Source organism: Leuresthes tenuis, unplaced genomic scaffold (genome assembly GCF_036924035.1).
Source record: "Leuresthes tenuis unplaced genomic scaffold, fLeuTen1.0.hap1 SCAF_18, whole genome shotgun sequence".
NCBI classification, from domain to species: domain Eukaryota; kingdom Metazoa; phylum Chordata; class Actinopteri; order Atheriniformes; family Atherinopsidae; genus Leuresthes; species Leuresthes tenuis.
In genome coordinates this window covers 24,725,819-24,864,413 of record NW_027325372.1, presented here as the reverse complement: position 1 = coordinate 24,864,413, position 138,595 = coordinate 24,725,819, and the positions used below count along the sequence as shown (strand labels likewise).

The following is a 138,595-nucleotide window of genomic DNA, read 5'->3' as shown; positions in this document are numbered from 1 at the left end:
AGAGCAGTGTGCAGCAGGAACTGCAACTTGTGTGACAATACACATGGTACACTTCACACAGGTGGACTTAACTGTGCTGATTTTGACTTTTCAAGGAAACTAGCAGCACTAGATCTTAATTAAAAGATTTAAAGAGTCTTAAAAGACTTCAAAGCATGAGAATATACACACAGCTATATATTCACTTCTTCACTTACTCATTTCTCTTGAACAATTTGGACTGTTTGTGTTAGTCTATTATGTAAAATCTCAAATGTGCATTTAGAATTTGCATGTTGTAATGCAAAAAACAGCAATACCATGGGGGGGGGGGGGGGGGGGGGGCGACAATGTAGATCAATCGCGTCCAAAGTCACTCACAGATTTTTAGTAGTTTTGCAGTTAGCAGATAGGCTATAGTGATATAGTGGCAGATAGTGATAATAATAGAGAAGAAGAAAAACATTCCATTATTTGTTAAACGGGTCACGAAATGTACAAATGCTTTTTTTTAAGGGCATATTTAAGTGTCACTATTTGCAGTTAGAGTTTACTGCCAGGACTCAACAAGGTTCCTGTGTCAGCGATGATGACACACTGTCTGTTCCTAAACTCAGACACATGAGGCAGCTATGTCTGGAGCAGGAGCTGTGGGTTACAGATGCTGCTGCAGCCTCCAGACCTGTTGGAAAATGGATAAAAGCACCTCTCTGAAATAAGTCAGCAATCTTTTTACCATGTCTGTTTATTCTAATCTAAATTTGTTTAAGCAAAATTTGACAGAGGAAAGTAGTTTTTTTTTTCAAACCATTTTGTTTCAGTATTTGCAGCTTCCCTTTTATCTGCAAGAACTTAAAGAGCTACCTTTAAAATTAGTAAAAGTGTAGCTATGTTTTCATACAGCCTCTGAGGTGCTCTCTATGACGTTCAGTACAAAAGAATAGGGAATCTGTTTTCCAGTGAGAGGGCTTCTTTAACGTGTTCTTTTTTTCCCAGACAGTATTCAACAAAAGTTGGACTTCAGATCTGGGGCCTCTGTGATAATCTGTTTCATTACTACTGATGCAGGATCTTGTGTGTTTGCAGGTTACTGTCCTCTTTACTGCATCGTTTCTCAGGTTTGCAGTTGGTCTTGTATGTTAGATTTTGTTACTTGTTGCAAGTTGGGATGGGCCTACTTGGAGAAAGTCCAACGTCCAGGACTGTTTTTGCTGTCCCTGTCTTTCACTGGCTGAAGGGCATTAATCCGGAGTGAAAGTAACAATCAAGTTAGGGGCAACAATACCCCAACAATGCATAAAAAAACGAAAACGTAATATGCTGGGTAATGAGCATAGTTTTCCCTCAGCATTTCGGACACTATCTGTCGGGCTGTCTTATACAGAAATGCATGATTCTGACTCAGGGCATTAGCACGTTGTTGCTCCTGTAGGCTGAAATATCCCCTGAAATACAATGACTTCCATTTCCAAAAAACCCTGTCAGAGCTATGTGAATGGCCTCATTGTTACCTAACTGATAATGAATTGGCGTAATGGTTGGCATAATTATGGCTATGTCAACCTCTTATATACAGTCTGTAGGAGTCACCAGGAAAATCTTCTCCATTCATCAAACATGGTCAACCAAGAGAGCCACAAACAGTGAGTTATGCTATGAGAATCACTGTAAGTGTGCTGCTGGGAAAAAAGTTAAAAGATTAAGTATTTGGCAACATTGCCTCAAACACAACTAAAATTCCACGATTTATTATGCTTGCTATTCCTGTGTGGCCACATCTACCACTGTATTGTCCGGCACAAAGACTGAGAACCACAGCTGGTTCTCCTATCATCATGAATAAAGGTCATCATCATGGGCGTCCCCACTTGATAACCCTAAGGATCCTGAGCATGTCCAGAGGAGCTGGCACATCATGGAAACTTGATAAAAAATGGTTGTTTGTGGCACTCGTCTTTGTGTGGAGGGGAGATTCCTGCGACTATAGTTAGCTGCTAAAAGATCTGCAGAGTGTCAAATATATTTAGACTAAAAACCTAATAAAACAAAGGTGTCTGAAAGTATGGAATTTGGGAGAGAGCAGATTGATAAAACAGAGGTTTGGGACAGTGTCTGTACTGTTTATGAGAAGATAAACATTCTCAGCAGTGTATTCGATTAGTCCCCCCCCCACATGTTCTGGATTATGATGACATGTTAGTGTCTTGGACTGGGATGGAATTTACCCATTGAAGTTTACATTCTTTCATGAGCAAGGTCATCGTAAAGGCTTTATCGGCCATATTTTTAGATCAGTGTGGAAAAATCCAACAAGGTAAAAGCTGAGAAGAGAAAAAAAACAGTGAATCCCAGTCACATTTAAACAAGATCATAATCTAATTTTAGCGTTCCCTTTATTTGTAATTTATGATGACTGTTGTCATACACAAACATAAAGCCATGGTAGAATTGGAAAACTGAAGGATGTCATTGCCATGGAAATAGCTGCTATACTCCTGTTCAGTGGCCCGTGGAGCATTAGCAGATGAGTAGAGGGCGTGAGGATGAAGTAATGGTCATGGTTACATCATTTAAAATTTGGGTCAGGCTGTCGTTGAAAAAAACAAGAGCAGAGACAGACACCAGACGAATCAATCTAGTAGAAATTGAACGCTTGCTTCACATTTATACAGCAATACTGTATGAATGCTTTAAAAACAGCCCATAACAACACCTCTAAAGTCCACTGTTCAAGATGATACATCTCTGTAAAACTAACTGCTGCATTAAAAAACAATGCTGAAGATTCCGTGACTGTGGTTAAGGTTTGGGTTTAGGATGGGGAAAAATGATGCTCTGCATTTAACGTAAATGAACATGTTTTCTGTATTAAAGCAGACCTTAAAGGGACATCTATCTTTAAAACAACACAAACTTCAAGAATGTAACTGAAAAGAAAATGCAGAGACAAAGTAAACAACTGATGCAAAAGGAATGAAGAGTAAAAGTCCACAACAATGGCTCAAATTGAACCAGTTATTTATACTGTGAAACATATGGTACAAAAAATTTAAAATCTTAATAAGGTGGTGAGAATATGACAGAAAATAGAGGGTGATTCTTCCGTCTTCAGCTCTGCCTCATCTCTCCAGCAGAAGTGTATTAAGCTAGGCTAATCACATACTAAATCCAGTTTTACAGACCTCAGCACTTTGTAAATCTTTATGCTGCATTTCATTCTAGACTACGGTGACATAATATACAGGACTGCCTCAAAAACCTTCTCAATAAACTCATTACTGGCACCCTCATTGTAATCTGTACTCACTTGTTAACTGACCATCACCTTATTCCCGCAGGTTGTTGCATTGTTACCAGTTTATTAACCAAACCCCTCTGTACCCTCACTCACTACTCAACATTTTTAACAATAACGGCAACTAACGCTCTCGTAACGTTATCACCGTGGTCATTCCAAGAGTTCCTGCCTACTTTGGCCCCTAACGACTGGAATCAGTTGCAAAAAACACTAAAGCTCCATACCTACATCCCATTATCTACCTTCAATTACTCATTACGAATGATAGTTTCTGATCAGTGCACCTGCTTCTGATTTGCTTTTGGAATTTCCATTTTGAATGTAATATATATATTCTGTATGAGAATGGTTTTAATCATGTTTGTAGTTGTTTTAGTGTGTAGTCTTTTTGGGGGGGGTTGTACTATGATTGTGGGTTTTTTAGAGAAATACCACATTGGATCATGCTTTGTCTCAGTTCTTATAAATGATTCTTATCACTTTTCCAGACAAGTGCTTGAAAATGAAACAGAAAAATTTGGACTGCAGAATGATAAAGTCGTGCAATGATCTTGGACTACATTTCAAAAATGAAAAAATAAACAAGCAGCCTCGAATGTTTGAAATTGTCTTTGAATGACGAACATGACAAATTTTCACATCAGACGCTCAAACATGTCACAGCATGGCGAGAACAGGTGGACCTAATAACACTAATGATGGCTGCATTCCATTCTTTCGAGCCAGTTCTGGGAAGCTGCTGGTGTGCATGTGGGCTCATTGGTTTACTTGGTCAGTTAATAGAACAAGGTCATCATAAATCAACCTTTTCACATGATGAAAACATTCATGACAGTCAAAGGTACTAAACAGCATTTTCTCCATCACAATTACAAACCCCGATGATACATATACCGATCCAACCAGTAAAGCACACTGTTCCATCCGATATGTTCTTTCATTACCACGAGCACACACACTATTCTTTATCTTTTCAATTCTACGCTGTGTTGCTGACCAACAAGCTTATTTTACCAGTGACTCCCACTTGTTAAGACCACAAAAGTCTGTAAAATAAGCTCCAACTACCTCTGTATCACTTGATATGTTCAAAGTGTGTTAATTTGACTTAAAACTGAATATCAACTATAATTTTCTACAAAATTCAGTAATGTTATAGTTCTTCATGGAACTGAAAATTTGTCTCGTTTATGTGAACTTGTCAAGCCCTGGTTTAAGCTGCTCAGAACGTGGTTTTGGCATTGCCCTGCTGAAACAACCATACATTTTCCAGGTCACACGTATGCACGTCACCTTTGTCCAGGGTACTGATGCACCCTGATAACATCTCAAACACTGGATTTTGCACCTTTCATTTATGGTTTATGATCATTTCTGGATGGTATTTCTCATCTGTAGCACATAAAACCCAGTGTTTGTTAGTTTTTCCCCAAAGCAGCTGAGCTTGACTCACCCTGACTAGAGAACACCTAACATAACTTTAGTTCATCCTACGGGCTTGCGTGTCCGGTGCTTTCCATTTGCATCCTATTCCCTGAGGTCATTGGATTCTAACAGTCACACACTCATTCATGTATTCCAACAGTCTAGTTCTCATGCACTCTCAAACGTCAGTTACAGCTGCCTCGATGAAGAGCTTTATTTTTATATATATATATATATATATATAATTTTTGTTTCTAATTCAAAAACAGTGGCTCTTAAATTCATAAGTACGTTTTAAAATATTTTGTATCTTCATCAGATACCAGTGAGCTTCAGCTGTCGATATTGATGTCACCTTCATCTCCGCTCATGCCAGAGATAAAGGTAACAAGATGTTACGCCTCATTTAAAAGCAGCTACGGTTAGTATGGAAAACTCAATCTTTTTTTGGTTCAGCCATCATAACACCACAGGTTGTATGAACAGATATGCAAAACAATTAATCTGATGACCTGCACTTTCATTTTTGACAGTCAATTCTCATTTAAACACTGAAATAAAAATCATGTTTTGAACTTGAGCTGTAATGCCACATCATATTCCTAAAGGCGTGTTGTGTCTGGCTGGTGCCTGCTGTAATGGACAGTTACACTGCACTTCATATTTGTCTGCCATTAGTTCCCACAAGCATTCAGACTTTTGACGCAACAGGTGAAGAAGCATTTAATGAACAACTAAGTGGAGACCCCATGTGAAGAAGAATGGTGATGGAAATCCTTAACTAGTGACTTCCTCATGCTTGTCTGTCATGCAGGTGGTCATTCCCTTTTTTGGAGATTATCTGTGGGGATGTCTGTGTAGTTGTGACAATACTAAAATATGTAACAAGCAATGTCCTATTTTGCATTCTATTCGCATATCAATGATGTCACTGTGGCTCCGGGTTGCTCAACTGGTTGAACATGTACTGGCCACGGGTTCTCATCACAGTCGGCCGGTAACCTCTTTGCTACATGTCATCCTCCCTCTCTCTTTGCCCACTTCCTGTTTATCTACCGTCAAATAAAGGCTGCAACTGATACTACTGCCAGAAAAAATCTTTAAAAAAATCTATGATGCTATGTGTTAAACATTAATCCACCCCCCACATTAATGCTGGTTTCACATGCTCGCAGCCTGTCATGTTGCTGTTCTACATTCACACAGAAGTTTTGTCCATATTGAGGAAGCCACCGTTTAACTCAGGTTAGGGGTTGTAGCCTTGCGTGACTGCAGATCATTCCAGGAATTAATTTTGTTCTTCTACGTCTTCCAGGCAAAACAGTAGCACTATTTTTTCCTCACTGACCTTATCATAAAAGATAAGCATTAATAATTCATTTTCAGTTGTTAAACATTTCATGTTTAATATTCATCATCAAAAAGTTGGGATGTAGCAATTAAGTTGGCTGGCTAATGTTGATGAGGGGGGGCAGTATTGGCCAGTTTGGACAAGTTGTTGACAAGTACCTTTTGTGATTCACCTCCTCTAAGTGTGAATCAGAATAAAACAATGGAAACCATTCCTTTATTTTCCAGCTTTACCTCTTCAGAACTCCTGGAATGATGGAGTCCATCAATAGTGTCCATAATACAAAAAAAAGGACTCAAAGAGGACCTCATTTAAATGTGTCTATCTGGTCTTTATGGACGTGCGCATCAACACTGTCCCTTTGTGCTTGTTCACCCTGACCTGCCACCGTACATCACATATTTACCTGCTTTATGTTTAGCAGATGGATATCTTCAGGTGTCTGAATGGCAAATTTAGATTACAATCAGAATTGTTGCCCAGAAGACAGTGGCTGTTTATAGAGCAAAATATTGTTTACACTGTTCCTCTTTCAGAAAAAAATGTGCAGTTAGTTAGCAGCTATCACCATATCAAGTGTACGTGTGTCCACACACAGAAGAAGATACGATGGCAATCTTGAATATAATGTGAAGAATTCCATCCAGTGCGTGCATGCCAGCAAGGTTGTATTAAGAAATAAAGATGTCTCCCATCTGTCAGCAGGCGGACAAATGTCTGGGGCCATTGCAAACATTGATCACCTACGCTGCATTCTGTTAAACACATCTGTCTTTAAATGATTACACTGCTGCTGTTAATGAGACTCACCTTTAAACTTGGTGACGAAGCATCCAGGAATGCCTGCTATTCTAAACAGCTTTATCAAATTTATTCTCTACACTGTGAGCAAGTTCTCTCAAGTCATGACACTTGCTCTGAGGTGACTGGAAAGTTACCCATTTATGCAGAGAAACATCTACTTCTCCTCCTCACCCTGTCCGAGCCAGCTTCCTTCCTGCCAGGTCTATGGCTAGACTTTATGTTTTGGTATCAGGCATGTTTGGGCCGCTTGTGCAGATAGGCCAGTCTGTCCCCAGTCTGTTGCACAAGCAACTCGAGTTCCATGCAAACAAACCCAGGAAGAAGAGGAATGTACCAACTGGTTTTGACTGTAATCGCAGTCGGATTTGGACTGGAACTGAACAACAGCAAGAGAAAACACAAAAGCAGTCGATGTGGCAAGAAATTGTCATAACATGTTTGGTCAGGAAAACTCCAACTTCTAAACCAACTGAGGGTGTTAGTTTTACATGCCTTCTTTAACTTAACTATTGGATCTTAATTCTCAAGAAGTTTATTTTGGATAACCCCCTTTAACTCACTGTAATTATTACACAAAATCCCTCAAGACTGACGCTGTGCAGCTATTTTCGTGTCCAGGTAAAAATTGTATTTTTGTTTCTGGACACAAATCAGTAGATTTAGTTTTCTTCAATATTTTTTTTGGCACAAGACTGTAACCACTAGATATCATACTGTAATCTAATTATTTTGTTTTGATACACATACGATTTGGTGCCTATTCTGCAAACAAAACAAAATGACATTTTCGCAATAACTGCATTAAATGGCATGATTTGAAAAAAAAAAAAAAAAGAAATGATAGCTAAACACAATTAAATAAAATGTCCCTAAGATGAATGATATGGGTCCACCATGTATTTGAGATAGAAGAATCTTTGCAATTACTGGCTGAACTGCCATCAAATTCTGCACAGGAAATCATGATCACTAGAGGACGAAACATGCTGGCCTTGGACGCTCTGCTTTATCACGCAAAGGGAACTAGCTCCTTAGAATGTTTTGCATGTCTTACCATCTATTTGAGAGATTACAGTTATATTTAGAACATACATGTTTCCCACAGACTTAAATGAAACAATTCTGTTTATGTATTTACCTGAACTGGTTTGTACTGAACTACTAACCTTTCAGTTTGTGGACTCACTCTAAATCGTGAGGGATGTACAACAAAGCAAGCATAGCGTAGCCGAGCTATCCTCTCGTTAGCTTGCACGAGACTTCCGAAACTTTCCGAAAATTTAATCCAGGAAAAAAAGGCTTACAAATACGGACCGAAACGGCTCCATAACACGCACAAGAATCCAAAAGAAACGAAAGTTAACTAAAAGAAAGCAAATACGCAGCATGAAGTGGTCAAAATTAGTTTTAAGCATGCCTATGTGCGTCTGGCACATGCGTCTTCGGGCTCTCCCACGTTGGTTTGTGGATGAAAGCTATATGTTCAGCTGTAATGTCATGTAAAAACAATCTCTACATGACATTTACTCCCAGGTGTGACCAGTTAGGTCCTTAAGATATCAACAGGCTGTATAAAGACTTGCGCAACGGCTGTGTGTTTGTGCCAAATGCGCAAAGCCCATCCGCGCTTCCCATAAGTACTAATAAATCACGTGAATTACATGAATAAACGTTTTTACTGCATTTTGTTGTGTTTTATACGTTCTATGCTGTCATTTCTCTCCTCTCCTATTGGCAAGGCAGAGTGCTCGCAACTGTGTCCTGTGCAGTAGCCGTGATCTGTAATTGCAATTATTACTTTTGCATATGATGGCAGCATGCAAAAGACGCATGGGCTCTGTGGAGAGCTCGGCTCCAGCTGGCTGCTGTGACAGCTCACTGACACTGTATTTCTGCTTAATCAGTTTCAGTCTCGCCAGAGTTACATTAATATCTGTATTTTTATATTTGACATTTCAGGGGATTTTGATAATAGATTATTAAAGTTTGTTTGTAAAATGTTTTGGGTAAAACATAGGCTATTAAAAGGAACTGTCGGAATGGCGGTATGTTAAAAAAAAAAAAACATACCGCCATTCCGACCATAGAGGGAAAAAAGTGTCGGAATTCCGACATTCCGACAATTGGAGGCCAATGTCGGAATGGCGAGATGTCGGAATGGCAGCATGTAACCGATTGAAAGAAGCCATCTTTGTTACTCTGGAAAATTTGGCTTGCCTCACAATTTGATTCATCTCACTTAGTAGAAAACTCTCCTAGCGACATAAGCAGTTGCTTATATATTGCACTCACAGAGAGTCGGGACACACACTTACAATGATACAGATATATGACATCATTAGAAGGCAGGATCCTTCACCAACTGAGCACCTTCCAGCAAGCTTTAGCCCACCATAAGCATGTTAGCATTGAGCATGTTGCCAAGCTGATGCAAGAAAGCGAACTGACAGAGCTGGGAACATTACAGTGAACTCCTAAACCGTGTTCAGACTGGCCACTCATTCACTGTATAGTCCACCATGTTGTGTATCAGACATTTTGTAGTGCTGTTCAAAATTTCAACTGAAACTTGCTGTTTGCTATACAGTCCACTAAAAACTAGTCATGTGTCACACCAAAAGTAAAGTACAGGTGCTATTACAGCAGTCAACACAGAGCTTCATGCAATGCAGACTGAAGCAAGCTGCTATGTAGCTGACAGAGCATGCTAATGCTAGCTACAATTAACTGTCACAGCTCGTTGTTGAGATTTCTTTATCCGTTAAGAATGCCTGGTGAGCAAATGATACTCCTCTCAAACGTGAAGTGGCTTGTCTCTTTTTCTTCCTCTTAGGCAGAATTTGGGAATTATTTAAACATATTTAAATTAGGTTGCTCAGTGTAACAGTAATTTTGAAATGGGTAGGTTGAATTTAGCTTGTTTTTTAAATTAGTAAGCTACAACAATAGAACTAGCATAGCTTCTTCACCAACATTTTTGTTTTTACACGTTTAATTGCTTTTATTAGGTAGTATTAATTTATTACTAGTAGCCTACAGTGAAGACTTGTTTAGTTACATTTGCAGTCAGTGCTTATGTTGGTGGATACAGTACAATAAAAAAAAATTGTGTCTAAGTTTCCAATCGTTGCAGAAAGAGGGACAGAGAGAGGACAATTAAATTGTGATAACAAGCAAAAACAGCAAACTTATGCTGCCCATCACTTCAGATTTGATGTGTATGTGAGACGTGACTGTAAATATGTTGTGCATAATTATGAGGCAACGCTGCATTCAAATATTTTCTGAAATACACCAGCAGTTGGATGTCCCTATCCCCTGTGAGTTCCTCTACAGTGAACGAGTGGACAAGTGTTGGATTGAGTTGTGCTAATCCACCACAAAACTATTTATCATTTGGCTCAAAGATTGGTGAGCTGACAGCTGGAAGGGTGGCAGTCCACCTCTTTGGCCTTGGTCGAGGTGCCCTTGAGCAAGGCACAGTACCCCCATGCTCCCCAGGCGCTGTGAATAGCTGCCCACCGCTCCAGTGTATGGCATCTGTCTCCATGAGTGTGTCACCCCGTGCATGTGAGTGTTCAACAGTTGCCAACCTGGATGGGTTAAATGCGGAGGAGTAATTCTGTGTATTTTCTGTATCTACATGACAATAAAAGTCTTAATCTAATCTAATTTATTAAAAAAATTTCTGTAGAACCTTGTAACTCTTTAATCTGATGAGACTTTGTCACTCCTCCCTATACATATACTCTATACTTAAAATATAGACTTCACAGAAAGCAAGTAAACATGAGATCCCATTTAATAAATCTACATGTGTATATGCAGGACATAAAGGAAACTTTCACAAAGTTGTCAAGGGACAACTTTCACAACAAACAATCATTATCATCAGCATCAACATGTTTAGCTGATAAAAGAAAAATTTTAACTGGGTAACAACGTTAAATAAAAGCAAAACAATGCATCATGTGTTATGACAATGGAGTGATTAAGGTTGCAATCTCACTCCCCCATCCATTTCATATCAGCTCCCTGTGCAGGCAGCAATCATGTTCTTGTTTTTCCTTTGTTTTTTTTCCTCTCCCACTTCTCTCCTGAGCTAAAGGAATTCAGCAGGAATGCAGAAAGAGCATCCTGTTTTTATTCCGCGCTCTTAGTCAGCTATTCACACTCTGTAACACACGCTTGGGGGTCTGTGAGTTCTCTGTGACGTCAGGTTAAATAACTCAGCTACCACAGGTGCACACTGTCACTGCGCAACCTAGATATATCTCCCCCCATCCCTCCCAACTCTGCACAACTACAGATGCAGTCCAGTTTCACCTCATGATTCAAAAACACTCAGAAACATCACTTTAACCTGTCATTAACTCTGAATGGGGCCAGCTCCTCTGTCATTCTTATGATCTGTCTTGCCTCAAACACTTGACCCGTAACCTAGGACGTCCTGCAGATAATAAGGAGCCAACTGTTACCAGCATCCTCTATAATAAACAATTTCTGAGCTCACGTTCCTCTCGTAGAGCAGCTTATCTAAAGTAAACATGAGCTTATGGAGTGACGACGATGCAGCCCACCATGGAGCAATATCAGCAGCACGCGATTCTACAGACAAAGAAATCCGCTGTGTTGTAACCATACGCTTCTTATTAATTTGCTCTCTCTGACCCTCAACAGGTTCACTGTGGGCCTGCTCTGTAGTTAAATGTTAAGCAAGACTTCAAAGCCGGCACACCTGCGTTTGCACTTGGCAGGGAGTGGTTTAAAAGCTTTGAGTGTTTAATGGACAGTCTGCAGTCTGAACCTACTACAGCTCTGCATTATGATGGCAAATTCTTTTTTTTTTCCAATTTATTTGGTCGTTAAAAAAGACAGTAACAGAATCTGCAAAAAATAAATAAATTAAACCATCAGAATGGTTTACATCTTATGGAAATTTAGCTCACTTGTAAGTTTGTAGCGTAATACTTCGTTCTGTGAATAATTGCAAACAAAATCAGTGCACACTGGCCTCACAAAGCAAGGAGGAAGAGGAAAAACTTGGTTGTGCCCTTGCGTGTTGCTGGCACTCCAAAACTGTTGGATTCATGTCTATTGTTTAGTTCACTTGGTCCAAAGTTCCAGTGAGATTAGCGTCCTACTTTTTACACACAAACCAAGAGCAGGAATACAGCAAAATTCAGACACTGAGAGAGCATTTATTGACATACTTTGTATGTCAAAGTATACACATCAAAGTGAAGGTATAACGCAGTGCCGGTTCATACATATATACAGTTGATAACTTAAACAAACTAAACAAACTGTGTGGCAACAATCTGTAGTTTCAGGTTCATAAAAGAGCTTGAATGACTGCATGCATGACTGTCCAGAAGAACTCCACTAGACTGGGTTTGATCATTACAGACAGGTACAAATAAGGATAGCATCACCTAATCATTTTTTCTTTCATGAAATCACATTAAAATACAAACAAGGTTCAATAAGTAAGAAAATAATCTTCTAATTATGCTCAAAAGTTTAATTTAGCACAATGAAAAAAAGTCCAGCATCTTTTACAGCAATTAGATTCACATTTAAAAAAAAAAGTTTATTACTTTTACTAAGAAAGAAAAGCAGAAAAACTACTCTGCACTATCTTTCATTTAAGCAGGTCTCATGTCAAAAATCATATTGGATACTAATTGTGCTTTTCTTCGAAGTGACTTTAGGTTTCTTTCATGTTTGGATGTATTATTCCATAAAGGGGAAGGAAGGGATTTGTATGAGATTATAATCCGTCCAATCTTTTTATGTAAACTGATATTTGCTAAACTACACTGGGTGAAAACATCAGCATCCAGATGCATAACACTCATGGGATCAAGGCCGGTTAGGGCTAGCTGTGTCAGGGATAAAAATGTCTGATCATTGTCAAAGTGCCCTGATCTTAAGAGTGCAGATCGTTCCCGTCATAGTAAGGGATTGCTTCTTACAGCACTGACAAGAATTGGAAGTTTTCAATCCCAGACCTGCTGGATACTGATGTTTTCACCCAGCGCTAACCACAGAGTTTTAATTCCTAAGCCTAACCTAACAATAACTAAAAATGTAGATATTAACGTAACCCTCCACCAATAAAACACAGACTTTTAAGGGAGCTACATGCAGTTATAATGTCCACATGCTCAAAAAACAATGAATTCATGCCAAAAATGAGTTGGTCAGTGATATATAAACTTTGGTAATCTAAGGTAACGAGGCCAACTGTGCAACTGAGAGTCGGAGGGCAGCGCCTAGCCTATTTTTGGCCGAGCAGAGCTCCAAAGGAGAGATGAATACGTGATAAAGATTGATGGAATTTGTTCAAAATTCCAAAAGGATCACATTCTTTTGCCAAAAACGGATGATGATTTTGGAGCAAGCCAATCAAAGAGAAGGTTTTGGTCCTGCAGCACCCACTTCATATCTCAAAATATCTTTCATGCTTTGTGATGAGAATTTATTACTTGTAGCTACGCGACCAAATCAATATCAGTCACTATTAATCAGGGTAAATAATGCTAGCCACTTTCCCAAACTAAGCTACCTAACAGTTTTCTTTACAGTAGATGCAATTTCTGTTAAATGCGGCAGGTTGTAAAGTGAATATTTTTACCTGTTTAAGCCCATTGAAACTAACAAATGATACATTTTATGTTTAAAGTGAGACGTTGACAGTTTTAATTTATTAATTTATTATTAGTTTATTTATTAGTTAGTTTTCTGAAATCAATGCATCTGTTTTTATTTCCATTTCAATGAAAGATCAGTCATGATAAATTAAATAAATAGTATAAAATACCTTTATTATTATTTTCTCCCCCCGATTCTGGAACATACTGACTTTTGTGATGGTAAAATTTCTGTCTCAGGACTGACAGACTCTCCAATCCACATTAACCATTTGTATCACCCAGACACGCTAATTGTTTTAAACTATTTACCTCTTAATTAACACTCAGACAAGATAATTGTTTTAACCTCCTGTTTCTTAATTATCATCAAGACTGCATCCTGCCCCCCCCCCCCCCCCCCCCCGGAGATGTGATTACATCTAAAGAACAAAGCCCCCCCTCTCTATTTCATTGCTCATCAGAGGTATTAGGAAGGAAGCGATTGAAAACTTCCATAACACTTTGCAGTGATATTCAGTCCCAATTCAGCAGATTAGTTTGCCTTGTCAGTGTAATTTTAGAGGGAAAACTTAACGCTAATCGTGTTGTTATCTAAGGGGGTTCATCTTTATCATCCATACAGCCAAAAGAGAAATGTATATAACAATAGTTGTAAACCTGATCCAGGAATAAGTTTGGTATTTCTTCTCAGGGCTCTTAATGCAAACTTCAACACGAAGCAGCTGTGAACCCTGTGGGAATATAAAAAATGTTTCTATGCATGTGTGTAAGAGTGAGAGAAAATCAACTCTCTTGTCAGTACTGAATAAGTACAAGCAACTTGCTGAAACATGTTATTTGTATAAATGTTTGGTGTGGAGTGTAAGATCCATTAGTCAGAAATTAATTCAACACAACGTGCGAAAAATATACTTTCAAGCCTTTTTATTTCTCATATAAAATTCAGGGCTCCAGTTATAGAAATATAAATACATCTTCTGAATAAATTAGAGAATAAATAAATCCATCTATTTACAATTATTGCTATCATTTAGTATCAACAGTAAACTTAAAAGCTTGTAAACTGTTCGGGATATACAGCATGAGATATCTGAGGATCAATATGTCCGAGTAACAGCGAGTGAATATCAAAATCTCCAATTTCAGTCAGTCGTTAACTTCAGCAGATGGAGTGATTGGATTCATTGCAAAGAAAGAATAATTGGTCACAGGTTAATGGCTTGCACAGTTAACAGCATGAGTCAAGAGTCATATTTCCCTCTGACTAAATACAGAGGAATTAATTTGTCATTTGTCAGAAGAGAAAAACAACTGCTACATTTTTTGGCAAGCTGCACATCATTGAAACCTTCTGGCTTATCTTCAATCAAAACAAGAAAAAGGAGCTACATGCAATAAACACTTCACAACACAATGGACCTGCTGTTTTTGCAAGCAGAAAATCTTACCAAACTTATATACAATACTTGAGCAGTTGATATCTTTGTACTAAACAATTCCTCTTTAAGAACGTGTGTGTGTGTTTGTGTACAGGAGCAGACAGTGGAATCTTGAATAAGCTAATTGTTCATGACATAAATCCCAAAAAGGTGACATTCATTTCACTGTGGCGACGTGTGCCAGGAGTGAACAAGCTGCCGTTTTCAAGTACTGCCTCATAGTTTGAAAGCTTTTTTTCTCTTTTGCCTTAAACATTAAGCAGGACCGCAGATTCCAGCTCTGATACAGAGGAATATTAAACCAAACTAAAGATCAGCAATGACATTTCAATAATTAAGGACAAAATATTACCAACTATGTACTGAGTGTGACTAATGATGCTATAATATTCTGTGCTTCACTGGTGCTTCGTCCTTAAAGCCAGATTCCTGGTCACTAACTGGTCGTTGTAGCCTTTCTTGGTGTTTTTACCCTTTAGTCCTGAAGCCACTTTTCATATTCTATCATATTCTTTGGTTTTAACGGATCCTTCTTCGACATGCGGACTGTTTCTAAGTTCATTAAAGCTCATGGAGAATTCAAAACACGGCTACATCTCCTCCCATCCTTGTTCCTTCTGCTGGGCTTTAAACTGGGTAGCTGCCAGTCCTCCAGCGCTCTGTTTTGTGGACTAAATGCTTGTTCCACTGCCTCCGTTTCCTTCCACGTTTGCATCTCTGCTTCCCAGGACACTCAGGTGCTAGAAGTGACAGCAGCCGTTGTAGTCTCTGGGCCATGGAGGTTGAATCCATGAAAACTGTACTTCTTCTGGTTTTTGTTCATTCCTTTTACCCTCTTGTTCTGTTCTTGATCTTTTTGATGCCAGAGGGTTTCCTCCTTGTCGACTTAAGGCCTCTTGCAATCGCCATGTTGGACTTAACTGCAGATCTACAGGAAAAATGAAAAGATTCCAGGTTAGATGTATTTCTTGTTACTCAGCTAATAGTCTAAAAAAGAACACACTCAGGGTTTAAAATTTGATTTTTTTTTTTAATTCTCAGCCATTTACCTGAAGGATGCAAGCAGTTTGCTGCTGTCTGTGTTTGTAGAGTCACCCAGTTGTCTCCTGATATCACTTCTGGTATCCTCTGAGCTGTGGACAGATACAATGGAACCATTAAAACAAGGACTAAAACTTTTCACTGTTTCAGAAAAATGCACCTTTTGCAGGCTTATGGTCACTTCCCTACTCGAGGCACAGTCTTTCTTTCTTTTCCTTGAAATCACAAACTTCCCCTTTTTTGTACCTGATAGTTACAGGTAGATACAGGGCAAGTCTTACAAAACATCTTCAAGGATAAGATCTAGAGTTGGTGACTAATACATAGTGGTGTTGAACACAATAACCCAAAGACGCAACAAACATTCCCTTGAGCAGGAGCAGAAATGTAAACCTTCCAAAAATAGCAGCCCTGCTAATAAACCACTGTTATTTCTTTCAAGTCCTCCTCAGGAATGAAGGCTTGTCTCTCCACCATCAGAGCTACCCTCATGCTGCAGAACCATTATCACAGACCCAATCATTTAACCTCCCACTGGCTTGTCCTCGTCGTCAACATACTTTTGAGACAGATCATCCAAGACTGACGGAGACATTGAAGCTACTTTGATACTATCTTGCACCCACAGAAGGATGCATGAGGGGACAGATTGGGTTTGCCATAAGGGTATGTAGGTAAGAGGTGAGAATTAAGAGAAAACAGCGCTCACCTTTGATGGCAGAAGCCATGGCAAGTCTTATCGGTCGGATTGGGGCATTCGCACCGGTTGGCTGACCGCCGGCGGCGAGACAAGGGACTTCCCAGACCATAAGGAAGGAGTTTACTGTTAAGTAAAAAGGAGACACATTAGATGTTGAAGGTTTCTTGGATTTGTTTTCAGTCATTCGTAAGAGCTTTTGAGGCTTGGATTAGGGTACAGGATAGGGGTAGTCAGGAGGTGTCTGGCAACAAATTTAGCTCTCCGAGTCTGAAGTACTCTGTGACCTCACCTTGGCGTGTTGACCCAGATAATGTCCAGGTGGCAGAAGTAGATGCACTCTTTATCGTCCCAGCTGCTACAGGAGCAGCGTTTGGTCCTGATGTGGCTTGGATGCGGCGCTTGAACTGGCAGCTCCGGCCGGTCTGATAAGGGGAGTCCACAACCTAGAAAAACACAAAGGATCCAAAGATTACAAAGTGCCGAGTAAGAATTTGCAGCTCGCCTGCGCAGTTAGTGGTTATCACATGTAAATAAAAACCAACCTACTTCGAGAGCGAGCCAGTGTGGTTAAACAAATGTTGTTGTGATGGATAGTGGAACATATTTATCATATTGTGAATCAAAGAACTTAATCCAAGTCAAACAGAGCTGCAAGTTGGTCTGAGGTCAATAAAGTGTTATGTTGTGGTTACTCTTTAATAAAAGGTGTGTTTCTTATCAAAAGAAATTATTCTTTAGAAGCTCAAACCTACTTTCTATCAACATTTTTCAGGTCCTAGGCTTGAGAATGAAATTATAAGAAAGTCTTTTTTTCTTTTTTATAGCATTTTGAGAAACTTCAAACATTACCTCTTCACCTAACCTTCAATCTTTGATAAATCTTTGATAAATCTTAAATCTTCGTCTCGGTAAAAATAAGACTTTCATTCATAAAAATCTTCAAAAGGAGTCACATATACATCTACAAAAATACTCACCCTCTTGCAGAGTCATGCAGATGATGAATACAGTAAGGATCTTGCTCATGAAGGAAGCCATCGTCATCTCTCGTGTGTCTAAATGCAGTGTTGATGAGTCGTCAGTTTACAGTCCGAAAGGTGTCCTGTATGTTTGGACTGGAGAGCAGCAGCAGGTGCTTTGTGTTCATGTTACCACCAACCATGTCTACTTATACAGCCCCGTGGATGACAGCCCCTCCCGTTTTTACACAAGACTCCACCTGCTAACCGCCCCCCCTCCTTCCCCCATTCAATACTACACACAACATTCCAGCAGTGACCTTATTAACACTGTCAGTAACCGCGAGGGGCAGAGGGAACATGCAGTGTATCATAGGGCAGTAAACAGTCTACAGCCATTGTCTAGGAAATGACAATGACATAAACAATTTTTTAAAAATGCCGTGACAGTTGTCCAGGTTGAACTTCAGGCCTGTAACAATGGCTGTTATATAAGCAGTAGGTAAAAGTTAGGTTGAGATAAATATCAGGAATTCTGTTGATTTACAAAGGTGAAGGTGATGATTCTGTGTGTGTTTTAATCTGCCTGAGTGAGGAGAGACAAACAAGTGACCAGGAAGGAGGAGGGAGAAGGAAAAAATGAGTGGAATCACGAGGAGAAGCTAAAGTAAATTGAGATGTAGCAGATCTAAAGTCTGTAAAATGTCAATATTTCAATAGTTATATGTACCTTTTTGAAGTAAAACCTAAAGAACACGTTTTATTTTACATGACTTTCCATGACAGTGCTGCATATGTGCAGATGTTTGTTAACACTTGAGACTCGTCATACGCCATTATTTGTGGGGGAAAAAAATGTAGTAGATTAGAGGAAGCTAATAAACGCCTTGTGCGTGTTTTCTTTTCCACAGGTGACAGACGTGCGGATGACGCTGGAGGCGGCAGAGGAAGAGATGAGCCGTGACAGAGGCCCTGCATGTGCCGCGCTGCTGATAGGAGGATGAAGGACAGGGCTGTCAGCACCCCCAGCAGGAAGGTGAGGTCATGGCACCGACGTCCCACACCAACAGTGCATAGAACACACTTTGACCCTCGTAAAAGATATGCAGACGACCGCCATATCAGCTCACTGCAGCCCACACACAAACACACACACACACCACCATACATACAACAACTAAAGTGAAAAAAGTAACTGTATAGCAAAAGCTTACCGACACAGAGAGACATCCATGGATTTGACTGCAGTGCACAGTCAAATTAACTGAAAGTCAGATACAGAAATTTGGAGTTAAAATTGTAAACCGTCAAATATGATCTGTGACTGACTCAAATTTTTATTGGAATTGAAAGATTGGGGCTGGTGATGTAGTTTCAACTCAGTTTAAAAAAGTTCAAACTCTTTTGTTCCATCATTGATAGAATTCAAACATAACAACAACACTGTCGGTTCAAGTGAAATGACTTGTAAGAGGACACTTGGGTCAACTTCAGAAATTTTAATTCTATTCACATATTAATGTCTCTGAGCATCCTATTTGACTCATCTTTTACCATAAATGGTTTTAAGACATGTAGAAGGCAGACCAAAGGGACAGTTTTGTAAAAACAGGAAAGAGTACAATTGTTTAGGTCATGTCGGATGGAAAATCTTGTCGAGGAATTTTACATCAGAGCTCCAGTGGAAACCTAAAAGAGAGAAGGTGCTTAGAGAAACAACAGGAGGAAAAAACATGACTGGAGCATTATGTTTTAGTTTCTAAGGGTTAAGGGGAAGAGGAAATGCCAAAGCATGTCAAAATGCAGACAGACTGATGTTTGACCATCTACTTGTTACAGTGAAGAAAAAAATTGATCTAGAGTAAATATTTGTCTGATAGAGGAATGGGCTCAATCTAAAGGTACCCCCTCATTTCCCCTTTCCCTGCTGCTTTCTTCAGACATGGCAGTGTAAAAAATGTACCCTTATCTGCTCCACACTTCCGCCTGTTGCTGAGGGCGACAGAGAGGAATGTTAGACGGCGTGATGAGAAACAAATAGTGGAGCCATGATTGCAGAATCATTATAAATTCCTCTTGGATGAGGTGAAATCCAGAGTGTGACACAATGACACACAAGTCCAGACATTCACAACATTTTTTGGGGGGGGCTAAAAAATGTACTCTGAGGTCCTTGTGCAACTGGAAACTGAGAAATAGTGACATGAAACACCATATATGTGTACTATTGTTAGCTGCTTAGCATGTCTTGCTAACTTCAAATCATACATGAAAGACAAAAATAATCTTTTATTGATACATTTGTTAGAGGGAGCTTATCCAGGATGCTAATATGTTACATATCATACTCACTTGCTCTGTCCTGTTCTGTATGAGATAATCATACACCATAAAAAAAAAAGAATTAAAAACAACCTCTGAGTTCCACCCTGCGAGTTGACTAGAACTTTACTTTTTGAGTTAATGGTTTATATATAGTTTAATATAAGCCACTGTTGTGAACTGTTGGGTGTCCAAGTATTGGCAGTTAATAAGTTAGTGAACAATATAGTGTAGTGTTAATTAACTGCTGTAGTATACCTGGAAAGAAATGGATAGTTTCACAACTTATTAGCAACATTACATAAGTAGCTATCTTATATATTTCCCACTCCACCAGTTATTAATCCTCTGAAACTCCTTCCTCTTCCTAAAAATGTTACATTTCGCCCTAAAATAGTTTTGGGTGTAACTGTATATATCTTCAACAATCATTGAATAGAGATCTATAAATATGCTAATCTGCCCTGCCCACATCACACCCCGTTAACTTCGACTGACTGTGCCAGGCTCATTTTATAGCATTGAGCATTAAGACAGATAACAGTCAGTTATCTGTCTGCACCAGAGTGATTCTTCAGAAGAAATTGCACAAGGTTGCATGGAAGTGGAAGTATCACAACGGTAATGTATTAACTTTCCATTGCTTTCTAAAGAAAGCATTAGCCATGCGACAGTAGCTAGTCAGCTAGCTCCCAGCTAGTTTAAACGGTGTTCTCTTGGGAGCCAACTACGGCTGGTGCTTAGAGAAAAACATGTCACAATTTAAATAAACCATATAGGCCTTAGCCTATCTGAGATTTTACATGATGCTCTGCAAATTCAATACGAAAATCCCAAACCAAAGGACTGACTGCTGATTTTGCTCAATTTCTTATAGCTCTTAAAAAATATCCTACGGACATATTAACACAAACTGAATAGTAGTGTAAGTGGACTTTGAATGTAGTGCATACACAGGCTTTTTTTTCTTTCAATAGTTTTGGTTAATTTTCTTTTTCTATACATTCAATTCAGTTTTATTTATATAGCGCCAAATTACAACAAATGTCATCTCAAGGCACTTAAATAATACAGTCCAATTCAAGCCAATTGGAGTTCAATTCATTGTAATCATAATTCAGTGAAATCCAATTAATTAATTTCAAAATAACCCAATTCATTAATATAGAGCCAATTCAAAAACAATTTCCTTGCTAAGGAAACCAACAGATAGCACCGAAATTTCTCTTCAATCCAATCTCCCATCCTGAGCATGCATGAGGCGACTGTGGAGAGAAATGACTCCCTTTTAACAGGAAGAAACCTCTGGAAGAACCAGACTCAGGAAGGGTGGCCATCCGCCTCGACCAGCTGGGGTTTGAGAAGACAGAAAAGAGGGAATAACAAACATAACACCATTCAAAGGATACCTGTTGGAACAGAGAAACACAAGTTAATGACCACAATAATGTCACATGTACATAATATCATTTGAGAAATAAAATGGGGGAAAAAGAGAGCAAAGTGGGGAAAGGTGTGACAGATGTGGTCCCCCAGCAGTCTAAGCCTATAGCAGCTTAACTATGGGATGTTTCAGGATCACCTGAGCCATCCCTAACTATAAGCTTTATCAAAAAGGAAAGTTTTAAGCCTAATCTTAAAGGTGGAAAGGGTGTCTGCTTCCTGGACATTTACTGGCAGCTTATTCCACAAGAGAGGGGCCTGATAACTGAAGGCTCTACCTGCCATTCTGGAACAACAAGTAAACCTGTAGTTTGGGAGCGAAGTGCTCTGTTAGAAGATATCTTACAATGAGATCTTTAAAATATGATGGAGCTCGGTCATTAAGAGCTTTATATGTGAGGAGAAGAATATTAAATTCTATTCTGAATTTAACAGGGAGCCAATGAAGAGAAGCTAAAACTGGAGAAACATGATCTCTCCTTTTAGTTCTCATCAGAACTCTGGCTGCAGCATTTTGGATCATCTGGAGGCTTTTCAGAGAATATGTGGGACAGCCCAATAATAAAGAATTACAGTAGTCCAGTCTTGAAGTAACAAATGCATGGACTATGCATGAAAATAACTCCAAGGTTCCTCACTGTAGTACGAAAAGCCAAGGTATCTGCTGGTATTATGTGAATACAGCATGAGGACAAGGCTGTTTTAAAAGCCAGTTAACATTAAGACACTCACATACTTACCCATCAGGAATGTGATACAACATCACAGAAAAATGCCAAAATGTCTTTCCTATGGGTTGAAAGGGAAAAAAAAACAAGAGACAGGAAAAACAGGAAGCAATTTTGGCAACTGTTGATAGGGTTTGCAGTAGCAGGAGGGCATGACATGGTGAGTCACAGACAGATAGGATCTTGAATGAGTTGAAAAATATGGACCAAACCCCTAAATGGAAGTTTGAATTGCAGCATCCTGGCCAAGAAAAATAATTCAAACTGAAAAACTGTCTCTGTACTTATCATAGGTAATGAGGGTGTCTGCCACACCTGTCTGCAACAATCATGTGAAGATGAAAAAAACCTGAAATAGAAGACAGAGCTGTTAAAAATCCTTCAAAATGGAAATATTAAATCATACTTAAAATATTCAAAATAAAACATTTGCCTTCATAGTATTCCATACATTCCATAATCATAAGTTCCCACGCCTACTACTAGCAGGTTGTAGCTGGGTACACTTACTTGTTTACTTATTAATAACACATCCTCGTTTATCAGTTTATTAATTTTTCCAACATAAAAAACATCTTCCATCTGCCACCTTCGGTTGGAAGGAACTCTGGTGAAAATAAACTAACTTTGGCTCTAAAGATGAGCAACTAGGATTTTAAAACAACTATAATCTTGTTACCATTACCAGGCCACAGTGAGATAATAAAAGAAATAGAATATGATCAATGGCCATGTCAAAAATATGACTTTTTATCTGAGAAATTATTTTGTAACATTACATAGTTCTTTCCAGAAATAATTGGATGAATTTATTGTTACTATCTGAGCGGTAGCTCAAGCAGCTGCAACAGAAAATGTACTACTGTGCGTCAGAAACTCATATTACTTTTATTTATGTATCCTTACAGTACAATGCTGCTATTTTTATCCCAATAAAAGATATTGTATATCAACGGCTATTAAAATATAATACTACTAACTGTGTGTGGCCTTTCATCTGTTAAGTTTTCTCGGCTTTTATTCATGTGAGGAGAATCCAGGAAGAATGTGCTGGAGATGTCTTTAGAAACAAAAAGAAAGAAACAAAACCATCATGATGTGACAAGAATAAAATTAAAGTCACACCAATCAGTCTTAAATATGAATTAATCTGACTTTTATCATATTCAAATGCAAACTAGGAACATAACAACTGGATATGCAGCATATGGGAGAAACTTCTGTGTTGTTCAGTTGTGCTGCTTTTCATGCAATTATGGTAGAAAGCAGGATTAACAACCAAAAAAAAGAAGAAAATCCTAAATTTCCCTGCATTTAGTTTTTTTTTTATTTAATTAAATGTCATCTATAGAGTTTCTATTGCACCAGACCAAAACTGTCACCACAACAAAGGCAATTACAAACTAGTATCCAGATCCCCTGCAGGGTTTCGGTGTGGCTCATCACTTTCAGGTATGACATCATCCCGTTCAGTGGAGGGCGGCCTGAACCTGGAGGCACTGGGTTGCTTTCTGCTGCCACCCTGTGGTGACACCATACAACTGCAGGGCTTGGAAACAAAGATTCTAACATGGAACAGAAAAGTAAAAAAACAGAAAAGTAGGGTAAATGAGCGTTTCTATTCCAAGAGATGGAACTGAAACAAAGCCCAACTCAACCTGAACCACTGGGTGGTGCTGCTTTCACCAACATGGAGCGTTCAAGGAACTTTTACAACTCTGGTTCACGTCTTTTGTCTGTATATCTCACTGGAATGAAAGAGAGAGAAACTGACCAAAAAAAACCAAGACGGGCACCACAGTTTTAATATAAATCTGTAAAAATGAGAAGTTTAATGGTAAACATGAAAATGAGTGATTGTATCATTTAGAAAAGCAACAACACAAAAATACATGTATCCGTTTGTGACAAATGAAACAAAACTGTACCATAGCCACCACGTTTCCACTGAGAAATGTTCTGATCTGAAACTTCTCTTCCGAAAGAAAAAGCAGACGAAACCCCGCTTCATGAAACACAAAGACGACAACAACGGAAATCCGACAAAAGAATGGTCACAGCCTTTAAAAGGATGACGTCTCCAACCACAATCCTGACAGAAAATTGCACTTCAAAATACTGGTCAGAGCGAATAAATATTTGTGGTAACTTTTCTCTATCCATTTTCATAATACAGTACAGTAACACAGCAACAGTATAATAGAGCTGTCAATGGGGTTAATAAGGGAACTGATTCAAACGTTTCTTTCATTCCAGCTGCTTTTGCATATAGTACAGAATTTGCATAATAGCACAGAAATAAATAAACACCGATGACATCAAACAGGAGGGTAAAAAAGATTTACAAAACATACTGCATATCTAACATAGTGCCTATATATATTATTCATATAATTACATAACAGCGTCATTCAGAAGCGGTGTTTAAGTGCTCTTGTCAGATATTTTCACCCTCACACTGGTCCTTGGTCCGTTTGCACTTTCCCTTCAGGCTCTCCCTCCTATCAGAGTTGTGTCTGAGAGGAAGGAGCCTTTTTTTGGCCTTGGCTGCTCTCGACGTAAATATGCCTCTCTCAAACGGGTGAGCCTGGACGTCTCGTCTCTGTCACCGGACTGGACTGTTGCTGGGCGGCGAAGCTCCGACCCTGCGTGTGCAACAGATCACCCGCAGTCTGTCCTGTTCTTTCGGGGCTCAGTGGGGAGGATCGGCCGCAGGGTGACTGTTCTCTGAGGCCGTCCTGCCGCTGCTCCACAGCGAGCCTTCCCTTCGGAGCGTCGCTTGGTCTCCTGTACGTGGCCACTGTGCGGCTGCTCACCAGGCTGTACACAGGGAGGGGGGACCTGGGTTGAATCATGTGAATCCCCCCGATCGGAATCAGGAGGCTCGGGGCTCTGCTGGGCTGCTGCGAGTGCAGAGGGAGGTGACTGAGGAGGTTGGTGGCTCCTCGGGGCCGAGCGGATTGCTGAGGGATGTGGGTCAGACTGACCTCATCAACAGGCTGCAACAGCAGAGAGATGAAAGGAAACATGAATTAATCTGCTGAGGAAACATGACACCAACAGGAGAGTGTTCTGAAAAGACAGAATGTCAATGAGGCAGATTTAAAGGGGCATTAAGTGGCATTTTAATGAACATTACTGTTGATGCAGATCGATAGCAATGACTCAGTAAACTGCCTTTACTTACTGCCTTTGATGCCGAGAACATTTTTTTATAGCTCTATTCTGATGATGTTCTTCAAGGTAGAGAGTCAAGAGAAAAACAAGAACAAGCATGCGAATGCATATCATACCCATCAGCTGCTTAAACCGATGACAAATATCAAAAGGAAATGTAGCAAAATATCAAATGTCTAAATATGTTTGAGCCCCTGAAAAAAGAGCTGGATTTGATCACTGCTTTGACCTAAAATGACAAGTCTGTCCCCCAGTTCATTCTTTAACATTATCTTGATTACACTCCCAATTCTGAAAAAAAAAATGTAGAAAATTTATATTTCTTCATATTAGTGGCACAATGCAGGGCAATTTCCTCAAGAGAAAGTGGCTAAGGTCCATCCATAAAACTCAGTAAAGAGTTTTATTGTGACAAAAAGTCACAAAAGTGACCGGTGTTCAAACAAACACGTTTGTGAGTTCATTCTTTCGGTGAACTTCTGACTGAACGACACAGCCTTTAACTGTCTGGCGTGAAGCCAGTGCCGCTCACCCTCAGCTCACTGAGCAACAGTATTTCTGAGTGAATGTTGTGCCCGTTTGTTTGTGCTTTGTTGGACCCAGACGAGCTTCTGCATTTCGGCTGCATTGCTTGATGGCACCACCAGATGGAGCCGCTTCTGTTTCGTTGGGATAGATTTGAGAGTTTTCACTTCCATGACTCCTCCAGGTTGTTGAGACCTCGTTTTGCTGATCATGTATGACAAAAAAAGGTGGTGCAGCGCAGACCTGGCGCTGTATGGTCGGTGTGTGGAAGACCCTCCATGTCTAACCCTTTAATTGGTGACTCTGGAGCTCTGGTGAGCTAGCTGCAAGTTGCTAGCTCTTCATTAATGTTTCTTAAGGCAGTACAAGCAGACTTCCTGTGATTAAAATGGTATTGATGCTACTTTTGGATCAAAGGTGCATTGAAACCCACAGAAGTTACCGTCTGTTCTCTGCTGCACTTTGTTAAACCCCATCAAATAAAGTAGGTATGTACTGAAAACGTATTTCTTTAAATCACAGTTTGATTTTGAGTAACACATAGATTTGTAATAAAACAGATGAATGCAGAGACGTGCACGGAGCCCAAGTTCAAGTTCTCATCAGCTGTGAAGATGGTCCAGTTTTTTTTGTTTGGGAGAAGTGACTCAGAAGTACGAGTAGCTGCCGTGATAAGAGGTGTTCAAATTCTAATCAAAAGACTAAGAAAAAGAGCTTCAGTGCTTATCTTATTTGTTATTATACGTCTTATATGTGCTGTAGCCTCAAACAACGTGCTTTAGATTGTATTGGATGAAGCATCCAAAGCCCTTTTTCCAGAATATTCAGGAATTCGTGCAGTGTGGTCGTCTTTTTTTCTGACCGCCGTCCCTTAACCCGAGGAAAGGACGACCAGAGCCCAGATTTATCAACTCAACTATGAACTGGTCTGTTTTTGGCTGTGAGAACTAAACTTTGAACCAGTGCTCGTAAAGTGCCAACTTGGCGAAATAGGTGACAGTTTCCATCAGTGTCCGGCTGAGTGAATGTGAGATAAACTATTTGGTGTAGAGGAACTAAACTAAGCAATAAACGACTAAAAACGGGCATAAACAAAACCAGTGTCCTTCTGCGAATCTGAGAAAAAGGGATTCCTTTGAACTTTTATTAACGTCATCGAGTTTTAGGCAACATTTATGTAATGCTGTTTTGTGCAGTTTCCATGAACATTTGTTCTTTTCCTTTATGCTCATGTTGTAAAACATCTGCTGGAAACACGAAAAGTGTAAAAACTGTGTGTTTGTATGAGAGAAAGATGCTGAGTCAGAGCACAGCTGTCTGATTGTAACTTTGTGTTGTTCACGGCTGGTTTTAATACAACGTAAAGTACGCTTCTTTTTTTTTTTATGGGCAGTGACGTCTCCAAAGAGTCAGACTCAGCTGGATCTGAACTGCTCTGAACACACGCTTTGTTCAAAATAAGCATTCTTTTAACATATGGCAGCAGGTTTACATGCCTCTCACACACATCTGTGCCATCAGTCCATGATTTGAACTGCACCGTTTCCTTGTTTGTGTTATTTTCTTTTAGAAAAGTAGTTTACAGGTAAGTTTGCGGGAAAGCAAAAGGTCTTAGCTATTTAAGCTAAACTATAAAAGCTATTTGGGATTCTTAAGACTGTGGCTGATGGGCCCACAGAAGGCACATTTAAAACAGTCCTTACAGTCATTGATTTCTTCAAAAAGTGGCGGCTCTTGACTTGAAGCTGTACATTCAAAGAAGGACCGTACATGTACATGTCAAATATTTAGATGTGGAAAGAGACTCTCCTTAACAAACCCGCCCGGTTCAGCGGTGTGGCTGCCACATACTCATGTGTGCAGATGTGAAAAAACAACCCTGCAAACAATATAAATGAGTATCTACCCCTGTGAGACCTATATTAGTGTGTGGAGGAAGCGGTGCGGTTGCACCATACAGGTTTGGGGTGGGGCTGTTTTTTCACTTTATTGGGGTGAGCGGAGATGTTCACCCGCGTTGTTTTCATCGTCGACATGTGGTTCAAATCTTTGGTATTTAACGATCGGCCTGCGTCTGGTTTCATCAGCGGCTGCCCAGGGAAAACATGTTGTGTCTATTTGGGAGCTCTCCCGCATTATTTTAAGCTCGGTTTGACTGATATAAAACAGGAGAGTTACCTTTCCTTCCTTTTCCAATAAAAGTGCACCTTTTAAATAACCTCATATGTACCTGCCTATCTATATTTGTTCTGGATGTTGACTTACTGGGATTTAACTGAGCCACACAAGATTGGCTATGGGAGCCAAAAGCTGATTTATTTAAAACTGTGAGTTAAACCAACAGAGTTGGACGGAGTCACAGGTGAGTGAAGACACTTTCTGGAACTGTTTTCATTATATGTGCGACAATAACTTGAAAGTTCGGAGAGTGGGAGGAAAAGCAAGAAGACAACGGATTATGATGCTGTCGATAAATACTATCTCACCGTAGTTTTTGCTTTTCTGGAGTGACTCACCAGTCTTGCTGCAGACGGCAGCTCTGTCACACGAGGACAGACTGGACACGGAGCGGCGTCTGCTGAAGCTAGAGATGACCTCAGGCCATCGTCTGATGGGGAGCCCCGAGGCGCAGAGGACTCTGACCCCGGAGTCTGACCAGGGGAGATGCATCGTGCAGGAGAGGCTGCTGTCTGTGGGGCAGGAGAGGCCTGAGCAGTGGGCGTGGAGAGGGATGAAGGAGAAGCGGGCGGAGGATTTGAAGGCGACTCTCTTTGTGGATTCGGGGATTGAGAGCATGGAGAACGGTAACATCTAGAGGACGGCGACGCCGAAGCGTCGAGGCGTCTGCGGGCGAACAGGGCCCTCCTGGCACTGGCTAAGCTCTTCTGGGTAGAATCCTTGGGGGTCAGTGGGAGGGCCGACTCTGTCAGCTGACCCCTTGGATGGGCTTTGTCCCCGTCAGTGTGGGAGGTCTCAGTCGCTGTGGACCGGCTGTCTTCATCACGGCTGCCACTCTTATCCTCTGCATCATCGTCCTTGTGAGCTGCTCCTTTCCTCTGATGATCCTTGTGTTGATCTGGATGATTCGATGGGTCCTCAAAGACTGCAAGAGCAGAATTATAAATGAATCAGTCAGTTCTGATGAGCATGTGTGAAACTACAGCATAGTCTAAACTTTTTTCTCAGAATACCTGATCGTAGATAGAAAGTAATACTGATATCTTGTTGATAAGATGTGATAGAATCGTGATTTGGTGTCTGCTTATAAAATCGGAACATGATTGAATACAAATTGGACAATTTTTTTCAAGTTCTCTTTGTTTCAACTGGAAACAAAAAAAATGCTGCTTTGCTGGTCTCATGTAGAATAATTTTCAATCACAGCAATAAGAAACAATGCAATTAAACAGCAGGCTGTTTGCAATGTAACTGATGTCTGTGGATATGGACGGGGAAATATCGTCAGCGCGCAGCCATCATGGGGGTGTACGGTTACAGACGCATAATAAAAGCAAACTCATTCTAATCAGTCAACAGGACGATGAGAAGATATGAAAGCCCTCAGAACACCGTCAGAACGCTCGCAGTTTGGAGAACCGCAGAGGAGGCGGCTAAACGAAAAGCTTCTCGGAGCAGCCATTTTTTTAGGCTTTTCGTTCATCTTCTTCGTCTTGTAGTTGGTATTTTGGGATTAGACTGGCGGACTTTTGAGCCACAGCTGATCAGCGGCAGGGCGTGTTGAGCAGCCACCGTGTGTGCGAAAACGCTTCGGCTGACAACATACCGATACAGTGCAAGTGTCTGATGGGTAAAAAAACTCATTATATGCTGAGTTGTTAACTGAGAAAAATTGGTCTTCTGTAGCCTCGTTCCAGAACCGCAGTATCGTACACAGTAAACACAGTAAACACCGTATACCTTCAGGTGTGTCCTGTGGTTGACAGCTGGTCTCTTTTTCACACGCCTCAGATCTCAGGTGTTCAACAAGTCTCCCTGGAAATACAAAGGAGAGGCTTATAGTACAGTACAGTGAACACACACACACACACACACACACACTCACACTCTATTTTACCTGCAGATTTATAAGTGCAGTTACAGGAATCACTGTTGCATGGTGGGGATTCTGTGGAGAGCACAGAAACATTCTTGCTGTGGATTCCAGAGTCTTCACATTGGCACTTCCCTTCACCTCGTTCACGCTCATCGTCGTCCCGCGTGTTTGATCTGTAGGTGTGAAGAGGTTTACTCAGGTGTACTCAGCAAGAGGTTTTAGTTTGGCCTCCAGAGCATCTCCCTGTCAGCCATCTATTGATTCTGCTCCTCTCAGGATGAAGGCAGCAATCAATATGAGCATAACAGGAGCTGTCAGAGGCCACCTCAGCACCTGTAAGCAGCTATTTAGTTCCCTTTATTTGTCCATTTTAAGTATGTTATCAGTTTGGCCTCAACTACACAGGGAGCTCACACTGTGGTAGCTGGGCAGCGGGGTCCAGCCCTCCATGTACACTGAGGGTTCCTCAGCGAGGCGCCCACTTCAGCTTCAACAGAGCAGCTTTCATAAGCCAAAAATCAGACCCATCACCCCACCCTCCCACCGCCTCAAAACCCCCTCACGGCTCACACCACCACCAAGTCCAAACAAGAGGGAGCCTACGATACAGCTCAAGGTCCAGGGGTTTGCTGCAGCCAGCCAAAAAAAACAGGCCAGCGAGGGAGGGAAACCCTGGCCCAGACCAGCTGCTGCTCCAAATAAGCATGAAAAAACACAGAAAGTGAAAACACATTCCGACGACAAACAATGGTTCTGGTTATAATCGGCTGTTTTTTCTTCTATTTCCACGATGGGCCGTGCGGCTGTTTAAACTCAGCGGGTATCATAAATGGTGGCTTTTACACTCTTGGAAAACTTAATTAAAGAGCAACACACTACACCTTCATGCCTGTACGTCGCACTCTTACACTGTAAAGCACTTATATACATGTCAAGCAACACCCATTCGAGTATAGGTGCTTTCAGCCGCTCCCTTACCAGCTGAAAAAAAGGCAAATATTTGATGGCCTCGCTGCCGCCGTTTTGTCTTTTTGCGCCTCAGACAGACTGAACAGACAGAGAAAAGAGAGAGAGTGCGGGCGAGAGGATGACTCACTCTTCTAGGAAGGCTGCAGTGAGCATCCACGTGAGTCACAACAGGGATTTATGCACAAACACACTCGCACCAGAAGGAGAGACACACAGATGGCACCTCTCTGCGCTCCGTGGGTTCAGATCGCTGCTGTGTTTTATTTCTGAAAGGTAGAAAAACGAGTGCGTGTGTGTCTGGTTTGACTGAACTTCAAACTCATCTGATGTGTGTGCGTTTTAATCTTGAAGTCTCGTTGTAAAATGGAACTCAGTCTCCAGCCACATTTGAGAGACATTTCCTCAACGAAGGCCATTATTGTCTGTATCAGGATGTTTTGGAGCTTATCATTAAACTAATTTGTGTTATCCACCATCACCAATGGAAGGATAACAAGGTGGGTCTGCCTTTAAACCCACATCACTGCTGAGATTCATCATAATTCAAGCTGCGGTGTCATGGCTACCCACTGGACCCCCGTCCTCATCCCAGTATACGTACACAGGACCGCAGCAGCATTCATCTGCTGACCCAATTATGAATTTGCTGAACTGGCTGCACAGACGTCATCTTTAAGTTACTTGAATATTGATTCTGTCAGATGAGGCCGTGGTTATGAAATCGGGATTTTATTAGAGCAGCCTGGAAAGCGACAGCGAGTCCACGCTTCCTCTTAATGATTTGAAGAAACGTATGTCATTGAGAGCAGCTTTCTTTGGAATTTGGAGGTCTTAATATGTAAAAAAATACTAAAGATGAAGCATGTGTGGAGCACCTTGGACATTCGAGTCTGGCCGAGTGTGTTCAAACAGGAGTGAACAGATTCAAACCACACTATCTGGGTGTGATCGTCTGCGTTAGGGAGCTTCGATTTCACAGGATTTCTGTCGAACTACCATGTTTACATGTATTCTAAAGTCTGTAAAGTCTGGCTTTGGTCTGACTAACTAACTGTTTGTTTATCTAAAGCATTTCATTGGTTCAACATTGTTTCTTGAGTAAAACATGTTTACAGTTGTAACCAAACCACCTTTTTTCCATAATTTAATTTAATCACAGTTAAATCGTGTCTGTCTGTGCAGCAGCTGCATCAGCTTGTGCATCTCTGAGGAAGAATGAGGGTAAACACCTGAAATCAAGCAGAGGGAATTTCAGACCAATTGTCAAGAGGTTTCGTTTGAACTGCATCTATCACACTGGGAGCTTAATAAATTAATACTTCATCCATGCAAGAGATATAATAATGGCTAACCATGTTAAAGTATTGCTTACTTTCTGTTCTGGATTCGAACACACAGAAAATGAAATCTAACGCATTCCCTTTGGCTCTGCTCTGCTCTCCCTGCTCTCCCTGAGGCTTCAGATGACATCACAGGGGACAGGAGCACATTGGATGATGACCTTGCTGCCAGGAACGGTGTCCTCTCCTCAGCGTTTGCTCTTGAGAAATTTTTCTGTTTATTTCAACAATAAAGTGAAATTTCCTTGCCCTTGGCAGGAGTTTAATGAGCCCAACAGCCTAATCAGCATGTGTTAAGACTGACGAGCTGAAGTCAGGGCGAGGTCAGTGCCCGACCTTATTCCGCCTCGCGCTTGAATTCTGCAAATAAACGTGTAATGATTAATTAGCTGATCGACTATTCGTCTGCCGATTATTCTGGGAAATCGATTTTTTTCAAACAGCTGCCGAACATTTGAAGGTTGCACTTTATCCGGTGCGATCATTTACTTCTCCTTCACTGCAGGAAATAGTGAAGGAAAGTTTTCATTGATGTTTTGATCATTGATCAGTTCAGTGAAAATGTCCACAAATCCATCACCGTTAAAATGAGTAAGATGAAGCCCTAATCCCAACTTCCATAAACATCTTTATTCTATAAAGCAGCCTTGGCGACACATGGTTCGTAATATAAGAACAAACACTTTTGACTCACAGATTTCAGGATCACTTGGCTGGTTTTCTTTAATAACTAATGTGATGTACCTCCACAGACCCGACTTATTCCTTTGGGCTCAGTGTGACATGACACTCACAACCTGTGTTGTGCTGCTCCATGTGAATGACAGTGAAGGTTGGTGTAAATGAGTCTCTGCAGGAGCAGAGGAAGCCAGGTAGTTTTCTGGCTTCGGCCCTTTAACAGACGGACTCTGTTGGTGCAGACAGCGAGCCCTTGGCCTCTCCAACACGGCGGACAGACAACAGTTTCCACAACATTCCATACTGTGTGACGCAAGCTTTCAACACGTACCAAGTGCCAAGTGATGAGGCGCATCAGTATCAACAACCACAATATGTCACCAATCAAACTAATGTGAACAGCGAGATCCTTCCCCCACAGTCAGTCGTACTCACCCTGTGTTGCAGATCCAGACATCAGGAGGTTGTTTATTTGTGGAGAATAACTGGACTTCCTCTTCCTGCCTCTTCTCTTCCTTCTCCTCTCGTATGCTCGACCTGTCGTCATCCTCTGGCAGCTGTCCCTTCCCCGTCCCCTTGTGGTCTCTGCAGTAGCTGTTGTCGACCTAAACTCGAAAGAGACACGGGCAAATTCACCAACTCTGCTCCAGCATGCCCAGGGAGACAAAAGTTGGGAATTCTCATTGAACAATTCACAGTATTTGGTTAAAGCACATTTATGGACGATTTTCTCTCAGTTTTCTCTGCCAAAAAAACAACGTGTCCTCTTTTCAGAAGTTACCCAACCTTCGCTGCACCTTCTTCATCAAGTACCTCAGGGCCTAACACCTTTTTGGATGTTTATACGCTCAGACTCCTGAGACACTTTCTCATCAGTCTACTAATTCCTATTTGATCCTTATCTTGGTCAAATATTGCAGAGCAAGTCTAACTCATTTACAGACCGGTGTAATCAGTGTAATTACCTCAGTGGAGCAGGGTCTTCTGTTGTCCTCTTGCTCCATTGCCTCGGTCGTCCTGATGGACATCGTGGATGTGGTGTAAATGGAGGGACTGAGCCTCTGCTTGCAGTGCAGCAGAGAGAGCACCGTCTTGCTGGAGAGCCCAGGTGGGTTGGGGTCATAGCTGCTAGTAGACCACGACGAATACACCGAGGGCTTCTGTTCATCCAGAGCAGAAGGATTTGGTTTAATGTAGTTCAAATAGCACCAGCTATTACAGGTGCTGGACAGCAAAGTGGGGAAGGAGGTTTCAATACGTGAGACGGGAGAACCAACTCGGGATAAACATGACTGATTCTCCCGTTTGAGGTCTTTATCGCATGTGTCGAGTGTTGCTGCGTCAGTGCGTCCCACCTCCTTCTCCCCTTCTTCTTTCACTCGTTTCTGCTGCTGTTGTGACTCAGGATGGAGCTCCATACTGTTGGAGGGCGAAAGCATGCGCTTGTTGCCCCCTGTGCTCGATGACCTCAGGCCATCGTCTGACCACAGTTGGAGATCTGGACTCATGTTTCTGTGGCTCCTGTACTCAGCTGTTGACATGCCTGTATTGGGTGAGACGGCATCAAAAGCCTCCTGGGGCGTGGGGGAGGTGGACTGAGACAATGTGGTATATATGGCACATGCGGGGGTGAGGGTGTCTGTTTGGAGACGCACTGCCACAGCTGGAGATGCGAGTGGTGTGAGTATTTCCAAACTGGAGGTGATGTGAGGGACTGAGTGTTTGATGTGGGAGGGACCAACTCGAACCTCTGAATAATCATCACACCGTGTAGGAATCATCTCTAGCTTCAGCCCTGTAGACATGGGGAGGTAGTGGGCTCTGGCTGCCCCTGATGGCCCATATGTAGGAGTGGGTTGGGGTGCAAGAGGAGGAAGCTGCTCTGCGTGAATGTAAGAGGCCTCCTTTTTTACTCCTACAAAAGGGTCGTGGGCAGCTGGAAGTTCCGTGCCACCTGTTAACTGAATGTTTTGATGAAGTTTCCACTGAGAAAAGATCTCTTTGCACTGCGATCCTACTGGATTACTCAAGACTCTGCCACCAGATGAAGGGGATGAAGGCGAATTACTACAATGCGCAGAAGTTGGGCTAGTTTGAGAAGATCTACTGGGGTGTTCAGGACTCCGTTTCACTGTGGCACTCTGCTGCTCTTCCTCATCTCTGTCTCGGATGGCTGCGTGTCTCATCAGAAGACATTTTCTTCTTTCCCTCCAGCCAACTGCAGTGCGCTCAGGTGACAGACAGCTGTAGTCAAAAGACTTACTGCGGGTCTCGGCCAGTAGGGCACTCTGCTGTGGGTCATGAGGGGCCTGTTCAGATGCTGAGCGCCTCATCTCTCTGTGTTGATGCACCCCCGGTACGGTCAACATTTGAGGAGCTCTTGATCTTCTCAGTGGTGTTGATGTTGCCATATCCATGTCCGGTCTGTTTGGCTCTTCAAAGGATGTTGAGCGACTGGATGCATACGATGCACTACTATCCTGACTAGGGCTGCGGGGTAAGGAAACAGAGTCAAAACTGGATTCCCCTGAGGACTGAGTGGCCTCAGCTAAACGTAAGCGCTTCTTCTTCGGTGGAAGCTTTTCAATAGGAAGCTGTGCCAGAGAAGGACTCCTCTGTGGCCACTGAAATTCATCAAGTTTCTCTGAAGGTTTTGCTGTGGAGAGTGGCTCCACTGAGGTCTCTGAACTAAAGTTGAAATCCTCCGTGACCAGTATTTCTGGAACCTGTACATTGTTTTGGCGAACCAACTTTCGGGGTGCAAGTTTTGTCGCCTGATGTTGGGGTTGCTTGTTGGGCAGCTGTTGGTATTCTTCGTGAGGTGGAGAGTTCTTTGTTGTTTCCGAGCTCTGACTCTCGTGACACAAAGATTCTTGTTTTTCAAATGAACTTGTGTGTTGAATCACTGAACAGGTTTGCAGTGCAGGCCTTCTGGAGCCCTCGTGAACTACACCACTTTCATCTTGACAGCGTTCTAATGAGTGGGATGCGAAGGGTAATATGGGAGAAGAAGGGTCATCGAACTCAAAACTCTCCTCTTTTCTTCTCTTGCGCATTGTTGAAGCTCCTGCTCTGACCGCATGGTTACTTAGCTGTGAGCACTCCATTCGACTGATTACCACCTCCTTTTGGGGCTGATATGCGAGGCACAGGCTTTGCTTATGTTTCTTGTAACCTTCCCAATCCTTGCATCCAATGCCACAGGTCTCACACTCATATGGCTGTGGTAGATGTTTCTTTTGGTCAGGCACAGTGGTTACGTTGTCAGGGTAAAACAAATGAGAAACCTCACGCTCCTCTTTAATAAGCTCGGCACTGAGGGGAATTTCAATGGCCGGCTGCCGTTTAAGCGTTCCGTAGCGACGGGACACCTGTGTTTCAGAAGGCTGTCGTTCATCAAAGGACTGACTTTGGCGAAATTTGCCGGGGCCGCCACTGGAGGCGTCAAACGAACTAGCTGCAGCTGGCATTGACTGACTTCTCACCAGAGGGGCGGTGGATATTTGGCCGGGTGGCTGCTCCGCATTCAGGGAGGGATGATGAAATTTTTCACATGGGACTCCCATGCTGATGGAGCCTGTGCTTTTATAGCCCAGATCTCCAGCTTTTGGACTGTGAAGAAGTGACTCTTTTAGACTCAAACCCTTTTGAGACTCTGAACTGTTCTTTCTCGAGAGTGAGAATCTTCGTGGTTTCACGCTGTCGATTTTACTCGTGTCCACCACTGCCTCGTTGATAGTAATGAGTTTGGTGATGTGGTCAATAACCTGTTTCTTGGGTACAGTGAATGGGATGTTTTTCTCCTCCTGACCAGAAGGATGCTGGTTATGATGACGAGACATCCTCTGTAGGTGTCCGAGACGTCCGTATTTACCGAGGATGATCTCTGCGTAACTTTTGGCACTTGTGTTGGGGGGGCTGTCTTGTGACTGCTCAGTACTTTCAGAGCGGGAGAAATAGCCGGATTCTGTACTGCCTCTACTACCTAACGCTAGTAACGAGGTCTTCTCATCAGATGAGTCTTGAGGAGCGTGTTTCCCTCGACTCAAACGAAGGGCCAGTCTTTTTTTAACTGCGTAGGACTCGTTGGTTACTCCAGTGCAATGTTTGGCCCCATCCGTTTCATGATTTTTCATCGAGGTGACACTGCTCTGTCTATCTGTTAGGGCAGAAGCTGATGATAGCTGTCTTGTTTCATCATCTGACTCTGTGACTTGCTCTTCTAAAGATTTTGGCTCTCCAAGTGCCAGGCCTGCCTTCACCCTGTGGGTATGGGATTTGCGGTGCTTGTACAGGTTACTCTTGGTCTTAAAAGAGAAGCCACATGGAGCACAGGGATATGGTCTTTCACCTGTGTGAGAGCGAATGTGTTTCTGTAGGACGCTGGGCTTCGCACATGGACGGCCACAGTAAGTGCAAACATATTTGCCTGGTCTCTGAGGCTTACGCTCTCGTTTCTGTTTTGAGTTGTCCTCTTGGGTTTCCGATTTAGCTTGGGGAGGGACATCTGCTGAAGATGCCTCTTTTGCTGCGGCTGCTCTCGTTGCTGGTGATGCATCCTGTTTGGGTTCCAGCACTGGATCGGAGTCGATGCTTTGCCGCTGGTGCCTGAGACGTTTACGATCGGGGTTCTGTCTTCTGGACTGTTTGGATTGATGTGGTGTGCCATGAGGCTTTGGGGAACTTGTTTGCCACTGGGACTTGGACTGGGAAGGAGACTTGGTCTGTGAGCCCCGTTGACGAGACTCTGCTTGGCGATGTTCTTGACCTCTGGACTGCTCCCCAGTCATTAGATGACTATCCAAGGCCTCCATATAACAGAAGGACAGCCTCAGGTAGACACTTGGGTTGCGTCTGCCTGAACCAGGCTAAAGAATTAAAGACAAATCATTAACTGGGTATAAAATGAGGAACTGCTGTCAAATGACCCACACTACTTCACAGGCAAGCTTCATAATGATTTTCTTCTTCTTTTCTTTTTTTTTTACTTAAACTTTATTGCTTGACGGTAGACTGATGGTGTCAAAGACAGAACAGGGGCATCGAATAATCTAGCTGTAATAAGTCGTGCTGTGAAAGAAGTCCTTTGCGAGGCTGACCTAAAGTATCCCATCATGAAACCCTCAGCCAGTCCTGCTGCCGCACATACTGATGCTCAGCTGGCACAGATGAATTTATGGTTCCCTCTGTCTTCTCATGGTGAGAATCTGTGAAAACAGACAGGTCGTTACATAGGATAGTGCATACAGCTGGAGAAAAAGACGACCTCCCTGCTTGTCAGTATGGAGGCTGCTGACTACTTTAAAGAGGACGTGCACCGACTGCGACTGAGACATTCCAAGAACAGCATCATTTTGAGTCGTCATGATCTTGTATTTTCTTATCAGCTATATGCAACAGCAATTAAAAAAAAATGTGATGCTGTGTAAAGCATTAGTTAAAACAGAGTGCAATGACTCGCTAATCAGATAAATAAATATTTTATTCACAGTAGAACATGGAAAACGTTCTAAATGCTGAAAGGGAGACATTTTACCACTTCATGAAAAATACGAGCTCGTCTTAAGTTTGGTTTTGTTTCAAGCATCATGAAACTCTAATTGGTGAAAGGCGATAAATGACTCTGGCGGGTCCTGCGGGAATTGCAATTTCCATCAAGAATGCAATCATTTCCTTTTTCCATAGTACTGATTGTCATGGATGATTTTGAGGTGAACTGCGAGGAAAAATCAAAGAGGAAAAAAACTGAAGATGGTTACAGATGCCATTGAAACAACAAATGTGTGTGATACTGCTTCATGTCCATTGTGTTTTTCTGGAGCTGTGTTTTGTTTGTCTGTCTGTGAGCATTGGATTCTTTGACTTACCTCAGAACTACCCATCAAAATGTGCTCGCCTCTGTTATGTGGCATTGCTGAATCCAGCAGCAATATTCATGTTGAAACTGAACACTCTCACTTTTGAAATAAATGGTCTATCAGTCTTGTATAATATTAATTAATAATTTAGATTAACCTGACCACAGAACGGTTTTGCACTTCACCTCCTTCCTTTTTTACATTGTTTATTTTTATTTTTTTTTCATAATATGCACTGTGTGTGTGTGTGGGGGGGGGGGGGGGGGCATGATGGAATATCTAAAGTCAAAACAATTCCACGTTAAAGATCATTTCTCTGAAATTGCTCAACAAATCATAGTCAAACGTTGCTGAACCTTTGCCAATCTCGACTTCTGAGTGACTCGGCCTCTGTAAGGTGCTCTTTTCATATGCAATCATGTTTATGACCCGTTTTCGATCACTTCATTAATTGTAAAAAGTTCTTCCAGTGCTGCTTTTCCAGGCCGTCATCACCCTCGTCACAACTTTTGAGACGCGTTGTTTCAAGCAAATTCAAGATGAGTCAACACTTTTTGGGAAAATAGTAAAATGTCTCACTTTCAACATCTAACATGTTTTTATGTTCTGTTTGAATGAAATATTGGTTCATAAGATTAGCAAATAAAAGTGTCCCAAAGTGAGCCCCAACCTTTGTAAATGTGAGGTTTACAAACTGTTTTTCTGCTTGATAATTGCACATTACACATCATTCATTCCCATAAAGCTAGTCAGAGCCTAGTACTGTTCAGCAGAGCATGAGAACAAAAATGCTCCACGAGGAGGAAGATATTTTCACACAGAAATGCAAGATCCAAGGAAGGAGTTAGTCTGGCAGTAAAATGACACAATTAATACATTACTTAATACTCTAGAACTTCTTATTCATATCCTCATAAAACACAGTTTCTATTCTTTGACCCTAATAAAGCTGCACAACTTGAAATATTCTTTGCATGATGAATCCAACTGAGGCATGTGAAGCTGACAGTGGTTTAACATGATCTTATTAGTGCATTAGCTTTGCAGTGTCAACAACACTTCCCTCCATATAATGATTAGACATGGCTAGATTTCAGCACAGCCGCACACGTGCACGGCGCTACCTGCTTCATAATCACATCTGATTAACTGCGATTTTAGACACTTTAAATGGTCACACCAGATATAGTGGAAGGATGGCTGTTGGCTATAAGTTCCTCAGTGGAGAGACTGAAGAAAATTCCCAACATTATTCTGTGCCAGCACACTGAAACAGTAAACAAGGCATCCCACGCACTGACCAGCTGGTTTCTACACCCACATTCTGGTGGAAGACAGCAAAGCTGCTGGATATGATTCAAATGACCAAGAACAGGTTGATAACCATCTTTGGATAAACTTATGGGCGCAGTGTACATATCAGCATTGCATCAAAACAAGCATTCTATAACATACTTCAGGTATAAAATGTCTCCTTTGAGTGCACAAGTGCACAAATTCTTCTCTGAGACTAGCAAGAGCTAAGTGTAGGTCAGTCAGGTTGTGTAACCGGACAAAGAGCTTTTAGTGGAGAGTCAGAGACCATCTTCTGTCAGAGGACAAAGCATCTGCTCATTTGAACCAGGCAGTCCACTCCTCTCACACAGATCCAGGTCTCCTCTCTGCTTGGATCGCAACACATTCAAGTGTAACGTCCACAGTGTTGATATCAGAAAGTTGCTTGCCTGTCCAGTGGTTACCCATTTCATCCAAGTAACAACCCAACGAGGAAAAGAAACTTCTACACGTGTGTTTGTTTGCAAAAACACCTTCTGTTACTCAGGCCACATCTCTGCCCGAGGCTAGCAGCTCGATGCTACGTTAGCAGCTGGCAGCATTAACGCAATTCTAAGGTGGCTGAGCTTGGCTCAGTTGCATGGTGGGTAATGTAGGCATCAGAGTCTGGTAATAAAGAATAATTCATGCAACTACAAGTACAAGAAAATCTTGGCTCTGTTACACAAGACTAAAAAGTACAAAGCGTGCCCTCGAACAGAACTTTTCTCATGTCATATACATTTGTGGCTTTGATCCATGATTACACAACATTAAGCCATGTCAGTGAGGCAGACTGCACAGCACCATCCTCATGAAACAGCCAATCATTGTTACCACTACTGTGTTTCTTTCACTCAGTGCGGCAACAATTCACAGACACTAAAGACACAGTTAACTCGTTAGGATGATGATGAAAATGAATTTCTCCTCACTCACGGTGCACGTTCCACCTTTTTGTCTGTATTCACCATTAGTGAGGTGGCAGCTTACGACCTCTGATTGTTGTCAAATTTATGTCTTTATTTTTACCATGTTTCTTGAAGATGTTGGACAAACTGTGGCTAAATTCTGGTTTTCAGAGTGTAACCAGAACAGCTCCGGGCAGTTTTAGAAAGGAGTACAACTGAGCCATTTTGACTCATTGAACTGCTTTAAGAACTGCTTTAAATTCATACTGTAGTGTTTTAGAAGACAGTAAAATGAGAGCAGAGATAATAGGAGAGGAACAAACAGATATTAACACCTGACAATACGTAGAATGCAAATATTTATTCATTTAGATTTATGGGTTCTGTCGTACTATTATTGTCGTACTATGTCATGAAATAAATATACTGATACATACTGTTCTGTCTGAAAACACTGAGTAAGCAACGGCCAAAGGCCAGTTCATATACATTTCTAATTATCTAAATCTAAATTACCACAAAAATGACGAACGGTCCATGAAATAAAAAGTAATGCTCCAATGTTATTCACAATGCATCGACTTGAATTGTCTTATTTATTCTCGTACAAAGACATTTAATCAGTTAAGCTCATCTCCATCAACACTGACACTGGGACGGTGTCACATGATCATGTGACTCAACATATCAAAGTCAAGCATTCATATACGGTCAGGAAGAACTTCAAGAGGCCTGATATCTAAAAGGTCAAGAGCCAGATATCGCAAATTTAAAGAGTTTAACCCGAAAACTGGAAAAGCTTTGCCACGCTACAGCTGTAACCTGCACGAAGCTAACAACTGTCAGGGTGATGCAGGTACGCCTGTCATCTGTGTCAGATGATAAAGACGGATATAAGTATACAATCGTGCTGAATAACAGACAAAAAAACTCCACAATATGAAAAATGACTTTGGAAACACGTGTGAAATGTGCACACAAAGAAAGACAACTGCGTGAAATGGCTTTTAAAAAGATCTTGTCAATTTCCTCTTCTCACACTAATGGGCACCCAGCAGCGGTTCCTATGGTAACGGCCCCAAACCATGTGGTAGCAGATGGAAGGAGAGCTGGAGGGCTAAATTTATCTTCCAGCATCCTCACCGACAGCACAGAGAGAGGCAGGCGGAGGTGCCGCGTACCCAAAAGCTGCTGATTTTTTGGAGAGAACACATCTTTAAACAAACAAACAAAAAAATCAATCAATACTCGACTTGAATTTGTACCACAGTAATGGTACCACTCAGTTCTTTCAGAAGGATTCAGAAATGAAAATGCCTATGGGGGGGGGGGGGGGGGGGGGGGTACAGTGCATTGTGCACCGGTCCAGAACAGTTTGAAGCAAAAAAATATTTCAGTAACCATCTTCTGCTGCTTTTCTTATCAAATGATTAAACATTTTGCAGTATTTGGAAAGATTTGTTTGTAAAAAATATGCATTACGCCTTGTAACGAAGTGGCATCCATAACGATGACATTCAAAGCGACCCATCACTGAATTTCACTTCAGTATCTGGACTCCTCTGACCAAAGCCAGCCTGTGAATGCCCTCATGTTCTGTTGCATTTCCACAGCCATGTCAGCTGCACATCATCTCACTGCTGCTGGAAAAGCAGTTTTTCCTCAGCAGCTGTCCGGGGACAGAACAGACCCCTGGGAGTCTGTACCTTCGCCTCACGAGTGTGTGTGAGAGGGACGGCGCGCGCGCTTCGGGACTGCTCATGCACAGCACATGGAGCTCATTCACTCCCAGCCTGAGCTTTAACGCATACGCAGCCCACTCCATGCACCCTCCTTCTCCTCCATTCACACACACAGACACACTCTCCCGCCACAGAAGGTCGCCTCCACATGCAGAAATCGGCACAAAATATCCCGTTTCTTCCAAACCTCTCAGATCACAACAGCGCAAATGGTTTTAGTGTTTTTCCACGGCTCACGCGTGCAGCAGCCCTGTGCAATAACAAAGACATGAATGGAGAAAATCCCCACTGCCTCCACATCATGTCACTCACCTCAGACATCAAATCACTGCAGATGACAAAGGGATGTCAGTGGCTTTTTGTTCTGTTTTGTTTACCTGCTTGTAGGTGGTGTCGTCCTCAGCTTGTGAATGAGTGGAGGCAGAGAGACGGAGAGGCAGAAAAAGGATGAATGAGAGTGACGGTGAGGAGAGGTAATCGAGTCTCCGTTCTACGTGCACTGCACTGACAAACAGGTAGCGGAGTATATTACGCGTATGAATGAGGAGGAGGGGACGCTCTCCATCGGCCATATCCACCTCTTGGTGTGTTTCTTTCGGGTCAAAGTGAAGCAGCAGCTCCTTATTTGGAAGTTGACGTAAGCCCGTGTTTCTTTTGGCAGCAGTCTCGGGCTGCACAGCTGGCATGGTGAGTGGTCGGTGTTTTAACTCGACTGGGACAGGACATGGGGGGTTACTTCAGATTTTTAAAGTTTCCCCATTCAGGTCTTATTTTCCACCAAAAGTGTCGAGATACTGCTGCTGCTTTGAGAGGAAAGTCTAAAAAACTGGGAACATTTACGGACCGGGGGTGGGGTGGGGTGGGGGGGGCAGGGCAAGCGTTCAGGGTCCGGCCGAAATTAGCCCCGGCATCTCTGACATCACACAGTTTAACTGAGTGACGTGGATGTGGAGCGCTGTGGGAACACCAGCTGGGGAGGTGAAGGTAAGCGGGGAGCTGCTCATCTGTCCAGCCAAAGAAGCTGAGAGAGGAGTGCAGGAGTGTCCATCCTGCACCAGGAAACCCGGAGTCCTGGTGACTGCAGGGGCCGAATGCATAAAACTAAAGATTCATGACTAAAACTCTGTTCTGTGTGCAGAAAGCAGAAATGCGCACACGCATTTGTTTAGATGATTTATAAAGTCTTGCATTTGCAAGGTTCTTCTGTAAATCTCCCTCATTGACCGACAGGACCCACACTCAATTCATCTTCTGCGAGTAAAAACGCTGCCTTTTTAAGTTCTTCGACTATCGGATACAAACAGTGGGGGAGGATCGCCAAATAAGAAATTAGGACACTCGGTCGAGTGGGAGAAGTTAGAAACCTTAAATAAACAGGGAAACGGCTGAAAACCGTAGTGATCCATGTTGTTGCCATCAGACTGATCAGTGCGGGACAGAAATACACGAAGGAGCTGTGATCTCAGATGTGGACGAGGAAGACTCGAAATCTGACTTGTACATAATGTAATGTTGGTGAAAAGTCCACACATACATTCAATCAGCATTCTTTGCATTAAGAGCTGGTATATGGAGGCACTTTGGCTTCTTTGAAGTCAAATTAAACTATTTTAGAAACATGACAAGCAGGAGCAACACAGACAGACACTTTGAAGGGAGATTCAAGCATCAAGCAGCAGCGTAACTACGGTAACAAATGTAGTCCCAGAGGAATGGATAAAGTAAAGTGAACATCATGCACGAGTGACAGTGTCTCAATTCCATTAGTTTAAAAATCAATCTAAAGGCGAAAAAACACATCTGCGGCGTTCTGCTGTGACGCGTCACGTGACTCGCGTTCAGTGCCGCCACCGATGGGAAGTATTGCAATGATCTCACTAATGGTGATCTGTTCCCGATCACAGACGCCAGCTTTCACAAAATAAACTGAAAAGTGTGTGTCTCAAAAGCAGCTGAACTACACAACATATATTAGCTGTTTTCTACTCTACACCCAGCCTAACCCTTCAATTAAAACCCTACATTTCATACCCGGATAGTAAAGGGACGGCGCAGGAAGTCAAGTTTACAAAAGCAGGTTGCACAGTTGGACCATTTGGTGGGATTTATGATCAACTTCATCTAGAAAAACACAATTACTTTTACATTACAAAAATTAATTGTGTTAAACAATACAACAAAAATGTCTGAGACATGACAGCACCGCTGAAAAAATACTGCTAAAGGACCATAGAAGAAAAGCTGCTCTGGAACTGTAACCAGGACACAGCTTATAAATGTGAGGTGATGGGGGGGGGTTGCAGTATAAGATATAATAGGATGCGTCATTTGGCGCTGGGGTGTTCTGGCCTTCCTGCTGTGGCTGCGTGGAGTGTTTTTATGCAGCAGGACTGGGACATCAGCCTCTGAGGACACCTACCGGCATGATGACCTCATTGTGCAGAGGGTGGTGGCCGATGTCTGGGATAGAGAGCAATTTGTCCAGGGTCCTCCATTCTGCCACTGTCACTAGAGAGTTCAACTGTTCCCCCCCACAGAGCGAACCCTCCTCACCAGTCTGCCCAGTCATGCTGTTTCCTCCCAACACAGTCGCCACCACACACTGGCAACACATCAGATGTTAAAGAACATCTGTACATTCTTCTTAGGAAGTATAAATGGCTCTTTCCCTTTCTGTAGAGAACTGTGTGAACGTCTGTGTGAACTAACCGTAGCAGGATTGTCTCTGACCACCTCCACGTTGGACATGGGTGTAGATGTGGTTTGTTCCGTCAGAAGTCCACCACCATCTCACTGGTCTAGGTCGAATTTGGTGGCAGATGGTTCTGCTTGCACCACCTTACAACATCCACAACCAGGCTCCTGTGCTCCTGCCTGTCCCTGACACAGCCGTAGTGGACCTGGGGTCTGAGGAGATTCTGAATAAGTCATTCAAAGGTCTTCATTTTCAGTGATGTCCTTCAAACCGGCCTCTAATCTCCTTGCTCTCTGGGGTGTTTTTTCTGAAAATAGGCATGGCATCCTCCAGAGCTGTGGTGTCCTCCCCGCTTTGAAGCTCACACAGAGAATGTGCTGCAGTGGCTCTTCTGGTGCAGCAAAGCAGGCCATTAGCATCTTTGGACACATCCTGTCAGGGCCAGCTGCTCCCCGGGCTTCCTGAGTCTCTTTAGCTCTCTGATCACCAGCACTTTGTTGAAATGTACATGTACTGAATTTGGAGTTAAAGGAGAGGTATTGGGGCATGTGCTGCTTTTGTAAACAGTCTTTGTACTGGTGTTGGGGGAGGTGAAGGGGATGGATGTGGAGAGGGTAGGAAGAGTGGTGCTGTGAGGGTAATCACTGACTGCAGTAGTTTTTTAACAGATTGAGCTGGTATGCTTCTAATACCAGCCACTCTGCCACGTTAGGTTGTGAGAAGAAAGACCACTTTCTTCTCACAACCTGTCAAAGGGTTCATACCATCCCAAACCTCCCTCGTGCTGTTGTTCTGCAGCATCTGTTGGACTTGGAGACCTTTAGCGCTTTCCAATCCGCCTCCTTAAAAGCCCTATTCTTCATGTTAAGGATGTTCTTGGCATTACTAGCGATCCATGGCTCGTTATTAGAGAAGCAGCACACAGTTTTAATGGGAACCAGAAGTTAAGAGGTGGTCTGTAATGCAGTGTGTGACCCCCTTAATGTCCTCACCATGTAATTCTATCATAACGCTCCAGTCAGAAGTCTTGAAGCAGCCTGAACATCCACCTCTAGCATTGTAACATGTCCCAGGCTGCTCCATCTGATAGTAACAAACAGCGCAAGACTTCCTCCTTTACCTTTTCCGCTGCGTTGACGGTCTCTGTCCGTTCTTACAGTGGTGAAACCACATTAGCATCAGTGGTATTCTGTGTCAGCTCAGTTTTGAAAAGGCAAAGTAAACTGCACTCTGCATATTCTGTCATTTCTCACATGGGCAGTTAACTCTTCTACATTGTGGGTTAAACAGTTCACGTTCCCTGCAATTATCAATGGAACAGAGGTCGTGGAACTCCACCGTTAAGCTGTTAGCTTAGCCTGTCCCTTTATTCTGGCTCTGTGCCCTCTTTACCTCAGCTCATGTGGTACTGGGTCAACAAGTCCCAATGTTCAGCGTTAAAATAGTGTCTTTCTTAGCTTAAAAAAAGCTTAAAAACCCAAAGAACAGAAATAAAGACGGAGCAACGCCTCCAGCCAGGGAAGGATGAAATATATCCGGGTATAGATGGTGCCAATCAGAGAACCATCGAGCAAATAACATCAAAGCTTCCACGAAATGGAAGAAAAGACATAACAGGAGGACGATGGCTAGAATTCTGAAGTATAAAAGTATGCTGCTATAGACACACTTTGCTTTTCCTGTTGGTTCTTTTTCCAATGCTGGCAAGCATGTTGGCAAATGTAACATTCCGGCTAACTCGCTTTTATGATGGATCGTTAGAAATACTTCTCTGTGAAGGTATAAAGGAGTCACATGTCAAGGAAAAACAACGGTCCGGAAGAGAGAAACAGATGCACTAATCATCCTCCAAACACATCGCAGCCTTCTGAATTGTAATTTAATCTGATCATGAGGCCTGGAGAACATCACCCTTCAGTGTTGTGTTGCTTTTTTATCAATGTAAACAGGAGGCTACTTTGCCAATTTATTTTTTTTTTTTTGGGGGGGGGGGGGGGGGGGGGGGGGCAAGTAGGTATTGAAAGTGTATTACTGTGACAGAGCTCATTCATTCTGCTGCTCTGTGCTCACTACAAGCTTATCTCCTCCTGCCCTGCAGAACCCATTTACTCAAACACACTGTATACTGTAAATTAATGCATTTCCAAGCATTTTATCCTGCTGATTGAGTGATTACTGTGACTTCTCTGCTTATTCAATGTGAATCCTAACGCTATGAGTCTGGTAACTGTTCTATTTGTAAGCTTTAACTTTAAGCCCTGAGGTGTTATCTACCGTGCTCCTGGCTCAGAGAATTTACTGATGCCCTTTTGTGATTTTTTTTCCTCCTCCGACATACCGGATCTGCACCTTCTGTGTTCTGCTTTACAAATTGAGCCCTTAATCCAAACAGATCTCAGTTCAGGGTTCAAGAATCAGAAGTGACGGAACAGTGGGAAGAACTGAATGCGGCCGCAGAGTGAACACTTGAAAACGGTCCCTGCAAACGGCTGTGCGAGTAAAACGCTGAACATCGAACCTCAACACAGAGGCCCGAAACCTTCTGAAAACAAGGGCGATCACTGCCGTCAAAACACTGTATTTTGGTTTGTTTCTTCTCATATTATTGGAGTATGACATGAGGACTAAAACTGGCTCTTGATCCACACGTCTGCCTTGTTGGAGGTGACAGTAGAGACAGTGCTGAACCTTTTCACAGCCCACGGCTCCGTCTGCGCAGCTGAGGCTTATCTGACTGGCCTTGTCAAAGAGCGAACATCATGCTACCAAACACATTTCCACAACAGGGCTTTTTCTTTTCTCTCCCTCTCTTTCTGTTAGGAATGTAGGACAAGAAACTGGATGGAAACAAAAACATAAGATTTTCCCATACTGTCCTTTTCCCCCTCAACTTAGTCGGGGACTATTTTGCACCTGAAGCTAAACAATACATTAACATTTAGCTGCGGCTGACCAGAATAAAAAATGGGCTATTTTTGAAGATGCAGAGGCTGTATCAGCCTAATTTCAGCGAAAAGATCACGATGTATGGGAGGTCACCTTTAAACAGGCCAATCATTTCCTCTCTCTCTGCTTTACAGTGAAGCCTTGTGTTTTTACAATAAATCTTTCACGTCACTTCTGAAAGTCAAACTCATTCGACTTTAGCAGAAAAAGACCGAGACAGAAGTCTCAGCCTGACAGAGAGCGGGCTTCAAGCCAAAGCCTGGGTACAAACCAGAGTCCTTGTGCCCCCGGTTGGATGGGGAGACAACACTGCGAATGTTTGCATACTATTGCTCCCGCGCAGCTTCTGTATGCTTAAAAAAGCTCCGAGGCTGTCATGGGATAGAGTGCACTTTCAATGTGGCTGCACCTAATGTGTGTATGAGCAAATGACTCAAGTATGGTGGGTCAGGGACCACATATTCATCACATTTACCACACAGTGATGGTTGCAAAGGAGAAGCAGTCTGAACCTGAAGGGTTCAGAGCTGTAACGTTTGTGTGAGTGTTGCTAATGACCTGATGCAGCGGTCACTCCATCACTAAAGATGCAGACATTCATTTCATGGCCTTTATTCAGAAGGAGTTTAGATGGAGCACAATTTAAGATCATTCCATGTTTAAAAAGCTAGAAAAAAAACATTTATATACTTTATTTTATACATTTATATGCTTTTATACATGTCGACCTTTAATCTGAAACATAGCGAAGCACCATGGGAACCATGGGATCCCTGAGCAGCCTGAGCTTACATCGATAACCTCCAATCCGGCTTCACACTGCAGGCTTCAGCTGGATCTGTTCCATCAGCTGCCCGCACACGCTCCAAGGTTTCGGGGGTTTTCTGCTACCGTTTGATACGAAGCTGATGGGAGCACTAACCAAGTAACAAACCAAAGCAAGGACCTGAAAGATGGTCAAATCTTGGCTTTCAGCTTCAGCTTAAAGTATGTTCATTCAATTCAGTTCAACTTTATTTACACAGCACCAATTCACAACAAATGTAATGTGAAGTCACTCTAAAGATAAAGTCTAATTTCAGCCAATTTTAGTCAAATTCAATATTATCTAATAAAATCATCTGAATAAAAAACTTAATATTTTGGCCTGACATGGAAAAGTGGATTTGTGTGACAATCAGAGGGGCCTGATGGCATTTTCACGTTACAACTCCAGCCCTGAAGAAACATCTGGCCCCAGAAGCTTAGCAGGTAAGTTTTATTGTAGTTTTTTTTAAAGAAAGCTGTGAGTAACAGATGATCTGATTTGACCTGTAAGGAAAATATGAGCAGAAACATCCTGAGCCTGGGTGATTGAGCTGGAGTGTCACAGCATCTAGCTAAGAAGCAGAGACGGAACACAGACTCTGCCCTCATCAGCATCCCAACAGTCCAGAGCTTCACATGTGGCCATCAAACACGTCTGAGGCGGCACACTGTCCGCTGCTGCCTGCTGGGTCAGAGTCCGCCTGTGTTACTTACTGACAGTGTTCACGACTATTTAAAACATGGGAATGCAGACTATAAGTTCAGCTTATAGAAAGGGAGGATCAAGAAGGTCTTGTTTGTGGCAGTAAATAAAACTGTCTGAATGAAAAAAAAGCTGAAATGTACTTTTTACATCAGTTTGTGTGTGGATGTGTGTAAACCCAAGCAATAAATCCCAGCATTTAACCACAACCACAAGGTCCCCTTGCCCTCATCCAGACACCCATCCACAGACAGACCATAGACCCCCCCTCCCTCCACCACACAACCACCAACCAGAACGGAACAGATGCCCCTCTCAACCTTAGCCTGCCTCGATGGCCACAGAAAACAGTCATGTGACCAACAGAAGGTCCTCTACGCCGCCACATTTGAAAGAGTCCGCAGAGACCGTCTGCTGGATGCCCCGACCATGCTGACAGATGTTGAGCAGAGCCCAGCTGTGGTGGGGAGACCTGCTTTATAACATATTTATATCCCAACAACATACTAACTCCACATGTGTACCATTTACTGTGCAAGGCAGCACTGCGACAAGAATACACACACTCCATATTCTACCCACAATTCCTTGTTTTGCATTTTCCATTTCACTTGTTCTGTTCCAGTGCGACTTTCATCACAGCCGAGATTTAGTTTGAGGCGAGTTTAATAGTATTTATTTAATTTGCTCCAGACTGTGACGTCGTAACGGTTGCAAGGGAAAACCAATGATCTCCTACTGTGGACCATCTTCATCACCTGATCTGTTTTTCAGAGGAAAGTAAAGATTCAGCTCTATTCAATAAATAAATAAATGTCTGCACTGAGCAAACTTTGATTGTGTCACAATTATGATGATTCTGATTGGACGCAGTTTGCTTTGAGTAAATTAAAAGCACTCTACTGCGGGGGTTCATATGGAGCCTCACTGTTTGTGTTAAAACAAAAACCATCTCCACCGCTCACCTGAGCGGAGCTGCTCAGCCGCTCTGTTGGCCGCTGATGGAGTTCATGTTTTCTAACTCTTTCATCCATTTCAGTCTGGCTGCCTGTGAGGAAGTCATTTGTTACTTTTCTCGGCCATATTTAGACAAAGCAGCGTATACTGTGTGCTCTATATACAGGGTGTCCATAGACGTGGACCCACTGGGGATCGAACCACTGACACAGACTCACACTTCGCTCAACAGTTTGTCATTCACTTTATTTCTCTGACAAATACTTTCTTGCTTGTTAAAATGCACCAGAAGCTGATGTGCACCGACAGATGTGCAGCACGGACCACCGAAGTGTAAAGCATTCCCTTAACAGCTTCAGTAATGCTCTGCACACTGATCTGCAGGGGTGGTCCACCGCCGAAGCCTCACCCTGAGCCAGGAAAAACCCTGCTCACAGGCTGCTGGATCCTGTGCCAGACACTGGCTGAAGCTGCTGCAGTTCCTTGGTCAGCAGCACAGGCTCATAAAAGTCAATACTTTGTGGTCCCAAATTATAAGTAAGCAGAGAAAAAAGCTATCCATACATCGCCTGAATGACTTCCAAGCAGTGACAATGTTTTTATAGATATAATTGACTCACAGACAATGAGTTCATTTACAAAAAAGTGGGGAAATTAGATATTTAGAGCAGCCGCAAACCGAATCAGGAACAAGGAAAGAGGCGCTAAGAATGGACGGCACTGTGCGAGCAGAGCAAAAACAGCCGAGAAGTTTAGAGGAATTACTGGTTAGGAAAAGTGACCAGCAGCTCACTATATTTGTCTCCACATCTAAGTTGGACTGTTCCTGTCAGTCTTTGTGGTTTGTGGGATCTGTTTGACTGAAACGGTGACACTGCGAACGTTCACTCATTCACACGCTGATGACAGATTACACCTGCAGTCTCATCAGGCTGTCTGAACAGGAAGACGGTAATGATTCATACAACGCGCTGAACGAAGAAAGAAATCAAAGGACAGAAAGAATTCTTTGCTTCAGGTGTTTGCTGACATTACATGTTGACATCATAGTACCAAATATTTGGTGCATTTATTCACTTAATTTTTTTCTTATTTCATGGCTCCTGGTCTGCTGTTTCGTCTCGTTGAATGGAATCGAACGCAGGCCGCAGAGGGCTCTCCTCTCTGTGCCGGCAGCAGGTCGGGGCGCAGAGATGGGCTGAAACAGACAGTGACTGTGGCTGCTTTATATTTTGCAGAATGTCTTGTTTGGAAGAAAGAAATAGGCTTAATGATCGAGGCTTTTATCTGCTTAATGGTTCACTTTGGTTCTTTTATGACTTCTTGGCTCTTAGAGGGATCCAACAATGGTTGAACTTGTTCCACTTGTACACATTTAGAGACACACCGACTGTCTGGGAGAAGTTTTTCTTTTCTTTTTCCCGAGAAGGTCCAGGCAGAGCAGCAATAAAAATGACAGTGCACTGTATATGGGTATCTTTTAAGGACATTTACAATTATGATGTTGTTAATAATGATTTTCTTTCTCTTCTCTCAAAGAGTGTATTTCAAACAGCTGAAGTCCAAATATAGCTGTTATTATCTTATTCGCATTTTTTACTTTTACTGTGTCAAGCTGGAGCCAATTTAAACTTAAACACGGGACTGGATGCTGACTCATCACTTTCACACTACACTCAGGGGGCCAGATGTTTTCAACCAGTGTAAGACGGGCTTCATGTGTGGACACCACACAGCTCCATCACTTGGGTTGGGTGAATGATTCATAGGTCGGCGTTAAGGGACTTAAACAAAAAACACATTCCTCTGAAAATGGTCAGGCAAAATTACTGGACTAAAAACAAGTGAAAAAGCATCAACTGTCCAAAGAAAAAATGTCCTAAAGTCCTTCAGAAAGCCTGGAGAAGTATTGCTTGAGACCACTGTAAGAGATTATAATAAAATCAGGCTGCTTATGGAGGGGTGGAGCTGTGAGTTCAATTCATTTCACTGCAAAGTGAAATGAATTGGAGTGCAGTCATGCTGTGGATGTATCAGAAGGTCACACAAGAGTTCACATAATGTATTCAAACAGGGTATTTCGTTTTCCATCTATTTTTTTTATAAATTAACATTACACTTAAAAAAATGGCGCTTCATATTTGTGGAAAACTGAATGTCTACAACTTGAAAAGAACACATTCTACCGAGTGAGTTCATCAGTGTGTTAAAAGAATCAGGCAGAAAAAGCTAAAGAGGCTAATGGAAACTAGTGAATAGCTGATAAAAAAACCAATGCAAAGGCTGACTGTGTGCAGCAGGCAGTAACTCTGCATGATGTGATGTAACTCACATGGATCAATACTAACACAGTTGTGCTTGATGCATCTGGCTGGGATGTGTGCTGGCTTAAGGAGGATGCAGACTACAAAAAGCACAACCTGCTTTTTTTTCTTTTTTCCTTTCTGTCGAAGAAAGACGAGTTGCCGACCTTTTGAGCATCCACCTCATTAAGAAGCAGTTCATTTCAGAGGGCAGCGGAAGCACAGCCCGGATCAGACTCACCCAAATACAATAAGATGTTTTTTATTCCTTGCACTGGGCTCGACATGCTAACCAATCTGCTTGGATCTCAAGATGATGTAATGCAGAGAGAGAACGGCCATATGTTCTCTTATTTCACCAACAGAGAATCAACAGACAGAGATGAGGCTGTCTGCCAGCGAGCCCGCCTGTTCAGGAATCCATATCTCACACACACACACAGGGAGAGGCTGCTGCTACTGGATGCAGCGGCGATATTTTGACACACACTTAAGATGCAAAGCAATAATTGGGACATGGCTGCCTGTGATACTGTGTACCTGTAGTGATGGAGCTGAGTCAGCAGTAGCTCTGTGAGAAACCAGGCCATCCCCAGCACTGCAGTCTGTATCACAGGAAGATCACAGACAAAAGACCTACAGAGGGACAAACCCAGACAAACTGACAACTGCTCTTACATAATACAAAAGCCTGCAGTCTACTACTACTGCCCTCTCTGTGCTGGGGAAAGACAAGAAAAAAACACACACAACCTTTGCTGAGGACAGCAATGTCAACAAGAGCAAGCAGGAAGGGAAGAGTGGGAAAACACTTTCAATCCAGCAGCACCTTTTTCTAATGTGACGCTTATCCTCCTGATAGAGGGAATGATGTCATCAGACATGTGACTCTACGCGGGTCACACCCACTTTTTGCCAAAAGCTAAAAGACAGCCGGCTGTTTGACCGGGTGGAAAAACGTAGAAAAAGTGTCTAAAATGGTGAAAGAGCTGTTGTGCTGATCAGTTATACCAACAGACCCGGAAGGAAGGGAGAAGTTAGGTTTTCGGTTCACAAAAAATCTAAAAAAGGAAAAGAGAAGGGCGCTAAATGGACTTCTGACTGAAAAAGACGAGAAATGACGATTCTTTTGGCCTGCATGTTGGATGAGGGTTAGATGTTAGCTGGGTGAGACGAGAACAATAAAAGGCCTATTCTGCAGGGGGAACTTGTTCAGAAAGGGACATTTCATTTTCAGTCCTGCTCCTCAGGTTTACAAGTCACATGTTTTACCCATGAAAAGCAGATAAAGAGGGAAAAGGTGTGACCTGAAAAAACACGGAAACTGTGCTTGCATATAACAACAGCTGCCATTTCATCCATATTAACAGTTCTCAATGTAAAGGTTTGTTTTCACCAAACAGAATGTCCATCTGTCTCTTTAATTTCACTGACAAATCCCTCTTTAAAGTCCGACCAGACTTTTGGACTTTCAGGCTTTGCTTCCTGAATAGAAACGTGGTACAAATAAAAATGAGAAACAGATGTCATCAAGATGATATTTATTGGAATACTCCCAATCAAATGGCTGGCGGGCGGCAGCCATGTTGAATGTGGGGCGTAGGTGCATACCTTCTGTAGTCTGCTGTTCAGGATTCATGAGTTAAGAATTCTCTGCCGGTGGTTTGTAAAACGTTTGTGTCCCAGTAAAAGAGCTTTTGGTGTCAGATTTTTTTCAGTCCGGTTCCCATTTGTCACTGAACAGCAGAACCTGCTCTTAACTTTAGCCTCATTGTCACAGGAGGATGGACCGACGATGAAGCCCAGGTTTATGGGCTTTTACCACAAACCAATCTCCAAACCATCTTTTGTTCATCTAAAGTGCTGGAGAAAGTCACCTCTGTGCAGGCCCCATCAGTTATGACTGAGGACCATGTTTTCCACATCTTCCAGTCTGCTCTGAGAGCTCCTCATACACCTACAAGCTGAGTGCAGACAGAGGAGACAGCTTGGTTTGTTTTTTTGGGGGTTTTTTTAGGATTAAAATGACATAACTGATTCAATTCATTGAGCAATACTGTTGATCACGACATCCTCCTGTATTTTGTATAGTCCTGGGTTTAGTGCTCATATCTCTCAAATGGAGCCTTTTCAGTCACTCTGACTAAATAGTCTTTGATAGCCAAGAATGTCCTTAAGTTCAATGGTGACGAGTCAGAGGTTCTAACCAGTTCCGGGGGTTCTAATTTGACTAACTCACCTGATCCCTTCTTGGAAGAAAAGTGCTACAGAGAGCATGTTTCATCACCGCTGTCCATGAGGCAACTCAACTCCAGTGTGCGCTCTCCGGTTCTCATTCTGTATGAGACTCTTCGACGAAGTGCAAATGTGTATCCAAATTTACGTTTGCACTGAAGCACAAAGCTATTCGACCGACCCCAAAAAGAGTTCCACCCAGGTAACGGAGCTCAGAGTGTGATCGCAGAATGGCACAGACAGGATATGATGTGAAAAAAAGGCAGAATTTCCCAATTAAAGAAGTCATCACAATCTGACTTGACTTTAAGTGAAAGCAAAGTACCTCAGAGTGTACGATACTCTGGCCTTCACACACCTACAACTGTTTTTAGCATGTGTGCCATAAAGAAATGTCAAACTGAGTTGTAAAGGATAGCCTCAATGAAAGCATTGAGATTTATAAAAATGAAAAGCCCAGTGGTCCAAAGAGCGTGCCAGTCGTCGGGCATGAATGTGGGGACATTTTGTGGTCACCTTTGTAGGTGATTTGTGAATGAGACGTGCAGCTGACAGGCCTTCTGCGTGACAGGCTGCTCTCCCTGTGGGGGGGTCGCAGGAACCAGAGGTCCTTCCACCTCGCAGGGCAACCCAAGCTGAGTCCATACGCTCACCTCCAGGGTCACTGACGGCATCCAACCCCTTTCAGCAGCTCGGCCAAGGGCCCGACGACTCACAGGGAGAGCACACATGCTCTGATTCCCATGCATCTCCACACACACACACACACACAAACACACCATGTAAACATAGCACTTATACCTGAGCAGACGGCGTTCACAAAGCACACGTGCAAGCTTTTCTCCATCACATTTTTATGTGCACAGTGGCAAAAAAAATGCGTAGGCAAGGATGTGAACACACACACACATAAACATACACACACACACACATCCATGCAAGTGAGTGTATCCTTTCATGAACAAGGATGAGAGTCAATTTCCGCTCCCGCCGTTTTGGGCCGGTTGCCAGCGGGGAGGAAAGCTGTTCGCTCGTGGCAGATCTGACATGTGAGCTCGTGTCTCTGTGGCTGAGGGAAGTCCTCCTGATAGATGACCAGGGACACCCGAGGGACCCCCCCAGCTTGACTCGCTGGAACATGCTCGCCATCATCTACAAATGCAGGTGCGTTCCCACTAAATGCTTCGACACGTGAGAGCTGGTTTCGTGGCACATCTAAAATTATAAACACAAGGTCTTGTGATTTATTACCACTGAGTTTAAAGCAGGGTTTTACAGATTGGAGGTGGGGTTTGATGATATATTGCATTGGGTGGAGATTTGTTCCAATAAGTACGATGCAAGTTCAGCATTACAGACTGCAGCCACTGTAGGGAACAGCGAGCGGCCACTGCCCACTTCCAATGGAAACTGTAACAGTTGAGCAAAATTAATTGGCCATCCTGTCCTGAGGTTGCCCCCACCCCCCCCCTGGAGAAAAGGCGGCGTGCATTTTCTGAAACATCACTGTGCACTTACACGGCATCCACAATGCTGTGTAAAGTGTAGCCACATCGCATTTCTTTATATGGCAGTAGGTGCAAGGATACATTAAATGTGTGCAAACAGAAATGGAAACAATTTATAAAGGGCAAAAAAAGAGTTTGTACAATTCTAATGAGCTTCAAAGTCAATGTTTGGTACGAGCTCCTTTATTCTCCAACACAGCCTGAACCCTCTTTGACAAGCTTTCTGTCATATCTTCAGGAATAGTTCTGCAGGCTTCTTGAAGGACATCCCAAAGCTCTTCTTTGGATGTGGGCTGCCTTTTGTTCCGTTCTCTGTCAGATGATCCCACACTGCTTCAATAATGTTGAGGTCCGGGCTCTGGGGAGGATTCATCCCTCCATTAGACCTGTTGCCACTGATTTTCAGTCCACTTCTTGAGTCATTTGGCATAACTCAGCCTTTTCTCCCTGTTTCTCTTCCCTAGGAATGTCTTCTTGACAGCCACCCTTCCATGGAGACCATGTCTGATGAGGCTTCAGTGAACAGTCGATGGATCAATTCAGGTTCCGATGCGTCTGTCAGTCTGTGCTGGATTTTTTTTCCTCTTTCTTCGGGACATCCCTGTCAGATACCGTTCATCTGCTGTAGATAGCTTTGTAGGCCAGGCACCTCTTCTTTTGTCCTCCACACTGCACACCACGCTAAGCTACACCAAGTTCTCAGCTAATGGCTCTTTGAGAACCCTGTTGGTGCAAAAACATCTTTGACAGGTTGCAGGTTAAAAATAGCTTGAAGATACATTTTAAAATTGGTTGTTTGCCAAGTTGTCTGTTATGTGTAGACAACTCTGGATCATCCCTTTAGTTAGGTGCCTATTGTAAGACGGATGAGTCATGGGTCAATGTTAATTGGCTTCAAAAACAAAAGAAAAATAAATAAATCTTTTATAAAATGGTCAGGTAAAAGAATCGGACTGAAAATGAGTGAAAAAGCAGCAGGTGTCCAAAGAAAAACCTTAAAAAAGACTTTTAAGAAGTCTGGAGAATGATTACTGAAATCTCCATGTGGGTTAGGGGTTAGGGTAACATAATTACACACTACCTGGTGTAAAGAACATAAATGTACACCGATTGTCAAACACATCACTGCACCACAAGCAACCTAAAACAAACCTTGGATGAATATCTGAAAAACTAGCCAAATAAACAACAGATCTTAGTGTCAGACAAAGACAGTAACAGACAGACAGTAAATTCCAGTGAGAGTTTGACTTGTTTAGCAGCTGCAGGCAAGCTTTAACGTCAATGTTCCAATCAGAAGTGTGAATGCAGTGGAATGACAGACGCAGCTCTTCCATGAACTCATTCATGCTGTGGACATGGTTTCTGCACATCAAAGTGACACAGGTAGTTCTAAGATTCACTCAAAAAAAGACAAAGAAGAAGAAGAAGCAGCAGCTCGACAGAGAAGAACTGAAACTAAAGCTATTACCACAGTTTGAGCTGATGATGTTTGCTTGGCATTTTTCTCCCTTTGGTGGACGGCTGGAAGAGCGATGTGGACCGAGGCACAAGTGCCCTCACATTTCACCTGCTCCCAAGGACACTGTAATGACTGACAGGTGACGGATGAGGCGCCTGCTGGTGACTCCATAAGAAGGAGCTGCATGAATATCAATGTTGTCCTCCCCGGCTCTGCTGCCCTCGGCTTAACAGAGAGACCTTTGACAGAGCCAGAGCGAAAACAGAGTGTGCCATATCATAATGCAGCAGCACACCGTGGGACTTCAACACACACACACATACACACACACACAGTGTGTGACTGTTTACCGTTCCTCCCGTGCACGTGTTACCAGCTGGGTGAGGTCGTCACTCACACTGCTGCGCTGCTCATGTCCGGGGACAAGAGAAAACTCCTAACATATCTATCGTTCTGGCAGTACAGTGAAAAAATGACTTGGGCTTCGAACTTATTCGTGAGATCATTATAGTCCACAGAAATCTACACAACAGGGACCCAGAAATGACAGCATGAGGTGATGATGGCTTTGTCTGTGCCCAACACGCCAGCAAACACATTAGGAACTTGGTGAGTTATATGTTGTCAACAACATTGCTCTGGCTCAGAAATTTCCACTTGTCAGGTCTTAATTATGTCTACTTCAATTGTCAGGACTTATTGAGATAAAACCAGAATAATTCCACCTACTTCCGATTACTAGGAGATCTTTTAAAGAATGAATTGTACACATTTCCTTTTTTTCTATGAAAAATGGCCAAGCAAACAATAAATAACTCAATTATTATAGTTGTAAAGAACAAACGTTGAGAAGAAACAAGGAAAAGATATTCCATAAACACTGACTGGACTGTCAGGTTGTTTCTAAGAAATATATTTTATCAGCAGTTAATTTGCACATCATTGTCTATTAAAAGGTCCACGTGAAACGTCCGTCACACTTTCCAAGCTGATGTGCACAAACCATCGGTCAGATTTATCAGCAAATGTTCATGTCTGATGGGTGTGCAAAGCTCTTGGGGATGACACCAGGAAGAGGTTGAATGCTGAAAGTTAGCTTCAGCCAGGAGGGGCCTACAAAGGAGGATTTTATTACAGAAAGGGCGTAACATTAATAAAAGACACAAGTAGTAAAAGCACCAGCACAACCCAGTTTATTTCCATTAACTCAACACTTTCAACAACTCTTTTCCACAGTAGAGCAAAGACAGAGGACCAACAACAGTGCTAACACAACCAAGCGAGGCCCACAGCTCAGATTGTTCCTCGTATTTCTAAGACTGCCCCCGAGTGGCAGAACTATAGAACATGTATGTGTGCAACTGCAAAGCAGCAATGTAGGAGCTGATCTCAGGATCTCAGGAGGATTCTGGATGCAAACTTGAGATGGAAAAAAACCAAAAACATGTCAAAGTTTCACCTTTCTGCAGCTTGGTGTTACACCTTCATAAAGATGAGGAACACGCTCATTTAAAGAGGTCAGAGATGCAGGACGCTTTGTTCATCGGTTCTCAGCTCCACTTTCAGCCTTTCCAACTTCTGCTCTTTGGTCTGATGCAGAAAACGGTGCGCAGTTTCATGACCAAAGCTGCGTCCACACAGACAGACGTGTACATCTACATTCTTTTCACCAGATCTAAAGAAGCCACGTGCTTCTTTTAGAAATCTCAGTCATCGTGAAACCAAACCCTGACTTCCACGTAGTCATGAACGGATGCTTACCTAATTATGTATTTAAAAAAAAAAAACACTGTTTGGACCAAAACTAATAAAGGTGAATGATGATGAAAGCAAAAGTAAAGCAGAGGTCCGCTTTTACTGAACATGGAACTGAGTCAGTCATTGCTGAAACAGAGAAAATCAAGTTTGATTTATTTGGATGTCTTGGTTCCAGAATCATGACCAGAACAAAAACTGCTGAATGGAAAAAAAAAGGAACAGAAGTGATCAATGTGCTTGTGTGCAGGAGTGCGTGCATGGGTTTTGTGTGCTTGCATCTGGGCCCTGATCTGGAGCACCGGCACTCTAATCAGGATTTGCCATCGAGCTCCATCAAGATAACCCTGATGTCGCAACGTCTGTTTTCTTTAACTTCGAAAGTTCCCCCGGAGCCACTGAATTCATCTTCCAACTTTAAAGAGAGTTGTCCGAGTGCTGCTGTGCACCTTTAACCCCTGTAACCTTTTTCTGATTTACAAAACAGTCAATGAATAGATCTCAATGATTTCCACGCTGCTTTATTCAAACATGACAGAAAGGCCGACACACCTGCCTTTTGTTCTGAATGAGCTACAGCAGTATCTGTGATAGTAGAAAATGCAGTAACTCTTGCCATTTTTCTTTAAAAACAAGTTAACGTGACATAGCAAGAGGCTCTACCACCGCTCGTATAAAGATGGAGAAACTCCATCACATCTGCTCGGATTCGTTTTCCTTTCCTGTACAAATTTGTTGCTGCCTTGAAAGTTGCAGTTTGCATCTTCTCTTCTGTTCCAGTTCAGGAGTTGAGTTTTGTTTTCGTAGAACAGTACGATATCGCAGTTGGGCAAGCATTTTCACATCCTCCGTGGGCACAGCAACAACAGCTCCAGAGGGGGGTGTTAAATTCATCAGTGAGCTGCCCATGCTTCATGCAGCACGGGCAGCTGTGTGGCTTTCCCCTCAGCTCCTCCGTACAAACAATACAGTGGCTCCAGTTACACGAGAAGCTCCTGAAACCCCTCTGCAAAGACAACACATGTGGGTCGCTCCCGTGCACTCAATGCCATTTTTACGAGCTCCCAGCGCTGTAGCTGACCGCGCTGAACAGCAGGCAGTCAGGTGATGTCCAACACCCACTTTTGAGGAGAACTTGCAGGTTAGTGTGTAGATTTGTTGTCTTTACAGAGTAAAACATCTGCTTTGTACAATCAAACGGCCTGATCTGTATTCATAGTAAGCACTTCCAAACTCAGAATGGTGTTGTGATTTTCCTCTGAGGGGGGCTTTGATCTCCAGTTTCCTCCATGTTTGTCGCACTATGGTAAACATAACATCAGTTTCCTTCATTGAGAGGTTTACCGTGGAATGCATTATGATTTCAAGCTCATATGATAGTGCCCCTTAATGATCTGATGCCTCCGTCGAGGGTCTGAAGCACCTAAAGACTGGCATTTTTTTTATTTTATGTTCAAACAGATGTTCAAACTTGGGGGGAAACGGGACAGCCCGACGTCCCAGTGAAGCTAAAGTTTGATCCTTTGGATATAAAATGTCATCCCTTCATTATTTGATCCTATTAGACGCTTGTGTGAAACTTAATTAATCAGCATTTTAATTCTTAAGATTTTGGCCAAAAATATGTTTAGAAGAAATACCTCCAAAGCGCTCCAGCAGAGGAATGGAAACTCAACCTAAAAACCCAGGCAAACAACAAAATGGTAATCATCCACTCCTGGAACACAATGTACTGAAGAACATACAACCTTTCAGCAGTGTTGCATTGTGCCTTTATCAAGTACATTAGATCGATATTTTCCCAATCAGCCGTCTTACAGCAACTAAAAGCAGAGTTGTCCAGCCAATCATCTCTTAAGCTGAGTGATTGATGCAAGTACACAGTGTCAGCCCCGACTGCTAAAAAAAAAAGCAAAAAAAAAAGCACAGTGGTGAATTGTTATGTCCCCTGTATCCTTCCTGGGGTGAAGGACTACTCGGAGGGAAGAAAATGATAAACAGTCCCAGTTCCTGGGGGTTTTCTTTCACACAGCCTTTTTGGGAAAGACATTCCCAGTCGAGAGTGCAGCCTGACAAAGAGATGCTACAAATGTGCCCCCTTCCAGTAGAAGTGAGAGCAGCACAGAATGGCACACTCAGAGGCAACCTGGGTTCCAGATAAAGGATGTGAACGAGCAAGGTCAACTGTGAAACAGCGATTATCGAGAAAGCATTTCACCCCAGTTTGACTCATCACTACTTCCTAGCAACATGTTTCACTCGATGTAAGTGGGAGTTAAAATAGACGGCAGTATGTGCTGTGCTCCAACAGATCTCCGTTGTGCTGTTCTTGTTGCATAAAAGGAGTCGGGGGGGGGGGGGGGGGGTTGTTACTTCTTCCATCGCATCATCTACAGATTCACAGATAAGAAAGAGTCTCCATGACTCCATCTTTTGCAGACCAGTTCAGGACCAGCTGTCCTCAGCTGCCCTCTCATCCAGCAGACATCGTTGCAGAATGTTTAAGGTGTTTGAGTTGACCCGCACCGTGGTTTTTTTTCTTTTTCTTCTTCCTCCACGTTGGTGTATCGTCTTACAACTGAATTAATTTCACCCGACAAAAAAAAAAAAAAAAAAAAATAGAAAAATGTATATTTAAAAAAAAAACTGTCATGTTGCCAACAACCCCAGCAAGCAGCACGGGGGACCTTGAAGCTTATCTACTTGTGCCACTGCACAGACAACTAATTCAGCCCACAAATTTAAGCTCCGTTGTGATTATGTAATACTATCGGCGATTTTGATGCTGCGGCTCGAGAGGGAGAAGAAGAAGAAGAAGAAAAAATAAAAGTCCGCCCCGAACGGGACCGTTTCTCGTGAATGATGTCATGTTGGATTCTTTACAAGCAGAAATGCTCGAGTAGCAAGGAGGCATTATGCTGGCGGTGTGTTGGAAGGTTTTCTGTTGCATGTAGCCCTCATATGTTCCTCCAGAAAGTCAAAATCATCAGATCGTGTTCTTGCCGGGCTCCTCTAGGACAGGGACAAAGAAATTAAGTGCTTGGAAGGTGGAAGACATTCTTTAGGCTCTCTTCAATCATGGTCTACTCGAGCATGCGCCCTTGCAGCCGTACTAATAAATATTAACGTGCCATATTTTTTTATTTATTTCTTTTTTTGAATGGAGGCTCGTTTGCTACAAACGATGCGCATAGTGCTGCTGTGGCCAAGAGCAGCGCCACGCAGCGCCACGCAGGGCCACGCAGCGCCGCCCCGCATTGGCCAATGACCACAAGCCATGACCGATGACACACACCTGTGTCAAACCAACACATTTTGGGATGCTCAAATGGAATTCTGGGTTAAATGACAATGGCTGCTAATTTACGAAGCCCAAATTATCCCCCTCACCCCAGCCACGTGTTTTCAGGCTGTAGCACCATCATTACAAGGCACTGTGAGATAAACAGAACGCTCGGAGTATGTGAGCAGTTTTCCTACATAATACCGCAGGCTGAACTGCGTTGAAGTACGACCACCGTAACACGCCTCCAAAAGGCGTCTTCAAAATAAACGTATGTTTAAAAACGAAGCACTTATAGTCGTTTCTGCCACCTTCCCTCTCTCTGTTTTAAGGACAATATTCAAACGTCAACTGAGACTTTCGAGATACCAAATTTTATGCCGAATCAACAACAAAATTTTTTTAGCCCGAGATCATTGCACTTCCTGTCCATTTCTGTTCAATTTTGGCTAACTTGCCGCAGCTCAACACCACCTCCTCATCCTTCCCACAGACAATGAATGAAGCCAGTTTGGGGAAATGGACAAGCCCACGGACACCTCAGGTAGCCTAGCACCCCTCCAACACATATATGAAAAAAAAAATGTACAAAAATACGATAGCGTTTCCTGTCATCTCTACTCTCACCATTCACCACTAGTTAGCGGCATTTTATCTTACCATTCACAGCAAATATAGCGACAAGAAAACCACGCTGAACAAATATAACTCCAACAATACCAAGTGTAATGTTACAGTTAATAAAGCTTCATAAAACACGACAATATTTCCAACAACGCCTCACTGACCCCATGAATGAGCTTACGTTACCTGCAGGATGCTCAACTTCACTTCTCTGCGGTGCGGCCACGGCTTCTCCAGCTGCGTCAAGTCCTGCGAGGTTCGCTAAGATTAAACCGGAAATGACCAGATAAAACTTTCAAATTAAAAGCCTAATTCATTATGAGGGGTGTCAATGTGAAAAACAAGCGCTCAAATGCACGCGCGAAAATAAGTCATTCTTGTTTTTCGGGGAACTTGAAAAGTACAATGCAGCTTTAAAGTTTTTCTGTCAACAAACACGTCCGCTTCATTTCAAAGCGACACTAAATGTCACGTCAATGTGATGTTGAGTGTCAGAACGGAAACGCTACATTGAATTTTAGCTGATTTCGAAGCTGGCACGTTCAACCTCGAGATAAAGCAGCACACTAGATAACAGAAATCCTGCTGATTTATCAAAACATATCTGACTGCTCTTCTCTGGCTTCCTAACCTGTCGACACAAGCCTCGTGTTGTCGCTCTGTGTTTCTCCTCAGACTACAAAGAGGAATAAAGAAAACTCCTATCAGCCTCTAACGTTATTGTGGTTCAGTCCAGATGCTGTGGTGGCAACGGGACGGAGGGAATTCCTTGAAAGTTGATGCTGCAGTTTGCTACCGCTCCGGTCATTGTCGGGGAAAGGGACAACAGCCAAACCAGCCTCAAATTTATCTGAACAAAAGCCAATGGAAGAAGCTGTATGAGCCTTTCGTTGTAAAGACGAAAATGATGCATTTGCTGTCAATAAAAAAAGAATCATCCGAGTCCTAAGTGTTTGTGTGTCTATGTTGGGGTTATTGTAGCCAAAATACTGACTTACAATGTTCACGTTAGTTTAGAAAATTATTGCGTAGAATGTTTTGTGTCGTCATTCATACAGATAGTTTATTTAACCACAGATTACGGGTTCCCACGTGCCGTTATGACATTCTATTGACTTCACCTGTGAAAGTCCTGTAAGTAGTCTTTAACTGCGTCATGAGGCTGATAAAGTGAAACACAACATACAATTGTCGACATTGTTGTTGTCGTTTTATTAATCTAAATAACTGAAAATGAAAATGTAAAACTCTCCCTTATTGTAACACCGTCAAAGTTTCGGCACTGCGTAACATATCCTCACACTAACACCTGTAACAACACATTTGCAATGAACATGATCTATCAGCCTTCTAATGAAGACTACTGGGGCTACCTATTAAAAACCCGTATCGGCCACAGGGCTCTATTTAGTGTGTTTTTCCACCTGGGTTGCCTGGTGCCTGGAGCCCTCACGGAGGACAGGTGTGGTTGCTGTTGACAGTGGTCACGAGGACGGTTCTCTTAGGAAGTGTCGAGAATACGAAACCACAACAGGCAGAGGAGAGAGTTCACAATGAAGCGTGATTCTATAACCGACTTATGCAACTGATCAGAGCCGCGATCTACCTTACATAACAACATGAGGTTGGCTCGCTGCTCACAGCTGGGATTGGGGCTTCCACCGCCTTTTTCACCCAGAGCAACGTGGGTCAAATATCACAACTTTAAGCATTGGTGGACATAAATAATCCACTGTTTAAAACTTGAATTAACAACCAAATTAATATTAAAGTATAATTGTTCATGCTTTACTATCATATTATAGAGGATAAATGTTTCTTTTTTTCATTGGAAAGACGCACGTCTGTCTTAAAATAACTTAAATATTGTCTCATTTGATCCCAGATGTTGATCAGCAAAAAACTCTCCAGGGTAAGCTTTTGCAAAGGCTCATTTTGAAGTCAGTCTTGATAGTGTCCACTGACTCTCCTAGCTCAAGATGTTGGTTCCTTTTACTCCTCCGAGTCCTCGGGGTGGCCTTGGTGCTGATAGTTGGACAATGACTCGGATAAGAGGTATTCCTCTTATCCGAGTCATTGTCATTGTGATGATAAGCTTCTGCAGAAAAATACAGCGGCTGGCATCACTGCACCCTCCACCAAGACAACGATCCAAAACATAACAGCAATAGATAAAGAATGTGTTGAGAAAACTGTGTCAACTATTGGGTGTCCAGACCTGAATCCCGTCCAGAAACCGTGGAGGATACAAGAGACCGAAATGATACAAGGGAGCCCTGTACCTTAGATATCCTTGCCACAGAGAAGTGTTCATGAACATCTCAATAAGAAGAAGAATTACGTTATTTACATAATGTTTTACAAAACCTGATGGGTGTAACAGAAAAAACACATCAAAGGAACAGAGCATAACAACTACTGACATCTAGTGGTTAAACTGGAGATAGCGATAATCTCAGAAAATGACCAATAACGATCTATGGACAAATTGCACCTGTGGAAAGGGGCTAAATTTTTCTTTGAGGAGAAAAGAAGCAGCTTTGATGACTCTTCTTCCTAATCAGTGATTTTCATCTTAGAAAAGCGACCTGCCTTTCCCAAAATTAGCTTTTTCCCTTCATATTTGTTCTCCTTTGATAAGGTCGATTCATGCACCTTCACCTGTTCTCAAATGAAAAAATAAGTATAATTTTTTTCTCAAGCATGTAAGCTATCTTCTTTTTCATTGCCTTTTGATCAGTATTCCTCGTCAACGTGCCTTTTATAGTGATTAAGTGGCCATTCTTCTGAGTAGTAGGACCTGCTACGCAAATGAAATCCAGTCAGCCTTTATTTTGCTATTAAATGAAAGGTGTCAGTTCCACGAACTGGATAATTGGCCAGTCTCAAAGTTACTGTTTATCCAAAATACTCGAGAGGCTGGTGAACAAACAAGAGCAACATTTTTTTTCAAAACAATCATTATCAAAACCTTACTCATCACGTTTACCAGTACAGTGACAGTGGTATCAAAAGTCCTAAAAGGATACGCTGCTCTTTTTTTTCCAAGTCAGTGTCTTACCTGCAGCAGACAGCAGTCAGAGCACTCTCAGTTTGGAGAAACAGAGACGGGGGAACTACACTAACAGCTACTCTAAATAAAGTAACAGACGAGCACATTTTGGCCATATAATAACTTGAACCTCAGTTTTTTTCATCTTGGTTCAAGCAAATGCTTATGGAGTGAATTTTTTACTTTCACTTGAGCCAATTGGCAACATACAATTGCAGTAGGCTAATAAGCTAAAACAAATACTGACTTTCAAACGTGTTCATTTGTTCTTTTTTTCTGTTGTTGCACCCATTTCTTACTTTCCAGGTCATTTCCTATTCCTCCAGGACTCATCTATACAATTCATCCGCATGAGTTTCCCCAGTATCCCAGCATATAAAAAATAAACATTTACAAAGAGAATTAACAGATTGACAACTTTACCAAATCCAAACCCCAGCATCCCTCCCATTTATAGTGACATTTCAAATCCATTAAAAGCAGAACTTCTTCGTACGAATGGCAGAAACCAGCTCCTGCAGTGGGGCTCTTTTAACTGCAGTCACACTTCTGCAACCCTGCGAGCACCTCAGCTCACAGCCAATGCTGGTTTCACAGAAGAACTGCAGGTATTCTTCTTTCTGCTCGAGGTGAAAACCTCAATCTGTGACACTCAAATATATAAAAATGAGCTTCCAGGAGGAGGAAAATCAGTCAAACGCCATCTCATAGAACATTTAGATCTGAAGCTTTTAGAATGAAAGTACTTTGAACGTGAAATTGACAATAGTCTGATTATTTTGCACTGTGGGCCAACACCAGCCAAACGTCAGAGACACTGTGATGAAGACCATCACCTTCACAAGTGTATTTGTGTGAGTCGTGAGAGACTTAAGGACTGAAAATTCATTCATTCGTCTCATTGAAATATGAGAACAAAGTGAAATGTCATGCTGTTGGTTTGTAATGGGGGACTGGCCACACTGCCTGCTTATAAGAGAGAACTTTTATTAGTCTGTGCAGATCTGAACTTACATGTTTTTAGCATTTAATTCTATTTTGTTCTGTAGTTTGATCTATTGTTACAAGAGTATATTCTCAGCAAAGTGATAGCATGTCTCACCTGTTCCTGGTTTCCTTTATGGCAGGGAAAATGAGACAAGACAGAAACAGGCTCAGTTACCTGCTTCAGAGCAAAACACGTTAACAATTGAATAAGATTGCAAAGTATGTTTTACTAAATTATTATTCTTAACGTTCCATTTCATATAGTGTTGCTTTGATGCATACATGTTGATCATTTTGTAGTCTAGCCCCACTTCAATGGGCTGTTCCAGTTCATGGTCTGCAGCAGGCAGGTATAAAGAGATCGGTGTTGGTGCATTTCAGAAGTACTTTAACTAAATGTTGCTGTATGTGCTTGGACGCCTACATAAGCCATAAGGAGTGAGTGAAGCTCAAACTGACAGACGCATAAATGACCAGAGCTTTGCAGACTGTAGATAAACCAAAGCTCTTTAATCTCAATATTTGTTTGACAAACAAAAGCTGCATGTGTAACAAAGTACAGTGTGAAAGCTTCTGTGGGCACTGAATTCAGGTTTATTCAATGAAAAACCCTGTGTGGGCAGAGGTCTGCGGTTACAGCATCTGGGATTTGCCACCAGATGTCTTAGCATGACATCATAGGCTAGTCATTGTAGCCTCCTCAACACAAACCTTGAATGAATATTGAGTAGTATAATAGAGAGTTGTGTTCCAGCACTGCGCTCATGCTGATCTTATGATCAGGGAACATTCCCTCTGCCTTAAATGCCAAATGTGTGTGCTGCACTGGGGAATCCTGCAAAGAAGGAACACAATAAATCACATTTTTTAGGATCATGTGATTAATGGAGCATGTGGAAGTCCCTTCTGACAGCAGATAGTGACATTGTGTTCGCTGAAAGTAAATCAGGCCAAAAACACAAGCGAGTGAGTAAAAACGAAAGCACGTCCAAAAAGAGGTTCAGAAACTAGAAAGAGCCATCAAAACATCCAGAGAGGCAGAGTTTAATCGAAGCACAACAGGGCCCCCTACAGGACATAACTGTATCTTCACTTTGGTTTGACACATTTAACAGTCAGCTTTATTATTAGTTGAAAAGTGAACATTTGGAAAGAAGTGACCTGGTGAAGATCATAAAATCGTAAAGATATCAAAAATGGTCCCTCGAAATTGCTTGTGTGCAAAAATACAATAAGGCGCTTTAGTTCTAAAACTGAGGACAAGTAAAAGTCTGAATTAAAACCAGATAAAGATCATAGCTTCAGTATAATCAAACAAGCCCAGCCAAGATCCCACAAAGATCATTAAGGATTCATTTCCCATGAAAGGCGTTTCAATTAGAATGTTTGTAACATGAATTACCTGAGGTTAATAACTGGAATGTGATTAAAGCTCAAAGATACAAACATCAACATTCACAACTAAACAGATGCAGTAACCTGAGGTCAGTACAGCATGTTACCATTTACTGAGGATATTCGGCATTGGAGCAGAACGATGTTTAGCCAAAGCCAGTTTTTCTCAGGTGCTGTTTAGTTGAAGTCTCTGTCAGGCAGCACCAGCGGGGCCACCAGCGTCCACAGGTAGATGGCCAAGCCCAGCCAGCTGGAGCAGATCTTCACCCACACGGCCGGCATGGAGGTCTTCATGGCATCGTAGTCCGTGTCGGGCCTGGCAAATCAGAGGAGGCGGCGTTAGGGGGGGAGCTCGGCTGGAGGGGGACAAACAGCAGATACTCACTTGTACCAGTTCGTCAGAGTCATCATGATGTAGAGAGAGGCCAGCAAGAGGCTGAAGTGGAAGAAGGAGTAGCTGTAGGTCACGCCCTCCTCTTCGTTGTCCACAGCACGTCGGACTCCGTCCTCCGACGTAGCCTCAGCGAAACTGGCGGTCAGACCCTGGTCCTCCTCGGTCTGCATTAGCCGGTTCACTTGGGAGTTGTTGGAGGAGCGGATACTATGGTGGACGAGAACTTGGCTTGATTAACAGGAGCAGGTGACATTTTATGCATTTCTTCTAAAATTACAATCTATTATCAGGTTGAATTTGATCAAACTTAAAAATGGTTTCCTCTGCCTGAGTGGTAATTAATGCAAGGCCAGAAAGTTGCTGCAGTTCTTTCTGAAAGGATCTGAGCAGCAGTGACTGCTTTAAGCAATCCTGACATCCATTAAGTCACACTGGTGTGCACCTTTCCCAGTTTGGTCAATATCATCGATATCTGTTTAAGGGAGACATATTGTACAGTTTAACAAGCTGGCACAGCTTCCTGAAGTCTTATTAAGATATATGAGACACGCTTTGGTCAAATACATCCCAACAGCTGTCTTCTCATGCCTCGTGTCTGTATACCACTTTTCCCTACTATAGAAACTGCTCGGCGAGGCCAAGGAGAAGCTAAATTTGCTGAGCAGAGCTGGACCAGCGTCAGACAAGCTCCTGAAGAACTTTGACCATGGAGGTTTCAACAGGATATTAGGCTAGTTTCTGTGTGCTCGTACGTTGGCTGAAAACATGACGAAATCCCTCAGCCACAGTAATCATCAACAGTAATGGACCATCCAGGAGATGCATACAGCTTATGTACTATTAATTACTTAGTTTAAACACTTTGTAAATACCAAACATCATTAAACTGCATTTGCAGACCGACAACTTTATCATAAACATGCTAATAAAGTGCACATAAGACACCAACAGTGGTTCGTGGTGTTCAATGCAGCAGACGACAGCGACCAGAGAATCGGGCACAGGTAGCGTCTTGGAGGGTTGTAAGACAAAACATAGCCATTCTATCAGAGAACATTCGTGTTTCGTTCCAACTCCCGTTGGAACATTGTCGATGTAAGCCGCTTGCTGTTCAGCTCAGCTGACAACATAACTTTTTCATGTGAAGCTGGCCGCATCGTTTTAGCAGGTTGGACGTGAGCAAAAAAAAAAAAAAAAAGAGGGCGGAGCTCAGAGGTCGAGCCAAGCAGCGGAGGCGGGGTTGACTTGACGAGCGACGTAACTTTACTCTGGAAGTCCGAACAGGTCACTGCACAGTGTCAGGTTTGTGTTTTTCAGATATTTCTTTTTAATCTAAACATTATGACTGGAACTGATCTCCTGCTTCTTTTACATCTGCAGCAACAGTAAAGAATACCTGGCGTAAAGGGTACAGAGCACGAAAATGACCAGTCCCACGATGCCCTGCGCGTCCCACCACTGCACGTTTCTCTGGGCTGGAGTAGGAGGAGGAGCCAGGACAGGTCCTGGGGTTGGGGTGGTACTGCTGGGCTGGACCAAACTCAGTAGACTGGGGTTACACTGCCGGTCTTATGTGGGGAAAACAGAAAACTGTCAACAGCTGGCAGTATTACAAGGATGAATCATTGAGGCTTCCATCTTGCAGATGTGACGACAGACCCGGTGAACAGAAAGGAGGGTTTCTCTTTGTTCACTTTCTGCTGAAAGTGAGACTGACGGGACTTACTGGGGTTGTTGGTCATGGCCGACCAGGTGACGTACATGGTGTACAGGGAGATGATGGAGGCCTGAAGCAGGCCTGAGGTGGGCTGAGCCTCCTGCAGGGAAATGCCCGTTATAAACCGAATGAACAAATGCAGGCTGCCTATCAGCTGTTAAAGCACCGTTTTTGGTTTTCATCCACTGGATAATAATCATTTCTGCTCTCAGCCGAACCTTTTGAAGGCAACACCAACACAGGTAAGGACTGAGGAAGCTGCACGTTACCTGAACTTTGGGCAAAATGGAAACGATGGACACAACGATGCAGAAGATTAGGTTGAGGCTGATAAATACTTTGTGCTCTGTGCAGTCGTCGGGTTTGGTGTAAAACACGTAGAAGAGCACGACAGCAGCAAAAGCCAAAGTGTAGTAGACGAAGGTGAAGGACAGCAGAGCTGTGAGGAAAACAACAATATATATATATATATATATATATATATATATATATATCTCATCATCATCATCATCAGAAACCTGAAACACTGCTGGGTGATAAAGCAATGTTTGCTCTTTATTCTAAAAAACTTAGGACCAAAAGGTCGACACGATGTGGAAAATGTCAAGCAACTCATTTAAACTGATATTTCAAACTAGTTCAAACACAATATAGCAACTAATTAAAAACCATTTTAAAAAGTGAAGACTTTGCTCAGTTTCAATTTAACCGACATGTTTTACTCCAAGTCTGAAGTTTTACTTTACATTTCACACAGTGCACCAACAGTTGTTCATCTAATCATACTTTAGAATTAACATTAACATTTATTGCCTGATTTAACTGATTAAGATCTCCTTCTTTTTCTAAACACATTCCCCCTTAAAAAAAATATTCCCACAAACCTGGAAAAACACTGAGGATGGCCAGTCTTCTACCACAATAATACACGGAAATGATCGTTGTTACGGTTACGTGTGGATGCTCATTAAGACAAAGCTGCAGCAAAGTAGGTTGACATGTGGCAGAAGAAACTGTCTTTTCTTAATTATTCCCATTCATGAAGACAGGCTTAAACTGAAAAAGCAGTAAATGTACACACGCCGGATGCATTTCTCTTCGATCACTCAAGAGTTCTGCTGCCGCAAACGTGTCGCCTCTGTACCTGCAAACCAGCACTTGGAGTTTCCCTCCTCTGCCTTCAACAGCCAGGACTGGTTCCAGGAATGGGCGCAGTCCACCAGAAGGATGAGCTGGATGATGATGAAGATGAAGGAACCCACCACGCCAAAGTAATACAACACTGAGAACAAGCAGGAGAAGTTATTTAATTCAAAGTTTGAGATCTAACTCATAAATCAGAGGATGGCATCATAGCTCAAAAGTTGCTTGTTTAGTTGAACAACCACAATTTATTTCCACATTCCTGTTAAATCACATGGAAAGAAACAGTGATTGATTGTTACCAGCTGTTATTTACAATAAAAACAAAGCAAACTAATAAATCAAATAGAATAAGTGTGACCTAACAGATAAAAAAGCAAGTTCCAAAGCAGGCCTCACCCCTGCTGAGACATCAATACATGCACCGTACCTGTATTAAACGAGCCATCTGGAATGAAAAAAACTCCCACGGTTAAACCAACCAGTGCCAGAAACTTGAAGAACCAGAACCTGAGGAGATAAAAGGAAAATTATTCTCCGTTCCACAGTAACAAAAAAAAAACAGTCTTAGAGGTGTAGTGTCCACGTTTGGCCACCAGAGTGCAGTGTGCCGTCATCACACAGAGCCGCGGCGCTGAGGCTGCAGTACGAACCCGTTTTGGATGGCGGCTCGGGGGTCCTTGCTGCTGCGCACTCGGATCATGATGATGGAGAAGAGGAAGAAGAAGCAGGCCATGGCAAAGCAGATGCGGTACACAGACTTGAAACCTACGATGACGTCACAGTTCACCTTGTTCTCTATGCCAGGTATGCCTGAGCCCCCCACGCAGAAACCCGGAATCTGACAATGTGAAAGCAGACAAAGGTAAAAATAAACGGTTAAAGAAAAGGAAGCAGTCAGAGTTTTCTGGCATTTCAGCATCTTCTGAGGCTTTAAAGAGGAAAATAAACTGTTAGAAAAACATCATGAGGTTATACTATAAGAAAAGAAGCACCGTGTGTAAGAATGTTTTACGGTGTTGGAAGATTAAGGAGCACTGTGTGCTGGGGGAGGCCTCCTCCTACCGTATTAGTTTAATGCTGCAGAAGGCCTATCTTTGCTCGCTCTACCTTCTGTGAACAGAGAAGTCTTATATGACGTTGTGATATTTACTACACTGTACTCTGTGAAAGGAGGGAACTACAGGAATGTCTCATAACCTTGTGTGGTTTTGTAGTAGAAAGCATAATTTTAGAACTCGCATAACCCTGTGTGAGCTTTGGGATAGGCTGCGCAGACAGGTCTCCTTGCTGCAAGATTGCCTTTGTGTTAACTGACTCCCGCGACTCTGAGCCTCATCGGGAGAATTTTTCTTAACATAAACACATACCTCGAGTGTCCTCCTGCGCTACGGTAACATATCCCTGTTGCTGGGTTACCCTACTAAGAAGCCAATGGGAGCATTTTTCTACGGTCGTCTTATGTTTGAAATGGCACAAACGTTGAGACACTTTGTACCCTTTTAAGATGTTCCTCCATGCCTGGTAGAATCATGATGATGGACACGAACGTTCCGAGCAGCAGCAGGAAGGAGAAGGCCAGCCGGCTGATGGTGGAGTTGTATGTCGAAGGGCAGCATGACGACAAGAGGCAGGAGGCTGAGCCGCACAGACAAGACGCCTAGGGGAGGAATGATGGGGGAATTACAAGGATATTCAAACAGTTTCATGTTTGCTTTTTTTTTTTTTTAACTCGGAAGGCGCTCTGGGGTGTGGAACAATCAGGGTAACGCATGCATGGCTCATACAGACTGTGGTTGGGAGAAAAGACAAAACAAATACGGCATCTGCTGCCAAGAAAATTTACATCTGTCTTTGGTCCTCAGGCTTACAGGAGAGTTATTTACAGTGGCTGTAATCAGGCCCGTGATTACAGCTGCCATCAGAACAAATCTCTGCTTTTTATCCGACACTGCAAAACGGATCACACAGGACTCCTGCATGATTCAGATGCAGGCTGCTGAGAGGTGTGTGTGAGGCACTGAGGCAGACACTGTCGCTGCGATCCGCCATCATTTCACTAAATATGAGCATGAATTACAGTACACAAGCCTGGGGTGCAAACAGCTCTGCTACAGCCAGAAGAGTCCAGTTTCCACGGTTCAGACAGGTCTGTGCTCAACTGCCCTGGCAACAAGCAGCTATACAGGCAGTAAATACACCACAGAGACACCAAAAGACCAAAAAACCAAAAACCAAAAAATTAGGTTACCTAAGAATATTGTCGTAATGTGATGAAAAAAAAAGCGTTGTGAGATTAAACAGGTCATTTTACACCTGTAGGACAACATGAAAACAGCTGCAGCGGTTAAAGTCTTTCTCTGACATCAAACACTAAATTCAAAGTGTCTCACAGATGATTTCTCTCCCATCTGCTTTTATCATATTGTTATTAACCAACTACGAAGGCTAGTCTTCAGAAAAAGTGTGAAAAGACGATTTTCCTACTATTCTGTGTGATAGCACGGTGGCACTGTTCTTTCCATTTTTAGGTTTTAGAGTTAAAAGATGTGTGGCTTTCGTCCTGGCCGTGGAACAGTGGACCAGCTCTATACCCTTGGCAGGATCCTGGAGGGTGCATGGGAGTTCGCCCAACCAGTCTACATGTGTTTTGTGGACTTGGAGAAAGCGTTCGACCGTGTCCCTCGTGGAGTCCTGTGGGGGGTGCTCCGGGAATATGGAGTGCCGGACCCCTTGATAGGGGCCGTTCGGTCTCTGTATGACCGGTGCCAGAGTTTGGTCCGCATTGCCGGCAGTAAGTCGGATAAGTTTCTGGTGAGAGTTGGACTCCGTCAGGGCTGCCCTTTGTCACCGATTCTGTTCCTAACTTTTATGGACAGAATTTCTAGGCGGAGCCAGGGCGTTGAGGGTGTCCGATTTGGCGACCTCAGAATCGGGTCTTTGCTTTTTGCGGATGATGTGGTTCTGTTAGTGTCGTCAGGCCGTGACCTTCAGCTCTCATTGGAGCGATTCGCAGCCGAGTGTGAAGCGGCTGGGATGAGAATCAGCACCTCCAAATCCGAGACTATGGTTCTCAGCTGGAAAAGGGTGGAATGCTCTCTCCGGGTCGGGAATGAGATCCTTCCCCAAGTGAAGGAGTTCAAGTATCTCGGGGTCTTGTTCACGAGTGAGGGACGAATGGAGCGGGAGATTGATGGGCGGATCGGTGCGGCGTCTGCAGTGTTGCGGGCTCTACACCGACCCGTCGTTGTGAATGAGGAGCTGAGCCAGAAGGCGAAGCTCTCTACTTACTGGTCAATCTACGTTCCCATCCTCACCTATGGTCACGAGTTGTGGGTAGTGACCGAAAGAACAAGATCGCGAATACAAGCGGCCGAAATGGGTTTCCTCCGCAGGGTGTCTGGGCTCTCCCTTAGAGATAGGGTGAGAAGCTCAGTCATCCGGGAGGGGCTCGGAGTAGAACCGCTGCTCCTCCGCATTGAGAGGAGTCAGATGAGGTGGCTCGGGCATCTGGTTAGGATGCCCCCTGGACACCTCCCTGGGGAGGTGTTCCGGGCACGTCCCACTGGGAGGAGACCCCGGGGAAGACCCAGGACACGTTGGAGAGACTATGTCTCTCGGCTGGCCTGGGAACACCTCGGGGTCCCCCCGGAAGAGCTGGAGGAAGTGGCCGGGGACAGGGACGTCTGGGTTTCTCTGCTCAAGCTGCTGCCCCCGCGACCCGACCCCCGGATAAGCGGCAGATGATGGATGGATGGATGGAGTTAAAAGATAAAAATGTACCCGTTCCTAACCAAGTGTAGCTAACCAGATGTAGTAAACACAACATCAGATGAACAGCACGCGGCGGAACACATCCTGACGTGGTGCTTGTCAAAAACTAAGCTGAAACACAGAAGCAGTATGGGAAAAGTCCGCTCCATGATCCAGCAGCTCGTAGAACCACCATTAGCAGCAATAAGTTGAAGGAATTACTTTTCTGTAATCTTCCTCCTCGTCTCCTGTCATTAATGCCTCTGCGACTCGAATTAATTTATTATATCTGAGACACAACAACACAGAAAGCTGCTCTGCCATCTGTACTTGTGGCAAAGTGAGAAAGTACGTGAACTGTGGGAAAATATTTTCAGCAGATTTTAAGAGCCCTCAATAAGATAAATGATGGATATTATGGAAGAAATAGCAAACCATACCCACTCAGTCTTTATCTAACTGTACTGTCATGAACTTTAACATGTAGGATGCTAACTGAGGCCTGTAGAGTCTGAGATGTAGTACTTCACAGTCTGACCTTGGGGTGAACTTGTTCGGGTTGTTGGGACGTCCACTACTGGGAAGATTGGCAGCTGTCTTTCTCACTGTAGGATGACGGACTCCAACTCGTTTATAATCGATCTTATAACCCTTCCCAGATTGACGGGCAGCAATAATTGCTTCTCTGAGATCATTGCTGATGTCTTTCCCCCTTGCATCGTGGGAATAAACCCCTGAACGATCCAAACCAGCAAAAACTTCTCATTTTATAGAGGTGCTCACACTTGTTGATGGTCCGTATAAGCAGCACATTTTCATTAGCAGCACCTGTCTGCCACTGACCAGCTTATGTCCTGTGGAAGAACGTAGGCTGCTTCATTTTTAAACACGTGTTGCACATCTGAGTCGGCATTGGACTCATTTTAAGATTAAGACCTTAGAATTGAAGGAGACTTTACATCTTCCTCACAGGACTGTACGTGCATTTGTGTGGAAGCCACTCTAAAGTCACAGCGTGTGTGGATGAGCAGAAAATGCCTCAACCACAGAAAACCTCCAGAGATCGATTCAAATCAGATCTGACTGCTTGAGGCAGATTCACTGCTGTGCCAAACTTTCTTCCATATTTTTCTAGCGACCTTGTTGGTCTCTAAGGATTATTCCAGGTCTTGAAAAAGACACTCCCACCTTTTGTGTTTTGAGATAAAACACTAGAACTTTGCTATTGTTCCATCCACAGATTTTAACTGGAAGCCGACATAAGAAGCAGTTGCACCTGGAAGATCTTCGTCTATCCATCTATTTTCCTTAACCGCTTAAGTAGCTCGTCATCAAGCTCTGCGGCGGCCTGACAAGGAGCCATTCATTTGATTCAGGTGTGGTGGAGGAGGGAAACATGTCATGAGGACCGGAATGGAGAAACACTGGCTTAATCCAATTCAGAGCCGCGGGGAGGGTTGGAGCTTATCCAGGGTAAACCCCGGACAGGTCGCCAGTCCATCACACGGACACACATTCACTCCCAGGGACAATTTAAAGTCACCAATCACCCTAAAACGCATGTTTTTAGACAGTGGGAGGAAGCCGGAGAACCCGGAGTCAGCGAGAAGTCATGATGCTCCGATTTAACAACAGAAAGCAACAAACAGTGACACACTCCTCCAAAGGAGACGGAGCCGGAGTAAATCCCGGAAACGGAGCCTTTCTACGACACTGCATAGTTTCCATATAACTTGTTGGGTGGAAGAAATCACTTCACAACTCTTAATAGCGAACTCGTTAACCGAAAACCAAGTCAATAGACAGCGCGAAGGAGTTTACTTTGACAGCCTTCCACAAGCACCATTAATACTCGATACGCCAGAACAGAGTCATGTTAAGCCGAACTGAACAAGTAAACAACTACTCTACAACCTCACACATATATTTATACAACACATATACTAAAACACCGCTTTATTTCCTCTCCAATTACGTAGTTTCACATAGATTCGTACCGATATACTCTAACACTAGCCGAAAAAACAACGCCTTCCTAAATTGGTCAAGCAATTTGGAAAAAAAAGAGACGTCTCCATAATTTAAACACCAATACTTTTAGGAGAGAATATATACTCACACAGCTGGCGAGGGAACCTAGCGCCAAACACGCTCCCATACTGGTTTAATTCCCAATTTCGCTGGAAATCTTACACACTCAAAAAAGTTCAGGAAGAAAGTGATACAAAATGGCGACGTCAAGCCAGTTAAAAAGACCAGACCGATATCCGTTCTTTTCTTCCAAAGTGAAAGCTTCGTCACATATGCAAGTTTTGAACGAACTGTGAGTGAGCTGAAACTCAAACGTCAGTTTGGTTTTATTTTGACATGGGATAAACTTGTTTTCCGGCAATGTTTGTTTTGATACGGACAAAGCTCACGAGTGAATTTTTCGGGCGTTGCTGTTAACCATTATAAACCAGTATTTTGCGTTCGCTTGTCCATGCCCTACTCTGATTGGTTTAATTAGATGTCCCCAAAAATGTTGACCAATTGGTGGTAAATGCGAAATAGTCCTTTTATGACCACAGTTTCTAAATTAATATACTAAACCGCATTTGAACCAGATGTCACACACTCTCACAACACGGTTAAATTTTAATTATGAATGAAAACGGTATCCAACACAAACAACACAAGTTTTAATAGTTGTTTTTCTGTTTTGATTTTGGAAATACCATTACATCCCTATTGCATAGCATGTCTGATGTAAGCAAAGTTCATTGCAATGATACTGTGTTTTGATGTTAGGACATTTTATTGTTAATACATTATTTCAAGTGTTAACAAAATCATGTCTAAAGCTTGGTTAATGGCAATAATAAAATGACAATTATTGCAGCTCTAAATAGCTTTTTGAGGTTTAATGTAGACATGTAGAGAGAGTGGAAAGCACAAAAACATGTCTCTGTGTTAAGTTACCGGTGGTAAATATCAGTGAAAAACATCTGCACACATGCAGAAGAAGCCTTTGTAAAGTTACTTTTAAACTAATTTAAATCAGCTTGTAGGAGTCTAACAAGAGTAATGGCTATTTAGTTTCCCAAGAAGAAGCTCGATAAGGAAACAGGTGTGACGGTGAAGGTCAGGCAGGCTGAGTTAAAAGCAAGAGGGTGGTAGAGAGGGTAGGGAGGGAGGTATCCTTCATCTGTTTGTGTCTGACTTTCAGCAGGTCAGACACAAGCGGAGCAGTTCACTTGTGTGTTTTCTTTGATGCGTATGTGTGAGCACATTAGACTCCTCAGTACTGAATAGCTTCAGCTGTGCAGCATGCTTCCTGTGGCATTGTCGCTCTTAACCTTGTTGGTTGCAGTGACACATGATATAAATTTATATATTTACTGTTACCATTTGTGATGAAATAGGATAAACAAAATATCAAGACTGTAAAAATCTACAGCTCAGGTAGATGAGCTTAAATTGCTGCAATAAGACTGAATTATACCGACCGGGAAGATGGATCACATTATCTACATCATTCATGACTGAGATACTGGAATCAGTTAAACGATGTGCAGATAAGTGATTTAGTTTATTGATAATCAGAATGTGTAAAGAAGTCACACCCCTGAGTAAAATAATGGTATAAACCTGTGCAAAGAAAAGGTAACACTGAAGGAAGTAAGGGAAAATTATACAGGAAACAGCACTCAACTGACATCAAAATAAAAGACAGTGGGCTTACTGATCTGCCATCTGCATTTTCAGATATTGGAGTCACTGCTTTAGTCATTTTAAAAAAAAATAGGATCCTTGTTATTTCCTCATTTGGCTGAAATAGTGTGGAAAGCCAAAAGGGTCATGCTTCTCCCACTTCACAAAGAAAGGAGAGGGAGAGAAGATTAAGTGAGGTAGAGCAGCTTCTTACTCATTTCTTTGAGAAGAGAGGTGAGCAGCACAACTGAACTAACACACACAGTTTGGGGTGATGTCAGCAGCAGTTGTCTCAAAGTGAAGGCAGCACGTCAGGCTTCATTTAGGGAAAACACATTAATTACTATCAGAAATTCATCAACGCTATTGCCAACAATCACTAAAAATGTCACGGACCTTGCAGCAAAAACTTGGATCAACTTCATATCGATATTTTAGCCCTTTCCCAGTGATCGATCGAGACATATTTATTATCAGTGGATTCCTTGTAATTTCAGGATTGTGAAGATGCCACTCTCACCACAACTGAATGCACCAGACCCCCCAAAACTGTAATGGTAAAAACAAATGATCATTTTAAAATTGATTCAATGAAACAGAAGAGGAGAATATTCAAACTTTAAGGCCATAATCAATGATGAACAAGGCAGAGTCTAATTATAACGACCTACTGTTGGTGCATTTGAGTCAGACTTAATGTTTTATAAAAAATATTTGATCTTGAAAAAGGACTGTCTTATAATTATTACTGAATGACTTGATTCAATGCTTTCAGCAAACTGAAACTGGTGAAAAAATACCTGAGACTGGACAGCCTTCCACTTCTCGAAGACCCGTCACTGGACATTTACTGGACAATAAATTTCAACACCATTTCTGACCTCCATCTTTTTCACATCACATTTGTTCGAACACAATGATTCTCTTTTTCTGCAAATATAAATAAAGACGAGTGAAGTCTGGTCATCCGACTTTTGTTATGCTTATTTATAATGCTTTTCTCAATAAACTAAGATCATATTTATTATCATTTTCTCATATCATGGGAAACATATGGATGAAAACTATTGATCAAGTCAGCATGGGGGCACACCAAGACGGTTTATACAGGGCTCAGAATTTCGTGCTACGGCCCTGATGACCTTCACCCTCAGCAAATTCATTTAAATGTTTTTTTCACCCAACAGGCACATAACAAGGGCAGACCTTACTGATCAGGGACTGATTTTGGTTTTGCAGTTTGTTTGCAGCCTCGACCAGCGTGTCATTTTAAAGACTGTATTTTGATCCCAAGATTCAAGGTGTGAAACAATCAGGGGAGGAGAGACAATACGCCATAGGAAGTGTTAGATGGGTGATATTTGGGGGAGAAACAACGTTAACAGAGGTGGGAGCATCACCATTGGCACCTTTAATCCTGTTAGTCAAGCAGGTAAACAACTCAGAGGTGACAATGACCTAAACAACCCACAGAATGGGCACGTGGATCAGTGACACGTGTGACCACAACGACTTTAAGGTGTGAATGCAGCTTAGTAGCCTGAAACTGCCAGTCAACAAAGGCTGAAGAGACAACTGTTATTCTCACAATTTTAATTAATCTTAGTCATATGGATTGGTCCTATGTAGTATATAACCCAAAAATATATTAAATGAGGGCATTGTGGTGTTGGGTTAGCATCGCCCCAAATTCAAATTCCAGATAATTATAACATGACATCAAGCGAATAGCGCCATCTGGCATTATATAGGGTATGGCTTTTAATAAACGCTTGTATCGGGGTTTAATTGACGTAAATAGATGTCTGCCGGCGCTTTGAACGGTGTGTTGAATTCACCAGACGTCGTGGAAACAGAGACGAAATGTGGGTCAATTAGCCAGAGATAAAAACATTTAAATCCATTCGCGGAGGCTGGAAGTCATCATTTAACGTCATGACCCTTTTGGCTTTCCACACCATGCTCTTACTTTGAAGACCGGACCCCCTGTCTTCTTGTATCTAAGCACGTGCATCTTGACGCTCCTTCCTGTTGCTGATGAGCGCGCAGCAAAGCGCTCGAGCGTCCGTGTGGCGTCACCTGCTCCTCAGTCCACCACTCCGCGGGCCCGGCAGTGTCAGCCGTGATGTGTCCTGCTGAACGGACTCCGTGACACCGCGCGCTTTCTTCTTCTTCTTCGTCCCTGTGGAGGATGGTTGCAACCGGATAGCTCAAACTTCGGACGCGTTTCATCTGTTTCTCTCTCTCTCTCTCTGTCTTTTTTTCCCCATCCGCAGAACGCAGTCAGATTGGTGAGTGTCCGTCGCTGCGCACGTTAACTGTCACCTGTTCTGCTCCACAGGTAGGACGGACTGCTTTCTGCCGCTGACAAACACTCCAACACAGGTGGCGGAGCGACTAACCAGGGAAATGCTATTAGAATAAATTACAACCATCCAGGGAAGGATCAGTAGAGCATGCGGGAGCCAGTATTTTAACTGAATGTGATAGGCCTTAAAAAAATTAAAACAATAGGATCCCAAACAACAGATGCTCATGTCGTCAACACATCACATGTGGAATAAAGGGAAAACTGGGTGAAATTTAATTATTAGTGGGCATGTCGAGCGGTCACCTCCAGCAGCTTACCTGTCACCTCCATATGAGCTCACAGCATTGTGTACATCAACTGTTCACATGTAAATGCCACAGGCTCCCAGGCGGGAGCTGTGTGGCTGCTGGATTATCTCTGATTTCTCCAAAGGTGTGCAAACCGTGACCTTCACATGATGAAGTGAACCACAGGCATGGTTCATTAGGCCAGATTCAAAGTGTTGGGAAATAAACGAAGGTGGATCTGAGATCACTTTTTCAAGCTATGCAACAGGACTGCCTTCACTGAGGCTTCAGCTTTGGCTTGAAGGCCGAGGCCAAAGCCTGAGGGGATGGAAGGACCATCATCGGATGCAGAGACACCTAAACCTGCAACGAGTGGTGATCTTTATTGGCAGACCCTGAATTTTACTAAACTCTTAGCTCTCCTCCTCGTATTGCTGTCCTTGGCTGTGTCCCACAGCCCTTTAACAAGCCTCGGTCGCTCTGCTTTGGTGAATGTGGAGCTAAAAATATTCCCCTCAGAACAGCTCAGTATTTTCCACCCAGTTGGACTGTCGCTCTTCTTCTTGTCTCCTTGGATGAGCTTCTTAGTGAATCATGGGTTGCGTAATGTCAGGTGAGGAAAATGAAGTCGGGGTCGTCTGTGTTACCTTCTGGCTTCCTCCTTTGGGTCATGTTTAAGAACTCTGTCTCAGTCTTTGGATCCGATTTAATGGCAGGCTGCCACATATGTGTGTGTGTGTGCAGTGGCCAAACAGCATTGGCAGTGCTTGAGTTTGGTTTGTTTTTGCTCCAGATACTTGTTGTTTGGCTCTTTTCATGTAAACTCTCAACGTTCTTGCCCACTTTTGAGTTTTTTTGGTAACTGGGGTCATAAAATACATTCTTCTTCCAAGAAAATACCTGCAGGAAAACTAAGAGTGGGCTTTTTCGAAAATCTTCTGTCACCGCTGTTTATGCCAGTCAAACTGAACTGCTAAAGTCTTGAGCCACCCCTCATTTCATTATATATTCCATGGAAAACCATTAGTAGGTGCAGCGATTTATTGCAACATGTGCAAACAAACAGAAATACAGCAGAGTTTGTACGATGCTAACGAGCTTTAAAGCCAGTATTTGTTATGAGCTCCTTTATTCTCCAACACAGCCTGAACCCTCTTAGACAAGCTTTCTGTAATGTCTTCAGGAAAAGTTCTCCAGGCTTCTTGAAGGACATCCCAAAGCTCTTCTTTGGATGTTGGCTGCCTTTTGTTCCGTTCTCTGTCAGATGATCCCACACTGCTTCAGTAATGTTAAGGTCCAGGCTCTGGGGAGGATTCATCCCTCCATTAGACCTGTTGCCACTGATTTTCAGTCCACTTCTTGTGTCATTTGGCATAGCTCAGTCTTTCCTCCTCGTTTCCCTTCCTTAAGAATGGCTTCTTGACAGCCACCCTTCCATGGAGACCATTTCTTATGAGGCTTCAGTGAGCAGTCGATGGATCAACTGAAGGTTCAGATGCATCTCTCTTTTTCTATTTCTTAAGAATATCGCGTTAAGATGCTGTTCTGTGGCAGATAGTTATTCAAACCTGACACTTCTTTTGTCCTAACATTTCTTTCAGGACACACTGCACACCATGCTGAGATACACCAAGCTTTCATCTCATGGCTCTTTGGGAATCAACTTGTTGGTGGAGAAATCCTATTTTCTGTCTGTCAAACTGTGTTATCTTTGGCGTTTTTCATAAATTACACTAAAGAAATGGCAGCAAATTATGTGTCCTTGCGACAGGCTGCTAGTAACAAAGTGCCCAAAGATCCAATTTGACTGGGTGGTTTGTTAAACATATAACAAAAAGAAGCTAAAAAGGATCGTAAAACTGAGGGGTAATGCAGAGTTTTTTTTTTGTTTTTTTTTTCAAGTGTGCTGCTTTTGGCTGTTAATTATTCGAAATGTTGGTTTAAAAATGGAACCATTTTGATAGGAATAGATACAAACAAGTTAAATGAAACGACGACTGAAACAGCACGAAGGTTTGCAAACAACAGAGAAATACTGAGGAATAGATGCTCGAGGGATGTCTGATGCAGCATCACGGTCATGGGAGCACAGTCCCCTCGAGTCAGACTCTAACTCGTCCAGTTGACATTTTGTTATGGGAAGTGAAGGTACTTTGCTGACACCGTCGTCGCGGTTGGCCTGCTCTGCTCTGTCACCCTTTGGTGAATCACCTTGCTTCCCATTCCCCCTCTGCATCCTGCTCTTTCTTGGAAATCAGGCCTCGTGTCAGTGTGAGTTAAGCGCAGATGAAGGCAGACAGAAGATGACATCGCTTCACGTGCCCTCTCCCCATCCCTTGTGATTCTGAGTCCCGGACGTGCCAGACGTGGCTGGTTACTCAGCCCTTTATCACAACCCTCTTAAACAGCCCCAGTCAGCCTTTATCTTTATCTTTTACAAGGAACAAAGGCTGCAGCTGTAATCAGCAAACAGGTGAGTGCCTCATCTATAAATTCAGTTTAATCTTCGTTGGCCTCGTTGTTGCTGAGCAGCTTATCTTCATCCCCTTTCTAACTTTCCCTCATCAAAGAGCCTAAGAGGTACAGATTCAGTGTGTGAGGTTGCATTTAAATGTGAGCTTTATATCGAGTGTGCGTGTGACCTAAGCACCCAGAAGCTGATAGTTTGTGAGAGCCACAGTAGTCAATCATTGCCATATAAGTAAATCATATTTCGTTGATCACATGAAAACATTTTCATTTTATTTCATTGTTGTGGCAGTTGCCTAAAACTGCTCCAAGCAACAACTTGAGCAGCTTCAATGCGTAGAATTTACAGGTACCTATTGGCCATATGTACAATTTGATGTAAAAGCAGGGTCACATGTAAATAAGAATCACGGTTTTGTTAAGCCATTGATTCCTCTTTTAACAACAGTCTTGAAACATCTGGGTATTGGACCTCTGGGAGAGGAACGTTGCCCCATTCTTGTCTGATAAAGGATTCCAGCTGCTCAGCAGGCCTGAGCCTTCTTTATACTATGTTGTGTTTCATGTTGCACCAAATGTTTTCAGTTGGTGAAAAGTCTGTACTGCCGCCAGGTCAGTCCAGCTTCTGGACCCTTCTACTATGAGGCCATACTGTTGTAATAGATGCAGCATGTAGTTTGACATTGCCTTCCCTGAAAAATACGTCATCTGGATGGGAGCAAATGTTGCTCTAAAACCTCTGTATCCCTTTCAGCATTGATGGTGCTGTCCAGATGGGCAGGTTGCTGGTTTCAGAGGCACTAATGCCCCCCCACACCATCAGAGTGCTGATAACAAGCTGGATGGTCTCCTGTTTAGTCCAGAGGATGTGGCCCCCATGATTTCCAAAAAGAATCTCAAATTTTGACAAACCGGCCACAGAATGGTTTTTCCACTCAGTCCAAAGAGGATATGAGTGTTTCTGGATCATGTTTACATACGTCTGCCTCTTTGCACGTTGGAGCTTTAACCTGCATTTGCGGATGACACGATGAACTGTGTTCAGACAATGATTTTGGGAGGTGCCTCTGAGGTCATCGAGTGATTTCCATGACAGAATCATGTCTGCTTTTAATTTGATCATGAGAATCCAATATTGATTTTCTGCCATGTCCCTTATGTGCAGAGTTGTCTCTAGAATCTTTTAATCTTTTGATGATACTGTGTACTGTAGATGATGGAATATTACTGAATATATTGTTGGCAATTTTAACCCAGTTCAAGCTTAGCTTTTTCTGTAGTGTTTTTCAAGCATTTGTGCAGTCAAATGTGCCGCGAAGAACCAAAAAACAAAAGTGAAATGGTTAACATCATTTATAAAAACAAGGTGCAACAAGCAGTGAAATATTAATATAAACAATAATTTGAGCAAACATTTAGTTAAATCTTTAACAAAGAGGTAAGTTGTTGAGCTGGTTCCAAACTAAAGGCTCTGCCTCTCATTCTGGTCTTGGAAATTTTGGAAAAAACAAGCAGTCCGTTACTCCGAGACAAGCTTCTAACTTCAGTAACTGATTGGTTTCCTCACGTTTCACCGACTTGTTGAGGAACATAATTGTGAAATCGCATCGCAATGTGAAGACGTAGACGTTCAGATTGCTGAACCTTTGTCCATCTTCTGCGAGAGTCTGTCTCTCCCTCTTTTGAATTTCCAATCATGTTAATGATAAAAGACCAGCAAATATTAAAAAAAAAGTCAAACCTCTCACCTGCGATGATTATGTTTTCTTTTTTCAATCCTTTCATTCTGTTTTAATTGATTTTCCACAGCATCCCAACTTTTTTGGAACTGGGGTTTTCACGACCAATCGAGTACAGTACTTAAGATTAAAAAGAAATGAGGGAGCACGTGTTCTTCTGATCCTCCTTTTTTTTCAAATCCATTGTCTGTCATCTGTTGAAGGGGAAAAAAAAGCTTTAACAGCTTTCCGAGTCTAAAACATGCCAAGTATCACCTGTCACTTACAATTTTACCACCAGGCCCTGAATTGAATTCCTATTGATTGTGGGCCTTGCCACTTTGAGGATGGAAACAGTAATTTGCCAGCCTAAATGCTACTCATTCATCACCCCCCTCATATTGACCAGTGACCTATAAGGATGGAGGCCAAGCTGCTGCGTCTGTAAAGCCCATTGGCCTTTTCGATGACCTATCTGCTGGCTGCCATTTGGCTACTTTTATCTTACTGCCATTAAAACATGTCAATGAGAGACAGCAGGCTTGTTTTACAGGGGTGTAGAGGACAGAGGATGGTAACGGGATCAGAGGGGACCTTCTCTTTTCTTAGAAGTTGTGTTAAACGGTACGGACCTTGACCTCTCCTCTTCTCAGCCGCCCTGTGAGATGAGAGTAAGTAGGGTTACAGCGTAACTCGATAGACTTTCTCCATTATGCTGAAGCTGGACTCTATGGGAAAGGATTGTGGTTTGTCAATGTCATCTATCCTGCCGTCGGCCTCTCTGTACTGATTGGATGGGAAGAGAACAGTAGGTGACATGGGATGGTTGAACTAATAAGACAAAGCGTTTATTGTAATTCCCAAGGCATCCATCCAATCCACAGATCAGCGTCTGTTTGACTGTATCGAGACATACAATGGAAGCAGCTGCTTTGCCTTCCCCTGTAATTACCGCATGGAATTCCCTCTGTCCTAGAAACAGTCTGTCTGACATCAACCATGTGAAGGGCTCATTCTGCTGATTGGCAAATGGAGAGGCTGTAAGAAGTTGCAGTTGCTATTTAAATTGCATTTCAGTGGGCACCGAATAGGGTTTCTGTCAGTGATGCATCTCTGTGGCTCCATCTGGACACTTTCCACAGTTGCTTTTTCACATGTCAAATATCATCAGTTAGAAGTTGAAATAATCTTGACCTCAGTCTTTGCTTAAGTAGAGAAGGAGATACGCTTTGATGGTGCTGTGGAACAAGTTGAAAGCGTCACTTATAATAAGAAGCTCACAGATAGAGCTAGTGCGGGTTTGCTCTTAATGATGATTAGCGGATTATTCTGCTGCCCTTCCTTGTCTCCACAAAGCTTTATAGCAATCTGATTGTATGGCTGTTCAGTCCACAATTTTGCTGTTAGTGTTATTTGCAGACGGCAGTTGTTTTCAGAGCAAAGCCACTTAAAAGCCAGTCTATATTACCTCCGGAGAAACAAACAGTCACCGTTAGCAACTAGCTAGCGAGCATAGTCGAGCGTTTAGCTACCAAAGGGAAGGATATTTCACCCCAGAGTTGGTAGAGACTAAAACAGCTCGATTAAAAAAGAATAAATACTGGCGTGAAAACACAAGAGTCCAAATGTCAGAAAATGTTGCTTTGTGTCAACCACATATACTTTAAACATTATAATAGATGTTTTGTACAAGTTGTTTTCCACAAAGAGGCCAAAACATTCATTATTACAAGTTTCAGTTCAATCCAATCCAGTGATGCTTTAATGTTGTCGTATAAATAATACGTACGCACAATGATAAATAGAAGAAATAATCATAATAAAGTAGTGACCTGTACTGGTTCTGATTAAAGTGGACCTGAAGAAGCCTCTGACTGAAGACACTCTGTTGTTTAATCATTGTTTTTTGTAGAGGATGTGATGTGTTCTCCATTTTAACTTAATCAGCATTCCTTCTTTTTTCTTCTTTGCACAGTTAGTTTGAGGGCCTCACTGACACCTCACTAACAAATGCAGGAATCCCCGTGTTCGTGTGTGCGTGCTGTTTGCTTTTCTTTTGATCCAGTCTACTTCAAACTTGGTGAATGTCTTGCTGTACATACAGTATTGATTTTGAAGTAGCTTGTATGAGCATTTCTGAAGATCTGGCTTAAAAAAATAATCTTTCACTGCTGTCAACTGCGTACATGTGACGTGTCGGTGTACAGTTATCTCCTTTCTCCCAATGTCAACAGAAACTGAAGATGTTGACTCCACAGTTGTTTTTAGTAGATTGTGTTGTACAGCAGATTTCACAGGCGTAACTAAAACCCCAGATTGTAATCTCACGCCCGCCCATTTAAAATAATGGAAAATACTCTGAGAACATTTTTTAAATGACGTGTTTCGATTTACGATCGTGTTGGCAATTAATTTATACTTTAATACTTTTTATCATTTAATACTTTCCTGTTTTAACAAATTCTTAGAAAGAATATCAAGAGTCAACTGTAAGAGTTAAGAATATAAGAACTACATGAACTCTCATAGACTAAATTCATTAAGAAACCCTCCTCTATGTTTGGTCTCTCATTTCCGTCGCTGTCTGTGACCAATTCCAACACATGGGTGGAATGACCACACATGCATACAGTGAGACGGGAACGGGGTTTTCTGAAGGAAATGTCTGGGAAAGAAAATGTTAAGTGTGGACTTAGATAAAAGGAAGGAAGGAAGGAAGGAAGGAAGGAAGGAAGGAAGGAAGGAAGGAAGGAAGGAAGGAAGGAAGGAAGGAAGGAAGGAAGGAAGGAACTAAATAAATAAATAAATAAATAAATAAATAAATAAATAAATAAATAAATACAAGGGTTTGGAAATTAAATCCTCATCTGCTGCGGATTCTCTTTTATCCCCACTGCCAAGTCCAGCATTAGTCACAAACACAAATCCAGCACAAGAGCTTGACTCTTTTATCTTGATGCAGGGTGGCAGTGTGTCTGTAGATTGTGTGCGAGTATGTGTGGCCTGACAGAATTTTTGTGTGTGTCAGCCGATGCCCGTGTGCCAGGGTTGTTGTCAGTGGGTGCCAGAGGCCTGTTTGTGGCGGCCAGCGTGCCGGAGCAGCACGTGCAGCCCCATCGCTGTTGACACGATGGTTTACTTCAGAGAGCGCCCAAGGTACAGGACGGCCTTGGTTACCCTCGTCCTGACGACAGGCGATGTGCTGAAATATTGAAGTGACAGCAGCACACATTGTCCTACTGCTGTCACTTGCGTGTTGCATATAGAGCAGATTTATTGGAATGTCCTCACTGCTGCGACGTGGGTCAAGCTGATAGATGGCGTCAGGAAGCTGTTGGTAGAAATTTTGGGCTGAAAGTATTCTGAGACAAAGGATTCTTTCTTTTTCTAACCATTTAACTCATTATTTAAAATCAAGATAAAGCCTTTATGTTTTGGTCTGAAAACTAAACTAAAAATGTCACCTTGTATTCAACAGTGGTCTCGTCGGCATGTACTGTCCACTAGCTGTTCACTTCACAGGTGTTGCAGCTGACAGCTGAGGCCATAGCTAAGGTCAGGAAGCTGAATCTGCCAACACTGGCCCTTTATTAAAATAATTATTTACTTTACTAATTTGTGTGCTCACCCTTTATTAACCCCTTCCATTCTTTCGTCATTCTGTTGGTAACATTTGGAACAAGATGTTAGTGAAGAGTTTAGTGTACCAGGATTTACGAGGCTATAGCTGTTAATTTAAAGCGTCGTATAAATATTTGACCAGCACTCATGTGCTATATATCAAGAGCTCTCAGCCAGAAATGCAAAGAAGTTAAGCTATCAAACGCATCTGGGATGGATGTTTTATGATTCTACCACTCACAGTTTCAAGCTTCTATTATTAAAATTTGAAAGCTATGTCTAATTGTATTATTTCATTATCCTTCTTGGAATCAGTGTGGCTTCATAAAAAGGATTAGTTTACAGCAGAGATCCAGCAATGGGAAGAAAAGCTTCAGTAATGTGGAATTTGTTTCTCCTCAGGGCAGGTCATAATACAGTAAAACAGTTGATTTGATAAAGCAACTGCAACGCTAAAAAGGACATTGAGCAGTTGTTTTCACACAGGCTGGAGAACTGTCAGTTGCAAGTAAATTGGCTTTGATATGAAAATATGTGCCGATCTCCTGTAAAAGACTGATCAAACTAAACAGATAACCATTCAAAACCAAAGACCAGCATCTGTACTTGACTTTCATTTACTCAAATTAGTCTCTTTGTTGAGAATCAATAGCAACACTAGCGAGGTGTGCAGCTGCTGACTGGCAGAAACGGGACATTGTGTAGGGTTACAACGTGGGTATTTGACATTTTTAATGCTTTGTGTATGTGCACGCGAACTAAAGTCGTACGTCTCCCCAAACAGTCCGTTCTTGTTTGTCATGTTGTGTTTTACATCCTTGGCCCTCGCCAGTGCCGCTTGCCAGCCATTCTTTACAGCTTTCTGTCAAGTGTGCTAATTGCTGTAAATAGCTGGGTGCTCGGTTGTTGTGATTGACCCATCTGAAAAGCTGCTCAATCTGTTTTGTATTTGGAAATATTTTTGGTCATATGTCAGCCTCATCTCATGTAATGGCTTTTTTGTTGTTATTGCCCATTAAACTCATTACCGAGGGGACGGTTCGCTTATTTGCACTGTGGGAGGGATTGTTATGTGTGATGCAAACCCTCTTTGATATATAAAATGGAAAACAAACTTCTCCTCATCCTTGTTTTTTAGAATTGGAAATGACACGAGACAGCGCTCACCCTTCGCCGAGCTTTCCATGGCTAAAAGGCTTTGGAATGTCACACGACACACATGCAGTCAACAGTATACACCATCAGCATCAGTCATAACATCAAAACCAAAAACTGCAGAGCAATCTGCTGGAGCTCGAGACTCGGCTGGTCACTAACATGTTTCAGGGTGCATGGTTGCAGAAATCGGCTTACTTTTCAGTCTCAACCAATAGACTGCTAGTATACTGATTAACAGCTGAGCCATTAGCTGTTCCAATGTGTTGCTAGCCTTGTTTGTTAGTCATCAGACAATGGCTGTTAATAAGGCTTGCTGGCTGAGATGCATGAATAGTCTTTTCATTTCCCACATCACTGTCCAGAACAGTGGCTGACTTGAGCAGGGATATAACTTCTGCTGGCTTAATTTAGTCTATTTTATAGCACCACAGGGGGTTGCCCTGTGGAGTCATGGGATTAGTTCATTTGACTCTTGTTCTGGCACATCCTGCAGAGACTTGATCGTTTTCGTATTTGTGCGGTTTTGAGGCTGGGTCAGCATCATGTTGTGTTTGTAATGATCTGTGTGCCACTGACTGCTGTCAGAAATGTTTAAAACTGGTTTGAATGAAAGGTAGAAAACTACTTATGCATATATATATATCTTGCTATCTTGTTTAAAAGAGCATGTTTATGGGCCTCTGGCAGGGACTTGCTGTAGCTGACTGTGCTGAATAGCAGGCAGTCAGAATGCCGGACACTGTCTCGCTTATATGTGATGCTTCTCTTTGTGGCAAGCTAGCAGTTGAGTTAGCAGATTTGTTGTCATTGTAGAGTAAGACAGCTTTTTATTTTATAAAGTTGACAAACAGCCTTATCTTTGTCCGTTACCACGCCATTTACGACTTTGCTAGCCGGTTTATCTTAATTTTTGTAGCAATGTTACAAACTAATATTGGTTTATTTAACTCAGAGGTTACCCGGATATGCATTAGGTCAAGCTGATACTCGATCGCCCTCTGCTTGACCACAAGTTCTATTACAGTCTTAAACGTTTATAGACTGTAATTTTTCAGTTCAAACTGGTAGCTGACATTTTAAGTTTGAAGTCTTGAGAGGCTTTAATGCACGCATGTCTGTAGGATTCAGTCCAGGTTTATTAGGCTGTATCTCAGTCAGTTACCCAGTAAGAAGTTTGGAAAATGAACAAATGAGTCCATGTGAGAATTAGTGAAGGTCAAACAAATATGTGTGATTCATCTTCTTTTTTTCGGCTGGCTGATATGCTTTTTGCCTGTCAATGCTGCAGGCACAAGCCCAAGTATGTTTAGCTTGTATGTCAACATAAAAGAAGTAATCATTAAGAGGGAGGAGTTGAAAACCAAATACTGCAAATTCAACAACTGCTTCATCTGGCCTCTTTAGCTGTTACAGCAAACACATCCTTTGAACCAATCCTTGCAGACGGTTTTTGTGTTTGAATGTTTGGAAACATCAAAAATAGAGCCATCGACCTTCAAACTTTAAAATTCAAAAGCTTAAAGTCCTCCCAGAGCAAGTATAGAAATGCTAATCAGGAATTGAACAGTTGTTGCTTTGGGGAGGGGTCATCGTGTACGTGCCTGCACTCGCAGCACAAGACTTTGACACTTGACGCAACAATAATTTGCCCCCAAAAGCAAATTGTGTGCAAAGTAAAAGCCTGTGTTTCTTCTTCTTCTTTTTTTTTTGGTCTGGCTTCTGAAACATGAAAGCAGGCGGTCGTAGTGAGAAGGAGAGCTTCGTGAAGACCTGCCCGGGATGTTTGCGAGATCTGAGGGAAGGCTGTGATCACACTGTCTCATTAGATCAGTCTCGCCTCTCTGTTTCTATATCACGCTTTACTGCTGCTCACAAGAAAGGGGGAAAAAAAAAGAAGAAACTGCACTTTTTTTTAAGAATACCAACCACTGACATCAGAGTCGTGCCTCACCTTTTAGCTTCTGTACATATGCATGACCTTCTGTGCACCTGCTAATGTGACTATAATGCACAAAGCCTGCCTCCATCCTTCACATCCTTTTCTCATTTGCTATATTCTGCAGATATTATTGCACTGCATATATTTGATAACACCTGACATCAGACATCAGCCAGTGGGTTATTTATTCCTTTTTTTTTTGTACTGAATATATCTAGGTGATCACTTGTTGAATTTCTAACAATTATTTTGCTCTACCACATTTGAAACATGTTAGTGTTTCTGTATCATTGCTACTGTTTAGCACTAGTCTCAGTTTCCCCAAATCTGATACAACATACAGACACAAAACACATCTCCATTAGAAGAGAAACGGAATGAATAGCTAGACAGAAAAAAAAAAGAGAATACAAATGTCATAAAAGATGGTCTTCATCCCCGTTGGCTCCCCTCCTCCACCATATAGCTCTCTTTGTAACAATGCTGCAGTTTCCATGGCAGCTAGTGCATGTTAAGCTTTAGGATAACAGTGAAAAAAAGTGGGGAGAAGAACGGGGAATAATCACAGGGTAAGAGGGACTAAAAATAGTGAGGGACTTAATCCCAGGCATTATTTATTCATCCAGACCTTCTCATGCCTGCCCCGGCTATGTAAACATCATTTCTCCTGCAGTTCTTCGTTGGGTGAGCAGGCAGTTTTCTGACCTCAACCCCCACAGTCTTACTGACTGACTAATACCCTGCAGGTGGGGAGGGAGATGCAGTCGCAACACAAAGTGAAGACGCCCTGAATGGACACATACTACAGGCTTTGGTTAGGTTTGCTCTTGTGAAGCTGCTCGGTAGAACATTAGTATTCCTACTTCCCCATCATACTCAAGAAGCCACTTAACAGTGAATAAATATGACGCTTCATCATTAAAAAACATCCACAGTAACATCTGACTGATACATGATTAAGCAACTCTCCAAACGATGAGTTGAAAATGCAATTGTTTAATTTAACTGGTGCCAACTCATGTCTTATACAGGCTGACTTCCGGCCAGTAACTTACTTAGCTTAAGTATTTTTCAGGGGAAGTTACTAAACAAGTGCTTTCTTAATCACAAATTAAAGGTTCTGTCCAAAGGAGACAATGTATGAAGAGAACAAAGACCTCATCCCAAAGACATGATACGATTGTGTACAAAAGATGTGTGTTCTTGCCTAAATATTCTTTTTCATGGATATGTCAAAAGTATTGTACTATTGGTTTCACCAGAAGGATAATTAATAATATATTATTTCTAGGCTAGATTCCTGCTGCTGATCATATGAGTGTGCCAAAATTTTTCCTGAGTGTTACTTCTGCATAGATGAACAAAACATACATCTTTTATCGTTTTCCAGTAGTTATTTTAGGATTAGACCAATAGAACTCTGAAGTTATAGCTGGTCAGAGGCAGTAATTTAGTGCAACGCAGACGTTGTTCGATTGAGGAAGTGCAGACAAAGTAAACAACGGTCTGATGCAATCGCGAAGCGTTGTAAAAAAGAAAAAACTCTTCAGTGTAGTGTTGGCTGAACTGTTGGGGAATTTTTGAGGTCAAAGTCAAACTTTGAGATTGAAGTCGGGTGAAGTGAAAGTTAAGGCTGGCTTTGTTGGGCGTTGTTTAAACTTCCTTTTTTGATCACACCACAGATGTCATGTTGCCAAAAAGAAATAAAATTCCCCCAAAGAATTTAGAGACCTTTCAAAAGACGAGAAAACAACGGAAAATGATTTGAGTCGGTTCAATTTTGACCATATTTTTAAAGCCTACCTTCAAGTTAATTGTCTTTGCTTTAAATTCAGTTTAATTCACTTTATTCATAAAGCACCAATTCACAACAAAAGTTATCTGAAGGCCCTTTAACAAGAAAGCAGACAAGGCCAATCCAGTCCAATAAGATCCAATTATGAACCAGTTCAGCCAATATCTGTTGTGATTCAATTATAGTCCTATTCATTGTAATCCAATTATAATGCTCAATGCCACAAGACAATCAAAAGAAATTAGACAAGAAAATAAAATGTTGACCTCCAGAAGGATTGTGCACATGAGAAATTTCTAATGACGACAAGGCATCGTCCAGCCATCTTCAGTCTGCCCGTATGACTTCATGTAGCCACAGAACACTCAGGAAGGAGATGCATGCCCTCTACTGGAAATGACAAATTAGTCCCAGATCATAAGCAAACCATGAACAATGAGTCCTGAATAGAGATAAACTGAAGAATTAAGGAAACATATTCAAGTAACCTCTGAGGGCATCGACCAAGAGGTTAAAACCTGGTTTTAAATGGCTCCTCAAGATGGATATTACATTTCTACCTTTCTACTTCTGATGCAGCGGCTAAATTACTTAGCACCTCTAGTAAATTTTTCCCGTACTGGTGGTGCAAATTAGTTTCTCCTATCACAGGGTGTTCACCTGCACTACTGGGAGCGAATGTACCGTTTTTTTTCGGACCATAAGGTGCACTTAAAATCCTTTAATTTTCTCAAAAATCGACAGTGCGCCTTAAAATGCGGTGCGCCTAATGTATGAATAAATTCTGGTTGTGCTTTCTGACCTAGAACCGATTTTGTGTGGTACACGGTGCTCAAAAATCTGTCAAAATGTTTTAGCACGGCCTTGGTAAGCTACGAAGCTGCACTGCGTGATGGTTTGAGCATTACAGCCACCGTAGTCACGAGCTTCACAGAGTAATACGATCTGTGCTTCAACAGTAAGGTGTATGCATTCATTCATTTTCTATGCCCGCTGCCCCCAAAATGGCTCCTGTTAAGAGACATGCTTACGAAGCGGATTTGAAACTCAACGCTATCAGTCACGCAGTACAACAAGTGAGTTGAATAAAGTTTGACTTATCTGAGTTTAATTTAATTTAATGCGCCTTATAACCCGGTGCGCTTTATGTATGGAAATAGACCCGCTACCAGTCAGTCATTGATATTGCGGCTTATAACCCAGTGCGCGTTATAGCCCGAAAAATACGGTAGTTCAGGTCATCCTCTGATCAGAACATTTGCGGGTCGATCCCCTACCCTGGCCTGTTTCAAAGTGACTTAGGTCCTTAACATCACGTTGATCCAGATCTGTAATAGTAGATTGATTGATTGTAATTTTAGAGAAAAAGAGTTGCATAATAGTGCGTATATGTTTTAGAGAGTGCTGTGTGGATGGGTGAATGAGAAACGCATTGTACTGTGCTTTGTCGAACTTAGATGAGGTCAAAAGGCGCTACACAAGTGCAGAGCATTGAGCAGCGAAGCTGAAAAAAGCCACCCGAAGGAGCTCAGTTACGCCAGTTTGGCCCAAGGGCCCTTGGACCACAGTCAGTACGGTTAGTCGTAGGGATCTTTGTTGACCGAAGTACAGGTATGGACACTGAGACTGAATGTCAGGAAACTGAATTGTACAGCCCTGTAAAGCAGATGTATCTTTCAGATGTAAAGTTGCAGGTATCATTATGTAATAGAAAATCATCTGGTCCTCAACGAGTCTTAATGAAGGTACGTTAAACCTCAGATGAACAGCGAGACATGACATAAACACCAGTATTTCACAGAAAGTCCTACTCATGATTCAGCAGCTTGTAGAACTGCCTTCATCCGCAATAACTTAAAGTAATAATTTTCTGTCTATCACGTCCCACCTCAGCAATTCAATCAGGTTGACGTCTTGATTCTTTTCTATTTAAGTAATTTTTTACTTAATCTGCAGGTGCGCTTCGGATCATTGCCCTGTTGCGTGACCCAGTTTCATCCAAGCTTTAGCTGTTGGATGGATGTTCTCACATTTGACGCTAGGATACTTTGGTATACCGAGAAGTTTGTGGTGAAAACCTAAGCCATGCTGCCATGTTCCTTCTTTCTCTTGGCAACCCTTCCAAACAACTTATATTTGCTTCGTCTTTTTCTAATTGGCTTAATTCTGATTTTAACTGAACCATTTCAGATGCAAACCAAAGCCTGAGGTGTCATAGATGTTTTCAAATATCCCATTCTCACCTTGGGGTGAGCCTGCTGGGACATCTGGTGCTGGGAGGACTGACAATGGGTTTTGAATTTTTCAACGAACAAGTAATCTTTCTTACTGTGGAAAAAATCCAAACCTTATTTTGACCAGATTGGTATAATTAGGTAATAGAAAGAGATTATAATCCAAGATTTTTATTTTTGGATATGTTTACATGTATTTTTTTCTCATTCTGTAAAATAAAAGAGTTTGTTGCAGTTTGATAAAAGACACTAAGATAAATCTTTTTTAGAAATGAACAGATTTTCTTTCAAACTTTCTGTCAGATGTACACTGTCACGCTCCTCCAAGTCGTCTCGAGTCACGACCAATGAGAGCAGTGCTCTCTGTTTGGGCTGTTGTTTGAAACATAACAGACAAGTCCAGGGAGAATAGGAGGTTTTTCCTTCTGTTTACCACAAATGATCACAGGTTAATGATTTAACCTTTAACATTAGTACAGACCAAAGTGCATTTCTTATCAAGCCAATATGCAACACATCTTTTAGTTTCTAAAAACAGGATGATTTTGTATTTTTAGGATCAATTGACAACCCTAACCCATCCAAGATTAACAGGCAACAATGGCTTCCCTGATATCACTGCTGATGTAAATGGACTGTACTTGTATAATAGCGCTTTTCTAGTCTAACTGACCACTCAAAGCGCTTCTAACGGTACATGCCACATACAGCATGTCTTGGTCTATGCTAACCAGCAAATGTAATTCTCTACGGTTGTATTCACCTAGTTTTTTAGTTCAGATGATTCTTTTTTTCATTTCCTGACACCTAAAACCTTACAATTGAAAGTGGGTCTTTTGCACAATGCATATATCCAGTAGATATATTTTATCTAAAATTTAGATCTAGTCAGTGATGAACATACTACCAGATACTAATTTAAGCATTTATTGAAGAAACCGTTAAGATTAAATACCATTTAAATTCAGATTGAAAAAAGGAGTGCCTGGGGCTGTTCATCTTACTTCCACTTTGAGCTACTGTGCTATTATGCTTTAGGAAAATGGAATTATTTTCACTTTGAAAGCAGATGCTGCTGTTATCATGGCACATTTAGAGAGTGGTTTACTGAGCACCTTTTTTATTCTTCAACGCAACGCTGGTCCCATGCTTCTGCAATCACTCCAAGAGATGAGAACGGAGAAAACATATAATTTATTCTAACATAATGACTGACTGTATAATAGAGGTGACATTTTTAAATGTCTCTGCATGCATCTGATTTATGGCTGGTCGAGTCAGCTCAAGCATGTTGCAGAGGAACTATATTAGGTTATACATTTAATAATTGGACCTGACCGCAGCATGTTGTTCAAGCCTTTTTCATTCGACAAAATGGGATAAATTCTAATGTATTCTTCATAGAATCGGCTTTACAATTAAGTACCTGATTGCTAAATCTGCCCAGATCAATAGACAACAGCTTCCTTGAGACATGCATTATTTGCAGTTAATCTTAGGGTATCTTGACATGTGGGCTTCATGTCCGAAGGAGCACTAATGTAATTTTGCTGTAGAAGTGGCTACAATGAATGACCTCTGATTAGTCATCATTGAATTTCAGGAAATTGTTGGCCATCAAGGACTTTTTTCTTCAGAATGACTGAAATTGTTCCATTAGAAAGATGCGATAATAAACTAAACCTAAACCTTAGTTCCAACACAGGACTTTAATGCTGGAGAATGTTGTGATTGACAATATTAAAAGCAGCAATTCAATCTAAAAGAATTACAATCAAACCGTCTCATCTATCAGCACTGAGCTGATAGAACACAATATTATTTTCAGAAGTTTGTGTTCACCAAAAAAAGCTGAAATCCTAATAAACAGAGAACTTACATTGATCAGGTGCAGCGAATAATGTTGCTCCATGTCTTCTGGAGATGTAAATAAGAAACCGTTTGTTATGATGTAAGCTAATATGATGCGAGACCTCTAAACGATTATTCAATGTACAATTAACCATATGTACCAAGAGTTTATCAGCTCTAAATGAAGGGTAGTAATTATATAATGTTACAGTACAGTTTGCTAAAGGTTTGTAACTGAACCTTCTTATGTTTCTGTGTTCGATCCAAAGTTTTAGCTGAACTTCAGGATCAGCTTCTCTGCTTCTTTAGCTTTAACATCAAATTTAATATAACATTTTGACAAATTTAGAATGTATTTATGTAAACTCTGAGTAGAACTGCTTATGTATGCACAAAGTTTATGTCAGTACTGCGGCTACTTTTGCTAACCCTAGGCTATTATTTGACTATTCATTTGGCTTAAAACTTGGCTTCAAGTGAAGAAGAATTAATTCAATAATACTTTATTAATTTTATTAATTAAAATTGTTGTGTATATATATATATATATATATATATATATATATATATTATATTATATTATATTGTTGGAGTATAAATGATTGTTTTTATGGTTGTTGATGCATAATGACAAAAATAAAAGTCTAACTTGACTAACTTTTGGAAAGTTGAAGTGTAGCAGAGAGAGGCGGGGTTAAAATCTTCAGAGATCTGCATGAATGGATTATTGTGTTGTTGTTTTTTTTGTTGTACTGTTGGGATCAAGCAGGAGCTGAATTAGTTATTAGCAAATATTGATAAGTGTCCGAGGACAGTTATTTATATTCAGTAAAATTATTAACGAAAAATGTTACCTTCGGGGCACCACTGATGTATCTCAAAAGCTAATTACTAAAACCCGGTATCAGTCTCAAAATATGTTGGTCTATACGTGTCAATCTGGGACAGATGTGACACATGCATAGCGTATATGAAGGCGATTAAGTCGAGCACTGACATTCCCAACGAGCAGTTCTCACAGTGAAACATACACAATGACCACAAAACAACTTTTCCTTTAAAATAGTACAATAGAATTTATTAAAGTTGGCACAGTGATTAAATCAAGGGTACTTTCATTAATAAACACTTTTGTCTAATAAGCTAATCCTATGTACAAGGTGAACAAGCAATGGAAGAAGAAGCATTAGTCTGATACAAGATAGAAAGACGATGCAGAGCGGGACGTTCAAATCCCTGTCTACTCATGGTTAACAAAGAATCCCTTGTGCTTTCTAGAAGAAGGATTCTCACTTCTTCTGGTCCTGTTGGAGTTAGCGCTCAAGCTAACTCTGGGCCATCTCTCAGTGGACTCTCAGCTGTACACTTGCCTTGGCTTGAACCACATCTGTTAAACGACGGTGGTGGAGCAAGGTGTTCTGACATAGCCTTTAAAAGTTCCTCCTTGTATGAGTAAAGATCTCAGACCTCTCAGACCTCTGCTGTGCACAGCTCTGAGAAATAGTGCATGGCTTTCTTTTCAGAAGCAGTTGAAAAGTGGGTCTTTGGAGGCAGTCTACGCACCATACCCATAGCCAAGTAATGAGTTGATTTCATCTGCGCACTCACCAAAGCTCAAACCCAGGTTTCAGGCTGTGTGCGATGGAAGAAATATTCTACACAGGAACTCGCCATTATCAGGTCTGCCACAGAGAGTGAGCTTTAAACAAGTTGTCTGGTGTTAAGCTCTTTGGTTGCTTTTAGTTAACCAAGTTTAAACTAAAGAAATTTGGTAAGCTGTGCTGTTGCTTCTGCAGAGCCTTGATGTGATGTGGCTGGGTAGTAGTAGCTACTGCTCCACCTAATGGGTCACAAGAACATGCATATAGTAAGTTACTTACTTAAATTACTCAAAATTCACTAACTGAAGTAACGTGAAGTAACAGCGAGATACTTAACTTACATACAGCAGGTAGCACTCTGACTCTTGATCTGCTGTGAGAGCAAATTGAGCTTAGGTTAGCAGACCTTTATTGTCCTAGTGCGTGAAGGGGGGAGGGCTGCCGGATAAGGAGCTGGGAGACCTCCGTCCTCAGAGGAAAAAGAGAGCAAGCAGTCTGAGGCGGTTTTACTAGGCAGATTAGGGGGAGCGGATACCTGGAAAGGAAACCAAGGACTTTCAGAGTTAAATCCAGTTTCCTCCCCAAATGAATGACTTCAGTTGGGCAGGTTCCCAACAGTACCTTGGCAACAATAAGCTGATGATGTCACACAGTGTTAGCAGGTAACACAAGTTAACTCCTCAATAGACAATGTGAGAATTCAATATTCAGACTGCAGAGATGCTCCTCTCTGTCTGGAAGCTGGGTAGAGAGTGTACCGCGTGTATAGAGTTTGCTTCTGATATTTTCTGCACACAACAAAAGAGACAACATGTCAGTTGGTCACTTGGATGTGCAGATATCAAGCTCTCAGCAGCTTTCTGTGTGCAGCTCCAGTTTCCCCTCTCTTGCATTGTCTGTGATGCTGTGATTATCCTTCATCCACTGTCAGAGGATGAGCTTACTTGTTCAGGATCCTTGAACTTGCCTTTCTACTTGAGTAGCAGGCACGCCCTCGAAATGGCAGCAATGTTTCTTCTGAAAAGACTCTCGCCATAGTTGATACTGACTATGATATTGGTGTTGACTGATTGTTTAGCCTCCAACACTGACTGTGTTGCAACACATGCTCTGTTGGACTCAGAGAAGAAGGCATTTGTAAAAGCTGTTTTATTTTGGGCTGCATGATTAGCTTCAGATTATTACCGTAAAACCTTTTTGTTATATAATCACAGATGTCACTGTTTTAAGAAGTAGTGCAGAATTATCATCTTTTCTTCTTCCTTTTTACCTCTTGGACTTGCCTTGGTACTTTTATTATGCAACCTTGTTGCGAACATGTCTGCAATTTGTTTGTGCCTGGCTGAGCTGTAGGGGCTGTTCTAGTATGTAGGTCAATTTACTTGACAAGATAATCCCCTCTAACCTGTTGTTGGATTATAAGATAAAATAAAGCTGTTCACATGATAGGTCACTGCCTGTTCAATATTTAATCTAGCAGCTTAATGAAAGTTACCAGATGTTCTAATTAGTGTGGGACTACTAGTGGTGCTCCATAATTGACATTGACACTGACATTGTTTTTGTGCTCTTCTTCTGTTGTTTTAGAGAACATTTTCTTAACCTATTATCTAAAACCCCTGAAGTGGAATTCTACTGGAAAGATGTCACACCAGGGATTGACAAACTGAGGCTTCTTATTAATAACTAGTAGCTCAGTTTGATGAGGTTTGGACAGACTTCTGTTACCAGCTGAACCATGGTCTCTGGTCCAGGACAAAGAGCAGCTTTCACTTGTGGACTTTGAGAGAGAAATTTGAAATAGTATTCTGGATTCCCTGGACTCTCACTGCACAGCCCTACTGAAGGGCCAGCTGTAGTTTTGCACTGAAAGACTATAGGGAGCACTTAATTTCGGACCAGAATTTGCTGTGATCATCTTGGAGAACAGCAAAGGCAAGACTAAACCTTTTTTATGTGAAGAGGCGGAAAGATGTGGCTGCATGGTGGTGTGGTGTTTAGCACCGTCGCCTCACAGCAAGAGGGTTCCTGGTTAGAATCCCGGCTGGGGCCTTTCTGTGTGGAGTTTGCGTGTTCTCTCCAGGATCATGCATGTTAAGTTAATTGGTGACTTTAATTGTGAATTCGTATGGTTGTTTGTCTCTGTGTGGCCCTGTGATTGACTGGCGACCCATCCAGGGTGTACTCGCGTCCAATGGCAGCTGGGATAAGCTCCAGGCCTCCCGCGACCCTGAATTGGATTGAGCGGGTATAGAAAATGGATGGATGGTTATAGAAAAAAGATTGATGTAGACCTACTTAATCCACGTGTTGGCTGAGTTTACATCCAAATGGAACATTTTAACCCAGTTTTCCAGAGAATGGAGACAAATTGACTGGAGGTTCCTTTCAGTGTCACTTCACCCACTTCTTAAAGTTAAACATGTTCAAGCAAATTACTGGCCTGTTTTTATTTTATATTCTAATTACATTTTTTTAATATATTCCATAAAATTAAGCGGGGCTGCTGGGAATTCAACAGCAAACACTGCAAATACTTGACATCATCTCTCTTTTGACATATTTGGATACACGTGGGATCCTCTTTTCAACCTTTCCTGCAGACATATGAAAAACTCTCTGCTTGAACACAGAATACCTCACAGCCTTCGCACATACACCATTTCTATCAGGAAGTAGTATTGCCCTCTTTACCAGAAGTAACTTCTGGAGGCATATTACAAATAGTCCTCCAGTTTACTCTGTCACTCAGAGTTTCAGGGTCTTGCTTTCTCGCTCATACGGCCTCTGTCAAATTCTTCCCACAGTACTTCAGTGGGATTCAAACCTCGTCCATGACCTGGCCCTTTCATAACCCTCCATTTCTTCTTTTTGAGCCTTCCCTTCCTTTTCTAGTGTGCCGAGGATTATCACCCTGTTTACATTGTTAAACGGCTTCACGACATCTTCACCAGCCTTTGACATAAATCAGAGTTAAAGTTTAAACAGTGGCAACCAAGCCACCACCATGCCTCGCAGCTTGTTTAAGGTATGCGGCTCTCGTTCTGAAGGCTCAGTGGTGTAGTTTAGGGTATTCACAGTTAGGGAGTGTACCAAGTGATGGGTTCGTGTTTGTTGCCTTCATTGGGCTTGAGGCATGGAAATCGGTTATAATAAGTGGTAGCACATAGCATGTTGAGCAGGGCGGGAGTTTTTTATGAATGAAAATAATCAGGAAGATCATGCCAAGCACCCAAGTAAAACATATGTTTTCAGAATTGCAAACAGCTGATCAGCTGCTCCGACAGTGTACCAAAGAAAAAATACTTTCCTATGGATTTCTAATATGAAAGCCCAGTTTGCTTGTGTGGTTGTAATAGAAAATAAAGAGTAGTTCACTTAAAAATGTAAGATGATGTAATTGTCTATACCTATACTTTTTGGGGCAACAGTGACGGGAAAGTCTGCACTTCTTTTAGTGCTGATGACAGTTTTATTGTGATCAGAGCAGAGCTTATGTGACAATGTTCAAACCACTAACCCATTTTTGGTTGAACTAAATATGTCGGAATTATCTTATTTGTCACCGTTTACAACACAGTGCTTTTATTCTTGGCTGAACCTGCTACCTCTAAAAATTGGGGCAGAAATGCGGAGCACACAGCACTGCACTGCTGGTTGAGGTCAGGCGACAGGAGAGAAAAGACCATGACAAGTAGTCCCTGCAAACCTTTGTTTGTGTGCTCATGTACTCCGGCTCGTGATCCCGCTTCAGTATGAGTCCTTCCCTGCAGAGATGCAAAGCAGGACGTGCAGCATGTCTCTGGAGAATGGTGTGCCACGTCTTGGTCAGCATGGAGTAGTAACCTCTCTGTTTTACAAATTCTGCCCTGTACATTTCCATATTTTTCACAGAACACGATTTAAAAAAAAAAAAAGAGATTCACAGTAACTTTGAAGTGACATCAGAAGTTTGCTTAGCAGAGAGGTTCTCACTCAGATTCTCACAGTGAAGAAAGCTTCACAGAAAAACCCTCTGATGGAAAGCATTGCCCCTCCAGAAACTCAGTCTAGCCATACTTTGATGCCTAGAAAGCCTCTTTATTTGACTTCTGACACCTTTTCTGCTGCCAGTGTCTCTTAGCAGCAGGTTAATTTGATGACTGAGACTGATGATTCTAGAAAATCCACCTATCATCTGACTGCTGCTTTAAAGGCCATATTTACCCATCCACAGCACATCTGAACCTACACTGTTTTTTACAAGCCACTCAGTGCTTTTTTCCTCCACCATACACATCCGTACACTGATGGACGTGTCGGTAACATGTGGTTCAGTGTCTTGCCCACATGTGGGAAGCTGGGAGTGGAACCACCGACTATCCGATTGGCAGATGACTGCACTTGGTCCTGAGCTGCAGCCATCCCGGTTGCCTATGCTCATCAATGCTATAGGAATCAAGGTTGCCGGGGAAACAGGAAACAGCTGCAGCAGGTTTTTGTTAAACATGTGCAAACACTAGTGGAAATAAAGTAAATGTCAACAACAGAGCTTGTATAACTGTAACAAGCTTGAAAGTCAGTATTAAATATGAGCTCCTTTATTCTCCAACACAGCCTGAACCCTCTGAGACAAGCTTTCTGTCATTTCTTTAAGTAGTCTTCAGGAATAGCTCTTCAGGCTTCTTGAAGGACATCCCAAAGCTCTTCTTTGGATGTTGGCTGCCTTTTGTTCCATTCTCTATCGAGATGATCCCACACTGCTTCAGTAATGTTGAGGTCCGGGCTCTGGGGAGGATTCATCCCTGATTTTCAGTCCACTTCTTGTGTCATTTGGCATAGCTCAGCCTTTTCTCCCTGCTTCCCTTCCTCATGAATAGCTTTCTGCCAGCCACCCTAACATGGAGACAATTTCTGATGAGGGTTCAGTGAGTAGTCGATGGATAAACTGAAGGTCCAGCTGCATCTGTCAGGCTCTGTGTCAGGTTTTTGCTGGATTTCTGTTTCTTAAAAACATCACTCTCAGATACTGTTAATCTGCTGGGAGCAGCAGTTTTTCTTTAGATCCGCTCCTCCTCCTCCTCCTCCTCCCCCTTTTGTCCTCCACTTGTCCAGACACACTTCCCACCATGCTGGGATAAACCACGTTTTTTGCTAATAGCTCTTTGGGAATCCCCTTCCTGGTGTAAAAATATTCCTCTGTCTTTGTCAAACTGAGTTGTTTTTGATACTTGCATAGATGAAAAAAAATAGAAACAAAAGACATGTCTCTATGACAGGCTGCTGGAAACTAAGGGCCTGAAGATACAATTCACATTTGATTCTTTGCTCAGTTGTTTGTTATGTGTGGACAGAACACCTGCTCATCTCTTGATGAGTTGCCTTTTTATGCTTGAATAATTCATAAGTCAATGTTAAGTGGCTAAACAAACAAAAAGCACATATTCCTCGACAAATGATCAGGCACTGGACTGAACATAAGTAAAAAAGCAGCCAATGTAAAAAAAAAGCCTTTCTTTCTGAAAGCCTGGAGAGCTGTTGTTCAAGACCACTTAAAAAAATTCTAAGAAAGTCTGGCTGCTTGGAAACAAAATGGAAAGCAACGAGGGTTGGCTCAAGGCTCTTGCATTGTGTAATCTTATAACCGCAGTATGATGTGCTACATTTGTCACATTTAAACAAACGAGGCCACATATAGGCTGCAGTATCATCTGTTTGCATTACTGCCTGACATTATCGTCTCTACCCATCGTCACAATCTCAGCTGCCAACATGTAATTATATGAAAACACTGCAGGAAATATTTTTCTGCTGATGGACTCACATTGGCTGAGCACAACTTTTGTCAGGGCTAACAGATGGTCAAGTTGGGGCCCTTTGTCTGGAGATCAAGATTGCGTGTGTGTGCTCTATATCTTTAAGGAAGCATTAACTCACATGTCATTCCTTTGTTGAAAGAGAGCGATGGGGAAATGGGATTTTGCTCCACAGAATGGTCTGGTTATTTAAAGCGAGGCAATGCAACAATAGGAGGAGACTAGCAAGAGAAAGTGTGATAGTAGGAGAATGGATTTGAGTCGTCTGTTTACCTGCCAGCGCTGCCTTTTCTGTATTGTTACCATAGCAACACTGGCTTGCTGTATCTGAGTGTGTGCTGTGCTTGAATGTAAGCTGGTGTGAGGATGTGAGACAAAGGATGTAATTCTGCCTGTCACCAGTGCAGCCTGAAGCTGACTCCCCGGCTGCTGGTTGCCATGAGACCAGACAGACACATCCTGCTCTTCAATGATAAATCTTTCTCTAGATGCTTGAAACACTAAACGGATTAGGTCCATTTTGTTTTCTGAGAAATGTCGAGATAAATTCCAACGCTGTGCCTTGAAAAAGATAAGTCTTAGACTAACCAGGGATTGATTGGCTAATGTAATTAGGATTGGTAGATAATGTAAAATCAACTTTGAACAGAACTTGGTTACTGTCTTATTGGGTTACAGGGCTTCCCCAAAAGTATAGAAGGATAGCAAAGGGATTAGTTTGATGCTAGTAGAAGGAAGACCCAGAACCTTCTGTATATCCTGTCAGTCTGTCGTTCAATCAGTCGAAAAGCACATCTTAATGATCATTTAACAACTTCATATCTCTGCTTTGTCAACCCAAGCAAACCATGCCCTTCACATGTGGACAGCTAACTGAATCCAGTTCACGAACTGTAACTGCAACAATCTACACTGCAGCACAAATTGGTGTTCCATTTACACAAAAAGGAAAAGAAAACAGAGGTGTAGATAGCTATGAATCCTCTGTCATTTGTGCCAGTATGTTTCAGGTCAATACTGGATTTATCTGGTTTTAACTGGATTTAACTGTTTTCTTTCGCTGTTAGCCATGTAGCTGTCCCACATAGCTAGCTGTCCCATATAGCTAGCTGTACATGCAAACGACTTAACTTAACAAACATTTACGCTTTTAACACAAGATGATGGTCAAACTGTGAAAAACTGATGGATTAAACCAGAGAAGAGCAAGATTAAACAAAGGAAAGAATAGAATAGGATAGGATAGTCTTTATTGTCATTGTATGGGGTGGTACAACGAAATTTGAGGCCACGGAAGCTGTGATTTTTGGTACAAGTTGCTGTTTTTTTTTTTTTTGTTGGTATTGTTTTTATATAGCCGTGAACTGCTTTGCAGCTTATCTTTGCTGGTTTCAATTTGGACAGTTTTCTGTCATTTCTTTAAAAACTTACAATATCAACCCCATGTGTCTTCTAACTGCATCTGACCTGGTAAATTTGAAAATGACTCGACTCACCAGCTGTTTCTGGTCAATTACATCTACAGAACTACAACCAATGCAGCCTATACCACCATCCTATGGCGACGTCAGTTTATTACAGCCTAGTTTATTTGCTTTAAACTACTGTATTCACTTTTTTTTTTTTTTTTTGTGGCTTTTGTAAAGATTGCTTCCAATTTGCTTTGCCAGTGAATATAAACCTGTCTCCTAATAGGCTAATTCCTCCAATATGGAACTTTTCTTTTTGAATATACAGCCAATTGACGATGCTTCAATTACTTCTATTACACAACAGTCTTTTACCCTAATTTACAAGCTTTCATGCAATCATAACGGGTGACTGCTTACTAAAGAGTGAACTTTCTTTCTTGTTGCACACTTTTCAAGGGTAGGTAAAAGTGTAACATTATATTCTGTCCCCCTGACAGTTGCCCTGAGATGACAGAAGTGGAGCCAGTGCTGGACTTTGCCTCCTCTGGGCGCTCGGGGAGGAGAAATGCACTGCCTGACATCCTCGGGTCTCCGGCGGGTGTAAACCCTGGCGACCTGCCTCTTAAACTGGCTGAGTTGTCCCTTGAAGGTAAAGCACACACAGTTTCTATATGTTTTATAATTCTCTTTTTTCTTTACTCTGTTGAGCACAAGCCAACACAGAATTGACCGGGAGGATTCATATATTCAAGGACAAACCTTAATGTCATGCATCTGGAATTATCAGAATCTGGTAGTTTTGCTTGTTTCTGGTTCCTCTGCTGTATTAAAAAAAGAACTTGAACATGTTAAAGACCATGTCTGGATGTCTGATGTTGGAACAGAGCCTCACAACTCTGCCAGATATCAAACATGACAACACAATTACTTTCATAGGCTCCAAAGTCGTTTCAAATACACATTCAAATTTTGCCGACTGTCTACCAGCAGTTTCAGCCTCTTGCTGCTCAATGGTTTTTATGTACGGGAATTTTTCTGTACTAATTGTCAGTATCATACCTAACCGACTAACCCCTGCTTTTGAAAGTAATATCTGTCTTTTTGCTTTTCGCTCTGTGCGCAGATGGTCCGGGAGGAGCTCAGTCTCCCACAGCAGAGGAGCCTCCCGCGCCGCCCGACGGCTCAGAGGGAAAAGAGGGATCGTAGAGACTTGTTTATTCACCTCCACATAGACCCGCAGAGGTAACCTGAGACACGGGATGAGGAACAAAGATGGAGAGCAAGCTGTGGGAGAATGAGTCGGTCTGTTTGCGAAGCAGCTGAGCCACGGAGGGAGAATGACGGTGCGACTCCCAGAGGATTGGAGCCAGGAGCTTAGGACTGTTTAACACTTAGCACTATCTGAAAAGATTCAAACGTCACTTGGTTGGGAATCTGTTAGAGTGTATCTGTGCACAGGTGACCTACACGGTCACTCCGGACACCGCACAGAGAATATAAGGGACTAAGACAGATTGTACACTGTACACTACTATTTTTGTATGATTTATTTAAAACTAAAGGAAAAAAATGAACGCTTTATTGGCCATTTCCTTTAATTTCATGCAGTTTTTTTCTAATTCTGTGTGTTCTTTTCATTTGACACTTGTAGGAGTCTGACAACAGGTTGTAGAGGCGTGAAGCTTTTTAACCCAGCTCGATGCAAACTGGTGTGTGACTTAGAGAAACTGGGAACTCTCTGTGTTGTCTTGCTCACTGATGTTTTTACACTAAATGTGTATTATCTACTGTGTGTACTCAAATCAGAAGCTGTGGTAGAGTATATCTACACTGCAGATGTACAGTTTATACCCTTCATAACCAACTGTTTTGACGTCAAAGGATTCAGTACATTTTTTTTAGGTGTCCACATGGTGCAACGTGATAACATGGAGTCCGTATCTTAGGACATTCCTGTAGAGAATAGTATCCCACTGCCAACAATGTCCACACTGCTTCAATCCTAGAGAAAAATCTAAGATTTCCTTTTCCTTTTTTTTTATTATTATCAAAGCTGCTTTTGAAAGTTTCCTGATTTTCCTCTGAAGATGTGCCTAGTGGCAGTTTACAACTGAAAACCTGTGCTGTGTTAGTTGTGAAGTACTGCTGTCTTCTTTTCTTCTAACTTTGGGCTACTGATATTTCCTGAGATTTAATAGGAGGTATCGTCTTTACTGCTTGGGCTGTAGATGAATAGAAGAAGAGAAAAACCCCACTTATTCTGCAGTCGGTCTGGAGAACTCTTTTTTTCCTTTTCTTTTTGTCAGAACATGCAGCATATGCCCACTGCCTGGCAATGAGAGCAAGCACTGAACATTGCCACCATCAACCACAATGTGTTTCCAGCGCAGAGAAAACGGCAGCACGTTCGCCTTCTGCTTCTCCACCCGGAGAAAAGTCTGTTAACACTCATCAACACATACGCAGAGCTGTGAATGGGCCACGGGATGGAAAGCCACAACAGCAAGAGCACTTTGTCAGCTTATCCACTCACTGCTACTGTATTTATACTGTATTGTAGTATATCTCATGCGTGTCATACATGCTGCCTGTATGGTTACTAGACTATTCGCATACTGTGTCCACAAAAAAAGATGTTCCGTAATTGTCTCCATTTGAGGATGTGTTGCCGGTTGCTGTCTTTATGTGGATGTTTCTCACAAATTCAACAAGGAGAGTCTGGTGTGCTGCTGCCCGGCCTCTGTTCTTGATGCTGTATTACTGATGAAGTTTTCATGGTCTATCAGAAGCTGTATGATCAACACTTTGAATCGGAGGTGTATTTATTAGTGTCCTGATCTCTTTAGTGGTGCATATATTTTCCTTTGCTGGACTGAATCCTTTCTGTTGATTCTATCTGGTGGTGGACTTTGCCATATTAAACCCACAAGCTTTACATTCTCCACGGTGTGTTGAGTGGTTTCATTTCTACGCACAGTTCAGGTAAATGCATTTCGCCAGAGTGAGGGGGAAAAAAAGCACAAGGTGCAAATTAAAAGCAGATTCGGGTTGAGCTATGCGTTAACCTCCAAAGAGCCAGCGTCGGCTCTTATAGTGCAGAGACATTGGTTGCATTTCCATGCGGTTGTTTTTATTCTACTTTTGCATAAAAAAGCTGGTTCGAAACAGAACACTTCTTCAAGTGCAATAACATCACAGTTCAGTTACATTAATTGTTCAGAAGTCAAAGATTCCATAGTGTGCTTTTGTCCTGTGTCACTTCGCTTCTCCGTCATCCTTAATGGTCGTCCTTAGTTTAAGGCTTTATTGTGGCTCTTTTATGTCATCTTCTTTTGCAGTTTTGGGTTTGGAAATAGTTCCAACTGGCTTATCTTGATGAACCTCACTTTAGATATTGCGTAACAGCACTGGATGGAGTCTTGCATGGATTTGCATTTAATTTTGCCAATTTCCCCAAAAATTTAGTTAAATCTTCTGTAGATATAGATGGAAATCCAGTTGCTGATGTGGGGAAAGTGTACAAATCGTTTTGCACTGTGGCAGTCCCTCCCAACCCCCGTGTGAGGAGAGTTTTTCATGTTTTTTTACATGCACAGATTTAGGATTTACACAGACAAATGCTTGTAACAAATTAGTACTGCAATGAGTGGTGAGTTTTACAGCTTTTACAGCTCTGTATGTTTTGTACCGACTGTATAGTTGACTTTACTTAAGAGTTAAGAGTTGCACCCCATCCATTGCGATTATGTTCTGTTATTACGGTTACTGTTATTCTCTTCTTTCATGGCCAAACTTCTTAGTTTTCATCCAAGTCGAAGCCCGGGATGGGAGCTGTGGAGTGTCTAGGCCTGTTTGAGTCCCACTGAACATGCAGAAGTCATTTGACTTCCAACTGCCTACTTGTATGAGTTGATTCGACTTTGAAAAAATTAATTCAGCCGGACAAACATGTTTATTTGCATTTTAAAAGTTCGGTTTTAGTCAGACTACCAGTAATTGGATTTTTTCACGTACACTTGCTTATCACGTATTAGCATCACAGAAGTAGCCATCGGTTTATGGAAACAATGATTACAACTGACAATGTTAGAATGCTCTTTTGGAACTGCTAATGATGGAGCCCAAAATTGAACTTTATCAATCTTCAAAATAACTTTATTCTAATTCCAGTTACAGAAAATTAGGCAGTTTCCTGATGGATCAGCTAAACCTGAAAGCTACTCACATTAGGGCCATGAGAGGAGCATTTTTGGGACCACTGTAAACCAGTGGTTTGAAGTAGTGCAAAGTATTTTTTTTTTTACACTGTCTCATTCAGTCACACGGAGTGGGTCTGTCTTACATGGTCCAGGTTGCCAAACCGTGTTGGATGGGACTCTGGGGACTATGTTGCAGTATCATGCTCTTCTTTTGGCCCCTGAGCTTTTAGCTGGGCTCCCTGTGAGTAAACCTTCAAATGGTCTAGACTGAAAATGCTCTGACTGCTGTCTACTGCAGCTAAAAACACTGAATACTGGTCAGTACTGTATAGTACTAAACAACTTAAAAACATTACAAAAAAAGATAAAACTGAATCCTCACCGCCACCATTTATCAAACGTTTACGACACAGACAAAAGTGATAGTTTCGTTTCCAGTAATTCATCATGTGTGGTGTGTGGCAGGCAAAAGAAGACATACACCCAACTAATCTATAATTAAATTCATTGTCAGCTCATGGTAAAATCAATTGTATTCAAATGAACAAATCACTTGTTGCCACACTTGCATGTTGTTCATGACATTAATCAGTTCCACAATGTGAGCAGAGCCAGCTTGACCTTTTCTCTTTGCTTTCTGTGACCAGATGGATGATTCTGTTACATCCTATCAACAAATTTGGGAACAAAGTTGGGAACACAAACATTTTTATTATCTTCATTATCTTTGCTATGGCACACATCAATCATTCAAACAGTTATGGCAAACTCTTGATACTGAGTGCCATTAGAAGATCTCTGACCCGGTCAGGTTATAAAAAGGGTTTCCTGGATAGTGGGGACTTAAAAGCAACAGATTATTTTGGGGGCTAACACTGCTCATATGATAGCTGATCAGTGTATGAGTGTAATACACGGAAACAACTCTTACTTTTTGGAATAGAGATTCAGAGGACAGTCACGTTTCGTACGAGGTTCAGCAGCAATGTCACGCTGTCTCCTGCTGCATCAAACATGACCGTGTGTTGACCATGCAAAAGGAGGGGGGGCAACTGGGAGAATCTCTATTGGTGTCACTCATGTAGTCATTAAAAGGTGGCGGTGGTCGCTGCAGGCTGATGGATGTGTGTTAAGCTTTCAGACAATTAAACGTCATCTTCTGAAGGGTATGAGCTGGACACGAACTGCACTTACCATCTGTTGCTGGTAGCACTGTTACATAATGCAGCAGTTCCTCTGGATGTGCAGCAGATGGAGACATTCCCCACATTATCCTTCACCCCACATAATGCCGCCACGTGGAGAGAAGACTCCCTTTGTTATGTCTGGTTCATAGAAAATGGCTGAAATGTGTTTTTTTACAGTTTCAGACAGTTTCATTTTAAAATATGGATTGTGGATTCATGGAATCAAATTGTGAAAAGTGATGTTTGTGGTTTGACATCCTGCGAATATTTCTCATTTTTCAGAGAGGAGCGTGGAGTGGAAACATCGTCTTGACGCTCACATGGAAATAAAGAGTGATTTTGACCAAACAGTTTACTTTTTAGTTGTTACTTATGGTCAGTTCAAATACTGCTCAGAACCTGTAGAGGTATATTTTGGTAGTGTGTCCATGTGTGTGTGCTGCTTCCACTAATGTATTCACACAGGCTTGTTGTCTGGCTGTGTCCCAACACCCCTGCTGACAAGATATGAAACCGTACATACATGCATACACCCAAGGGCTTTTTGCCTCTCTACAGACAGAAGCACGTCTGAGACAGCATGCTGTGTCACTGATACTGTCGTCTACAGCTGATCTAAGAATGACATGATAAAATACATGGAAAACAATGGCAAAAACACCCTGTTTCGTGTCCACATCCTTTCTCAGGCATCCTCCTCTGTTCTGAGGCAGCTTCCTCACCCTGACTGTCGCGACATAGCTTGTTGCTAGGGTAACCTAGCCCTGAGACAAGCTCGGACCTTATTTCATTGTACGCAATCAGGCTTCTTGAGAAGATGAGGGGAGGAGGGGGATTGATTCGAAGCTTTCAGCTGCAAAATGAGGACATGATGCATTTGTGTATATGCACAAGTTAGCCTCACATAAATTCATATTCAACCCTTGCTTTTCAGTTGTTACTGTTCAAGAGCCAACTGAAAGGAAGCCAATCATGGCAAGTTAAAACAGTATCTAAAAATAGACTGTAGAGAACTCCCAGACCTGAATTCCATGATCAGCAAAAACCTCTTTTAACCCAGCAGCCCAAATGCAGTTTTACAGAAAATAAACTGACATCTGAAATAACTAGACATTGTTTTTTTTAACACAACAGAACAGGAGAGCAGCAAAGAGGAAAGCTCTCTATCTTCTTACATAATTGAACAGTGCATTCTAAGCGGTTGGCTACTGGCTTTGCACAAGGAAATTATCATGTAATTGCCTCACAGAAGTCCACTGTGGTTCCTTAGAACCACATTAGAACTAATCTGGCTCCAGATTAGAACCAAACGCTGTGTTATGAATCGAAGCTAAGTGAATGAACAGCAGAGGCAGCCTTTACTCCACGTCTCACTCCTCCACAATCTCCATCACTCTATCTCTCACCCCTTACAACCAGGACAAAGAGGGAGTGACCACGCTGCTGTGGAGGAGACAGAGAGAGCGAGAGAGACATATAGAAACAGGCACAGTGAGAGACTCAGTGGATGATAAGTCTGGCACTGAGGCCATGCAGACGTGGGTCACAGGCAGGCAAACCAGCGAATAGAGAAGCCTTCACGTGGAAGCCAACGTGCCATTTCCCACACACACAGGAGCCTCGGGAGCAAAGATGGAGATGGAAGGAAAAGATGGAGGACATGGGAGTGAAGAAATGTCAGTGGGAGATTAAGCTAAGACTGGAAAGAGTTTAGAACTTGCAGAAGCATCACTTTGGCAAATTTCTGATTGTGGTAATGATGCATTTATTATCATACTTCACAAAATCTCAAATACTTTCAAGGACAAAGCTGGTATTTCTAGATTTTTTCTTGTTGTCAACATATCCCATAAAAACACAGAAATCAATGGCATCTCAAACCGTGACCCATCAACTCCTCTAACTTCAGCGACAAGACAGGTGTTGTCAGCGGGCAAAGATAACAGCTTATCCACTGAGACAGCCAGTAGGAGCGTGCTGACAAAAAGGAAAAAAACAACTTTTATAGCGGGTCAATGCAGTGCTAAAAGTTTGCTTAGACTTAGGGGGAAAACTGTACGCATAAGTTCAGGGAAATCATATCACATTTCCAAAATGTATCATACTTAAGGGTAATGTGAGCTTTTTTTAAGGACCTTTTTGTTGTTGTGTGCTTAATGAGAAATAATAGTTTAGTTCATGGGCCAACCATGGTTAAATGAAACAGCGGCCCTTAGTGAAGATCCTTTGAAAAAAGGATGACTTCCAGCTTTAATTTTGCCATAACTATTGGGGCTGTGAGAATGTAGTGTCTACATCTATTTTGTTTTGATACATCAGCTGAAACAACATGTGCTTTCATTCAAAATCAGTTGCTTAACAATCAGTTACTGTTAAAAAGGATCTCTAATGTTCTCAAACAGTTTAGTACTAAAGTTTCCAGAAGACAGTAGAACAGGTGGAAGAAATAGTACTTTTAGCCAGGATTAGGACCTCTATGGACTACTGGAGTATTCATGTTAATCCTTAAACTGTAACAAGGTTCTCCAGACTGTCGAGTCAAACCTGGAAACCAAGACGTTTTTCTCTTAAAATATGCATGTAAAACTTACTGTTCTTCTTTGTTTCCTGACTTTAATAATTAGAATATTTCCATGTCTTCGTGCTGGCTCGCTCTACGCTTACTCTTATTTTCATAAAGTGTTTTGTGCTGTGAAACAAAGCGGATGAGTTGCATTTGCCTGTGAGGTGGGTCTGAACGTTCAAACCACTGTCAAAAAGCATTGGACTGATGTGAAAACACGCAGAAATTTATCTTTCATGACAGAAAAAAGCTTCCGAAAATTAATGCAAACGTGGTTGACACAATGTGACATTGTAGTTTGCACACAAACAGTGATTTGTGTGCAAAGGTCTTTTGAGTCTGAGCTTTCCCAGCATGAGGGAAACCTTCTGTAATGCAGTGATTGTATTCGACAGCATCCTTATCAATAACTCTTCCTCATATTAGCCTAATGTTAGAGGAATGGACCATCTGAGTTGCAACGGAGGAATTAAAGCACGTTTGACTCATCTAACAACCGCCCACTGAGCATTACTTTACCTCAGTATTCCTGTCCATGGTGTTAATACAACTAATGGAAAAGTCCTTGAGGTTTTGTTAGCCTTCAGGGATTTTCGAAGTTTTCATCACTTTCATAAAGCCCTGAAACCTCTTTGGTCTGAAAGCATCAACTGATGGATTCATCGTGTTAGATCAAAGGTGGATTAAGGAGTTCCTTCACAGCTAAATAGTGGATTGGTTACCAGTCATCTGATAGCTCATTTGTTTCTCCCTAAGTTTAGGAGTCATTTGACTGTTATCGTATCTGATTCTGATTCTTCTTATCAATTCAGATTTTGATTGAGCCACATAGCTTCAATTACATAATGGTAAAAAAAAAAAAAAGAGTACTAATGTTTAGAAGACAAAAATATCTTTATTCTAAACTATCAAACTCAACATTTGAGTTTTTGTATAAATAATTAACCTCCTGGCAAAAAGCATTAGCTCACATCATGACACTTACATCGTTCTGACATCCTACATAGTTCTCTTCCACAATCTGTCTGTGGGTGGGCTTGGGATATAATACGAAGAATAGAAACTCTTTTGTCTTCTTTTGTTTCTTATTGACACCATCAATCCAACTTTACCCATATAGGTTGTGGGTCTTAGAGACCAATTCTGCTCTACACGATAAGCAAAAAAATAATTTATAGCACAGCTTTTTGTTTTATAGGTAATGTAATGATGATGAATATCAAAAGATAATAAGCCCCTCACCATAAAAGAAACATACAGATAGATCATCAGAGTCCCAGAAAAGATCTGAAGAACCCACACAACTCCACAGAGCACTCAAAGAAAACGTCATTGGGAGGATTCCACTTTGGTCTAAATGGATGGTCTTGGGGCTGATGACCACTGATAGGGTAGTGGGTTTTCTGACAACAAGAGAAATTATCGTAAGTATTTGGCCTGTCACAATTAAGCAGACTGACTGTCAGAGATGAGATCTTTCTATGTGTAATCTATGAACAGGCTGGTGATCAGCTGCTCACAAGACAGGCAGGAAATCAGAGGATTGGAACTCGGCAAACCATAATCTGCTCAAAACAACGTATCCTTATTTGTCTCTCTGGGTATTTTTTCTCCTTTTTCCTCCCATCCTGCTCCTGATCTTGGCACTGACTTCATTCTTTGTCCAGGGATAGATCACAAGGCTGCGAACACACACATGCTCACACAACCAAACATATGACATCACCCAGGCGGTGACGGGGCGGAGACTGGCAGAATAAGCCTTCTTTCGTGCATGCATAAACCCACACACACAGAACAGGATAGTACAACTTGCGCTCTCCATAAGCTCTCTGTTAGACAGCTCAGCTTGGCATCGCTCTCTCTCAATAAGATGAAACGAGCATTAGCCTGACCTCGTTCTCACAGAGACGAAGTCACTCTGCAGCAACATTATAAGTTGCCATCCAAGCCGTCTGGCTTGTTTGGCTGTGTCTCTCCTCTCCTCCAGCATTTTCCTCGGGAAAATTATTCTGAGACTCTCTCCATCCCTGAATCTCGACCTCCCTGAATTCAGCTGAAGTCTCTTCTTTATTGGTCATCTTCAAGAGCGAATTCAAGGGAGGACTTCCCCCATCTCTGTTCTATCTCATCAATATTATCACTGCTCAAAGGTCAGCGAATTCAATGGCAGCCATATCTGTCACACTGCCCTTTATAGATACTTAGAGAGCTGAGAATATACAGTAAAACATAAACTTATGTTTTGTTATTTGAATGCTAAAGTCTTGTTTTAATGGCCTCTGAACGTGCAAGGGGATACTGAGGGATACTCATTCATAAGCAAAAATTTTACTCTTTTGTCCTCACATTTTGAAAGTGAGCCGACTACATACTTTACAGCTCTAAAACAGAAAAAGTCACCACATGAGCAAGTGATTACTGTGGGAAACCTTTGTAAAAACGCTACAAAACAGAGTTACATTCACGTAGATACCACCTAAAATGTGTACTATGGTCCCACCAATCAATATTCAAGATTTTGCAAGAAATGGATGCTATGTGCTCTGGACCAAAGATCAAAATGAGCATCCAAACTGTTAACAGCAACCAGTCCAAAAGCGTCTAGTGATATAGGGTTGTATCAGAGCCTTTGGCAAAGCTCATTTACACTTCTGTGATGGCAGCATTAATGGAGAAAAGTTCACTGAGATTTAGGCTATTTTTACTTAGGCTTAGGCTATTTTCAAAATGATGTCTTTCGAAAGATAGTCCATCAGTTTTCAACAATACAAAGCAAAACCCCATTCTGCACACATTACAAAGGTATGGCTGAGGAATAAAGGGTACAGGTACTGGACTGCCAGCCTGCAGTACTGACTCACATCAAAATTTTTCAGCACTTGGTATCCTCAATGTCAGATGTCTCTGACATTACAAAATGATTAAACTTTTACCTTCCCATCATCGCAGGTCTGAATTACAAAAGGATATATTTTAGCAAATTAAATTATGTTGACTGGACATAATATGAAACATTTTGCAATTCCACTGTCTACAAGGAACTAAAACTCAAAGTAAGTGTAAGAATCCCTACTTTCTTTGCACAGTCATGTATTTAAAAATTTGGATTTTGGATATAATAATAGAATAACTGTAGGTTTTACATCACCCAAATACCTGGAATATCACCGTTCATTAACTTAAGTTACTGAAATCTGCTTAATTTTGATAACATTTTTGGAAAAAGCTCCCACCCTCCCACAACTCCAAATAGGATAAAGCTGGTATGGGAAAAAAATGAATCCCCACATATGAAAAGAAAAAGCAGTAAACCGTAGTAATAATTGAAAGCTACTGCACTGTATGCACAACTGTTAGTATCCGCTTTGCGTCCAGACAGTGTTTTGAAGGATAAGCCTCCCATGAGTCAAATGGGTATAAATTTCACAATCGGAGCACCATTTTACAGATCAGTGTTAAATTAGGGATCTTCATCGATCCAGCAATCCATCCCACTCATAGTGTGAGTGTGTGTGTGTGTAGAGTGTGTAGTCCTGTTTTGTGAATACAACTGTAATGTCTTTCAGATGGAGGTTTCTTTTGTGTCCACAGCATGTATTATATCTTTTGCAAAGCGGGTGTGGGTGCCAGATGCCAGAGGGTCTGTTTTAAAGTAAGCCATGATTTTTTTCCTAACCCTAACCACTTTGTTTATAATGCCTAAACCTAACAAATGACTGAAAACAAAAGAGAAAAAAGCAAGTATAGCAAGTACAGCACATGTATATGTCATGAATGGTGGAGAGGTAGGACCCAGATGCAGTTCTTTAAGTTCAACAAAAGGTTTATTCCAACACAGGGAGCAAGAACAAAAGGCGCGGCAGAGCCGGATTCAAAAATACTTAAACGTTGATAAACAAAACAAGACTGTGGCTATGGAACAAGACTGTGAAGAAACAAGACAAGACTATGGTTAACAAACAAACATAACTGTGGCAAGACTACGATTCAATTAACAAGGCTATGTGGCAGGAAACCAGACTTCACTTCTGTGATAGCAACATGAAGGATTGGTGAGGATTCTGCAATGAGTGAAAGGAAACCAGGAGACTAAATTCTGTGGAGGGAGTGATTAGTGATGAAGTGCAGCTGATGACAATGAAGCAGGTGACATGAGTGAAACTAGGTGGCAGGGGAAAAAGATTGAAAGAACATAACCTGAAAACATGAGGAACTGAAAACAGGACCATTAAAACATAAACTGTGACATGAAAAACATAAACTGTGACAGTATAACTCCACCAATAAACCATTTTGAGCCCCCAAACATGGACTTTCATGCCTATAAACATTGAGAATCCTTCCTTTTGTGACAGTTTCATTTCCTGAAACTGGTAGACCGTATCTTTCTCTGTAGGTATGTTCATGTTGTGCAAAGATTTTGTTTCACAAACATCTTTGAAACTGATTTCTTTATTCTGTTGAATGACAAATATCTACTGTTACTAGTTTCTAACTGCATTAACTCTAAAAGAAAGACAATGCAAATTAACTCACAATCATGATGAAATACAGTAAGATACTATTGTGAATCTAGTTTACTACAATTCATTACAGCGATCCATGGAATTCCTCTCTAAACTGATAAAAAATTTAAAAAAGGTTTTCAGCTTGTGATTAATTTTGTTTTTCGTACCGGGAACACAGAAATTCTGACTTCCAAATTCAAATGGAGCACACAATATGAGACATATATGTGATCTAAGGGTCACTGAAAGGCCTGGATAGCATGAGATAATACTTAAAAATGAACTGAGCTGAGCTTTGCATGCAGACATCTGGTTTATATAACTGGATGTTGTTATGATAATATCAGGATTAAACTAATCGCCTAGATTGGGATTATGATTATTACTCACCAACAAACCTACTTACCAGAGACTAATCTAACTGATCACAAAAAGTGCTTGATAAATCCAAGTCTGGGCCCACTGGCAGCATGTAAAAAACAAATGTGGTAACAGTTGGTGTGATCAATCAGAAACAAGTATTGTTCTAAATATAAAAGCTTTTTCATCACATGGGACAGAAATCAGGTGTGCAGTTCAAATATGACTTTCCACCGTCATCCAATGTTTGCCTGCAGCTCTCAACAGATCATCTAGGCAGGTCTTTGCCAATCCCTCAGAGAATTCCATCACCACGTACACCTCCCTCCCATCCCTCTCATCCTTTTGTTTGCCTCGCCTCCTCTCTCTGTCGGGGGGCTGACATCACAGTCCCTGAAGAGCTTTGTGATGGTAACCAGCTCTGATTCAGCAGCAAGTAGTCCTATCTATGCCCCCACCCTGCATCACTTTGCCATGAATAGTTGCTCCCTGTCTGTACAACATCCCTCCCTTCATCTAACCCTCCTCCCTTCAGCACGCTTGTCACACACCCACCACCCCATCCCTACGGCTAAAGCAGGCTCTGGGGCTCAGACTGCTTTTTACAGGGCTGAAAACAAGCCATCCCAAACGGGCAGGGCTCCTATTTCACCATAAGCTGTGACGGAGACGACTAAAGTACATTATGTGGAACATCTGTGCAACACAGAATTAGATATTTATCTTAAGTGTGAACATGGAGAATATCGAAGTGTCACCTCAAACATTTTAGATTCCTTTCAGACTTGGCTGTCCTCGCATTTTTAGAACAGAGCATTTTGCTCTTGGGGCAAAGAAAGGTTGAAAAAGGGAGAAAACTTGTCCTTGTTGGATTTTTAAGTCTCGCTTAGAAGGGAACTGGCTAAACAGGACAAAGAATCACACAAATCAATGTTAAGATGACTCTGAAGTATCAGAACAAAGATAAAGGTCTGAAAACTTTGCACTGTAAGTAGGAAAAAAATGCACCACAGGAGAATAAATATTTTAAAGCAATACAAAATGTGTGAGAGCCTTTTGCACTTGGTGCCTGAATTATTTTCCTTTTTGTTTATGAATGAAGACATGCCCACATGGTGAAAAGAGACAAAGATGAAGATAACCTGTTTGACCTGTTTAACCCCCATGTAAAAAAAAACCTGGTTGTTCGAAATGTACGTAAACATTTTGGTGCATTTTATAATTTACGTACGACAAACAATATCTGAGTTAAAGCTCAGTTGTTACATTGAACTATAAATGCTTGCTTTCAGATCTTGCTGATGAGGCAGTGCCAACACGATGCCATTATCCTCTGTGGCATGAACATGTATTATTAATCCAGTCATTTAAAGCTAATATCCAACCCTGCTTGATGCTTTTCTCCTGATGCTCCCTCTTTTAACAGCTAACAAACAACTGTACAAGGGAAACTTTGGGGTCGGAGGTCTGCCTCTATCCGTTTTTCCACCCATACAGTACCTCGCAATTTGTTCCCAAAAATCTAAATTGAGCAAACACAAGCAAAACTGAGACAACCTTATCAAAACAGTTATGGATTAACTATGAGAGAGAGAGCGGGCCCCTGGTCACAGACATGACAGACCTCCCACTCTTCCTGTACAGTCTCATAAAGATGAAAGTGCATCGTTTTTCAATTCTATGTTTTATTTTGTTTTTTTATAAAAAAGAAAAAAAGTTCTTATTAGATTATGATCAGGTAGATACAACCTCAGAGGAACAACAAATGTGAAATATAATGCTGTGTCATCATTCTTTGAACAAAAATGATTTCAAAATATGGAAAAATTGAGGAAAAAAACAGAGCACACTCCATTCCAATTCAATAGTTTGTAGAATCACCTTTAGCACCAGTAACCTGAAGTAATAATTTTCTGTACGTTATCAGTCTTGCATCTTTTTGGAGGAATTTCGGCCCACTATTCTTTACACCGTTGCATCAGTTTGTTGAAGTTTGAATACAGTTTATTTACATGTCTCTTTACTGAGGCCTGTAGAGTCTGAGATGTATCTTTTGGGTTTTTGCAATTTCTCTGAACATTGCACGATCTGGCTTTGAAGGATACACACTCCTGGTAAGACTGGAAATTGTCTTAAATTTCCCCTTGTGAATAATTGTTCTTATTTTAGAATAATGACCTCCAAATAGATTGATGGGCAGCAACGATTTCTTCTCTAAGATCATTGCTGAAGTCTTTCCTCCTTAGCATTGTCTTAACACACACCTGAATGCTTTTTTGATTAATTTGATTAGCACTGACTTTGCATTTTAGCTTAGTTTTTGTTAGATAATAATGACAGGCCCCTCTCTTGTGAAATAAGCTGCCAGTAAATGTCCGGGAAGGAGACACCCTTTACACTTTTAAGATTAGGCTTAAAACTTTCCTTTTTTATAAAGCTTATAGTTAGGGATGGCTCAGGTAATCCTGACACATCCCATAGTTAAGCTGCTATAGGCTTAGACTGCTGGGGGACCTCATCTGTCACACCTTTCCTGACTTTGCTCTCTTTTTCCCCTGTTTAATTTCTCAATTGATTTTATGTACATGTGACATTATTGTGGTTATTAACTTGTGTTTCCCTGTTCCAACAGGTATCCTTTGAATGGTGTTATGGTGTTTTTCCCCCATCTTTTCCCTCTTTTCTGTCTTCTCAAACCCCAGCTGGTCGAGGCGGATGGCCACCCTTCCTGAGTCTGGTTCTGCCAGAGGTTTCTTCCTGTTAAAAGGGAGTCGTTCCTTTCCACAGTCGCCACAGGCACGCTCAGGATGGGAGATTGGACTGAAGACAAGTTTCGGTGCAATCTGTTGGTTTCCTTAGCTAGGATATTATTTTTTGAATTGGCTCTATGTGAATGAATTGGATTATGATTACAATGACTTGAATTCCAATTAGCTTGAATTGGACTATATTATTTAAGTGCCTTGAGATGACAATTGTTGTAATCTGGCGCTATATAAATAAAATTGAATTGAATTGAATTGAATTTTAGAAACTCTGGGAACAACAAGTAAACCTGCAGTTTGGGAGCGAAGTGCTCTGTTAGGAAAATATCTTACAGTGAGATCTTTAAGATATGATGGAGCTCGGTCATTAAGAGCTTTATATGTGAGGAGAAGAATCTTACATTCGATTCTGAATTTTACAAGGAGCCAATGAAGAGAAGCTAATGAAGCCAATGAAGTTCCAACAACCTTTACAGCTTTACTGTGAAATTGGGATCTTAATTCAGGAAACAGTTTGAATAAGGGAAACTGGGCTGATATTCTGAAACTGCTCCACAATTTGTAGTTTTTTGCTGAACCTGGTTTCTGTGGTCCTCTCCTATATGTTGAGCCACATGGCTGCCTTCTCTGAGAATGAACTGATTCTACTTCTCTCCTTCTTGTCTCTACAGTACCTAGAGATGACTTTTGTTGTGAACTGGTACATTATGAGTAAATTGAATTGATTTGAATTAAGACATTACTTCCTCGGTGCAACACACTTACATCCCACAGGCTTAACTGCTGTAATTCTCTTACATCTGCATCACTTTACGTATTATTAAAGCTCAGTTTAATAATAAACTAAGTGTTGACTTCAATGGACTCCTGCCTCAGTTGTCCATGATACAATCTTTATTCATCTTTTTCATGGCTTTGTGGGAATTTTACAGCATACATTAGATGACGTCTGTTTTTTATTCTTAAAAATTAAAAATATTAGTTATTGTCACGGACCACAGGACACTGATGCCGGGTCGTTTCAGATCGTTTAAAACAGAATAGGCTATAAATGATTACAAATAAATCTTTACGCTCTAAATGAGGCAGGCTTAAACAAAAGAAGCTCTCTCGAAAACGGGCCACAATTACTAGAGCCAGAGTGAGGAATGAGACAGATTACAACACACTGGCACAAGACAAGGGAGACGCAGACTATTTGAGCACAAGAGGAGCCAAGGGGAACAGGTGGAAACACTTTGGAATCAGGGAAGACAATCAGACGCTTGACACAGGAGGAAAGTCAAGGTACCTGAAACGAGAGGGAAGTTAATATTTCAAAATAAAGCAGGAAATGACGAGACAAGACATGAATCAAAACCTAAAGACGTGACATTTATCAGGCAAAGTATGAGCACTATGTGCCCTGCAATGATTTTGAAGTCCCCTCTAAACCACTCATCACTGACAGTTTCTTCAACTGTTTTATCTTACTTTATCAATTGATCATTTTCTATTTGTTCATGTCTTTGTCAAACACACACATATATCAAGATAAAAAAATTAGACATAATGGCAATTTGACATTCTATCTGAAATGCCCTACATTCTCCACAAGTACAGTCATTATTCAGACGTACATGTATGCACACTTATTCACACGCATATTGTGCACACATGCAGAATAAGTGAGGATGGGGGCAGGGATTCTGAAACCACTTCCAGACAGCCTGCAGCCTCCCAAAGAAGAGCAGCTGAGTTGGTGATTATGTAACCCTCAGTTACATAAAAGTTATCTCTAAACTTAAACATAATTGCCTTATAGATTTGGCGTCATGGCAACAGGGGACAAGCTGCATACAATATTCATCAAAAAGGGTTTTGTGTTCTTTTTGAATCAGTGCTGAATCAGATACGCAGAGGGGCAAATTCTCAGCTGCACTTTATCAGCATTCATCATAAGCAGCAGATGTTTTTAGCACTAGTTAACGCTAGTGGGATATTTGCTGAACTCTGACTACCTGAAATGTACCAGCCTCCCCTCTCAGCATGCAGACACAAATATTATGCCTGTCAGGCATCCTATCTCGACAGTGACAACAACATTAGGGTTCTCCCTTTCTAAGATCGACCCACTACTCGATGCCACCATCTCTGTGGATGGGAAAAACAGCAGGGAGGAGATGGGCTGGTGGTCCTCACGGTGTTTGTGTGGACTAAAAGAATATGGGTCAGGCTTCCAGGACCAGCCACAGCACACACTCTGCATGGCTGAGTGCTTCTGAATGAGGGTCCCACTCCTCTGCTGTCTGAGAAAGAATGTTTCCTGTGGATCAGCTGCTACTGCTGCTGCACAACACAGCTGCAGCCCAGTAGGAGATGCATAGATTAATAATATCCCCTGTGTTCCCCCATCATGCAACCACTTGTCTGCTTTTTTATCACAGAGCTTTGGAGCCTCCTGCATCTGTCTCAAGTCTTCCAGTATCCTCACAGTACAGAACACTCATTTCTGAGGGGAAAGTGTAAATACACTAGAGCTAAACTTCTTGTAAACATACATACATTGAAAAAAAACTGTTAGCCAGCAGATTTTACTCCCAAATGAACAAACTTGTTCATGAGTCATTACTGCCAAGCTGTAGGAAAAGTAAGATGTTGATGAAAAATCATTAAAAGATACAAATATGTGAGCAATTTTTCAAAGCAACTTTGCCACAAGGCTGAATGTACGAAAATATAATCAGCAAGACTCATATAACAACAACAACAACTCACATAAACAAAGTCTAAAACCTTGTCGCTCTTGAAAAGGACCAAATCCTCTCCCACACCCGCACACATACATCTGTCGATTTTGGCCAGTGCTGCCACTATGCTGACAGACATCCCTCCTGTGCTTCTCCTTACCCTCCCCATCTCTCTGTCTCTGACTCTCATTCGCCATCTTTGTCTTGTGAAGCACCACAGACCCAGTTAGTGAGGAAGACTGATCCTGGCAAGCCGTGAGCACCATCTGCTCCTCTTCAAAGACAGAACAGTTTGGCCACACTCAGCTACTGGTCTTGGGACACACAAAACACCAAAAACTTGTTTTGATAAACTAGTAATAGCACACCTGTCACTATAGCTTGACAGTTAACAACTATAGCTGGTATCACCAGCAATAAAGTTACATTTGAAATGCGAAACTGTCTCTCCAGATGTAAAGTCTAAAAAAGGCTGCTGATGTCTGTGGTAGCCTAGAACTGCCATGGATTTTTATATCTTTTTATGCACTGTTATCTCGTGATAACAACATATTATCTTGTAATCTCGATATAACAAAGATTGTTTTCTCGTGATAACAAATTAATTGTTACCTTAGCTGAAGCAGCTGGATAGATAGGATTTTGTCAGCCTCTCATCTGTTAGCCCCTAAACAAACCCAGTCAAGTAAACAAACTAACATAAAGTGTAATTTTACGGGTAGGCTACAGCTACAGCCAGTGGTTACGGAAGCCATTCGTGGCAGCTCTTGTAGGTTGAAATCAAGAAGAACACATAAATTAATTCGTTATCACGACAAAACAAAACAAAAAATCCATGGCCATTCTCCACTTCTGTAGATGTTAGCTGCTTTTTGGTTGATAAATTAGACAGGACTGGAGCTAATGTCTGAGTCACTAAAATGCTAATTAGACAAATGAAATTTCTGTTACTCCGGAAGTTTACATTACCTATTTTAAGCCACAAAAGCCTAACAAACACGCACACAAAAAAATAGCTTGGCATTTTATGCAGGACAATTACTTTAAAAGAATAACGTTAGCTTAGCTTAGCACAAAGACTAGAAACAGTTACGGTTAGCTTAACTGTGTTTGTGCTGTGTGACCTCATCTTGCTGATCATGAGTCTGCCATATTTAATTTCATTAAAAAAAATTTAGCTTTGAAAAAAGGCTATAGAAAGCAGTTTCTTTTTTATTAAGCTACCGTTTATCAGGTATGGACGGACTAAATCAATTTCTGAACTCTGATCTGTCAATTGCCATGACTTTACTTCTACAAGTCATAACATAATATTAACTCACAAACAAAGACACAACAAATAAAGAAAAAAATTTTAAACTAGTAAAACTTTTTATGTTGAAAGTGAGAGTTTTTAACAGCAACCAAAGTTTACTGATAACTAATCAAAAGTGTAGCTTACAAAATTGAGGGAAGAGGAAAACGACTTTCTCCATTTAGAAGAAGAGAGAGGTCTTCGTAGCCATTATGTGGTTGTACAACTCAGACCAAAAAATGTCCTCTATTTTCTCCAAGCAGTGCTCATTAGCTAGAGCTGGTGCAGCTTCTGTCAGTAAGGAATTATGTATTTGATCATCACCTGGCCCAAGATGCAATGTGCCCATTTTCTATAGGGTGTTCAGTGCAGTTAGGAGCACAAAGACCCACAGTGGAGACCACACACTGGCTTAAGAAGCATGTAGTTTCACATGAAAGAACCAGCTGCCCAAGGCATGACTCAGCAGTCCGCATGTTTGTAGCAGAAAAGAAACACTCCTTTGAGAAGAGTTATTTACAGAAAAGACAGAGTCCCTCAAAGTGCAGCTAAGGAGTCACTATGGTACATACAAACACAGGTATTCTTTTTAAAGTTTTCTCTTCTGTTCCGCCTCAAAACAAAATCATATCTACAGAGCACAGTTTACAAAATATTCTCATCCATTTAAGAATGAAAAACACAACCAGGACAACACAAGTTCCACAATAATAGCTAACTGTGATACATAGAGTAGAAGTGGATGTATTTGCTTTATTTTTCTCAAAACCGTTTAGTGACAATCAAAAGGGGGTCACTGTCATATGTTAGCTCTCCTCTCCTGCTAAATTGTTTAGTGTGCGCAGCCTTTCTGACAGTACTAACAGGTGATCTCATCATAGTCATCATCCTCTCTACTAGCCCTTTATTCTCAAAATTGTTTCTGACTAGTGGTCTGATTGAGTCTTGGGACATTAGTGGCTGATTCTGATTTAGATTACGTAGCAGTGAATATAAATGTAATCCTTTTTGTCTTATTATTCTACACACAATCCCCACAATAAGGAACATAAACAGGTTTTTGAAGTGTTTTCAGTTTGCTTAAAAAACAGGAAACAGATATAGCCCATCTGCATTTAGGCATTCAGACCCTTTGAGACGAGACTCACAACTGATTTCTGTATTCTTCTTCTGTCAAACCTTGAGATTTCTCTACAGCTTGACTGATGTTGTCCTGGTACATCAAATGCTATGAAATAAACTTAAGATTATCAAGCCATAGGGAGCAATACACCAACTCATGTGACCACATGGGGAAGCAAATGAAATATCGAGTACACATCCTTATCAAAATCCACACCTTTGCCTCTACTACTGTAAAGTCTAAGACTGAATCGGGATGTCTGTAGCTACCTGATTACTCTAGAACTGATGGTACTGATTCCCCATATTCATCATGAGAACAGTATGGATTTATTTCTCTTCGCTGAAACAATTTACTGAAAGTGCCTTTAACACTAACACTAAGCACTCAGCCAAATCAGAAGATAATGTGACATCCACACATGTCAGCAATAAAAATAGATTTAACTGTAGCCCTGTGGTTACAAATACATTTAGAACCGTACCAGTGTGATAGAACAAAGACAGATCTGCTCCTCCCTTCATCACAGCGACGTTGAGCTATTAATAGTCTGAAATGAAATAGTACAGGTAAGCTGACTGAAGCTGAATTCTGTCCCAACATTTGGCCTGTACATAAGGCCTGATGGTTTTGTTGCAGTTAATGTGGAGCATGAGCCAGACAGATTTAGAGTGATAATTTAAAACCTACCTTCTTTTTTGTTAATCTAATGTGCCTTATAAGCCCTGTGTAACTATCATGCTCTGTTCAACACACTGGTCCTTCAAAGTAGCAATGCAGACGTAAAATCATTTCAGGGAAATATATTCACATACTTTGCTAAGGTCTTAAAAAGTCTGTGATGTGGTTTTGTCAAAATACCATAGAGAGGCATTACATCACTTCCCATCTAAACCAATAATTTATAGCTCTTTTTATAGCATAGAATGAGAAACTTGACCCGCCTCACCCTTCAGTGTGGTGTGTCTTAATTAAAATCTGCCAGCTTGAAGTTATCTTGCAAACATGTAGCAATCAGTTAACAGCCTGAGAGCTCACACTAGCCTACACAGCAAACGGAGCTCAGAATATCAAATACCAAACTGATTGACCAAAATACTAACATTTCCTTCATTCAGTTTGATCATGGCAAGCTGCCACTGATCAAACTTTTATGGCACAGTCATGTGCTGGATTGGTCCAGGTTCGTAAAACACTTTACTGCAGATAAGAAGACTGGTGGTACTGGCAGGTTAATATACAAGTTCAAAACTCATCTGAACTCATTCTGCATTACATATTGGCTCCGTGAACCCTGGGTTTCACTGTTGCTCAGTTTCTCTGTGTTTAGTTTAAGTCTTTAGTGACTAATGTTAAAAAGTTTTTCTTATGGGCTACTTTTAACAAAAGCTTGTCTGGTGGTGGACAGTGGTGCATTGAATGAGAAACTGGAAATCAAATGTCCAACTTCAGACTCAGAAGAAATAAATAATGCCAATTAGAAGTTGGATTTCCTAGTTGGGACCCAAAAAATCCTATAAAGTACTGGTAAAGCATTGTTATATATGTGTATATGTATATGTGTTTTTTCAGTTAAAGGTACTTTTAAAATGATATTTTGGATATTTTGGTGTTTTTTAAACAAACCTACTTCAAAGAGATTATTTGTAATGATTCCTTGAGGCCTTTTCATACATTTGGCCCTTTATTCCAAAAGACAAACACTAAAACACAACCTTTCGACTAAAGATTAATTTAGTTAATTGACCAATTTAAAGACTGAAAAACTACAATCCCCAGTTGTAACTGGGAACGTAAAGCCAGTCACTGATTGGTAGTTAGAGGCGTGACGGCACTGGCTGTAGTCCATTTATCCGCGCGCTTGCAGTGCACGGACAGAGGGCTTGTGGCGAAATCTGTGAGAGAGGAGCTCAGCATCCACAGCTTGTTGAAGGTGGGTGTGACTAGCAGCATCTCTGTTACAGAGAAAATCTGCAGCATTAGTTTTTTGTCATCTGTAGGTTAGTGTGAAGCTTTGTAAAGATATCTAGACGATACTTGTCTTAGACGTTTTATTCTGGTCGGTATTTTTTTAAAGCACAAACTAATTACTTTTGTGTATGTCAATGAGCTTTAATGTGACAGTTTTCGGTCAATACCCTCGGTCATTAGAGTTCAACTTATTTTCGGTGTTATTTCCGCGACAGAACGGGACAAAAACGGCGGTTGTTCTTTATGGTGGCGGCTTGGCGGGGTGTTAGCCTATTGTATGGAGAGAGACACTGGCACAGTTGGCACCACCGTTGAGAGAGATGAGGGTAGACATGGAAGAATTCTTCTTTTATTGTTGGAATTAATCGACTACTTTCCCCCCTAAGTGTTGTATTCACCCCTTCGTTATGTGAAAGGGGCAGTTTTTTTTCTTTTGCGGGGAAATGTCAGCACCCCTTTGTCTGCAACTGCCCGTCACGCTGCTGTCAAAAGCGCCTTTGTTTGATGGCGTTTGTTTAAAGATTGAGCCAAAGATACCAGCAAGCTGAATTTAAATGATGGAGTTGTATTGTCAACCAGAACATTTTGGAACTGGTCAGCAGCTCAATGAAATGTCGGCTGTGGGTGTCGGTTTGGTATGCCAGGGTGTTGGGTTTTAGCACGACCCACTTTATTTTTTTATTTTGAGAGGTATGTTCGCATTTTTATGTCGAGTAACTAATACACAAATGCAACCTTGAGCTAGCTGTTGGCCCTTGTCAGGGGAGGGGTCCTTTGGTTAAATGTGCCCAGGTGATTCTCGTAATGGTTTGCTTTGTTAACCACTTTAACTGACATGGCAGCTGTTGCTGCTCGTGCATTTCCTCTCATTTTATTAACTTTTCAAACGGCAGAACTAACGTTACGTTTTCAAGCACAAGATTGTCGAGCTGGCCTTGCGTGCTCTGTAAGCTATTGTTTCCCCATCTGCGTGTCCACCCCCACCTTTCCTCCATCTCCAGACACATGGTGCAAGGAACAGGTGCTCCCTGATGATAGTCTTCCCCGGGTATACTCATCCCTCACAAATGGAACTAATTGGCGTGTGTATTGGCTGGCTGGCCGGGCCCCGGCCGCGTCTGCACCTGGCCCGGGCTGCCGCGCCCACCCTAATCACAGCCTTTTGTTTCAGCAAAGTGACTTGTCCTTAACCGTTAACACGGGGGTTGGTCGGTTTTGAAAAGTCGCCTCCCCTCTTTTAGTCTGAGGCTGGTCGATTGCTCGCGCATCGATCTGAGTGTCGGTGCTGTTGCGAGTAAGATGATGAACAATGGCGCATGCACGACATGTGGGCATTGAATGCCAGAGCCGTTTTGTTTGGGTTGATGGGCGGTGGTTGCTTGCAGTGCTCAATGATACCAGCGGGTGTCGCCATTGTGTTTTCTTTTCTTCCCCCTTCTCTGGAATTGTTTTAAATAATCCAGAACTTGCTAGTTAGGTTTTCTTAAGAGACTGAAACGTTTTTGATTTCTTACCTTTTTTTTTTTAGGTAAATTGACCTGCAGCGAATCCTCAAAATGGCAGCCGCTGAAGGTGAATTGTTTTTTAAAAAAAAAACCAAAACATTTTAGCTAATGCCAGTTTGTATGTAACTAACTTTTTTTTTTTTTCACGTGGTCAGACATCCAGGTCAAAGAGCTCGACAAGAGGGCCTCCGGCCAGGCCTTTGAGGTCATCCTGGGTGCTCCTGTCCCTGATGCCAAAGGAGAATTTCCCCTGTCTCCTCCCAAAAAGAAGGATTTATCACTGGAGGAGATTCAGAGAAAGCTGGATGCCGCAGAGGAGAGGCGCAAGGTGAAGAAGGGGGGGAGGGAATAAAAATTCAATGTGATAAACTTAAAACCCATTTTGTTTTAGTAAACAAAATGCAGTTTAAAGTCTGAAAACTTTCTTTGAAATCTTAAAACCATTTATTTTTCAGAATCACGAAGCAGAGGTTCTGAAGCACTTAGCTGAGAAGCGTGAGCATGAGAAGGAAGTGCTACAGAAAGCTATGGAAGAAAACAACAACTTCAGCAAGATGGCCGAGGAAAAGCTCAATCAGAAGATGGAGGCCAACAAAGAGAACCGCACAGCAATTATGGCAGCGATGAATGAGAAATTTAAAGAAAAGGTTGGAGACGTAATCTTACGGAGAACATGTGTGCTTGAGACACTCTCATTTGATTATTCATGTATGTACATTTTCTTTAATAGGACAAGAAGTTGGAAGAGGTGCGGAAGAACAAGGAAGTCAAAGACCCCTCAGAAGGCACCTCGGAAGACTGAAGCTGACGAACGGGATTGTATAGGGTTTTTTACGTATCCAAAGATTGATTTATTTTTTGTTCAGCCAGTATTTGGTTTTCACTACCCACCTTTTGAAATAAATACAAGTTCCACTTTGTGAATTTTTCAATTTTCCTGCTATAAGTGTAGTTGAGCTGGTTATACCTGTGGATCACCCCCCTCCCTTGAGTCTACTGTAATCATCTGATATGTAGCTTGTCAGTGCAGCTTCAGCCCTTTTTGAAAATTAGCAGTGTGTTGTTTTTGGAAGCATGTTTCTATGCATTGGTCTTTTATTACCACCAATTTCATAGTGCGTTTTTGAATATGTCTGTGAACCACACCTGTTCTCGGCACTTACTGTAACATAAAAGAAGTAGCACAAGGCATCGGCTGTTACACATGCGGGTGTTTCGTGCAGCTATGCTACCCACATTCTGCTAATCTGCTCCTACAGGTCATGTTTGGTGCCGCTGCTGATTCTTGGCTTTTGTTAAAAAAAGATTATTTGGGGTTGTCTTCAAAGCACATGACTTCTTGCTGTGAATCAACATGGCAGATGTGGAAATGGGTGTCATCTTGAACATCAGTGAGCAGGGGTCCACACATGGAATGCAAAACAGCAATACACTTTGGCATCGCAAGTGTCTAGTTGACTTGAACTGTTGTACTAAAATAAAGATAAATAATTAAAAAAATGTAAACGCCTTGTTTACTTTTTTGGTACAAATAATAGTTTAATTAAACAATTCTACTGTCTTCTGCAGGAGGGGTTGGATAACTGGCCTCCCTCCCCTCATGTTCTCCAGCTGTAACCAGGAACACAGAACTTGTCACTACATGTGAACTGAATTGGTATGTAATGCCAATGTTGTAACCACAAGTTATACAATGAGACCCAGATTTATCGGCATGCATCCCAAACAATCCAATCCATTCTCACTGTCCACGTATGCAAGTCTTTGGCTCCCCCTGCTGATGCTGTACCACACATTAAATGTGACCCCATGCTTTGGAATCCTGCACATACAATGTCAGGAGCTCTACTATTAATCCTTTGAGTGAACACGTGTTGTAACATTGAGAAAGATTTCAGAACAGGAGCTAAACGGAAGCATAATAAAATGACAATTTCAGCATCTTTGCTGTGCAACATGCAGCTGGGAAAACCGGACATATAAAATGTGGTAATTACCTGGTCTTACATTAGGTTTATTATAACCTCAACTAACCAACACACGATGTACGACACTGTCATGTAATGAACAAAACCTAAGCCAAAATGTGGAAATAGTGTGTGAAAACCTTTACTGCTTCAATAGGAATTTATATAGAACCAAATTAAAATAAATGTCATCACAAGGCACTTAACTAATATAGTCCAATTCAAGCCAACTGGAGTTCAAGTAATTGTAATCATAATCCAATTAATTAATTTCAAATGAATAAAAATGCATTCTTGTATAGCCAATTCAAAAACAATGTCCTAGCTGAGGAAACCAACAGATTGCATCAAAACTTGTCTTCAGTCCAATCTCCCGTCCTGAGCGTGCCTGTGGCGACTGTGGAAAGGAACGACTCCCTTTTAACAGGAAGAAACCTCTGGCAGAACCAGACTCAGGAAGGGTGGCCATCCGCCTCGACCAGCTGGGGTTTGAGAAGACAGAAAAGAGGGGGGAAAAACACCATAACACAATTCAAAGGATACCTGTTGGAACAGGGAAACACAAGTTAATAACCACAATGATGTCACATGTACATAAAATCAATTGAGAAATAAAACGGAGGAAAAAGTGAGGAAAGGTGTGACAGATGAGGTCCCCCAGCAGTCTAAGCCTATAGCAGCTTAACTATGGGATGTTTCAGGATTACCTGAGCCATCCCTAACTATAAGCTTTATCAAAAAGGAACGTGTTAAGCCTAATCTTAAAGGTGGAAAGGGTGTCTGCTTCCTGGACATTTACTGGCAGCTTATTTCACAAGAGAGGGGCCTGATAACTGAAGGCTCTACCTCCCATTCTACTTTTAGAAACTCTGGGAACCACAAGTAAACCTGCAGTTTGGGAGCGAAGTGCTCTGTTAGGAAAATATCTTACAATGAGATCTTTAAGATATGATGGAGCTTGGTCATTAAGAGCTTTATATGTGAGGAGAAGAATCTTAAATTCTATTCTGAATTTAACAGGGAGCCAATGAAGAGAAGCTAAAACTGGATAAACATGATCTCTCCTGTTAGTTCTCATCAGAACTCTGGCTGCAGCATTTTGGATCAGCTGGAGGCTTTTCAGAGAATATGTGGGACAGCCCAATAATAAAGAATTACAGTAGTCCAATCTTGAAGTAACAAATGCATGAACTAGTTTCTCTGCATCACCCTGAGACAGGATGTTCCTGATTTTAACAATATTACGAAGGTGAAAGAAGGCAGTCCTAGAAACCAGTTTTATATGTGCGTCAAATGATAAATTCTGCTCAAAAATAACTCCAAGGTTCCTCACTGTAGAACTAGATTAGACTGATCAAGTGTGAGCACCTTTATGAGGGTTGCAGGAGGAAGCCTCTTCTCTCTTTAAAGAACATGGCTGCACAGATTATGTTTTAAAAGTTGCATCTGAACAAACCACAAGACTTCGGGAACGATGTCCTTTGGACAGACCAGACCAAAGTGAAGATGTTTGGTCATAATGCACAAACACAGCACATCAGCACGAACACCTCATACAGGCTGTCAAGCACGGTGGTGTCCAGTCAAAGTTCTGACCTGAAGACCTGATGAGAGCTGTGTAAAAATCTGCAAATCTAACAAAGAACGGAGACAATTTTATAAGAAAAAAGAAAGTGGGCCAAAACTCCTCCACAACAGTATGATAGACAGATGATACCATACAGAAGAATTTAAAGAAATTAAAAATGAGTTATTTCGGCAATAAATGGTTATTTGAGCTATTGAATCATGGGCTGTTTTTCCATATCCTGCTTCTGCATTTTGGCTTAGTTTTCATTAGATTAATAATGATCAAATGTAATATGTTCATCTGAAAGTGGACTAGGCCAGGAGGGTGGCAGAACTGAGTCATTTTTACCATGATATATTCTGTTACTGTTTTTTGGCAGTGAAATACTCATCAATCTCAGTGTATGCTTTGTGTCCCATGATATCTTGTTATAATTGAACTTTTTACAAAACTCTTCATTTACATTATAAAGTAGTGATACAGCCCTCATAATTGTTGTCCTTGTAATATTGTACAGTGCAAAACATCAGTTGTTGAAGTCCTGTTTTCCTCGTGTGTTCTACTCAAAATTTTAAAACCTGGTTAGAACCAATGATTTATTTTAGTATGTCCTAAAAAATAAAGCCTTAGAAACTGAAGGAGGTTGTGCTTTTTTTTAACATGACTGCATGTGGTATCATAAAAGGATAACATTTCAGGAAGGGCTATCATTCACATTTACAGAAGCAGATTAAGTCAGTGTCAGGGCTGAGATTCACTTTTATTGTTGACTCCTCTGCTGATTAGAACCTTAAAAACATTTCTGCAGTCGTGGAATTCACATTATTCACTTAAAAAGGAAGTTTATCCTTTTAGTACAAAAGAATGAGCACTGTGAGAGCTTGGCCACTATTATTACATAAATATGGAAAGAACAGAGTTTTAATGATGGACCTGGTTGGAAATCTACAGCACTGCTCCATACACTGTACTGTGTTCATGAGGCAGGGTATAATCAGGAGTTTGATAAACGGCCTAACCCTAACCCTGCCTTTGATGTGTGTGAGAGAGCAAATGTGTGAGTGAAAAACAAAAGAGCACAATGAATGTGACTTGTAGCACTTTAAAAGGTCAGAAAGCTCTATATAGTCCAACCGTAGTCCTTTAAACCAAAGTACTTAGATGATGTACTTCAGTGCACGTACGTGGTGGGACTGCAGAGTTGTTTTCAGTGATTAGCTTTACGTGCCACCAGAGGGCAATGTTGATCTGTGCTTACCCTCTGGTGCTCCCCTCGTATCCGTTATACGGATGAAAATGAACCAAGTTGTTGGACTGAATGGATGTTTTTTTCCACCCAAAGCCTTCTGTTGTTGAATCCTGTTGCATCGGGAAATTTTCCAGGCACCTAGCTAAACTGTAATCAGCATTATATGACTGCAAATATTTCCACCTCTACTACGTGGCTGGCTGTGGAGTTCTCGAACACCTTTAATGCATCTGGGCTGGATTCAGAATATTCTCCTTGGTATACAGTCTGCTGTTGTATTCACATCTTTAACTTAAGTATGTTTATTATAAGGGTCAAAGTCCAAAGTATTTTCCATTTTACGATTAAAAAAAAAATCGTATTTTGATTGTCAGGTGAAAAAAGCCAAGAAGAAAACATTTCAAGGTTGTTGTGTTTTTTATGGCTGTTCTGTTTTAGGGATCAAGAATAACATTTCATGCTTAGTTTCAAGTAATTTATTTATTTATTTATTTATCATAGGAAAGATTTATCTGTAACTGTAACAGTGTTGTCCTTTAAGGCTGTACTCACAGGCTACTTAACTATAACACATCTTAACTAAGCATCTGTGATGATAAAATTAACTAATTAGCTCAAAGAAAAAGTGCAGCTGAAGGACAGGGGAGTGTCATTACTTTTATAGATAAGTGACCATTAACTGGAGTATTAAAAGGATAAAACTGACCTATAAATCCTGCTGAAATGTTATCTGTTGGAAGACGTTTTGTAAGATTTAACTGACAAGCACAACAGAAATGATTTCAGTGTCTTCACCAACCAACTCAATTGTATCTAAAAAAACAAACAAATTCAAATTGATTTAGCGCTAAATCACTACAAATGTCATCTCAGGCACTTTAAAGAGTTTAATTCAAGCCAGTTACAATCCAATTCTGATTAATGCAATTAATTTCACTACAATCATAATCCAAACGAAATTCCAAATTAGTCCAATTCATACAAAACCAATTAAAAAAAGAATCCTAGCTTAGGAAACAAACAGATTGGATTGAAACATCCCTTCGATCCAAACCCTGTCCTGAGCATGCACGAGGCGATGGTGGAAAGAAAAAACCCCGTTTAACAGGAAGAAACTTCTGGCGGAACCAGACTCAGGAAGGACGGGCATCTGCCTGGACCAGCTGGGGGTTGAGAGGACGGAAAAGAGGGGACAACAAACACCATAACACCAGGCCAGGGATACCTGCTGAGAAAGAGAAACACAAGTTAATGAGAACTATAATGTCATATGTACATGGAGA

The 138,595-nt window shown here is 41.7% G+C and overlaps 5 protein-coding genes across 8 annotated transcripts; 2 read left to right on the top strand and 3 right to left on the bottom strand.

The window, feature by feature from the left end:
* Nucleotides 1-14,425: 14,425 nt before the first annotated feature.
* edn2 (endothelin 2) lies at nt 14,426-17,843 on the bottom strand. Its single transcript, XM_072370921.1, has 5 exons — nt 17,674-17,843; nt 16,986-17,139; nt 16,706-16,819; nt 16,005-16,088; nt 14,426-15,883 (listed from the first exon to the last, which is right to left on the bottom strand). The coding sequence occupies exons 1-5, from the start codon at nt 17,738-17,740 to the stop codon at nt 15,784-15,786; spliced, it is 519 nt and encodes a 172-aa protein (XP_072227022.1). The 5' UTR covers nt 17,741-17,843; the 3' UTR covers nt 14,426-15,783.
* Nucleotides 17,844-23,947: 6,104 nt separating this feature from the next.
* Nucleotides 23,948-64,243, bottom strand: hivep3a (HIVEP zinc finger 3a). 4 transcript variants are annotated; one of them, XM_072370061.1, is made up of 7 exons: nt 64,181-64,243; nt 33,857-38,098; nt 33,327-33,496; nt 29,926-30,077; nt 29,769-29,843; nt 28,337-28,953; nt 23,948-25,147 (listed from the first exon to the last, which is right to left on the bottom strand). In XM_072370061.1, the coding sequence occupies exons 2-7, from the start codon at nt 37,703-37,705 to the stop codon at nt 24,722-24,724; spliced, it is 5,289 nt and encodes a 1,762-aa protein (XP_072226162.1). In that variant the 5' UTR covers nt 37,706-38,098; nt 64,181-64,243; the 3' UTR covers nt 23,948-24,721. The 4 variants fall into 4 exon arrangements, with proteins under 4 accessions (XP_072226162.1, XP_072226163.1, XP_072226161.1 ...); XM_072370062.1 differs by lacking the exon at nt 64,181-64,243 and having other exon boundaries at nt 33,857-37,759; nt 37,991-50,073; XM_072370060.1 differs by lacking the exon at nt 64,181-64,243 and adding an exon at nt 43,094-50,073.
* A 4,279-nt stretch (nt 64,244-68,522) lies between these two features.
* LOC140274800 (serine incorporator 1-like) lies at nt 68,523-78,663 on the bottom strand. Its single transcript, XM_072370164.1, has 10 exons — nt 78,555-78,663; nt 74,181-74,342; nt 73,336-73,523; nt 73,113-73,192; nt 72,684-72,821; nt 71,809-71,978; nt 71,549-71,639; nt 71,219-71,390; nt 69,814-70,029; nt 68,523-69,744 (listed from the first exon to the last, which is right to left on the bottom strand). The coding sequence occupies exons 1-10, from the start codon at nt 78,591-78,593 to the stop codon at nt 69,606-69,608; spliced, it is 1,395 nt and encodes a 464-aa protein (XP_072226265.1). The 5' UTR covers nt 78,594-78,663; the 3' UTR covers nt 68,523-69,605.
* Nucleotides 78,664-82,182: 3,519 nt separating this feature from the next.
* pkib (protein kinase (cAMP-dependent, catalytic) inhibitor beta) lies at nt 82,183-110,568 on the top strand. The gene is made up of 3 exons (XM_072370321.1): nt 82,183-82,419; nt 108,817-108,968; nt 109,443-110,568. The coding sequence occupies exons 2-3, from the start codon at nt 108,827-108,829 to the stop codon at nt 109,523-109,525; spliced, it is 225 nt and encodes a 74-aa protein (XP_072226422.1). The 5' UTR covers nt 82,183-82,419; nt 108,817-108,826; the 3' UTR covers nt 109,526-110,568.
* Nucleotides 110,569-130,908: 20,340 nt separating this feature from the next.
* stmn1a (stathmin 1a) lies at nt 130,909-134,026 on the top strand. Its single transcript, XM_072370882.1, has 5 exons — nt 130,909-130,983; nt 132,550-132,593; nt 132,682-132,854; nt 132,982-133,173; nt 133,257-134,026. Exons 2-5 carry the CDS (start codon nt 132,578-132,580, stop codon nt 133,326-133,328), a joined length of 453 nt encoding a protein of 150 aa, XP_072226983.1. The 5' UTR covers nt 130,909-130,983; nt 132,550-132,577; the 3' UTR covers nt 133,329-134,026.
* The last annotated feature ends 4,569 nt before the right edge of the window (nt 134,027-138,595 follow it).

Coding starts and splice junctions, on each gene's coding strand:
- edn2 (XM_072370921.1), bottom strand. CDS start 17,740: ATGACGATGGCTTCCTTCATGAGCAAGATCCTTACTGTATTCATCATC. Junction 17,140..17,673: donor CTGCATGACTCTGCAAGAGG/GTGAGTATTTTT, acceptor GTGTTTTTCTAG/GTTGTGGACTCCCCTTATCA. Junction 16,089..16,705: donor CATGGCTTCTGCCATCAAAG/GTGAGCGCTGTT, acceptor ATCTGTCCACAG/CTCAGAGGATACCAGAAGTG.
- hivep3a (XM_072370061.1), bottom strand. CDS start 37,705: ATGGAGGCCTTGGATAGTCATCTAATGACTGGGGAGCAGTCCAGAGGT. Junction 29,844..29,925: donor CTGCACTTATAAATCTGCAG/GTAAAATAGAGT, acceptor TTGTATTTCCAG/GGAGACTTGTTGAACACCTG. Junction 25,148..28,336: donor CCAGAAAAGCAAAAACTACG/GTGAGATAGTAT, acceptor CTGCTGTTGCAG/CCTGTTGATGAGGTCAGTCT.
- LOC140274800 (XM_072370164.1), bottom strand. CDS start 78,593: ATGGGAGCGTGTTTGGCGCTAGGTTCCCTCGCCAGCTGT. Junction 73,193..73,335: donor CGAGCCGCCATCCAAAACGG/GTTCGTACTGCA, acceptor TTATCTCCTCAG/GTTCTGGTTCTTCAAGTTTC. Junction 71,640..71,808: donor CCATTTTGCCCAAAGTTCAG/GTAACGTGCAGC, acceptor ATTTCCCTGCAG/GAGGCTCAGCCCACCTCAGG.
- pkib (XM_072370321.1), top strand. CDS start 108,827: ATGACAGAAGTGGAGCCAGTGCTGGACTTTGCCTCCTCTGGGCGCTCG. Junction 108,969..109,442: donor GGCTGAGTTGTCCCTTGAAG/GTAAAGCACACA, acceptor CTCTGTGCGCAG/ATGGTCCGGGAGGAGCTCAG.
- stmn1a (XM_072370882.1), top strand. Junction 132,855..132,981: donor CCGCAGAGGAGAGGCGCAAG/GTGAAGAAGGGG, acceptor TTTATTTTTCAG/AATCACGAAGCAGAGGTTCT. Junction 133,174..133,256: donor ATGAGAAATTTAAAGAAAAG/GTTGGAGACGTA, acceptor TTTCTTTAATAG/GACAAGAAGTTGGAAGAGGT.